Here is a 102,500-nt window from a genome sequence, read left to right on the forward strand (position 1 = left end):
AATCACGGCCCACAGAACATTTCTTTACATCTACAGCCCCCCCCCCCCCCATCTATTGACGCAGACAGACGAACGTGCGTGAACGGATTATTCACTGTCGCCACGGGAAGCCGATGGGTTGGGCGGGCCATGCGCGGGCGTGCACACAGTTCAAAAGGTCCTTCTGTCCCCTTGGAGTCGCTGAGCAGCAGTGTGTGAGAGCCCTGGGAGAGGACCAATTTCATGAAAAGTATTATTCTTGCATTCATTTCTTATCCTAGAATCTTTTAACTCTGCTAACCCAGCAAGTCCTGAACAATACACTGCTGGTGCATTTCTGCTCTGCCAGGACATAGAAAAAAAAAATAACATACAAAGAAAACACACAGAAAAACATGGATCACGTCGATTCAGCAAAGCTGGGCAGCACTGAGGTCCACACACACACACACACACACACACACACAACACACACACACACACAACACACACACACACACACACACACACACACACACACACACACACACACACACACACACACACACACACACACACACACACACACAGGGTCTCATTAACACCAAACGCCTCATTAGCTGGACAGAGACTAGCCAGACCCCCACGGGTGCAGCAATGGGTAATGCAGGGGCACCCTAAGCAATGCAGCAGGAAAGTAAGAGGACTGGTACCAAGGACTTCAACCCTCAACCCCCCCAGCCCCCCTCTCAGCAGGAGATGGGCATTCCATGCGGGCTGCTCCTCTTTGTCCTGGTGTGTGCCCCTTCCTCTGCCCCAACAGACCCAGAGCCCAACCTTTCCTTGTCCTCCCGCTGGATCTACCCCAGGTGGTGCGGGTGGGGGATGAAATTGTATAATTTGAACTTGATCCCCAGCCTGTTTTTGGGTTGTTTTTCAAAGGAACACAAGGCCAGAATGAGTCCATTTCTGCAAAGCGTTGGTAGAAAGAGTCCAGACGAGGGTCAGTGAACCCTTTTTACAATTGGTTTGGGTCCCATGTTGACAGATAATGCATAGTAGAGCCCAACATTCAAGTTTTGGGTGCTTGTACATGAGTACCAACAGATCATTTTCATGTTTTATCCGGGCACATCGGGAAAGGAAGTTTGAGCTCACGGTCATTACCCTGCAGAGCTTGTGCCTCTGGTCTTTGCTCTTCATCACCAACATGATGCCAGGTGGATTCCAGTCTTTGAGACATGGAGGGCCCCAGATACCATCCAGACAGAGCGTAAGGAGGGACACTGGACAATAACCCAAGCAATCTGCGTTCCTCATCCATACCGGTTGATCAGCACACGAGCAAGGCCAACAAGAGGGACAAAGGAGTTGGTGGCACAATTGGTCTGACAGAGAACCCTGAGATGTTGAAGCGTTGGGGTTGTTGTGTTATAGAGCAGTTTATTACTGTAGATGAAAACTAATATTGTGAAGAACGTTCTCATCACGAGGAAGGATCTCCATCTCGGCTTTAACGGCATATGAAAGACCTGACGGAGCTGCTGCTGAGCATGGAAATCCCTTTGAGGAGGTTGGTAAAGACCTGGTTACATTGGACAACAAGGTGTGTGAGTCTGCAGCTGCTGCTGTATCTGTCCACCAACTTGAGTCTACTGGAGAAAAGCAGTACACCAACTTCAGGAAGAGTGTACTTGAACCAAATGACACACTTTTGACGGCACCCAAATCAAGCGAAACAACTTATTGTTGTTTCAGGAGACGAAAACACAGAAGAAGACCATAAATAAGCTGAGAATGCAGCACTTCAAACATCATACTGAGCTTAATGGGAAAGCTTTTATTGTGCTAGACAGCCGAGGGGGGGATTTGGAAGGGTTCTTTTGTCACTAATCTTCCCCATGCATTGTCAACTGAAGGAGCACTCAACTCATCTCTCGGTGAGTTGGTTGGGCCAGGTGTTTATGACTTCATTGTCATTGACGGTGGTGTGCTGATACATTCTCTTCCTGGTACAACTGTCGAAGGGAAGACCTTTGACTCATATTTCGACAAGGTATTCTGCCCAAGAGTTCACTATGAGTTAGAATGATCAACAAGAGTAGATATCATCTGGGACCAGTATCGTGAACTAACAATTTTTTGATCAGATAATCTGATCAAAAGTTATAACAGCTACCATATTTTATGAAGGCTTGGGAGCCATCAACGCCCCCTAGAGGGCATTTTTTGACCAGCCTGTCTTGGACCAAAATTGTTCTATAGATCCTTACAAACAACTTAGAAGTGTAAAGAAAACTTTTGCATCAATTTGAAATAAAAATGACAAATTGCCTATACACGGAACCCCACTATAGTACATATCCCATGGTATGTCTCACGATAAGTACAATAACATAGTAAATGTCCCATGGTATGTACTATGTAAGACATAAGGCTTGTCCCTCTAGTGAGCTGCTATGGGTGTGGCTGGAGAGAGGATCCTCTTCAGCGTTGAGGGGCTCAGTGAGCTGCTCCGGTGGTACCGCCTCGGGGAGGAGCGCTCTGAGCCGCTGATGAGCCTCTACTAACTACTAACTACTACTAACTAGTGGCTGCCTGGTACGGTGGAGGCGGGATATGACACCAGTATGGCGTATGATTAAAGCTAGATCTGACGTGAGTAGAACTCGACACAGCCACAACATATAAACAGTGGCATTTAAAAAAAACTAACAAGCAGAGCAGACGGAGACAGACGATCGAGAACGAGAATAAATAAAATAATCGTGTAAGAAAAAAAAAAAGTGTTGCAGAACTAATTCCGTCACATTTGAACTCTTTTGGGTCGCCGCTACAAAGGGTCCAGTACGGGAACGGACATCAAGGGGAACTGTGTGAGAGGGCGTAGCCAAAGCACTGAGCCACTTCCCAAGAAGTCCCTCAGTCAGAACGCCACTATAGTACATGTCTTATGGTAAGTACTATACATCACGTAGTACATGTCCAATGGTATTTACTATGTATGACAAAGTATATGTCTCATGGTATGTACTATATGTATACATATCTAATGGTATGTTCTATATATCAATAGTACATATCCCATGGTATGTACTGTATATCACATAGTACATGTCCCATGGTGGAAAATGTTTACCAAGAATATGATGGTGCAAATGGTAGTGTGGAAGGAGACTCAATTGCCAGAAGGAAATAGATCCATATTGTACAAAGGATCTGATCCAAGCCGATATGTTTTTAGTGAAGAAAAGGAGTGAAGACTAGTGCGCTTTGTCCTCCACAGACATCAAACATCTTTGAGGGTAAATCGCCTTTCATGTAAACACAGAATAAACAAAATACATTTGTAATACCACCAGGATCAATTGGCCAAATAGCATAAAAGTACATCCATCATGAACCTATAAAGATATTGAGTTCCCCTTCCCCTCCCCACCCTTAAAAAGAATACAAAAGGTCAATTATTCTGTGAGACGAATCGAAGCAGAAGCAGAAGAAGATGAAGCAGTCCGGAACAGTATGTGAGAGAACGTCCATCCTGAGGACTCTGGTGGAGCTCACAGGCTGCACTCTGGTAATGGACTGCTCTGTGGTGGTGGTGGTGCTAGAGGGGTGGTGGTGGTGCTAGAGGGGTGGTGGTGGTGCTCTGTGGTGGTGCTAGAGGGGTGGTGGTGGTGCTCTGTGGTGGTGCTAGAGGGGTGGTGGTGCTAGAGGGGTGGTGCTAGAGGGGTGGTGGTGGTGCTCTGTGGTGGTGCTAGAGGGGTGGTGGTGGTGCTCTGTGGTGGTGCTAGAGGGGTGGTGGTGGTGCTCTGTGGTGGTGCTAGAGGGGTGGTGGTGGTGCTCTGTGGTGGTGCTAGAGGGGTGGTGCTCTGTGGTGGTGCTAGAGGGGTGGTGGTGGTGCTCTGTGGTGGTGCTAGAGGGGTGGTGCTCTGTGGTGGTGCTAGAGGGGTGGTGGTGGTGCTCTGTGGTGGTGCTAGAGGGGTGGTGGTGGTGCTCTGTGGTGGTGCTAGAGGGGTGGTGGTGGTGCTCTGTGGTGGTGGTGGTGCTAGAGGGGTGGTGGTGGTGCTCTGTGGTGGTGGTGGTGCTAGAGGGGTGGTGGTGGTGCTCTGTGGTGGTGCTAGAGGGGTGGTGGTGGTGCTCTGTGGTGGTGCTAGAGGGGGTGGTTGTGGTGCTCTGTGGTGGTGGTAGAGGGGTGGTGGTGGTGCTCTGTGGTGGTGCTAGAGGGGTGGTGGTGGTGCTAGAGGGGTGGTGGTGGTGGTGGTGCTCTGTGGTGGTGCTAGAGGGGTGGTGGTGGTGCTCTGTGGTGGTGCTAGAGGGGTGGTGCTCTGTGGTGGTGCTAGAGGGGTGGTGGTGGTGGTGGTGCTCTGTGGTGTGGTGGTGCTAGAGGGGTGGTGGTGGTGCTCTGTGGTGGTGCTAGAGGGGGTGGTGGTGGTGCTCTGTGGTGGTGCTAGAGGGGTGGTGGTGGTGCTCTGTGGTGGTGCTAGAGGGGTGGTGGTGCTCTGTGGTGGTGCTAGAGGGGTGGTGGTGGTGCTCTGTGGTGGTGGTAGAGGGGTGGTGGTGGTGCTCTGTGGTGGTGCTAGAGGGGTGGTGGTGGTGCTAGAGGGGTGGTGGTGGTGGTGGTGCTCTGTGGTGGTGCTAGAGGGGTGGTGGTGCTCTGTGGTGGTGCTAGAGGGGTGGTGGTGCTCTGTGGTGGTGCTAGAGGGGTGGTGGTGGTGCTCTGTGGTGGTGCTAGAGGGGTGGTGGTGGTGGTGGTGCTAGAGGGGTGGTGGTGGTGCTAGAGGGGTGGTGGTGGTGGTGGTGCTAGAGGGGTGGTGGTGGTGCTAGAGGGGTGGTGGTGGTGGTGGTGCTAGAGGGGTGGTGGTGGTGCTAGAGGGGTGGTGGTGGTGGTGGTGCTAGAGGGGTGGTGGTGGTGCTAGAGGGGTGGTGGTGGTGGTGGTGCTAGAGGGGTGGTGGTGGTGCTAGAGGGGTGGTGGTGGTGCTAGAGGGGTGGTGGTGGTGCTAGAGGGGTGGTGGTGTGAGGGACGGCTTGCGGGGGGGCAGAACGGGTAGACGGCCGTTAGTGATGCCAAACGTTGTGGATGGAGCTGGACCTCTGTCGTTGATCACTCATGATGAACACACACACACACACACACACACACACACACACACACACACACACACACACACACACACACACACACACACACACACACACACACACACACACACACACACACACACACACACACACACGGCACTGGTGGTCTCATAAGCAGGGAGTTGGACTCCTCTTCAAACTTGTAGTTTAACAAGCTATGGTGTGTGCGTGTGCGCGTGTGCGTGTGCGTGTGCGTGTGTGTGTGTGTGTGTGTGTGTGAGAGCCACCACCTCCGAGGTCCCGACAGTGCCCCTCCTGCGCACCAGCCCTCCTCTGGCCGGCTACGTTTACACAAGGAGGTCATTTTAATCAGGCGAATACCAGCCACCTAATCTATGGGTCTTTGCCTGAGCATAAACAGCGGATATCCCAGGGCTCAGCCGGAATCACATACCTGGAGTCATGGAAAAGTCATTTCTAGAGCCGACCCGCACAATCCCATAACCTCGTGCCCCCTGCGTGCACAGCCCCGCTGTACGGGTCCTCTCACCTCCGCCCCCTCCCTCCCCCCCCCCCCCCTCCCCTTGTCTCTCAGTGCAACTTTCTTTTTTCATCCTGACCTCTTTTCTACCCGCCTCGCTCCATCTTGTTTTCTTTGGTTTGACCGTCTCTCTGTCTCTCCCTGAATAGCGCGGCTGTTACTGTAGGTCATTGTCCGTCATCCTTACCATAAGCCTGCTCAGCTAGTCCAGAGACCAGGTGCAGGCGTACACGCGGCTAAACATACGCACATATGAGTGGACCATACAGAACTAGAAAATGCATTTCCTGCAGAATATGCGGTGAGTGCTGTAGTGCAAAGTGAGGTTGAAAATATGTTTTAGTAAATCCACATAGTTTAAGACGTAAAGAAATGATAAATGGCTTAAATCAAGTGAAGGGATTTGAACAGAGTCTAAATGGAGTAAACAATCTAAACATGCACACCATTACAATTGGAAACAAATATAGTGAAGAGTTAAACCAATAGCTAATGTGATGAAGTTTGAATACATTTGAGATAAGAATAGCCAAGCTCAGGCTTATACCGTTGGACTCCTTTGAGTCTCAGCTTTCATATGGAATATCGTTTCTGTAGATAGCATGATGTGAAAAAGATAGTTTAAGCATTGTTGTTAGCATTTAGCTTCTACCGGGAGTAAACCGAATATGTGGCAAGCACCTAGCGTCTCCATCCATAATGAGGGGTACTACAGACAAACGCACGACATACAACACCAATGATCCATTAATCATTTTAGTGCCAGTGTAACAATAAATAACGTCACTGTTTAGCTTTTGTGATAGCCTCCTTGGGCTAGAGCGTTGTCTAGAACGTCTTTGCGCTAGAGCCTCAACGCAAGTCACTGAGACCAACTGAACATAGACGACGCGGGTATGAAACTAAACTGATAAACTGTGATTCTGAAAAAGGTATAAATGATATCGAAAATTAACGTTACGAAGTCTGAAGTAGTTGAATAGTAATATTATATGGGAGTACGGCGAAGCAGTCCTCCATTGTAAATAATTATATTTTAAAAGTAGAATATCTTTAAAAGTTGTATATATTTGTATTAGAGACTCTAGGGGAAAAATTGTGAAAGGAGTTCCCAAAGTTTGTAGAGAATAATAGAGAAAGAAAGAGAAGAAAGAAAGAAAACACCACACACACACACACACACACACACACACACACACACACACACACACACACACACACACACACACACACACACACACACACACACACACACACACACACACACACACACACACACCTTCCTATAGCGAGGGGTGCGAGGGTGATGCCAGCCAGACCTCGTCAGCCAGCAGGAGGGAGGAGTGTTCAGTGTCCTCACGCTGGGCTGTTTCTTTGGTTTGGGTTGGTCTAGGGTTGTGCGTTGTTTGATGGTCGTGGGTCAAATATCTGGCCACTGACTTGCTCACCCTCAAGTAATGACATGGTACTTGTTTATCTGTAAGCTCAATATTACAAGTGCAACTTAAAAGGGAATCGTGATGAGCATCACATGATGGATGGGAAATGTATTGGGATAACTTCAGGGCTCTTGGGCACAAATTTAATACAACTTGGAGGTAGACATGCACAGAAGTATAATTCTGAAACTGCACTTCGTGACATAAGTATGGTATGACGTTTAAGAGGGCCGTGTCCTTCATGTGTACAAGAAGTGCAGCGAGGTCCAAAGCACACATTACGTGATTATGGAGAAACTATAAAGGAGCACGCCTCATCCAAACTTCTGTTTTGTCAATTCTTACACCGCCAATATATATTGATAAATTTTTTTACCTAAATCTCTGCAGATATCGGCGTGGTGGACATTGCGTGTGATTAGTCAGTAAAGCAAGGCGGCCGTGATTCATTTTGGTTTTAGTCTCCACGGAGACTCTACTGGTCTCCACAAATGGAACGTTCAGTGACCAAACCAATACCACATGTAGTATGAAATTATTTTGTCTGCTAAGAAATTTTTCCGGTCTCGGCCAGCCGAAATAAAATCGACTTCCTTTGAAGTATGCAGACTAGTTTAGGTTGTAAAAAGAGAGATTCTGGACCTTATCCTGAGTTGTGCTACGAGTTAAACAAACGGTCTCTGCAAACAGCACACTGAAGGACTTCCTGTGAGTGATAAGGCTATGATATGGTCAGCCTCTTATCACACATACAGCCACACGTGTGTTACGGTAGGGCTCCAGCTATATCATGGCAGTGTTCTTATCACTGTTCCTGGTTGTGTGTGGCGTCACTGGAGTGCTGGCTGGAGTCGTGTCCTGGGGCTAGGACTATTTCAGGGAGAAGCCTCTTGTCTATCTGCTCCTATCAGTGAAGTGGTCTGAGACTCTGAAAGACCGGACCACTGGAACCACACACGTCTGTCTGTCTGTCTGTCTGTATTCAAAAGTAGGGTTTCAGTGTGGTCCGGATGACTAATGTGGGTGTGCGTGTGTGAGTCAAATTATAGGAGTGAGAGGCAGAGAGACAGAGAGACAGAGTGAGACAGAGAGAGCGAGAGAGACAGAGCGAAACAGAGAGACAGAGAGAAAGAGAGCAAGAGAGATGGAGAGAGACAGAGAGAGAGAGAGAGATAGACAGAGCGAGACAGAGACACTTGGTGTTGATTCAGACTTTATACATCTCATCCCTCCAGATGTGCTCCAGTAGCTTCCCCCTGCCACAGCTTGCTCTGAGGCAACGGAACACGAAGCAGGGCCATGCAAGACTTGAACCAAAAAAACCTTGGAAACCAACACATCATCCATGGCAACACACACTCACACCAACGCAGACGGTACCGAAATCTCAGTAGGCATCCTTTCCAAGCATTCCTCCACATCATGCCAACACACGCACACGTCACACACACAATAGCGTCTTTGTGCCGCTCACCTGGTGGGGGCTCGGCCTGCTGGGGAATCACCTGGGCACCAGCGGCAGACCGGGGGTGAAACCGTCCTCAGGACGTGCTGGACAGCCTAGCCGTAGTCTAGGACTTCTTAAAGCTGAATTTCTGAGTCACCGATAATATTGTAGATGACGCATACATACATAAAACACAGCAAAAGGAGCAGAAGAACACGGCCGTGTTGGAGAAAGACTCCCTTCCATTTTAAAAACAAGTGTGTCCCATGGTCTCCGGTCGCAATGAGGAAAACACACGGAGCAGAGGAGACCTTGGCCTATTACAGGGCTGGTCCCCGTGGACGGAGAGAGACGGTACAGGATAATGGGAGGATTAGGAGAATGTATGCGCCAGGTGGGGGGGGGGGAATATCATGATGGATTATTTTCAAGAAAGGTGAAGGGCTTTCCTGGCTGGAAACTGTAATCTCCATGTGGCAGATAACCAGGATTATAAATACGGAGACGAGGGGTGCTGTGGGATGTGTGTGTGTGTGTGTGTGTGTGTGTGTGTGTGTGTGTGTGTGTGTGTTACGTTTTTTTGTCACGGAACACCTGGCTCCTCTTAACCTCTCCATCTTTCTGCTTGAGCTGCCTCTTTCAGCCGCCCCTCGGCTCCCAGCCGACACACACCCTCTATTCCTTTCAGGCATGGGACGTCCCACAGGGTGAGGAGGGGGGGAGGGGGTTGCCTTCATTTCCCAAACACAGCGGGGCCTGCAGGAGCCTGAGCGTGGCTGGGGGAGGAGGTGGGGTGTTGGGGGAGGCCTCCTCCTGAAGCAGCCGGGGGTCCATCGGTCAGACCCACCCCACTCACCTCCATCATGTCTATTGTTGCACTCTGTTAATCACAGCCACCTGCTGGTGCCTCTTCAGAATACCCATGAGTATCTGTTGTAACCTCTTTAGGAAAGGTGCATGTAAAGTGCAAATTCTCTCTCTGTCTCTGTGTGTGTCTCTCTCTCTCTCCCTCTCTGTCTCCCTCTCCCTCAAACACAGAGCTAACTGATGAACCCTGGGTCTCTGGTGTTAGGTCGGGAGTTATTCATTTGACACTAAACAGGACCCCACTATTCAGTCCCACCGCAGGCATGAGCAACCCGCCCCTGCTCCTCTTCTCAGCCCCGGTCGCCACGCCTCACAAGAGCATGACCCCTCGCCCCGTTGTCCCCCAGCTTCACTCAGTCGTTTGCTCACCATTCCATTGCATTGGCTTGTTTGCATCACTGAAGTGTGTGTGGATAAACTGCCATAGCAGTCAGTCGTGAAACATGTAGGAAACCTCACAGGTGGGTGTTACAAAGGGTGACTTCTTATGCCCTTACTCCTTGACCTTCCTTGCATTGCACACGGTTTATTTGTCCCAACTATTTATAGTCATGTAACTATGTATGAATATTTGACATATTGTGATTGACTGCAACACCTGCATTCCCTTTTAGCGTAAGGAAAGATATGCTCTTTTGTCTGTGCCACCTCATTGCTCAGGGCAGGAATGGAGAGAGATCCGCCACTGGTTTCTGCAGGCGTTTATCGATTTCAACTCGCTACAGTGTGGATTCAAGTGGAAGAAACCCCCTTTGGGAACAGGGTTAGAGAAGTAAGACACCACTGAAAACAAATCGGATCATTTAACGGGAAACGGCAAAACCATGGGACAGAAGTTTTGCCGTTAGTGTTCTCATCTCACAGTGGATATCGAGTCACATTATTAATTTTTCCTCCCCGAGGTGTGTATGTAGTTAACACGAGGGTGAGGTCATCTCTTCACTCTAATTGTTCTGTATCTCTGTGCAGGAAGTTATCCCCGTGGCAACATAGGCCCAGAAAACATGCATCCCTTGAGTACGGTGCTGACTGCGGGCCCTGCAGCGTTACGTCATGTTTGGCGCAAGGAAGATGCTGACAGATCACGCCAGATGAAAGCCAGGAGATTCCATAGGGTTACAGTCGTGGGGGTGGGGGGGGGTGGGGGGGGGAGGGGGGGGAGGCAGAAGAGTGCAGACAAGCTAATGATAGGGAGGGACAAACACTGCTGAGATCAACTGCTAGGGAGAGGCGGGGTGGGAGATGACAGGCATGGAGCACCACAACCGGCGAGTCTTGAGAGATTGAGTTACAAATGAAGTTAAAACAAATACTTAAGTGTTTCCTTCCATTTGGGTTTCAGGGATGTTATTGCCCGTCAGTTGACCGGAGCTTGGCTAGTTTATACAGAAAGAACCATTGGGACTGTTCATCTTGTTGTGCCCTTCTTAAATACTTACTGGTTGTGGGAAAACTCAAGTGTACGAATATAAAATGGCATTGGCTTGAATCTGGCTTCTAACAGACTTCTAACAGTCGATTCCTGCTGCACGCAGCTGCTTTTGGGTGAGACATTTGGACATGATGAAATGAAAGGGTGAGAGAGGAAGGTGGAAAGTTGACAAAATCTGAGCACTGAGCCATGCTTTGATACACATGGAGAGAGGGAGGAGGAACAAAGAGAGAAGGAAGAAGGTCAAAAAGAGAATAATTGAGGAGGAAATTAAAAGTTATACAAATATAATAATTTGGATATAGAAAATATCAGGATGGAGTAAAAGAGGGGAAATGGGAGAAAAAGACTAGTGGCTGCATATTGAGTGTCAACTTAAGCAATGGTACTGTTGCAGAAGAAGTGCCCGTTTAAAGGTTGTGTTTTCGTTGGTCAGGAAGTAGTCTGAATTCAGGGAAGGAGAGTAAGTTAAAGGACAATTCCGGTATTTTGAACATTGAGCCCCTTTCTGGGTTGTCTAGGATGAAATAGAGAATTTTGACTATTGGTCCTGTCTCGGGTATTTGGCTCATTTAGAATCGCCCAGCCTGCTTCAGAATGGCTGGCTACAGGCATTCACAAACCTGTCCTTAACCAATGCTAAACCTTTGTTTTCAGAAATGTGCAACTCACCAAGTGGTTAGTGGTGTTGGTTGATGTTCCAAATCAAGTATCGTAGCGAAATACAGTTTCTGTCGTGTTTGATTGCACATTTATTGCCCTTTGTAATCTCATTGATTTCTGTTGGAAGACTCCTTGCTCGTTGGCTGGAAAGGGGGCTGTTTACGTTTGGTTGTAGTCTTTTCTCTCGGATCTCCGTCTCAACAGTAGGACTAGAACCGAGTGAAAAGTCTACAACCAAATGTAAACAGCCCCCAAAAAACTGCCAAAATACCAGAATTGTCCTTTAAATAATTTTAATCTCCGGAAATTCTTGAATTAATTTAACTTCCTCTGAGCCGTCCTAGGATATGTTATAGGAAGGAAAGGAAGGTCAATTTTGTTCTATACGTTCTACGAAGGAACATTTAGTTCCCCACAACTCTCTCACACACACACACACCTAATCAGTCCGACAAGTCAAGGTTATTGCTTCTCAACCTACACAACAAAGCACATGTGGCCGCCATGTCGTTTGATCTCCATCCCGTAGAATTCCTCCCTCACCGAAAATCCTATCTGACATGTTTGCCGCGTTGTGTTCCCTTTCATCTTGTTTATTCTGCACCCCTGTGCTTCTTCTTCTCCTCCTGCCTCCTCTCTCTACCATACTCTCTCTCAGGGTCCTGCTGTGTATAGTTTATGATTTGCTGATAGGGCCAAAAGCATGCATGCAGGCCGAGGGAAAGGGAAAGGCTGCAGAGACAAAAGCAGTTTTTCAGCTCTAGGCTCTCTCTCTCTCTCTCCCTCCCTGCCTCCCCCTCTCCCCCCCTCTCCTAGAAGGCAGAAATATGTTGGCACGTGGCTGGGGGGCTGGAGGTTTGGAACGGGAACATGGGGAGGTGAAAATTACTTTACCTGATGAGGAGGCTTCCATGTTACTCACTCACAGCCCGACTAGGAGTCCGTCTTTTGCTTTTGAAGATGCTACCATCTTTCCAAATGATGAAAACATAATATATCACGCTGAAGCAGCGACGACTTCGTCTTTGTAAAGTGATACAATGTTGTACATTTCATTTACTGATTTGCATTAAACAACAGGTATTTTAAAAGGCTGTCATTGTCATCGTGTGCTTCTCAACATGTAGGAAAGTCAACAACACGTGAGGAGGCCTGCAGTGTTAGGAGCAAATACAAGAATAAAGAAAGTTGAGACAGAAAGTAGGACTCCTCCAAGAAGAGTCAATCATTTTTAAGTGATGTGTACGTATGAAGAATGTCACACTCTCTACCCAGAGTCAGGGATTCATAAAAGACAAAGCTTTGATCTGTTATAAATGAGGACATTTGCTACCAACATGATCCATGTGGGAGAGCTACATTAATCTGCCATGAGCAGTAAAAAAAAAAAATCCCTTCAACTTTGACATTGTACCATTTCTTTCTGGAGTGCAGTGTGTTGTTAACCACTGCAGTGTTGCTATTCAGCATTTCTCTCCTGCTTGGTAATGCTGGCATAGAAAGCCACCGATACGGTTTAACAGTCTCTCCTCAATCTTCTCGGCAGACTCTATTTCAGCCTCAGAACAAAATGGAGACCGATCCAAAACAATACATTCTGCGTCTCTTTGTGGATATAAAAATATTTAACTTTTTTTTTTGTAAAAAAAAATAATAACAATATTCGGTCAAAGATAGGTGGATGGGTGGAAGGATTTTCATACGAGGGAAACGATACGTGATTTGTTAGATCCAATATGCAAGTTTTATTGACTCTGGGAGCAATGTTTTGTTGTGCAGGCATATGCATGCGACTGATACAGAAGACACTCCAGGTGGAGGGTTTCTTAAATTGCAGCTGGGAGTATTTTCCCCCTCATTTACCAACCATGAAAAAAAGAATCCCGCAGGCTGCCAGATGTAACAGAAGACCCGCTCAGCCACACTCACGGTAAACACAAACACCACTGCATTTACTCACATCTGTGTGACTGTGCTTGTGTGTTGGACTGCACATGTGTGTTGGACTGCGCATGTGTGTTGGACAGTGCATGTGTGTTGGACTGTGCATGTGTGTTGGACTGCGCATGTGTGTTGGACAGCGCATGTGTGTTGGACTGTGCATGTGTGTTGGACTGTGCATGTGTGTTGGACTGTGCATGTGTGCGTCTCCATCAGTCAAATGCAGATCCACTCTGAATCTCCTTCCCATTCAAATGAAGGCCAGGTGTGATCTCTCGTTCTGAACCCATGGATTTCCTGGCCCTGGTAGATGAACCAACTCAAGACAATCACTAGTCCCTCTCCCTTGCTGAAAGGCACGTTACAAACTCTGGTATTTGAGAGCAGTTGTAGCCAAGTGGCTCAACCTGTTGATTTTGGTCCCCCGGTCGTGGGCCGCAAGATACAAACAATACTATATCACACCATATCACAACTCCCAATCCCCTATTAGTCTTTAAATGGGCTTAGTTATATCTGATAATCACTAGAACACCCAAATCCTGCTTGAATGTCTCACAGGTAATGAGCCCGGACTTGCAATAACAGCCTGATTGCTGTTCTTGGCGAAAAAACAAAACATTGCAAGAAGCGGCGATGTGCAGTGAACGGCCCCACAGCCAGTACCTAGTGTTGGGTGTACCCCATCTGTTGTTCCACACATATCTCGCTGCTCTGTAAAACCACAGGCTGCTAATTGCTTTCACATTACATCGCCACCGCTGAAGGGGATGTTGGTGGCTTTCCAAGACCACCTTGGTAGCACTGGGGGTGGGAGGGGGGGGGGGGGGGGGGACCGTATGCAAACATTGGGCAGCCCAACACTTCTGACGCGCTGCGCTGTGGTCCGGTCCGGGCTGACGGGTAAACATGTAGGTGGCTACGCGACCGAGAGTCAAACACTTCATTGCTAGTGTATATAAATAAGAATCTGCTCATGGAGGATTAGTAGACCATGGTGGTGTGAGGACACTTGCACCAATTGTGTGCTAAATGTCCAAATTGCTAAATGTCCAAATTAACTTCTTGACACTACAACTCTTTCTATTTAGCTTACTTTGTTGAAAGTAGCCAACAGTCAAGTGACACTCCAAGCTAAGGGTTAATTTAATTAGCATGAGATCAAACTTCACCGATGGGCAGCTGGCAGGTAAACCGTTTAACAAACATAAGCCAACACTCAACTATAGTTTGGCCAGGGCCTGGCTATTATAAGGTACTGTTCAACATCCATCTAAAACTAGTGTTTGTGCCATTATTGTGTTCACAATTATGTCCATGTAGACGCGCTAACTGATTTGTTACATCACACTAATGTTATTATCAGTGTCAATTAATTCACACACACACACACACACACACACACACACACACACACACACACACACACACACACACACACACACACACACACACACACACACACACACACACACACACACACACACACACACACACACACACACACACACGTCTTTCTTCTGGAGCAGCACTGTTTCAGTGGGGGAACTTGTCACCGGGAAGGTAAGAGAGCTATTTGCGGCAGCCACAAGCAGTTGTTGATTGCTTGGACATGTCTGACTGTAACAGAGTTAGTGGACAACCCAGCTGTGAAGGGCCACCAAGGGGACAAGGGGTCGCAGAGATGTCTCACCCATCTACCCACCCATTCCCAATTCCCACACAAGTTAAATTTGGAATAGAATTAAGTTGAATGTTCTTTTTCTTGGCAAAATAAGAAACACACATAGGCTCCATTCTCATATAGGCTACCAGGTTGATAAACTGATGAAGTGAAGTGGAGGGGGGCCGGGCAGCAGGTGGAAGACAAGAATTGTTTGGCAGCCACACAGGAGTGTTCCTCCAACTATCTGTGAATCTCCACGCCCTCCGTCAGCCCACTGCCTCGCAGCAGTAAACAGTGGACCACTCTCACCCGCAACGGGGGAACCGTGCCCTAACCCTCCCCTCTCTGCTCCAGGGTGGTTTGTTATGTAGTCGTGCAGAACCACCATGAACACAACAGGAGCATGCGTAAACATTTGTTCGTTTGGCTGACAGGGCCAGCGAAATGCGCGCCCGCTTGCGTGTGGAACTGCACTCCTGTGGGGCCCAAGCCTTCCTGGAATCTTACCACCGTTCCAGAGGCTAGACCACTCTACCTGAGAGGTGATGTGGAGGTCTCACACACACACACACACACACACACACACACACACACACACACACACACACACACACACACACACACACACACACACACACACACACACACACACACACACACACACACACACACACACACACACACACAGTGTATTTCAATGGAGCATTCACCTTTGGGGCTCAAAAAGAAAATGTCACCCTGTAGGCGTGACTGACAGCTACTAGTCTATCACTAAACATGTGTATTGTCAATGAGCAGTTACCACGGTGGCTGGTCATGTCTGGTGTGGTTGTTACCCTCGTTACCCATGGGTAATGCCACTGTTTCCCCTACATTTGTTTGTAGCAGTGGTGATTTGAGTTGGTAACCTAGCAACGCTAGGGGGGTCCGGGGGCTTGCCCCCCCGGAAGAAATTTTTGAAAAATAACCCTTTAAATGGTTACTTCTGGTGAGATTTTTTGGGGAAAAATGTACAGATTGAGCTTCCAAATATGACATAACAACCAACAGAGTCAAGGTATCTGCTGAGACCAGATCATTGTGCAAATGTGCCTTGAACTTGGCAGAAACAAATTTCATCTTTTATGTTCATTTTCAGCTATTTCTTTGATATTTATCATAAGCCTTAGAAGAAATAGAAAAAATAGAAAGAAAAAAAAAGTTAGCATTTTTAAATTTGCAGTGGCGCTGACAACGCAGCAGCGGCAGTGCGCCGCGACTGGATGCATATCGGGGAAACACTGGTGATGGACTGTTGTGGGCTGAGATTAGCGCTGGCTAGCTTAGCCACGGGGAGGTAAAGCAAACAGGGGGCAGGATCACGCAAGCCTAAGCCTCTTACAGCGGCCCTGCGGAGGAGCAGCTCATTGCCTTCTGACGGCGGGATTAGGGTGGAGAGGTGTCACAGACCACAGAGCAGCGCGACAACACACGGACAACATATCGATATCCCCTTATCGCATTACGCACGCTGGCGGCCATTTGCGTTTTAGGATACCTTCTCGTTTATGCTTATTGTTTTTTTGTGCGTTCCCAGAAGGATCATTTGATTGACATGCCTTGGCCCGTGGGTTATATTTAAATTTTTACGTGAGGGAAATATGAAAAAAATCAATTTTCACAGATTAACTGTCACTTTCCAATCCAGTTCCCTCCCTCTGAGCTTGGCATCACTTCCCCTGTAGGGGAACACACACACACCATGGATCCATTAAGGTCCACAACCTTCTGTCTCTCCCACCACCCCAACAAACGCCTTTCCTCTCTCCCTCCCGCCCTCCCTCTTCAGGAGGCCGGTGGACTGTCATTTCCGGGACGGCTGACATCAATGTTCTGACAAACTCGGGAGATATGGATGGACAGAGAAAGGACATTTAAAAAGAGGATGATAAAATTTATGTGGCAGATGGATCTAGACTGTTAATAATTGATTCATAGTTGTGTGTGTATGTGTGTGTGAGACAGTGACGGCTGGTGGTTTTTAAAGTGAGGGAGGAAGGACTGTGCGCTTGGTTGCCATTGGCCTGCTTGCACTGTTAGTGGTGTATGGTGGCATAAGTATGTGAGACTCAAGTTGTTTCAGGGTGTTTTGATGAACTACAAAATAGCAGGGAGGGATAATTATGTGAATACAATTGATACAAATCCACCAGTGGCAGCATTGTACTTTGAAAGCTGGTGGGCAGCATGTCTTGGACTACAAGGGCAGAAGGAAAGGATGCAAAGCCAATTAGTCAAATCAGGCCTACACTTGATTTGTAAAATTAAATTAAAAAAGCTTTATTAAGAGTGAGGGACTTCATTTATAAATCAAGTCAATCCTCCTCGCTGTTTGTGTTGCAAAGATATCAGTGACCTGGTCATACCAAACGGGATATTTTTAAAGTGATTTCAGAATAACGGCGTGTGTCCTCCACCACAAACCGCACCACTCTGTGAAAACGCCAATATAAGCGAACAGAGCCGCACTGTACCGCAACGAACCGCACCGCTCGGTGGAAACGAGGCATACGACTGAGCGGGTTTGTTGGTTCTCGTAGCCTAGAGACTTGAGGGGATAAACCCTCCCTCCGGGCTGCTCCACAGCCAGGGCTCCTGCTTATTGGTTCATAGCGCAGCCAGGGCTCCTGCTTATTGGTTGATAGTGCAGCCAGGGCTCCTGCTTATTGGTTTATAGCACAGCCAGGGCTCCTGCTTATTGGTTCATAGTGCAACCAAGGCTCCAGCCTATTCGTGAATAGATTTTGGCACGATTCAGATCCCTTAGCTAGTCCCACCCCCTCAGCAGGACTTTCCTCCTCTCTCCCATTGAACCCCATGTTATCCACCGGCTGCCAAGACTGCCGGGGAAAATGAAAGGGAGTCAATGGAGGCTGAGGGAGGAACGTCCTCCAGCAGTAATTGTCAATAGGCGATAGGGGGTGCAAATGTCCCTTTACCCAGGGAAACAAACATTACATATACAAAGGCATTAAAATAGTCTTATTTAAGGGCATTAATTCATTACAGTAGTCTGGGCAATCTACATGTTTTATTCTCAACAATGTTAAGGAGGATCTTCCTCCCTCTCCTCACTGGAGAAGCCTCCACTGGTGTGTGTGTGTCACCCCATCCACCCCTCAACTTAGTTTTGTTCATCAAACACTGAACAACAGACCCACATTAGCTCCAGCTTTGATAAGGGGTCCAGATTACATAAAATAACTGCCTCCAGCAGAAATATTAAGGCAGAAGTGCATAAACTATATTGTACTTTATAATCCCATCATTCCCTCTCAGAATGGAGGGGATGTCCGCAGAGAGCCAGCCACTACATTCCCCATCCCCGCAGAATAAATGCATAAATTATAGTCATGAACAGGCTGCTTATAATACAGAGCACACACCTTTTTTGAGTTAAGAACAGAAAGACAGAGTGGAGCATGTAGGGATCTCTCTTCACAAGAGACGGATTCCTGTTCTGTGACTGTACCCCCTGATCACTCTCTCCCATCTCTCACACACACACACACACACACACACACACACACACACACACACACACACACACACACACACACACACACACACACACACACACACACACACACACACACACACACACACACACACACACACACACACACACACCGATTCTGCAACGCTGACTCAATGGTTTTCCGGGGGTTTTTTTGGACCACACGGGTCATCATGCCAAGTCCGACAGGAAGTAACAAAGCTGGGCCACTTCTGGTCCGCCCGGGCGGCGGAGCGCCACACGTGAGCGGTGGTTTCTCCAGAGTGAAGCGCGGCCCGGCTGCAGCGGGCGGCCCGGCGGTTGTGGCCGTGGCCTCGTGGGATTAGCATGGCGGAGAACCCCTTTACACCAGATTACTGGCTCGCTGCGGTCACCACGCATTTAGAATGGACGGGGGAACAGGAGGCCCTCGGCCAGGGAGCTCAGTCACCGCTACCCGAGGGGAAGGACTGCTTGTGGAGGGTTTGGGATGTTTGCTCGGATCAAAAGAAACATTCAAACGTTATTTTATCAAAATGGTAAAATTGTAAAAGAGGTATCTTCTCCGTTTCCAGGGATCCAGTTGACCGTTTCCAGCCCAGCTGAGACAATAGCAGTCGTCTTTGGCATCGTCTACGATGGCTAGTACCATAAGCTACAGCAGCATGTTGAACCGAAGCGAAGAGTGGAGCTAGCAGGGTCCCCAGGCCAGAGCTGAATGTATAGTTCTCAACTCCAAAGCTATGACCTATGAGCTATGACAATTTTGCCGTTGGGGGGTATTTCACGAGCAGCCCCTCGTCATGGAACACAAAGGCTCCAGAAGCTATTTGCCTTTGATGCCGACATGTGGAGACGCGTGTTGCTAAAAGTGTCTGATGATAATGGAAGCTTTGTGGCCCAGGACTAGAATCACAATACTATGACTCGGCTGTGCTCAATCAATAGGAAGCGTGTTTTTGGATCTCTGGGAGGAAACGTGCGGTCATAGCGCGCCGTGCAAAAGAGCAGGAGAGCGAGGCGCGGGCCAGAGCCTCTCCAGTCTATTGTGTGACTCAAGTGGCCGGGCAAACAGAGGCCCAGGGTTCAGGGAGGGCCGCTGTGTGGGAACCGTCTGACAAAGCAAAGGGCCTCGGTTAAACAAACAGGACAAGTCTGGCCCGTGGCGGGGCGGCCGCCAGGACTCTCTGGGAACAACGGGCGCCCTCCGACGCTCTGAGGCGTGGGTCACTTTGAGTCCCCATCACTTCACTCAGAGTCCCGGTGAAGTCTCTTTGAATCCTAGTTAATTCATGTTGAAAGTGAAACTGCAATAGAACTGTTAAAATGTATTTAAAAGTAAAAAATCCCTCTATTTTTATTGTTCTCATAAAGTGCTTGCCTCTGAAGAAAGAGACTGGTCTTGTTAGGTTAATAAATTATTTAAATAAAGTACTCCCAAACAGATCACATAACAGGTTAAAAGCATTTAGACTTGATTTCCCGTTGAAAAACAATGGGATTAAAACACTTGAGGGTTAAACTCTCATGTCGTTCATCCTCTAGTGGGTCCTTGCGTTTGGTGGTCTTGTTAAACCAGCACTCACTTTTTGAAGAGGAACTAATCTTCAAAAAGACCAGAATTCCTTTTCGCAGCACTACCACAGGATTACAGTTCCTATGGCTACTGATCATAATTATCGAGCCATAAGAAAAAGCCAAAAACAAATCCAAACATACTTTTCAGCATGCTGAAAAAACACACCAATGTCCTGACACCCAGGATAGAAGTACACACACAACTGCACACACGCAGATAGAAGTACACACACAACTGCACACATGCAGACTTACGCAAAAGGGAAGCTGTGAGGTATCTCATGCTTAACATAAATCATACGATTCCCCGTAAAATCACATTTCCTGCCTTCTAAACATCTCAGTTTTAATAGTTCTGTGAGGAGGGAGAAAGTGCTTTTTCAACTGCCGTTTTCCACATTAAAAAGCAGCACAGGGACGGCGTGCCATGCAGACTATATCATTACAGTCAGACAGCAGGAGCAGCAGAGGGTAATTGAACCAAATAAACATGCAGGAACAAGGGAAAGACTTGAGAGAGGGAGAACAAGAGAGAGGGAGAGAGTCATGAGCGTTTGGGACGGGAATTTATGAAAAACGACATGCAATGATGTGCTATTAATAACTGCACAGCGAGGAGTTTATACACATGTCAGCAGAGCTGATGGTCCAATGGCTGCCCAGTGCAACCATTAGGGAACTGTCAGAACCTCCCAGCATGCAGATATGTACAAGCACACTGCCAGGGACACGTGCTTTTGCATTCAGCTGAATCTCAATGTCAGTAAGAGCTCACAAGCATAACATTGTTTGAGGTAATTGGGTGTTTCAACAACATGGATGGCTTCTACACTGCCGTGTGAAGGGATAATTGTTGCATGTATGAACGCTTTCTCTTTTACAGAGTAGAAAAGAAGCAGTAGCAGAAGTAGAAAAGTTACATAGTGCAGGTTCAACGTCACCACAGGTGATGGTCACTACTAGTCAGAGTAATGGTCACTACTAGTCAGAGTAATGGTCACTACTAGTTGTCAGAGTAATGGTCACTACTAGTCAGAGTAATGGTCACTACTAGTCAGAGTAATGGTCACTACTAATTGTCAGAGTAATGGTCACTACTAGTCAGAGTAATGGCCACTACTAGTCAGAGTAATGGTCACTACTAGTCAGAGTAATGGTCACTACTAGTCAGAGTAATGGCCACTAGGGGTGTAACGATACACTAAAGCAGGGGTGTCAAACGTACGGCCCGCGGGCCTAATCCGGCCCGCAGTGTAATTTAATCCGGCCCCCCAGATAATATCTAATGTCTATCAGAACTGGCCCAGTTTTTATTATATTATTAAACAATTTGATTTTGATTTGATTTATTAAATTGTATCAAACAAATGCCTTACACAAAGGAACACAAATGAAGACATCAATATAAATACAATTGAGGATAAAAACACAATAAAGTCCAGGACTTCTTTCCATTGTGGTCCTCAACACAAAACATCAGGACAAGACACTCACAGAGTGTGTGATAATCAATAAAAACATAATTCAAAAATTTTTTATTTAGGATTTTTTTTTTTCTCGGTACATACCAAAATGAAACGTGCATCGAACCGTTAGACCCGTACCGAAATATTTAGGTTCAAATACGCGTATCGTTACACCCCTAATGGCCACTACTATCCAGAGTAATGGCCACTACTATCCAGAGTAATGGCCACTACTATCCAGAGTAATGGCCACTACTATCCAGAGTAATGGCCACTACTATCCAGAGTAATGGCCACTACTAGCCAGAGTAATGGCCACCACTACAATCCAAAGTAATGGCTACCACTACTATCCAAAGTAATGGCTACCACTACTATCCAAAGTAATGGCCAGTAGTTTCTCCCCAGCATGGGAAATTACCTCTCTGCCTCCCCTTTGAGTATGACGTGTGTCCTAAATATAATAAATAAATAAGTTACGTGTTCCATAATCTTGGTTTGATCTTTCAGACTGTTTCCCCACAATATTCCATAGCATAGAATTTAGAGAGGTGGGGCCTGCTATGTGTGGTCAACGTGTTGGTTACATGTGGTCGGCGGTGAAGCCACGTCACTCTGATTCCATTGCCCCTGCACCCCCCGCCCTCAGTCTCCATACTACAGGGAGTCCCCTGTCCATATAGATCACTTCTACTGTTAACTAACCCGGACATCCTGTACACCGGCGTGGCTCTCCAGCGCTGGCTCTCCGGCCAGGAGTGTTTGCTTTAGGGAGAAATGATACAAGGCTGATGAACACGCGGTGGGAAAGAGCCAGGCGGAGGGGGAGTGAATGCATGAAAAGCCTACTTCATTTGGAGAGAAGTCTTGACACAGATACACGTGTAAGAGGGAAGGGAAAACTAGCTAATGATGTCAAGTGAGAGGTGGGGGTGGGGGGTGGGGGGAGAGAAAGAAATCCAACTATTGACTGATAAGTTTCCACCCCCAACAAAATAAATATTAATCTTTTTAGGCCGGTCAGGTATTTATTTATTGGTGGCTCGGTCGGTGTGCATAAAGAGCCAGTTGTGGCGAAAGAGCGAGATGGGCCGTCTCCAAGATCCTTAACGCAACGCAAACAGGCTCTAGAAGGATTTGTAGGGGTGATTTGAGAACCACCGCGTTTCCAACACCACGCGGCCACGCCATGGCAACGCCATGGTAACAAGGCTGGAGCAGGCGAACCGGACACCAACGCGAAGCGGAGGGGTCTTGCTTCGCCCTGAAGGGGCTTATTTTCGATAATGGCCGGCGTTCCGTACATTATCCCGCTTATTACACGGCTACTTGCCAAAACTAAAAAATAACTTCACACAGTGTGTCTTTTTACAATTTATTTGTTACCATTCGTAGTGTTGATCAGCAGAGAAATAGTTTGCCAAAGACGTTGACGTCGCTTGGCAACCAAATACGCTGGGGTTGATAAGTTACCGGACTACTTACGGAGTGATACGTGAATCAGAGGGAAAAAATCCACTTTTGTTGACAGCGGTCATTATATGCTTAGCAACGGTCAGTTATACAAAAATAATTGACTGCCGGAAGTCGGGAAGGCCCATTCAAGTGAATGGAACGTTCTACAGCATTAAGAACAGCCGTGTAATAACATCATTCATAACTCTATTATTATTATTGCCCTACGCAGAACTCAATATTAAGACATTAAGATATTGGTATGTTCTGCTTATTGTATGAGACTTGATCAAGTGTTGCTCGGGTGGGCTGGGGGGAAAACAATTATAATTCCTGTAAGAATCGCTATTCTTATCTTCTATGATTCTGAATCTATATACTAAAATGAAGAATCGATTTACAATTGGGAATCGTTTTGAATCGAGTATCTATTTTGAATCTAGTCGTGAACCCATGAATCAAAAACACTCTATTGCTCGGTCATCAAAAACACTGAATTAACTAGTGGCCATTCAGTCGTCCTTCTATTGAATAAACAGTCGGGAGAAGCAAGGATCACCCAAACAATTACACAGAGCTGTGCATAAAACATATACAGTCAAAAATACAACACCCAACCACACCAATGTCCTCAATCTTTGTTGTAATCTGGTGTTGTGATTTACTGTTTATGGAATTTTCAACGAATGACTATTTTTCCTCCACCAGAGGCTCAGCTTCTTAGCCGACATTAAATGCAGGAAGGAGGCTAGTGAGGGGGGGGGGGGGCAGCCATGCTTGGCCTCAGCTGGTGGTAAAAGATACTTTATCAGACGTCTCAAACAAGGGAGTGAGTGAACTTTATTTAGCCCTCAATGAATCACCACCGGCACGAGAACATTTGAAAAATAGAAGGCTAAACAGAAACGAAAAAAAGAAAAATACACTTCCGTTTTATTAAGTGTGCCCCATGTGCAGCTTTGAAGTTTAAAGAGGCCTTTGCCTGTTATAGTACAGTGCATTAAAATATGGAGGATAAAGAGCTCTCTTCTTCTACTTCAGAGTTGTCTCCGGGTGGAATCGCAGGGCTGACATGTTATCAACGCATTCCAGCCACTGAGTCCATGTGTAAACAATGGGGCCATTTGAATCACGCATCTCAGGCGCCTGGCAGAAAACACAGTGCTCACCTTGTCATCACCAGGACGCTAGGCCATGAAGCATTCAATGATAGCGGTCATGTGCTACAGCAATGACAGCCAGGAAGACGGCCAAAGCAATGGGTTTCCTTCATTCGACTCCAGTACCAAGAATGTTCACTTAAATTCCATTTTCTTTTAGCTTTATTATTATAATTATGATCGCCTTATTACGTTACCGACCAGCCGATTAAACATAGTGTTTCAGTTACCTTCTGCACTTCGGTCCTACATGATGAATCTGGAAACTAATTGTCTGCTGGCCGTATATCTGAGACTCTTGTAGCAGATTGAATAGATTAAAAAAAATTATTCATCCCTGTGTCAATAAAGTGTTTAAATATCGTCAGATAATAAAAGGACAAGGCCAGGATGCAGATTCTCTGCTAACATTAAAAAGAGATTTTATGCTTTTTATAGGTTATTTTAGAAACCTTGCCATATATGTTTACTGACTTACATCTTAGCTGTCTTTTTGGTTGTGGAATGTTTGTCCTATGGGTGAAAGCCAATGTTCCACTTTGTGGGACAATAAAGTTAATCTTCAATCTTGAACATTAATTAAAGAATTAGCACAGGACATCCTCCCAACAAGCCCGCCCTCCGGGCACATGTTGAACCCGGGGCCGAGGGAACCCAGGCACGACACATGTGCCTCGTAACAAATGTGGAGTAGGTAATGGCTGATCCGGGCTGCCATGGTTACGTAGCACTGATGTTTTAAATCAGTGAAATGAAACAGTGCTACGGCGCATGATGTACGACTGCGTGCTGATTACCCCCACCGTCTGCGTTCCCCCACTTCTTTTTCACACGCTCTAAAACTGACTCTGTTCTGTCCCAAAAAAAAAAGAAAAAAGTCAGCTTGCTCAGTTTTACATCTGTTTCAGAAATAAAGAGAGCATCCATCAGTGTCTGCCCAAAGCTTTTAGGGATGATCTCTGGTGGATGACCTGAGAGTCATCAGCGGGGGAGAGCGAGAGAAGGCCTTCTTACACTGCCAAGCCGGTACGGTCTCGGCTTGACACACCCTGCAATTTCACTGTGTTGCCTGTGTGAAACCGAGGGGTAAAATCCCCCTTCCTCAAGGAGCCGGCTTTCTTGGTTTGTTGGAGCAGCTGGGACTACGCACGGAGAGTAGACCTCTTTAGAATAATTTACATACTCTGAATGTTTTTATTTTTCATTATTCAAGCCAGTTGCAGGCCAGAATGAATATATATCTATATATACTCAGTATATATCTAAGTGCAAAAACGCAAACATATTCTTTATTTTGCTGACCACTTGTTTTTTAATCCCAACAAAAGCCTTGTATGGAAAGTTCCTCTGGTACTTTCTCGTAGATCGCACCATCTTTCCCCATGTTTTTTTAATGTGACTGCATCACCTTCTCTCCCATGATCAGCAGCTCACGGATTTCAGCGTCTCTCCAGTTAGAACTACTCATGTTGATATCTCTGCGTTGTCTCTGTTGTAGAGACAACGCAGCAACACCGCTATCCAAGTCCCACCCCTGGAACTGCAAAGCCGTCTAATCTCATTTACATGAAAATGAAACCGCCAATATGTGTAGGGTCCGAGAGGGTAAATTGGGGTGCGAAATAAAGCTGGTATACAGACCATGCTGGGAAAAAGGCGGGCATAAGACGGGCATATTTGGCAGTGTAAAAACATTTAGAGAGACAACTGGACAACTGCAATTGTCCGAGTATGGCTGTGAGAAACTCGATTAATTGGCCGAAGCATGTCATATTCGGTACGATAGGTGGCGGTGTACCCATTTCAACTTGTGGTAATAGGGCCACTAGGAGAAGGATGCTCAAATGTTCACCGGATTACCTGAAGCAACAATTGCACACTAGGCTTTAGTGCCAATACTGCATAACTACTAGTCATTTGAGACCTAGTTATGTATTGATGCAACAAAAATATAATAGAAGTCTGCATTCCTTTCTCCATGGCTAAATAACGTGCAGGGAGAGAGCAGAACAGCCTGGCTAGCTGGGAGGGTCCCCAGCCCAGAGGTAAAGTGCCTTTACTGTCAACAGCGTGTCTCTGGTGCGTACAGGGCGGGAACCAGCCTACATGATTTATAGCCTCCCTGCCGTCTATTATAAGGCAAAATGCACAGTTAAATCCCAATACCAGTATAGCTGCTTTCCTCTAGGGTCCTTGGGTCTAAAAAACAAAAGGGCTCAGCTGAAAACGTAAACCTACACTATGTATCTTTTGTTAAAAATGTTGTTAATGTTAATGCATGTTTTAACATGGGGTAACTGGGGTAGACAGAGAAAACGAAATCCAGAGTTGGTGAACAAGGGTGATTGCATTCAGATAAGAACCATTAGTTTGAAAAAGCCTCATATAGTTAGATGTAGCCGTCTACATAAAAACAAAGGTAACACATTATTTTTTTTAACCATTAATCAACATTAGTTATACCATGGTCTGGGGGAATACTCCATTCAGATTGTCTGCAGGGTGCCCATTAAACCCTGATATATGGATAAGTCTTTCCAGTCAAATTGTCTGTTCACCGTTCTAAATCAATACTGTCAAATGATATTTACTGTTTGTCAACCGTACGCAGTGCTATTGACTTTGAATCTGGTTAGCATAACGTTAGCTCTCTGGCTCATAGCTGAGCGGACTAGAATATCTCCCGTTGCCAAGACGTATCTAAGGCCCGTCCTATTTACTGGAGTTAACAACGTTTCCGTTGCATGAGAACCTTACGGGAGGGTAATGGTTGTTCCAGGTATTAGTCAAACCCTCAGGCGTTACTAGGGAAACTAAATTATGGCTTGTGAAAACCCTATATTTTGATTGTAAAATGCATGAAAGTATAAATGAATCTTAATTTATTTTCTTTGGCAAGTGACCATGGTATAAGCGTGATAATGCCCTTCAAGGTGTCCATAATCAGGAATTAATGGACTTCTAAGGCCTCTGCGTCGTCCATTAATTCCTGATTATTGACACCTCGTCGGGCCCTTACTTAATGCAGTAACAAGCATCAACGGTTATTAAACAGTTAACCAATGTTCTGGTATTAATGTAATAATTGTGTTCGTGTTATCTAAGGTAATGGTGTTCATGTTAACTAAGATAATTATATAATTGTAAGATAATTATGTATAATAATTGATACATCATTTAAAGGGTGACTGTTAACCCCAACCATAACCCACTAGCCCTAACCACTATGCTAATGACATAATAATGCTTATTACTATGTTAATTAATGGTTAACTTATGTACCTTTAGTGGACATTTTTACCAAAACAAGGCTAAACACTGCTTACCATTGGTAACAGACTAGAGAAGAATAGAAGCGTTTATGGGTCCCTGCTATTGGTGGAGTAGCCAGAGACTCAAAGAGCCGCCTAAAGCCCTGTACCTAAACGGCTGAGTTATATGGAAGCTGCAAAGATGTCTGGTTTCCTTCTACAAATGTCCATTCTTTACCTCCCCAACATGAGAGTCGGCAGGCCGAGATTCACAAAGAGCTTAAGCCCCCTTTGCCCCATTGTAGTTTGATTATGCCACACTGCCCCTTGCTTGAAGCCGCAGGCACAGCTAAGACATTTCCGTTTTTTTTTTAAATTTAATTGTGCAGCACCTTTGAGTTATTCTGGATTGTTCTTCTCATCCTCACTTGTGTCACTGAGGTTAAAAGTGTCTGCTAAACGACTCCACGTAAAATCAAGTGGAAATGATAAAAGGGCAAATGTTAATAGATTTCACGGTGCTTAGCGACAGGGTCACAAGAGTACAAACATGTTTCCCAACATCTCCCAACAGTTAAGAGTCAGAGCGCCACACAAAGTGATTGTGCTTCTCTAAATAGCAAGCATTTAAAGTAGGTATTGTATAGGAATTATAGATACCAATAACTTCATCAACACCACAGATAAGCCTGGTCAATAACCTGTTGAGTTTGGTAAGAAGGCAACACAAATAATTTGGTGATGCTTAGATTCCTTCTATGAATGGGAATAAATGGGTTCAGAATTTAATACTTTTTTAGAGAATTACAGTGGATTAAAATTCCAGTCTACCTCCTCAGCGAGAGAGTGATAGTGGAAGAAGATAAGAAGAGGGACAAGAATGAGGTCTCCGAACCGAAGTCTCCGAGAGCCGGTCGGTACCAGTGAGCTCAGTCCAGTATGAAAGAGGTCTGCCAGTAAATAACGGCCACAAACATTCAGGGAGCACAAGATAATCCAAATAAAATCTTAAAAATTAAAATGTGCCATCTGGAACGTTTTTTTTTTTCCTTCTGCTAGACAAATTTGAAAACATAAAAACATACTGAATTCCTATAAGTCTTTAAGATTGACCAATGCAGCTTTTTCTTTGCGAAACAAATCATGTTGAGGCCTACTTTTTATAAAACCAGATAGTATTTAATTCATTGGTTGAACCCATAGACTATATCAAATTATTTAAACTAAGCTAAACAAATGTATTGCAAATGTGTTGAGGCATGCATGTTAAGGGAACCAAGACAATAATAGAGAGAAGGATGGCTATCTCCATCAGTGTTATTAAAGCCCCATTGTCTTTCGATGGAGTTTAAACTTGTTGAATGGTTTCTCCTTGCCCCCTTACGGCGCACAGGCTTCAGAGGACAAACAAAAGATCATCTCAAAACGAGGGGTCATTTGCATGAGACTAGTGGAGTCTGCATGCTGCCACTTATATACTGATGAGTTTTAACACAAGTTCCGATTAGTTAAATCCATTTTTCTAAATGTGGTGCGATGGTGTGCCCAATAGGCACACACATGGAGAGGAGACTGCAAAGAAGAACGTGAATCTTGAAAAAGATGTAGCCTCCCTTACCTGTTGCGCCTATGTCTTGAATAATTTGGAGAAACACAACAGTCCAGAGAACTTTTGCTTGACATCTCCGCAGACGATGGGTCCAGGTTTCCCGAGTTGGATACATTCCTCCGGATCAGCGCTTAACGGTAAGTCCCTTTTTCACATCCACTGCAACAGTCAAGCACACGTGCAAAAAAGTAAGTTCGTGTAACGTCAACAAAAAAAACTCAACACAATAACTCTCGTCAAATATCCCGGTTGTTTAACGTACAGAGCGTAGACACCATTAGAAGACGAGGGATCTTCTGGTGATAATGTGAACGTGAAGAAACAACCAATGCGTATTCTTCCTCGTATGTTTCTCCCCGCTCCTCTCTCTATTCTAATCTCGACTGTCTAGGTCCCAAACTATCCGGCCCCCCCTCCGCTGTGAGCGAGTCCTTCGCCGGACGACTTGCGCCCAGCGCCACCTGGCTCTGATTAGGATGCGATGCGTCGCCACCGCGCGTCCGTTACAGGAACTGCCACGGAAACGTTTGTTTTAACAGTTTCAAAGATGTCATATATTTCGGCTTGGGTCGCAGGGTAAACATCCCCCATAATATTTAGAATACGTGGATCCCCCCCAATACAAATATGAAAGAAGCAGACTTGATCTAAATCTTAAATTGACTTGATCTACAAAGAAGAATAGACACAACTTCGGTTGAGGTATATTTTGTGTAGTTTAAGTAATTTCTGCATCGAAATTGACATTGCTACACCAATGGAGTAACGTCAAATCAAGGTAATTATTAGGTAAAAAAAATATGTGAAAGCCTCTATTGATCCTGACCCTGACCCTGTCTGCGAATCAATTCAACCTTGAGACAACATCACAATGTCTGCTGGGCTGTATTTGTTTAATATGAAGTCTTCAACAGTACGTTGAGTTAGTCCTTTTTTTCAGTTTACAAATGATATCAGCTGCAACAAGATCCCTGTATACAGCTTCACAACAATGCACCTTCTAGTTTGACCTCTGACCCCAAGAATTTTTACAACCCTCAGTCTGTCCTTTCAAACAGGAATTCCAGGCAGCCCTCCTGAGCCCCCTCTGACCAAAGAAAGGTGTGGATAATAGTGATGGATGAAGATGATGATGAATTCACAGGGTCTGCGTTGGGCATATCCGACGGCGGTAGTAAATCATCATTCTTTGATCAAGGGAGGAGTGAGGAACAAGTATAACCAGAATCATCTTGATCATCACTGCACTCACGCACACTCACACATGCAGGCACAAATACACATATGTAAGGACATCTGACAAACAAATGCAGACACACAAAGGCATATGCACGTACAAACACACACACACACACACACACACACACACACACACACACACACACACACACACGTATGCATACACAGACACACATGTATGCACATGTGCATGCACACACACACACACACACACACACACACACACACACACACACACACACACACACACACTTACAACTTGCATGTTGCATATTTGTATAATGATAATAATACTAATATTCATTAGAATTAGTTTGTAGCTTATATAAGTTTATTCTTTCCAATGCATATTAATTTATGTATCATTATGCATACTAGTTTACTCATTCTTATGCATACTAGTTTATTCATTCTGTGCCATTAAGGAAAAGTACTGGCGTTACATCTGGAGTGTGTCCACAAGCTTTGCAAAATGGCTGCCAACTGCTCCTACAGATGTGTTGAAAGCAGGCAGCAAATCCCCTAATCCCTACCCACGGGGATCAATAAAGACTATACTCAACTTACTCCACTTTGTATGGCTGACTTCAAGTCTTCCTTACTGTAAGCCAATGCGTTCCCTTCTCTGCTGTTGCTCATCTGAACAGTGATGAAGGTTGAGCAGCTGGTTCTTGATCACGCTTACATCTGATCAGAACCAGGAATGCGGCCTAGTCACACGATTGGAAATGTAAATAGAGAGAGTGCAATGTTTTAACTAATGATGATGATGATGATGGGGCATTCATGGTTTCTCAGAAGGTAAGAAAGTTTGGCTGATGTTTGTCAGCTAGGAGTTTTTTTAGTCAAGAGAGAGTTTAAGGAACGGTCAATAGGCAAGGTTGAAACTGGTTAATATGAAGACGAACACACATGGACAAACTTACACTGACACACACACACACACACACACACACACATATAGACAAACACACAAACACACACACATGCAGCTTCATTGGTTGCATAGTTGAAAGGTAACCATTTTTTCTCTGATAAGAAAAGGTCTCCATGGTACTAAATGTGTGTGTGTGTGCGTGTGTCCGAGCAACGCAGCACATGACGATTTGACAACAAAGAGATTGTGTCTGCCAAATGACATTCGCATCACACCCAGAGCCCATGGAAACTGAGCAGCTCCTAATTGCTGTCAAATCAAATGAAATCATTCCTGACTGATTACGATTCGATGGAACGTGTGGCATGATGTACACCACATGTCCTTCTTCCTTTCCTCTCAATCATCTCATCTGAAATAGCTATTTAAGCAGGGGAATGAAGCTGACCTCAGCCATATGTGGGGTGTTTTCATTCTGTAGCATGAAGACTCTCAGAGCTGCATGGGAGAGGGGCGGGTACACCTGGCACCCATTGAGTGCTACAAATATCTCTGACGTAAGAGCATAAAAGCTTTTCATCTCTTTCATCTTTAGTAAGTGTGGTGGTTAGATGGTGCGTTGGGTTAGTTAGTGTGGTGGTTAGATGGTGTGTTGGGTTAGTTAGTGTGGTGGTTAGATGTTAGTGGGGCGGTTAACTAGTGTGTTAGTTAACTGTGATGGCTTAATGTGGTGGGCTGGTTAGTGTGTTGGGTTAATGTGGTGGGCTGGTTAGTGTGTTGGGTTAATGTGGTGGGCTGGTTAGTGTGGTGGGTTAGTTAGTGTGTCGGGTTAATGTGGTGGGCTGGTTAATGTGGTGGGCTAGTTAGTGTGTTGGGTTTCTTAGTGTGGTGGGTTAATGTGGTGGGCTGGTTAGTGTGTTGGGTTAATGTGGTGGGCTGGTTAGTGTGTTGGGTTAATGTGGTGGGCTGGTTAATGTGGTGGGTTAGTTAGTGTGGTGGGCTGGTTAGTGTGGTGGGTTAGTTAGTGTGGTGGGTTAGTTAGTGTGGTGGGTTAATGTGGTGGGTTAGATAGTGTGGTGGGTTAGATAGTGTGGTGGGTTAGTTAGTGTGGTGGGTTAATGTGGTGGGCTGGTTAGTGTGGTGGGCTGGTTAGTGTGGTGGGTTAGTTAGTGTGGTGGGTTAGTTAGTGTGTTGGGTTAATGTGGTGGCTGGTTAGTGTGGTGGGTTAGTTAGTGGTGGCTTTGTCATATAGTTAGTATGTGTGTGGATTAGGGTGCTGGAGGGTCTGCCCATCATCAGTAGATGGACACATGCAGATATGGAGCCCCTGGGTGAGGGAGAGGCTGACCGGGAGATCTCCATCAGCAGAGGAGAGGAGAGGGGATCAGGGCGATGACAGACTCACTTCCTGTGGCCTTGTCCCCTCTCTTCTTTCTTTACTGGAGATCCCTCACTCTCTCTCTCTCCCTGGTACTTGTTTAATAATTCTCTCTCTCTCTCTCTCTCACACTACAAATGTGTTATCACTTAACACATTCTCCAATCAGCCACGCTAACACAGGACGGTTTCCACCTCCATTCAACATTTGTGTCTCTTCCCCTTCCCTCCCTTCCCTCCCTGCCCCCATCTCGCCTCTCTATCTCCCCCCTCATCGACCCCTCCCTGCCCCCATCTCGCCTCTCTCTCTCCCCCCTCATCGACCCCTCACTGCCCCCCCCCCCAACCACACACACACACACACACACAGACAGACAGACAGACAGACACAGAATCGAAAATTGAGGCAAATATCTGTGTACACATGTCAAGACTCTTGGGGAAAGCTGTAGCCCACATACATCAACAGACTCTAAGTTGTTCACGATCATTCCAGATTAGTTTCTTCTTGATTTGTTAGGTGTTGGGTGTCCCGTGCGTCTTTCAACTGTGGAAAACAAATTCCTCTGTGAGGACAATGAAGACAAAGGACAGTTCACCCCTGGTATTTATGTGAGATATATACTTTTAATGGCCTTGCATTACAGAATAAATAACGATATTAATAGCACATTTTATGCATTATGGAGACCATGTCTGCAATTTGAAATGAAGCCTTTTTTGAATACACACATGACACCCTGGTGGAGATGTTTATACATATTTGTTTCGATATTTAACAGTTGGGCTTGACCTGTGTGTGTGTGTGTGTGTAAATCTTCTGGGTGGTCCGCTGTTGCTAACCAAATGTAGATACATTAGTATGTGAGTGACAGCTTTAAACTCTTTCACGATGTGGTAGTTAGATATCAGATACCCGTACAAACCTTCTCAACATACTAGCATGACGATATTAAAAAAGAGGGTTCTTTTTTTCAGAAATAAACAGAGTATACGAAAAACAGATGACAAATGATCCCATAAACAACAAAATGTTTGAGCTGTGTTTGAAATGACCATGTATTGACTTGTTTGTGTATCTTGAAATGACTTGCTAAACCATTGAAGAAGGGAGAACCATCGCTCTTTTAATGAAAAGAATGCCACTCAACTGATGTTCATTCAGTTGGACGATGCAGTAATGGGAATTCATCGAATCCAAAGTGCCCCAGTCCACCAGAACCATGAGCAGACTGTAAGCACATCCGGAGAACAGAGAGGTTCTCTATCTGTCGCTCAGGCCCATCACCCCACAGAGTTCAAGTTCAACTCAATTTGAACCCAGATTCTTGCAGAGGATATCGTCTTTCTGTTTTTGCTCGAAAATAAACAACTTGACACGTTGAAACATAAACCCATTGGCGAATCAATAAAGTCATGCTCCGCTAACACAGCAAAGACAATGAATATTTTATTGAAATCTTCATTGGTGCCCTTTCACTTATCATCCTGTGATTTCAAATTCCCAAGAAAATAAGTGTTCCAAAAAATGATGTCTCAACCAAAGCACAACTGGTGTCTCATCCCCGTCGTGTGCTGCCTTCAGGCCAGACCCCAATAAAGAGAGGGCAGAGGGGCATCAGAGAGACCCAGCCTGTGGCTCTTCTGTTCAGCTTTCTTCTCTCTCCGCTTTAGTGCTGCAGTCACACAACCATCCTATTCATCTTCCTCCTCCTCCTCCTTGTGCCTGTTTGTTCCAGAAAGGAGGAGGGGAGATGACGTATGGTTGTATTTTATTTCTTCTTTTGAGTTTGTATTGTGTTCAGTTCTACAGTATCTTACCAAAATAAAAGCCTCATCAGCCACGCCTCAATCCTGGATGTCCTCATCACAGTTAGAACACAGAGCAGATGAGCCGTCGCACTCTTGTCTCTTCTTTCCCATCTGACTTCCTGACTAGCAGGACAAAACTACAAGACAGTTCAGTTACTTCACAAACATGTTTTAAAGTTGAATGACCAGAAAGATGAGATTGATTTTGGGTGGTGCGTTCTAGAACACATTTTCGGGGCTGGTTTTCGTTTCCAGCTCCAATTGCATTCGGGGGAAAACTCAATGACCCTAACCAAAATAAAGAAACCTTTCAGAGTGGTAGCCAATACTTTGGTCAACAATTTGGAATGCAGCTATCACTGAGGCTATAAAGTTTATACTTGAAAAAGAAAAAAGGGATATCTAATGAACCCATGTTGTAGCCTAGACTCATCGGCCATATCTTGGCACTGCCAGAACAGAACCAATGGGCAGGGTTAACACTACTACTTAACGACTACCAGGACGTTTCTTCTCCAGCCACGGTTGTACAGAGATCATTTTACGAGGATGCTGGCACAGCACAAATGTGCGGGTCCTCTAACTCAGTTACTGATTTCTCAACATAGGAACATTGCAAACATTTGATATGTGTCGTGATCTCCCCTCTCAGTCATCTCATTCACCTTCGCTCCCCGGGGTTTTCCACCCGCCTGCCAGCCGCTATCTGCCCACCGCCCAACTCTCCTCACCTGTTGCGCTCAGCTGCCTCTGATCACCAATCAACCCGGTACATAGGGTCTCCTCTCAGTTCACCCAGGGCCAGATTGTCCTATGTCACCCGTACTAGTCGCACCAGTGGTTTCCGGACAGATTCCCCGGTATTGACGCTGCCTGTCCCCGGCCTGCCTGCTCTGTCTCTGTCTCTGTCCCTCCCTGCTCTGTCTCTGTCTCTGTCTGTCTCTCTCTCTCTCTCTGTCTCTGTCTCTGTCTCTGTCCCTGCTCTGTCTCTGTCTCTGTCTCTGTCTCTGTCTCTGTCCCCGCTCTGTCTCTGTCTCTGTCTCTGTCCCTGCTCTGTCTCTGCTCTGTCTCTGTCCCGGTGAGCGACCCTGCCTTCTGCCCCCCGACAACAGATTCTGCGCGCTCCCTGCCTGTCTTCCGTCTGCTAAATAACTTGTTAAATAAAGGTCATTACTGACTGCATTTGGGTCCTCTCCGACCCGTTAGAGTATGCTGTGATTTAGAGACCCCTGAGCCGTTGTCATATGGTAATGAACGATAGCTGGTACTTATGGGTGACGCTACAGAGATCTTAAGAGATGTGCTATCTAGAGAATTCTAGATAAGTGCAAAAATCTAGATTTGTTCTAGATCAACCCTGTTGTAGCTACTGCATCATTGTCTCAGTGTGACATGGCAGTATCTACAGAAATTTTAGTTTAGCCACGGCTAAAGTCTGCACAAAATGTTAATTAGACTTTTTATAAGCGTTTTGGGCTGTCTTATTTCTTTAAAGTGTACCAAGAAGTTGTCAAAGCAGTTGTCGCTTTTAAAAATATATAATTGCAATGAGTAAAATGAAGGGAGAACAGTCTGCCTAAGCTCAGCTTCATGAGGTTCTAATGAAGGATCCTTCGACCACTAATCCACTTCATTAGAGGCTGAAAAACATGCTGCAACGCTGAGCTTTGACCAGAGCTCAATGTATATGGTGTGGTCTTTTACTACTATTGTTTTTTTCACCATACATTGGCCTACCGGTAATTATAATTCCAACGTTGCTAGCATATTATATAATGGACCAGAAACAACCAACTAAATATTTAAAAAATACTTCACTCACACTTTTTTTAGAAATGCCTACTCTCCTCAGAGCTTCTTTGTTGGTATATTCGGATGGATCAGGGGTTGTCCATACCGGATCTACGCCATTGTTCCAACCCACAGGCAGTAGAGATGAACAGGACGCTCAAAAAACCTAAACAAAACCAGTGAGCTCCCCGCCAAGCAGCGTGCAGACATCTGATGGCGGGCGACCAGGCGAGCCTTGTTGTGATTACCTGACGTAACGACAGCCAATCAAAATACAAGCTGGAAGCCATTACTGGAGCTGGGGAGACGTCCCTCACAAGCACCATGTCAGCGTCCCAGCGCTGGAACCACGCGGTGCCTTGAAAGCTTGAAACGGTTTCCAGTGCGTTTGGTTTTTTCCAGGGAACCCCCTCCACGGCCAACCCTACCACCACCCTCTATGTATACCACAGCACACCACCACTCCACAAGTGGGTGCAGGGGAGATCTTCAAAGCGGTTCCACATCCTACCTGCCACATCCAGTTTTAGTGATGGGCGACAGAAGGCCTTTAAGATCCGCTGCTAAACGGCACAGAAAAAAGGATTGTTGCAAACTGCTCTTACATCAACCGATATTCATCTACTAAACTGCCCATTAAAAGCTTGTTTGAGTTTCTAATATTTGTAAAAATAAAGAAAATATAGGTTGTTTGTGTAACCTCATGCAATAAATGTGGTTCCCATTTAATGTCCGAGTAAAACTCTTCATACATGTCTGAGAAACGACCGTAATAGGCCAATCTGCTGTTTAACATGCTAGACGTTTGTTTTAGACAAACGGGAAACACGTTACTTTGAGGTGGTGGACACTATAAACGACGGTGACCGGCATAATCCCAAATCTAAAATGTTCAGTTTGAAGCAATTTTCTCGTGTAAGTAAAGAAACACTCGTGTGTGTGGGAATTTTTTTGAAGAGATCATCCTTACATAAAGAGTAATTCCAATGATTTAAATTTAATACCAGGCCTATGAATCATTCATTTCTTTATACAAAAATATTTCCCTTGCATAATATTCCCTGGGGCCTCTTGTCAAAGACTACATAAAAAACCCACCAGCTCTCACAGCCCTGGCTCTGGATCAGCTCCTGCAGACTAGTGGCGGCCTTGCAGGACTTACCTTACTGTGATAAGGCCAATCATTTATCAGCCTTATGGCGGTGGTCTCATTACGCAGAAACCCTTTCCCAACAGTCCATCGGTCTCTCTCTTGGCCGTGAGCCCCGGCTCTCCCTTCAGGAGCGAGACCTTTGCTTGGAAGAGCCCAGCGCCTGGAGGATCTTTAGGAGGATCTTTGGGAGGATCTTTTGGCCGGGACGGGATCTCTACGTTCTTCTCTGGGAGAGCTCACATGTGAGAGGAACTGCTATCATTTGTCTTATCCCGAGCACGCCTGTTTCCACACTCTGCTGGGAATAACCAGAGTAATCGCCAGCCAGACTGACAGAGAACACACCCACTAATAACGCTCGTTTTATGGAGAGGTGTTTAGCGTCAAAGTTTCCTTAGGTGTGTTCAAACCACATACGCATACACAAAGTCTGCCGGATAAACCCAGCATCAATTTCAATGAAAGCATTACACAAAAACAGTTTTCAGTTTCTTTCGTTTATTTCTGATATACTTGACATGTGTTAACCAATGGTTAATGTCATGATGTGTCTCAGTTGATATTTTTGAGGCTTGTGAAGGAAAGGCACTAGGTAGGGTCACAGAGGTAGGGTCACAAGTTGCCCTTGGTTACAGAGTTCACAGTTAGAAGTGCTTAGAAGCAGAGAACAGCAACAGATGTGGACAATCAAAGATGGACTGCGGACTGATCAGGTCTTTGAGACATGCGACCGACTTGGATCTGAGTCCGAGAAGACCCGGAATCAGTCCAAAATGTGACCCACCACATAAGGGATGGATCAAAGGGAGACGACCCAATGCTGGAGGGTCCTCTGTATGCTTCTGCTTGGTGATTTGGTAACATAAGGTACGGAGGAGCCCCGCAGCCCGGGAAAGGTCCAGCGGTGTCCTGATATGCGTCTGTGTGTTGGGGAGGATGGTGTGTGTGTGAGGGGGGACGGCAGTGTGTGTGTGAGGGGGGACGGCAGTGTGTGTGTGAGGGGTGAGTGATGTCATGTGATGACTGTGGGTGCAGTGCGTCCCGTCTTCTCCTGGAGTTGGGAAACCTTGAGAGCGATGTCGACCAGCGGCGCCAGCATCACCTGCACCAGACATGAGGTTAGGGAGAACCATCCATGTGACTATTAAGAAGAGGGGTGGGAGGGAGAACCATCCATGTGACTATTAAGAATAGGGGTGGGAGGGAGAACCATCCATGTGACTATTAAGAATAGGGGTGGGAGGGAGAACCATCCATGTGACTATTAAGAAGAGGGGTGGGAGGGAGAACCATCCATGTGACTATTAAGAAGAGGGGTGGGAGGGAAGAATCATTCATGTGACTATTAAGAAGAGGGGTGGGAGGGAAGAATCATTCATGTGCATATTCTTTTCTTCCACAATACATTTTTATACTATAATTAAAAGATCTCTTTAGATCCAAAAGAGTAGCTTAAAGGTCCCATGGCATGAACATTTCACTTTATGAGGTTTTCTAACGTTAACATGAGTTCCCCCAGCCTGCCTATGGTCCCCCAGTGGCTAGAAATGGCGTTAGGTGTAAAACGAGCAGTAGGTATCCTGCTCCGCCTTTGAAAAAATGAAAGCTCAGACGTGCTGATTTGGGATCCGGGGTTGTCTCCCAGACTCCCTGCCCCGAGACAACCCCGGGCAACAATCGTGGGCAACAATCCCTTTCTCCTCCATTTCACGGTTCAGTCTGTACTTAATATTGACTTGGAAGAACCAGAGGCGTCTGAGAACCCGACGCAGTCGTTTGAGATTCATGATATCATCCCGAGGCGCTGAACAGCTTTTGACCATGATATTATATAGAGATCTAAATATAATATGATATTATTTAGATATAGAGCTCCAGGACTCCCGCCGGAGCACCCGGAGTGTTCAGTGTTCCACTGTAAACACTAGCGCATGGTACCATGGCAACAAGCTGCTCAGGGCCACACCCCCACCCTCCACCTTGACCTGCCTCTAAAAACGGCGCGTTTGTGGAGAGCTCATTGTGGGACTGGCTCGTAGTGGCTGTAACTCTGCACCAAGGCTGAATTTCTTGAACGTCTTCAAGTACTGTATTAGGGGCCCACTAACACCTATAAGCATCCATAAAGTAGTGTGCCATGGGATCTTTAAGTACCTGCTATTTCTGGGCCACAGTAGGAACCATTTGAAATCCTTTATTTTCAAGACACTAAAGTGTTTCTCTTACGTTGTGGAAAGAATGAAAGAGAACCAAAGCAAACGGAGCATGAAAAGCCTTAGTCGTTGTACTTCTGGGTGTTCTCCATAACTTTCCCTTCTGCATCAGTTTAAGTGTCAAGACAGGGCTCTTAATCTTATAGTCTCCCACTACCCTTCCTTTACCACTTTCTCTGCTTCCCTCTCTCCCTCCCTCCCTTCAACCTTTACCACTTTCTCTTCCTCCCTCCCTCAATTACCTCCTTTCTCCTTCTCTCCTTCCCTTCCCACTTGCTTGTTCTCACATAGCTCTCTCTCCCTCTAATAACCAACTATAACTCAAGTCCTGCACCCTAACTTCACAATGCAAGGTTTTCTATCCACCAATGGGAGTAGAAAGCGCTCCACCGTCTGGCCCCCTGAAGCAGAGCAGGGCCCGGGGCCTTGAGTTAGGATCAGAGCAGCACAACATCCATTTGGCCCAGTACTGAGGCAAAGGGGGACCGTCAGGGCCCACTCCCACACACACTATTGAGATAAAAGTGTCATCTTTCTAGAGTAAACTTTCAACAAGGAGAACTCAGGAGCTGTGTTTGAATTCGTTCCCTATTCCCTCACTCACTATTCCCTATAGTTAGTTTATGATATAGTGAACTATATAGGGAACGAACAAACGAGACACTACGCTGAACATTTCTGCACGTCATTTGCGTCAGTAAATGCGCCCGCATTGCATTGTGGTACACGGGAGTAACATGTAGGGAACATCGTATGTTCACTCAAATTTGGGTATTTAATTGTCCGCTATACAGTGAATGAAATTAACCACTGAGGATTCGAACACCGCTACACAATGGCGAGCATATCCGTGATAGGGAAGGATTTGGAACGCAGCCAGGGTGTGTGTTGACCTGAGGGTCCTGGTAGATCTTCTGGGGGTCCTTCTCATAGCTGTCTATGTAGAGCCTGACGGTCGCCCCTGCACTGCCTGTTCCACTGAGACGGAAGATGAGTCTGGAGCCATCAGAGAAGATTATCCTCAGGCCCTGAGAGAGAGAGAGAGAGAGAGAGAGACACACAGAGAGAGCGAGAGCGAGAGCGAGACAGAGAGAGAGAGAGAGAGAGAGAGAGAGACAGAGAGAGAGACAGAGAGAGCAAGAGCGAGAGCGAGAGAGACAGAGACAGAGAGACAGAGAGACAGAGAGAGAGAGAGAGAGAGAGAGAGAGAGAGAGAGAGAGAGACAGAGAGAGACAGAGACAGAGAGAGACAGAGAGAGAGAGAGAGAGAGAGAGATCCATGTCAACATTTATGAACATTTTCTATGCCAAACTTGGTTAACCCTCTTCTTTTAAACCTTTTTCTTTTAATTAAGGTTAACTATTTTGTTAATTAATAAACACAACTTGGTCTCATGTGGAGATGAATTTGACTATACCCTTAGAGGATTATAATTATTATCTTGCACTGTGTGCTATATGAATGAAATAAGCTCGGAAAAACACTGAGATTCTTCTGAAGAGACTCTTGTTTCTTAGAATGGTCCGATGTTCACTCACTATGTACTAATATTCAAGCCTGGGGACAGAGGTGGCACAAGGCAGTAGCACCAGGAGAGATTCAGAAGGACATGTTCAGGGACAGAGCCTTTACATTCTACTTTACAGCCTTTACCTTTAATAAGAAGATATGCGAATGGCACATGACCGTGACTGATAACAAAGGTAGAGAATGTTCAGATGAGGACATTGAGAAGTTAGGCGATGCTACGTGGCAAACATCCCAGAATAACGGTAGGTCGGTTGATGGTGAACCTGTGTGGGCATTGTTTGATAACCTCGGAGCTCATGGGAGGAATCACAGAAGCGAGGGCATAAAACTGTTATTCAGACCAGCTCGGCTTCTGTATTACTTTGTTTGAGTTCTAATAAAAGTGGTCAACTTTATTTGGTGGTTTAATGATCTCTTGTTAGAGTTGAAGTGTTGTACTCTCCCCAACAGAGAGTTGATGTGAACGCTCACCTGGTTTTTAGACACGCTGCCGTCCACCGGGTCGGTGTAGGCAAAGTTATCGGAGACGGCCACTTCGTACGTCTTGTCGCCTGACGAGAACTTCTTCCCCACGAAAGAGGGAGCCTGCATGGCCGCCTCCAGCTCTGTGATCATCTTGTTGGCAGCGTCAGAGTCCACCTCCTCATAATCATACCTGTAGAGCAGAGAGGTCAGCGGGAGAACAGCCCCCAGAAGGACCATTCATTTCAAGCGGACAGCATTTAGGCATCGCTTGATATTCCAAAAATAATTCTATCTTTTTTTTGTGTCATTATTTATTTTCCATCTTATTTTAACCATCAATATATTCAAAAAAGAATGCCGGAAAAATAAATCAGAACATAATTGAACTTATACGATGTACATGAATAGTCCCTTATGGCCCATGTTTATTTAGTAATATGCAGTTATACGATTCCTCACAGGGTGGTGCCATATCACTGTTAATAACAAAACGGTGTTATTTTTAGTCGGCCAGCAAAATATTTGATTTAATATTAGAGCATGATTACCACAGATACATTCAGTGAGACAATGGGTGCACAAGATTCTTATAGGGAAACATTTGCATTGTGGGTAGTGAAAACACAGGTGAGGGGAAGTGACCATCGTGGAGAGTTTAGGATTGACGGGAGAGGCCAAGTTAAACTGCAGTACACTACGGGGGAAGTGGACATGTCTGCAACAAGGCTGCAACACAGTTAAAGGAATCTACACACCAGTCAGTGGATTGGCCTGGCCTGAGTATCAGACTTTGTGGCTACAGTGGAAATGCAAATGTGAGCTATCTTAACATCTGGTTAGAAAGAGGAAGGTAGGTATCTTAAGGTCCAAGGAGAATGTAAACAGTTCCTTTTAGATTGACTAGTAATTATATAAACAAGGTTAATGTAATGTTTATACTTGTGTATTATAGTTATGATTACAGTGTTTCCCATACATAGACCAATGTGTGGCGCAGCGCCACAGATTCAACAACTGTCACGCCAAAAAAAGAAAAATACACGTTAGATCTCTCATGCTTCAGACGAGCGCTAAATTGCTGCGGCTGTCACACCCCCCCCCCCCCCCCCCCCCCCCCGGCCAACTCTGCCAGCCCGTACCAACCCCCCCTCCCCCCCCCCCCCCGTCAACAATCCCGTCCGCCCGCAATCCAACGCAACAATCCCATCCGCCCCCGCCGTCAACAACTCCACCCTGGACCCTGTTATAATGTAAGCATTATGAGATTCTACTGAGTCTCACTCCGGCCAAAAACCAAAAGTTGCCAACCCTGCAGGGGGGCACCACACATTGCTACCTGGTCTGTGGGAAACACTGGATTAATATTTCCACGACAGTCACTGTCACCAAAAGGCTGTGTGCTGACCTGGTGAAGAAGTTCCTGCCAAACTTGTGCCAGTGGTCCTTCATGATCTCCTCCACACTCTGCTTGCGAACGGCCAGGATGGACAGCCAGGCCAGCACGGCCCAGAGGCCGTCCTTCTCCCGGATGTGGTCGGAACCTGGTTCAACACAGCACAGAGAAATCAACAGAGAGGCTTAGATACATGTGAATATAGGACTATTAACTATAAACAATATGATATTAGCATTGTGTCAATTGAATTAAACAGGAGTTCAACTATAACTGTTAGATTACATTAAAAAATAAGTTTATTCATTAGTATATGAATATATAGTATATTCATAATTCTAATCTGATTGATGATTTATGATGATGTATCATCCACTACAGAGCATCTTAGTGATGCTGTGTTCCATTATTGTTCAATGAAAACACTAAAAACTATTATTTGCGTCATGTAGTCTACCCAAGGGGAGAAGAAAATGAGAGTGAGAGTGGAGGTACATGGCACGAATCTGAAGAAGAGTGGAAAATCACAAACAGAAACAAACAAAAACATCCATCTACTGTCAGCGGTGGAAATGCGAGCCGTAACTGAGCTGCGCCTAATCGCACCTACACTACTGGACCTAACCGCACTGGGCCTAACCGTACTGGACCTAACCGTACTGGACCTAACCGCACTGGGCCTAACCGTACTGGACCTAACCGTACTGGGCCTAACCGTACTGGGCCTAACCGTACTGGACCTAACCGTACTGGGCCTAACAGTACTGGGCCTAACCGTACTGGGCCTAACCGTACTGGACCTAACCGTACTGGGCCTAACCGTACTGGGCCTAACCGTACTGGGCCTAACCGTACTGGGCCTAACCGTACTGGACCTAACCGTACTGGACCTAACCGTACTGGGCCTAACCGTACTGGGCCTAACCGTACTGGGCCTAACCGTACTGGGCCTAACCGTACTGGGCCTAACCTCACCCGCCGGTGGAAACGCTCAGAGAAGCAGGCTTGCTCACCGGTGCCGAAGCTCTCTTCACCGCAGAGTGACAGCTTGCCCGCATCCATCAGATTCCCAAAGAACTTCCAGCCGGTGGGCGTCTCGTACAGCTGCATGTTCAGGGCTTTGGCCACACTGGGACACACAACACACTGCTTTAGAAACAGTCAAACAAAAGCCAGGCTGCCAAATCTGAGGAGAATGGTATGCTTAATTGTTTGCATTTATTTCCTAACATATTTACTTTTACATAGTTACATAGTATTTCAATTATTGTTAGGGAACACACTAGGTTACTTTTAGACTATAAAAGTAACCGGCAAGGCCTTTAGTGAATGGCAGTGTTGTCAATAACATTCAAAATAGAACATATGTGACTCTGCACTAATCTGGGACCCAGCAGTCCTACTGTGATATAGCATAACTTCAAAGAGGAGACACAAGTGCCTGGGCCCAAAACCAGAAACGGCAAGTAAGAGTTGTGTTTCGTTACCGAAGAAAACTCAGAAGGGGATTTCAATAAGTGTATTTCTACAGAGCCAGTCTACACAGTGTTCATATGAATTCTTCACAGACACTCTTGTCAAGTTTTCTCGTGCTGGCTGAGGGTTATGTTCACCAATTAGGCGCTTACAGATCCCACGCCTCCGGCAACGACTGGGCGGAACGGATACGAAGCGAAAGAAAGTTCAACCACTCCAGATCTGAGCTTGTCTACCATCAGACTTTAGACTAGTAATTAATTAGTATTTTGATTATTAATCAGATTTGTGAGACTGCTTGGGCACACGTTCGAGACAATCAGTCTAGCTGCTGTGATGTGTGTTGGCCTCACTTGTCCAGCGCGGCGCTGGTGGGCATGCTGCGCGCCAGGCCCCTCACGCCCGTCCTCTGGAAGTAGGGGATGCTGGTGATGTTGGCCGCGATGACGGCCACCGAGTCCGAGGGGTTGACGAAGAAGCCGTGCTTACCGAGCACCATGTTGCGGTCCTAGGGAGGGGAAGGGACCACACAAACCACGCTCAACACACGCTGAGCAGCACTCAGGGTGGGGACGGACTCTCACAACATGGTGATTTGTGTTCTTTTTTACTTTATTCCAAAAAAACAGCTTGAAGTCAAAATACGCCTCCTTCCGCCAACCGAAGAAGTAGAGAAGTTAAGCCTAACTTTTCATTGGCGGCAGCTATTTTAAACAACTTCTTATTACGCCGATTATATTGGAAAGTTGCACCACATTATTTAAAAACTCTTTCCTAATAACCTAATGAGACCCTCAATGTGTTAAATAGCCAAATTTCTCCTTAGAAAGAAGATAACAGTGAGTTGGTAGTTGTGTTCCAAAAGAAAAACTACAAAGTGTGAACTTTAGTTTTTTTGTTCCTCATCCTGTATTGCAGGACATTGGTTTCCTTGAGATGTCTCCTTCTATTAGGCATTAACACATGCTATTGCATGCATTACCTTTCATTGGCTGATAACCAGGGCGCCTACTGATTAAGCGCTTATTAAAGTGTACTGAAGGGGCATTTACAGGGGAGCCTGCAGCCCTGAATGAAACCACCTGATAGCATGTTTAAAAGGTCTGGGGGTTGGGCGCTCCTTTAACTGTTGACTATGCTTTTCAGCCACCCGTCCTGTTGCATCATTTCCCCAAGTGGCTCAATGTAACGTTCAGTCACCAGTGCCCCACTATCCAATCAGAGAACAACCTTGCATAATGACACACATCAACAAAAACAACAAGCTACAGGATAACTTACACCGTCGCCATCGAAAGCAGCCCCAAAGTCGTACTCGCCCCCCTTCATGGCTTTGACCAGGTCGGCCGCGTAGGTCAGGTTGGGGTCAGGGTGGTGGCCCCCAAAGTCCTCCTTGGGGACACAGTTGACGGCCGATGAGGCTGGGGAGCCCAGCTCCTCACAGACTATCTTCTTCACGTAGGGGCCCACAACTGCAGATGGGGTGAAGGAACGTTACAAGTATGAAAGAAATGATAAACCGTATTGGTAATGGGGACTTCCATTTTCTTCACCCTCTGTCTTTCTGCCTTACACACAAACATTCACTTAAGGTTCATCTCATATTTCGGTTAGTAGTTAGACCAGCAGAGGGTGTCTGGGTACCTGAATCTTTGTATGTTTTTCCATTATCCTCAAAGTGTGCCCTGCATTGGATTTCATAGTTACTTCCTCTCTATTGCCCCTTGTCCACCGACAGTACCGGCTCAACTCGTTTCCATCGCCAAAAAAAGTACCTGGTACTTTTTTTAGTAGCACCTCCGTCGAGGTTCCAAGCGAGCTGAGCTGGTACTTTTATATGACGTAAACAGGCTGCTGGCCACTGATTGGCCAGCAGCTGCAAACGGGAATAATCACTCCAAGTTAGTTAGTCAGTTGTGTCTGGCGTGGCTGGAGTCCACGAACCCGCTCCCGAGGGGGACACGGATCAGCGTTTCACTGTGTGTGTCGCTCCTTTCCCGGGGCTAGAGTTAGGCTGCGAGTGGTTGTGTGTGTCCGGCGTGGTTGTGTGTGTCCGGCGTGGTTGTGTGTGTCCAGCGTGGTTGTGTGTGTCCGGCGTGGTTGTGTGTGTTCGGCGTGGTTGTGTGTGTCCGGCGTGGTTGTGTGTGTCCGGCGTGGTTGTGTGTGTTCGGTGTGGTTGTGTGTGTCCGGCGTGGTTGTGTGTGTCCGGTGTGGTTGTGTGTGTCTGGTGTGGTTGTGTGTGTTCGGCGTGGCTGGAGTCCACGGACCCGCTCCCGAGGGGGACACGGATCAGCGTTTCTCTGTTTCGTTTCAGTGTCGTTCCTTTCCCAGGGCTCGAGTTTTGCCTCCGTCAACGTTACCGTATGACAACAATAGACGCGCAGTCATTGCGTTTTTTATTTTATTTTATTTCCCATCATAACCTTTCCCGGGAATCAGGAAATAGTATTGATTTCCGATTTCCCGGGAATCCCGTCTCCCGGGATTAAACCCTAATGACGACCCGCCCATGTTGGAGAGGTTCTTTTCTACGACCCGCCCACGTTGAAGAGTACTTTTTTAGATGGAAACGCGACGTGCCTGGAACCAAACCGAGTCGAGCCGTGCTAAGTCGTGGCGAGTTGAGCTGGTACTGTCGGTGGAAAAGCGGCATATTAGTACTAACAAATGCAGAAATTCCTGAGCAGGCCACAAAAAAGCATAGAATTTGCTCTTCTAAACTCCAGGCTGAACAAAAAGTGACCAGGATTTTAGCATCAGGGCCCCATGACTATGGATTGTGAGATAATCCTTCCAAATACAGTATCAGCCTTTAAATGTACATTATTTCTATCAATATTTTTTTGCAATAAACTTTTTTGCCTGCCAGATTACTTTGTTAATAATCTGGTCTGAACACATAATTTTATTTTTATCGTCAGTATAATTATACTACATGTTTTATTGTAGATCCAAGCAGAGCAGTTTATTGATTTATTTGAGTTTCTAAAACAAACAATTTTGTTTCGAAACATCCAAGGCTGTTGTGGTGCCAGGCCCTCCCCAGCCCTCAGCTCCGTGCATGGCGTCCCTCCCCAGCCCTCAGCTCCGTGCATGGCGTCCCTCCCCAGCCCTCACCTCCGTGCATGGCGTCCCTCCCCAGCCCTCACCTCCGTGCATGGCGTCCCTCCCCAGCCCTCACCTCCGTGCATGGCGTCCCTCCCCAGCCCTCACCTCCGTGCATGGCGTCCCTCCCCAGCCCTCACCTCCGTGCATGGCGTCCCTCCCCAGCCCTCACCTCCGTGCATGGCGTCCCTCCCCAGCCCTCACCTCCGTGCATGGCGTCCCTCCCCAGCCCTCACCTCCGTGCATGGCGTCCCTCCCCAGCCCTCACCTCCGTGCATGGCGTCCCTCCCCAGCCCTCACCTCCGTGCATGGCGTCCCTCCCCAGCCCTCACCTCCGTGCGTGGCGTCCCTCCCCAGCCCTCACCTCCGTGCATGGCGTCCCTCCCCAGCCCTCACCTCCGTGCATGGCGTCCCTCCCCAGCCCTCACCTCCGTGCATGGCGTCCCTCCCCAGCCCTCACCTCCGTGCATGGCGTCCCTCCCCAGCCCTCACCTCCGTGCATGGCGTCCCTCCCCAGCCCTCACCTCCGTGCATGGCGTCCCTCCCCAGCCCTCACCTCCGTGCATGGCGTCCCTCCCCAGCCCTCACCTCCGTGCATGGCGTCCCTCCCCAGCCCTCACCTCCGTGCATGGCGTCCCTCCCCAGCCCTCACCTCCGTGCATGGCGTCCCTCCCCAGCCCTCACCTCCGTGCATGGCGTCCAGCCTCACGCTGATGTGCTGCGCTCCGGACAGAAGCTCCTTCAGGGCAGGGAAGTCGAAGATGCCCCTCAGCATCTCACCGTACGCCTCCACAGAGTCCACCACGTCCACTGAGACAGACCACTTACAGCATGAGACTAAAAAATGTTACTGACACGTTTAGTTATAATATTAAAAACACTATTTACAGCTACAGATAAGATGTTTCCTTGACAATGTAAAAACTATTCTCGAAGAATATTTATATTTCCGATAATTAAGTAGATGTAAACGTTATAGAGGAAATTAACGAATATCTAATCATTGCTGGTAACTGTGATATAAATGGAACAAATCCCCATGGGATTATACTATTGAAACATAAGGTACGACGGGCTATGATGCGGCCGAGGCAAACTGATGGTGAATTGTGGATAACAGAAATATTCTCATTCTCAACAAAATGAACATACAACGTATTGTGTACGTGTGGTCCACACTGCCCTCAACATGTTTTCATCTGTTGGGACACTGCTGAGACATGAGCTTCACCGTGAAGCCGTCTCCTGGGCCCCTCTCACCACACCTGTGAAGGGCTTGAACGAGTCCACCTGGAAGGTCTGCTTGCCAATGGTGGACAGGTCCACCTTTATGTCTGGGCAGATAGGGTACTCCTGCAGCCCTTTGCTGACCTCGTAGATCTTGTTGGTGATGCCCTCTGGGGCGGGTCCTGAGGGGGGGGGGGCAAGAAGGAATATACATGAAGCTCTGTCGCCTGGTCAACTGAGGCCACATGTTGAGGTTAACAAACCTCAACTTAAAACAAACACATAACATATAAGTCGTGTAGTTCAGTTTCTAGCATATTTGCTGAACACTTCATAGATAAATAAACACACCCATGTCAAAGCGCTGGTGTACTTATCTAGGCACAGCACCACCCAGATGGAATTTATATTGAAATTTAAATTTCTACTCAAATGTTGCTTGATAATTCAATTTTCCATTCAAACTGTGACGTAATTTGACACTCATCTTGTCTTTTTGTGGGGTCTACTTACTGTGAAGTCTCACAAATCAGTTAATAATATAAAATCTGAGAGCAGACAAGCTCAAATCTTGGTGACCACAGTGTTTGACTTTCTTTCGCTTCATATTTGTTTGGACCAATCATGTTGCTGGAGGCAGGGAGCTGCCTTCTAACTGCAGAACTGTCACAGTAAACACAATGTCCACCTGCACTAGTCAACTCTACAGAAGCATCTGTAAAGGTTTTAGATCAAAACCGTGTAAAATTGCCAATGTAGAAATACACAGATTTAAAATTCCCTTCTGAAAGCTTTATTGACTCGCACAAAAGGGGTTCTGTTCAGTAGAAAATCTCGGTAACAAAACAGGAATTCGGCAGTAATTCGGCCACATTCTGTTTTCTAGCTTCCAGCCCAAGCTCTGTCCTGTCTCTCCCCAGAAGCTCTTCTATACAATAGCAGGACTGCTGGGTCTAATATTAGTTACTGTGTAACTGCACTACTACTGACCTCCACTGGCGATGTTGTATTTGATGCCAAAGTCTCCACTGGGCCCCCCGGGGTTGTGGCTGGCCGTCAGGATGATGCCCCCCACCGCCTTGGTCTGGCGGATCACACACGAGACCGCCGGAGTAGACATGATGCCATCCTGGCCGATCACCAGGTGGCCAATCTGAACACACACACACACACACACACACACACACACACACACACACACACACACACACACACACACACACACACACACACACACACACACACACACACACACACACACACACACACTTTAAGCAATGGCCTTCATCTACCTATGCCTATGCATGAAACTATGCATTTTTGTCCGCAATTTCCGCTACATCTTATGTAACTATAATAATTGTAATTTGAAGGACAATAAATTGGAGTCATTATATTCCAAGGAATACCGAGATTTGTCTTTGTCTTTGATTTTTGCGCACATAAAGAATTCATTCGAGAAATAATCTGGGAAGGGTATGTGTGAATCGGTGGGCATCATGGTTGGTATGCATGGCCCCATTGCTGCTGAAAGAAACGCAGGCTGCGACGTGACAGTCTGCACGTTCGTTGCACGTTACATTACGGACCCCCTTCGACTGACAGTCCAGACTGCATCACACAGGCGAAGGAGCCAATGGCAGTCGACCATGGCTGATTTGATAACAACAATAGCATTGTGGCGCTTTCCATGATAACAACGGTACAGTGAAGGACCAATTGCTAAATTGTAATTAAGTGTCGAATGTTGAAAACACGGAAGCCAATTCTTCTCCAACTACGTCCAATGGGCTTTGCGCCTAGTTAAAGGCCAAGGGTACTGATTTGCATGCAAGTGATCTCCCTGCACTTTCCGAAATGCCACTGCGGGGGGGTTGACCAAAGGGACGTTCGGGATACAGTACTTGTAACTAGTAACATCTAAACACGTTCACATGCACCAAAGTCCTAAATAGGATCAATATGAGGGAATGCGTTGCTGGGAACATTGTCAAGCACCTCGCCACATTGCCTGTTGCAATGTTTAAACCAAGTTGACACAAATTATCAGTATTTAAAGCCCTGTTGCTGGCTGCTTTATACCACATTGCAACATATAGCTGAAGGTCAGTATCGCAACACTGTACAGCATTGTTTCCTTGTGGCATTGACACCTTACTGTGGGAAACGTAGCAATGCAAGTCTTTCTACGGAGATGGTCGCCTATCTTTCAGTAGGCGACCATGTCAACAAAACAGGCTTTGGCAGAAAGTTGTTTGACCAATAAAGTTAATGCCCTTAGCTTGCAAGTGAACGTTAATTGGGAATAGGTTGTAGTAGCAAAGCAGGGTCTAGTTGTCCCCGAGGACAATTTTAAATGGTGTCCTTTATAAGCCACACACAACCAAGGTTGTAGACTCAACATGTCACGTTTCATTTGTTACTACTGACCCCGTTGGCAGCAGCAATCTGGGCGATCAACTGAATGGCTTCTTTCATGTAAAAGCGTCCATCTCCCCCGACGACCAGAGTGGCCGCCTGGCGCTCGGACGGCTCCACCACAGAGAGGATACTCTGAATGAAGTTCTCCGCATAATGCTCATTCTGTTGAAAGACGGTCACCCTCTTCCTCAGACCGCTCGTGCCAGGCTTCTGGTCTGTGTATGGCTTGGTTTTCACTACTGTTATTTTCACCATTTTCGCCCAAAAAACTGGTGACCGACTGTGCGATACGCTGTTTAGCTAGGCGGAGGCAGTCGACTACACGCAGCTCTGCGACACGTACAGCCCAGAGCCCCGCCCCCTAAATGAACACCACACCATGATTGGTTGCACTGAAAAGGCCATGTGTACCCTTCTGTACTGACTACTAGAACTTGTAATGTGGAATGAAATATACATTTGTACTAAATTAATTCACCAATTGTGCTTTAGTTAGAGTTGTTCTATATTCAGTTCATTTACCTCAACAAATTAAAGAATTAGGTTCACAAAAGAAAGGTAGACACCAACATTGTTTGGTAATACTGTAGGCCTATATAGCAACCTGGATCCAGCAGCCATGGCTGGTTTGTGAGACTAAATGTAACATAACATATTGGTTTGAATTATAACATTACCTGACATTTATTGTTGTGTAATTATAATATAAACATATTGTAAAATACAAATAAACAAATTAGGTGCACTTCCGTGAAAGGTTTCGAGAGGTCAAACTTCACAATAGTAACCTACGTAGATGTTGTGAAATAGCTTAGTCCAGGACACTGCTGTTTGCCTGTTTGAATCCCATCTTTATACATTTGGAACCAAAATTATTTACTTCTATTGACCTGCTTTCAAAATACATTACACAAAAAAGGCAAGCAAACTTTGAAGCGCCTCAGGACATGAGACAACATGCTGTTTCCCAGCTTCTGTGTTTTTTCTTGTAGAAATTGAAACACACTTGATTACATAATACTTTGCTAGAACAATGTTTGTACTTCTGCACTGAATAAATAACATCATACAGGGGGCAGGTTATGCATACATCTCATATGTCATGTGGTGGCTCTAGTGTTTCAGCAGAGAAAGTCAAAGGGCACAATGAAGGCTTTGGAGGGTATAAATAGAAGGTCACGCCTGCGCTGGGTGGAGAAAGGTCAAGGGTGAATAAAGGCCAGACTGCGGGAATGCCTCTGCAGTGCCAGCCTGTCCACACTCAGCACTGTGGGGCTGTGGGGCTGTCCTGGGATCTCTGCTGTCTGCACGTTTATATCTAAAGTCTGACCGCAGTCGAGCCCAAATGTGGGTGAAAAGGGCGTTTCACTTTTTCGCTCCAGATTTGTTTCGATCAATCATGTTGCGTGAAGCAGGGATCTGTAAGCGCCTATTGGTGAACACTAACTCGGCCAGCAGTAGTAAAACATAAAAAACAGAATCTGTAAAGGTGTCAAATGAACAGTGTAGAGACGCCACTGTAGAAATACACTTATTAAATAACTTATGAAAGCTTCGTCCACTAACATGCATGAGTAGATTACTGTGATTACACAGCTGATATTAATTAAAAAAATTAAAACAAATGTAATTAAATGAAATAGATTTTTGCCATTGTCAGATTTTACACAAGACATATCAAAGTCATAATGTTTTATTTGTCATATACACTGTATAACACAGGGTTGTGAACAGTGAAATTCCTTGTGACATGGCAACCAACAAATGTAGAAGGCATTAGATGTTATCAAATTATTAAAGAGTCACAAAAAGGCACTAGGAAGATATTAATTTAGATATTAGATATTCATTTACATAAATACACTTTGAAAATCAATGCTAACATTATCTAATGGTGCCTTCACACCAAAGAAGAAAGCGCAGCACGAATCCATACAAAGTCAATGCTTATCTTCCACCAGAAAAACCTGCGGCACAAATTGATGAATGGCATGACGCGAACAACCTGGTTCAGGAGGATTTTACTTGCATGAACGACCTGGTTCACACAGATTTTACTTGCATGAACGACCTGGTTCACACAGATTTTGCGTGATTCTAGGCGAGCCAACACTTTGCTCGAGTTGAGATAACCCTCCCAAGGATCCTGGGAGAGTTGGGACTATTATTAGTTGGAGCTTGTAGCCCCCTCCTTGGTCCTGTGCAGTGACATTATGGAGGGTGTATGGTTGGTGTGTGCCTAGGGGTCGCCACCGCCACAGAGACGAGTCACAGAGTTCAGGGCGCTGGTTTAATACTTGTGGTGTTTCTGTGTTCATCGTGTTCTAATGAAAGGCCGTTGTGGCAGTCCAGCGGTGTAAGGGCACATTAGCTCTTATTAAAACCTGACTCCCGGGTGGTTCCTTCGTCGACGCTACAATATAATATCAGGGCTAAAGGCTGTGTGCGCCTCTGGATGATATTATGAATCCTAAACGACTGCATTGGGGTCTTCGACGTCTCTGGTACTTAAACAAGTAAAGACTCGTAGTGGTAGTTATCTCGGCCATGGTTGAGAATTAATTAATTTGTTCACAAAGAGGTAAGCCCCTCCTCCTACACTCTCACAGAGTTTAGAAGTTTGTGCGATCAAACTTGATCAAATATTCGCACAAATGCAAATATAAACAAGATAACTTATGAATCGACATTGAGCCATCACATTAGTGTTATAGATACATGCAAATTATAGATAGAGATTATAGATTCACGTTTTGATAAATATTATAGATCCATATGTCACACTGTAGAACTTCACTGGCTGGGCAGGGTGCCCTCCACACAGCAGTAGGTCCACTCCTGGCTCTCGTTGATGGGTAGGACATGCTGGTGCACCTAGCAGAGATTGCAGTAAACATTGTTGTTTATAATTTGTAGTGGTACATATTAGCCTACACTGTTGCCTATACTAATCAACCATCTTCTTTTTTTTTTTTTTATACAAACATGTTATTGTCAGTAATGCACAACAGATATGCTTTTTTATGTTTAGTTGCATGACTACAACCACAACCACAGGTGATATTACAGGTTAGCAGTGAACAAACTATAAAGGGCAATGCTGAACTTGTGGGCAAAACATGACAAAATATGTTCTCCCGTCTTGAGGAAATTAGCATTTTGTCACGACTGCTTTCACAACAAACCAAACATGACACATTTCCTTTCACAACTGTTATATTAAATGCCCCCCCCCCACACACACACACACACACACACACACACACACACACACACACACACACACACACACCACGAGACAGAGGGCTGGAGGTAGGAGTCTCTGCTCACCATCTTTGTCTTGGCTGGCACCTCCACAGCGAACACACTCATGCCTCTGCTGCTGCAGCAGTTCTTGCTGTGCTCATTGTTCACGTGCACGGTCACTTTTTGGTTGCCCTGCAACACAAACACGCAGCAACACGCATCTAGGCATTGTAGGCAGCAGGGGGGTGTGACTTAGCTTTAACGGACAGAATGTTAGCCACCGTATTTACGTCTCAAAAAGTGCTTTGTAGTTCAATTGATCATCCAACAGGTCAACAATTTAGTTGAAAACCCAGAATTGAATGATATTACAGGGCTAAATACTTTAAGTTGTTGCCTGAGGTCCACACACACACACACACACACACACACACACACACACACACACACACACACACACACACACACACACACACACACACACACACACACACACACACACACACCCGTTGCTAAGTTAATGGATACCAAGGATACATATTAATTATAGCCAGTATAAAATAACTACAGCCATAATGATTTGATAGATGCCCACATATAAAGTTCAAACTGGAAGGAGGTATTGAGATCTCGGAAGGATGACAGTAGGTCACATTTTGTCAAAATCATGCGGCACCGATCAAAACCAAAACAACACTGATAAATGTCTATATATGTATATATATAGACGTCCTTTAAATATTTAGTTTGGGTAAGGCCATTCCCAACCATTAAGGCAGGAGTCAGTGACGGCCCAGCCCCTCTCTACCTTGTTGGCCACCAGGGAGGAGATCCGGTGGTCCCCCCGGTAGGTGTAGACCAGGACGTTGTCGTGGCCCCTGAGGGCCCGGGCCTCCCCCACTGAGGCCACGATGGATTTCTGCAGGGCCTGGTTCAGCAGCCGGGGGCCCCAGTCCAGGCTGAGCGGCTGGAGGGACGGCGGGCAGCCCTCACAGTGCACGTCCACCTGGAACGGACACGCCTGCACCGCCACGTGTGGGAGGGTAGGGAGAGAGAGAGAGTGAGTGAGTGAGTGAGTGAGTGAGTGAGTGAGTGAGTGTGTCGGACAGTGAGTGAGTGAGTGAGTGAGTGAGTGAGTGAGTGAGTGTGTGTGACAGTGAGTGTGTCGGAGAGTGAGTGAGTGAGTGGGTTTGTGAGTGAGTTAATATTTGTCCTCATAAGAAACTGGTGCATGTCTTCTGATAAGGAATGTGCTAATAGAAGATGCCATTGTTCCATCAGGTTCTGCTTTCCACCTGTACTCAGCCTCTGCCATTTGTAGTTTGTGGACTTAACTATTTCCTGTCATGTAGCATCACTTAGTTTTCTTATCACAACTATACGTCTTTCTGAGTGCAATGCACACGCTTACTGACTGCCAATGAAGACATGTTCAACTTCTATATAGGAGCTAAGAAACTAAGAAATCAGTGGGGGGTTTGCTTTGTTTAGAGACAGAGAGACAGAAATGAATGAATGTTATAAATTAACGGTGAACCGATCCACTTTGACAGAACTTCATATCTCCAGAGATGGTAAATGATGTGCGCGTGGTTCCAGTGCTGCTTGCCTCCACCAGCTCCAGGGCCTGGTTGTAGCCCATGGCCTCCAGGGTGAGCCACAGGTCTGACGGGTCCCCGTCTTTCTCTGTGGCCTCCATGAGGTGCAGCTCCATAAAGCCCTGCCGCGTCAGCTGGTTCCTCCTGGTGTCAAAGGTCTCTGGGGCCCAAACAGACACACAGGTAGAGGAGGACCACACCTACCAACAGACACACAGGTAGAGGAGGACCACACCAAGACAACAGACACACAGGTAGAGGAGGACCAAACCAAGACAACAGACACACAGGTAGAGGAGGACCACACCTACCAACAGACACACAGGTAGAGGAGGACCACACCAAGACAACAGACACACAGGTAGAGGAGGACCAAACCAAGACAACAGACACACAGGTAGAGGAGGACCAAACCAAGACAACAGACACACAGGTAGAGGAGGACCACACCTACCAACAGACACACAGGTAGAGGAGGACCAAACCTACCAACAGACACACAGGTAGAGGAGGACCAAACCAAGACAACAGACACACAGGTAGAGGAGGACCACACCAAGACAACAGACACACAGGTAGAGGAGGACCACACCGCTGCCCACAGACACACAGGTAGAGGAGGACCAAACCAAGACAACAGACACACAGGTAGAGGAGGACCAAACCAAGACAACAGACACACAGGTAGAGGAGGACCAAACCAAGACAACAGACACACAGGTAGAGGAGGACCACACCAAGACAACAGACACACAGGTAGAGGAGGACCAAACCAAGACAACAGACACACAGGTAGAGGAGGACCAAACCAAGACAACAGACACACAGGTAGAGGAGGACCAAACCAAGACAACAGACACACAGGTAGAGGAGGACCACACCTACCAACAGACACACAGGTAGAGGAGGACCAAACCAAGACAACAGACACACAGGTAGAGGAGGACCAAACCAAGACAACAGACACACAGGTAGAGGAGGACCAAACCAAGACAACAGACACACAGGTAGAGGAGGACCAAACCAAGACAACAGACACACAGGTAGAGGAGGACCAAACCAAGACAACAGACACACAGGTAGAGGAGGACCAAACCAAGACAACAGACACACAGGTAGAGGAGGACCAAACCAAGACAACAGACACACAGGTAGAGGAGGACCAAACCTACCCACAGACACACAGGTTGAGGAGGACCAAACCAAGACAACAGACACACAGGTAGAGGAGGACCAAACCTACCCACAGACACACAGGTAGAGGAGGACCAAACCAAGACAACAGACACACAGGTAGAGGAGGACCAAACCAAGACAACAGACACACAGGTAGAGGAGGACCAAACCAAGACAACAGACACACAGGTAGAGGAGGACCAAACCAAGACAACAGACACACAGGTAGAGGAGGACCAAACCAAGACAACAGACACACAGGTAGAGGAGGACCACACCAAGACAACAGACACACAGGTAGAGGAGGACCAAACCAAGACAACAGACACACAGGTAGAGGAGGACCAAACCAAGACAACAGACACACAGGTAGAGGAGGACCAAACCAAGACAACAGACACACAGGTAGAGGAGGACCAAACCAAGACAACAGACACACAGGTAGAGGAGGACCACACCGCTGCCCACAGACACACAGGTAGAGGAGGACCAAACCAAGACAACAGACACACAGGTAGAGGAGGACCAAACCTACCAACAGACACACAGGTAGAGGAGGACCAAACCTACCAACAGACACACAGGTAGAGGAGGACCAAACCAAGACAACAGACACACAGGTAGAGGAGGACCACACCTACCAACAGACACACAGGTAGAGGAGGACCAAACCTACCAACAGACACACAGGTAGAGGAGGACCAAACCTACCAACAGACACACAGGTAGAGGAGGACCAAACCTACCAACAGACACACAGGTAGAGGAGGACCACACCAAGACAACAGACACACAGGTAGAGGAGGACCAAACCTACCAACAGACACACAGGTAGAGGAGGACCACACCGCTGCCCACAGACACACAGGTAGAGGAGGACCACACCGCTGCCCACAGACACACAGGTAGAGGAGGACCACACCAAGACAACAGACACACAGGTAGAGGAGGACCACACCAAGACAACAGACACACAGGTAGAGGAGGACCAAACCAAGACAACAGACACACAGGTAGAGGAGGACCAAACCAAGACAACAGACACACAGGTAGAGGAGGACCAAACCTACCAACAGACACACAGGTAGAGGAGGACCACACCGCTGCCCACAGACACACAGGTAGAGGAGGACCAAACCTACCAACAGACACACAGGTAGAGGAGGACCAAACCAAGACAACAGACACACAGGTAGAGGAGGACCAAACCAAGACAACAGACACACAGGTAGAGGAGGACCAAACCAAGACAACAGACACACAGGTAGAGGAGGACCAAACCAAGACAACAGACACACAGGTAGAGGAGGACCAAACCAAGACAACAGACACACAGGTAGAGGAGGACCAAACCAAGACAACAGACACACAGGTAGAGGAGGACCAAACCAAGACAACAGACACACAGGTAGAGGAGGACCAAACCAAGACAACAGACACACAGGTAGAGGAGGACCAAACCTACCAACAGACACACAGGTAGAGGAGGACCAAACCAAGACAACAGACACACAGGTAGAGGAGGACCACACCGCTGCCCACAGACACACAGGTAGAGGAGGACCAAACCAAGACAACAGACACACAGGTAGAGGAGGACCAAACCAAGACAACAGACACACAGGTAGAGGAGGACCAAACCAAGACAACAGACACACAGGTAGAGGAGGACCAAACCAAGACAACAGACACACAGGTAGAGGAGGACCAAACCAAGACAACAGACACACAGGTAGAGGAGGACCACACCGCTGCCCACAGACACACAGGTAGAGGAGGACCAAACCAAGACAACAGACACACAGGTAGAGGAGGACCAAACCAAGACAACAGACACACAGGTAGAGGAGGACCACACCGCTGCCCACAGACACACAGGTAGAGGAGGACCACACCGCTGCCCACAGCTGCATGTTGACACTTCATGGACAACAGAGACAGGAATATAACGGTGCTATCCATTTGTATGGTACGCTGGTACATCCTCGTCGTGAGGTGTCAATCTCCCAGCTTTCTTGTGTCATTTCACGGAGGAGCGCCCCCTTTTGATCGGCCCCACTCGGGGTTCTGAGAGTAGTGCGAGTTCAGTGAGGCCGACTCGACAACAAAGATGTCTGCGCCCGTAAAGAGATTTATTTTCTTTGTATTTGTACCACGTTGGTCATTTTAATGTTGATTTTAAATGTTTACACAATTGATTACATTGCTGCTTTATTCCGGTCACCAATGTATGCATTGCACGGTCTTGCTGGGCGTGCGATACAATGTAAAGCTGTGTTGTTTGTTTTCGAGCTGGTTTGCTGAAGAGGATAATGGAGCTAACAATAACAATGACTGTGTGCTGCAAGCCAGGAAATTACGTCACGTTCTCGCTAGCGCAGGTGGGGCGTACCGGCGTACCATACAACTGGATGGCACCATGAGATAGAAAGAGAAAGGGAATGACATGCAGCATGAGACCACAGGTCTGAGTGTGACCTCCGTCACCACAAAGCATCCAGCTGATATTGAGAGGGTACGATTCATTCACTAAGCCACAGGCCCTCCTCTGTCACAGTGACATCGTTCAGGAGCTCGGGGCGTGGGGTGTGTCACATTTGCACTCATGGAACAAACTTACAAAAAAAAGCAGTTGGACCAAAACAAAAGCAGGCTATGTATGCTTCGACTGGGAAGAAATGCCTGAGATGATTGGTCACATTGTTGTACCTTTACAGATAGCCCAGGCTTCCTCGTCACACTTCTCCCCGCTGGTCCTTAGCTCAAACAGGTTGTACTCCTCCAGGCTGATTAAGCCGTTGCCATCCAAGTCGATCACGTCAAAGATGTCCGACAGCGCCTCACTGTGGCAGAGTGAACAATGACCCGTGACCGGGAATTCAACTGTTGACCACTTCTCATTCAGCACCACCTTTCATGTATCTCCAGTATTTTTACATCAATTGTTTTTTTTTTATATAATCTTACATAAAATAGTATCATTATATCTCCCCTGAGAAAGGTACATTTTTTTAATAAAGTCGGAAAAGCCTCTACACACAACATGCATGGGGTACATAAATGCCTGTACACACACACACACACACACACACACACACACGCACACACACGCACACACACGCACGCACACGCACACACACACACACACACACACACACACACACACCGGAGCTCCCGGGTAAGGTCCAGCCCCCCGCTGTCTGTGCGGTACACCAGGGGTTGTGGTTTGGTGGGCGTGGCCGTTCTGCTCCTCCTCCTCAGCCTGCAGCCGCTGGTGAAGGGCACAAGGAAGTAGCTCCCAGCAGCAAGCTCTCCACGCCACACGTACCTCTGTTCATGAGCACAAAGTCAGCCCTCAAGTGTGTCAAGACACTAATTAGAGTTGATTCAATGGGAGGAAAGGCGAAGGAGAGCAGTGAACTGGCATAGGCCAAAGCTTTAGTGGAAAGTGACTTGAGCTTTCTAGCCTGAAAATCCAGAGCCACATCTAGAAAGCTGTAGGGTCTGGCAACGAGTGATGAAAACGGCCCAACTCGAGGGGCGGCACCAAGCATGCAATTGAAAATATCACTGCACGCAATGGATAACACTACGACCAATCAGAAGAATACAAGGGGTGACGTATCCAGACCAGCGGAGCTAACCAATAGATAAGACTCTAGCCGTGTCCGGTCGGTAAAACAGCAAGGCTTTTGGCCCGCCTATATCAGATACACGGATGTGATTGGTTAATGTTCTGGGCCAGGGGAATCGGGGAGTGAGTATGTCGCTCGTTCCCAGAGTGACGCGCTGAGCAAATTCAAATTGTGCTCTCACGAGAACTCTGAATTTCAGTATATGAGCTTTCAGGATTTGATTTGAAAATTACAATTATTAAAACTGACCGGATTTTAGAGGAAAGGTGTTCGTGAAATGTGTTTCACCGGAGAACGCTTTTGGTTACCCTTTGAGTTGTCGGAAAGTAAAATATAGTGAAACCCAGTTTCACTAGAGCTGCTCAGTTGTCCTAATGGGGTAAGGCACTGGGGAGAAACGGGGTTCTGTAACCTGGTACTATAGTGTGTTGATGTTACCGCACTGGCTGTAAGTGCAGCCAGACCAAACCCCCACCACTGCTGGAAAACGTTGTGCACACGCACACTTACTTCTTCATCCCTGGCCTCTGTGAAACACACAAGGTTGCATTCCTCTTTGCTTTGCCCTGCTGACGTGACGAAGAGAGCCGTGTCCACCCAGCTCCGGGAGGGCCCCGCGTCTGGGAGGAGACGACAACACGGCGTGTCAAAAGGATTATTGTGAAGGGAAATGACGGTTGCAGGTTTCTGTTTAAGGAGCATAGCGTGAGATTATTTACGTTTGTACCACTAGCTGTTAACATGGTGATTGTGGAAAGTTTAAATGAATAATTAAATCATTTTTACTTCCCCAAGTTACTTCTCCTGCAAGCATACTAAGCTCACCTTTGTGTTTGTTTGTTTGTGAACATTGGACGAACCGACTGGATTTTATACAGTACCTGATAAAAAATATATACAGAAATCCCCATACAATTTATAGAATTTTATCATGCCACATTTGGCCAGTTTACTATGAAACTGCAGATCTATCATCTGTGTCCACAACGTGAACGTCTATCTTACTATTGAGTTACACACTTGGTCAGCACTCACTCAGCACTCACATCATCAACATTTACATTTAGCAGACGCTTTTGTCCAAAGCGACTAACAAGAAGTGCAATCGTAGAAACCAATCAATTAATGTTGGTCTTTAACACACACACACACACACACACACACACACACACACACACACACACACACACACACACACACACACACACACACACACACACACACACACACACACACACACACACACACCGGGCGTGTGGTGGCCCGGGCTGCGGGGCTGGATGCTGAGGTAGACGGAGGACGGGCGGGGCAGGTGGAGGCGGTACTGCAGGGAGCTGATGCTGCCCTCCTCTTCCAGGAAGAAGCACCCTCTGACGCCACCGTGCTGCCAGTTCTGGGGGTGGGGCAACAAAACTCACCGTTACCATGGTGATGAGAAAGGTGCGCTTGCTTGGACTTAAAAATGAAACACCACTCAACATTTATCCACTCAACATTTGACCAAAATCAACTCTTTTCAGAGAAACAATTTATACTATGAAAGGTACAGACCTTTCCAGCAAACAAATTTAAGAGGCTATGGATAGCCATGAAGTCCTCTGTGGGGTTGAGAATGTTTTTACACTGCCAAATATGCCCGTCTTATGCTTTATTTTGAAAGAGCAACACAGCGTCTTGTCACCGGCCCCCTGAATGGTGTTTTGTGCCCCCAACAGAGCCTTCAAGGCAGTGCGCAGGGTTGTCCCGGTTTCCACCAACCACTATGAAATGTCCCCTTGTCCACGATTACACAGCCAACGTGGTCTTATTATAGCCCGATCATTAACTAAAAACCACATAGAAACATTAAAGCATCCAGCACATGACTTCAACAATGTGTGAGGGCATACGCAACAGGAATGGTCGTACAGTGGAATGCTGATGGAAAACCAGCGGACGAGCGCTGGGCGGAGATGTTCGCGCATTTCAGAAACAGGGAGATTCCGTACAAAAATATATGTCTAATTTGTTTGCCGTGTGTCTGCCTGGCACTAATGCTCCCGTTGAGCTGATCTTTCCATAATAAACAATACTTGGACTGACGTGGTGAACACACACACACACACACACACACACTATGCTTTGTTCAAAATTTTCTGAAGCTTCAGGCTAATTCATAAAAATATAGGTAGTCCCACATGACACTTATTCAATGTCGTTTCATATTTTCTCTTAAATGTGTATATAGGCCGACCAAAAACATTTCAGATTTTTTTCCCCTTCAGCTTTGTTGTGAGCAGTAGCCGTATAGGACAGTGATCATGATTTGCCTCAATATCAGAATAACACCCATAGCACAAATAGCAATGGTGGGTGGAATGCCATAAAGTAGGTCTGTATATGCAGTGAAGCTTGTCCAGGCTCTGCTTGTTAGGATGTAGGCTATGAATCTGAACACATTTTTAGAATGATTAGAATACATTTTTAGAATTTTTAAAATGTATTCAGAAAATTGTAATTCAAATTTTGATCAATATTCTATTCTATTATTTTACAAAACTAGATGATTAGGCCTGCAATTAAAGAATTGGTTTGATATTTATCAGGTCATTACTGCCATTCAAAATGTGTTTTCCTTTACCTTTACAAATGTATCTTTTTAGTAGAATAAAATATATTTGTGAATGTTTTACAGTGTAGTTAATTTAGGACATATTTCTGTTCAAACCATTAACGGATCTGTCAAGTTTCCGATATGTGTCCCCCCCAGTGTTAAACCCATTCCTACGCCCCTGCTTCGTTGTCTCTACAACAGAGACAACGAAGCGATATCAACATGACGAGTTCTAACTGTAGAGACGGTGAAATCTGCGAGCTGCTGATCATGTGAGAGAAGGCGATGCAGTTGCATTTAACGAAGACGGGGAAAGATGGTGCGATCTACGAGAAAGTACCAGAGGAACTGTCCTTGCCAAGCCGTGACCGAACCGGTTTGGCAGTGTAAAAATGCCCTTTGACTAGCGTGGGGCAGGTCAAGGTATTTTTGCTATGCTACGGTCTGTCCACAAGAGGGCAGTAGTGTTCCGTCACATTTGAATAAAGAGCGGGACTAAATCACCTACCACGGGCCCTTACAGGGAAAATTTCAAATCTTTAGTATTTATTTATTTTGATGAATACAGGTTATCAATCTTGGCCGGCGATCATTTGAAAAATATCAAGCGGCTACTTTGGAAATATTTTTGAAATAGTCCATTTATTTCTCATTCTGGAAATCCCTTTGTTCCCTTTTGTCTTCGAGCGCGGTCGAAACGAGGCCATTATTTATAGACGGGAACATAGAAACCAGGGAATGAAGTTTTAATGCATGCCATCGGAGACGCATTAAAGGAAAACACAGTTAATGTGGACACACAGCAGAAGGACATTGGGGCTGTGGCACAGGGCTGCAGCCGGCCATATTTCCTCCTGGTAGACACGTTAAATAAAGAAACAGAGTAGCATGAAGTGCGATAAAGCACCATTAAGTACCATAAAGTATCATAACATGGAACCTGTCACTCCTTCGGAAAAAAGCAATTTTCTCAGAGTATTTATCTTGGGCTGAGAAAAGTGTAACAGATCAAATCGTAACAATTTGGCGTTTTTTTGTCCGGACAGTATGAGAGTATGAGAAGGAAATTGCCGCAGGCAACACGTTCTTAAAGGCCTCAGAAATGATGCCCCTACAGAGTGGTCACCCGGCTGACTAATACAGACCGCTGTCACACACGCTGGCCGTGCCTCTGATTTACTGGTCTCTGTGAACACACACACACACTCCGACTCTGCCTCCCTTAGTCTATTTGTAATTCTCATCAAATACAAAAATGCAGAGAAATATATATAATTATTGGAATTCCATTCAAACACAAACATTTTCCTATTTTTCCCTGCATGAAATAAAAGTTTTATCCCAGAAACAACACACCTACAGCAGTGCACCAGCACTGACAATTATCAGCCGGACAGGTGATGGGGAACTTCTCTACAAGGCAATCACTCACTCACACACACACACACACACACACACACACACACACACACACACACACACACACACACACACACACACACACACACACACACACACACACACACACACACACACACACACACACACACACACACACACACACACACACACACACACACACTTTCTCCTTAACAACACCTGGCCCTTTCCAATCTTGCCACAGTGCCTCTGGCTGCGAGATCGGCAGGGGGGTTGTTCCAGTTATTTATTTATCTGCTGCCTTCACTGGACTTACCTTTTGTTGTTGCTGTAAAGAACAGCAGCAGAGGTTAAGGAAAAGCAAAGTACACAAACAAAAGAGTTGAAATCGATACTGTGCTGTGGACACAATGTCCGGCCTGTTCTCTGGGTGAGATGGTTCTTAGTATTTTTAATGGTGGCATCAGGTGGCTGCAATAAATCTGCTTGTTTGTTTGTTCTTATGTAAAGACAGGGTTAAGATGTCTATTTTCTATTACATTCAGAGGTGAAGGGGAGTCTGGTTTGTATAAGATCTGCGCGGCTGAAACAAGCACAGTTCTTGTGTTGTTCATGATATCGTTTGATGCGTCTTAAGCATATCACTCTATATCTTGCCTCCTGCTCTAACATCACAAATTCCCCGAACCTACTGTATGTCTTCATCTCCATCCATCTGTCCTTCAGTGGGACGGCGGAGGTTTATCTGTGGAGGGAGTGTGGTTGTTACCTGTAACGCTGCGGGCTCCAGTGTCTTTTATCTGTGGAGGGAGTGTGGTTGTTACCTGTAACGCTGCGGGCTCCAGTGTCTTTTATCTGTGGAGGGAGTGTGGTTGTTACCTGTAACGCTGCAGGCTCCAGTGTCTTTTATCTGTGGAGGGAGTGTGGTTGTTACCTGTAACGCTGCGGGCTCCAGTGTCTTTTATCTGTGGAGGGAGTGTGGTTGTTACCTGTAACGCTGCGGGCTCCAGTGTCTTTTATCTGTGGAGGGAGTGTGGTTGTTACCTGTAACGCTGCGGGCTCCAGTGTCTTTTATCTGTGGAGGGAGTGTGGTTGTTACCTGTAACGCTGCGGGCTCCAGTGTCTTTTATCTGTGGAGGGAGTGTGGTTGTTACCTGTAACGCTGCGGGCTCCAGTGTCTTTTATCTGTGGAGGGAGTGTGGTTGTTACCTGTAACGCTGCGGGCTCCAGTGTCTTTTATCTGTGGAGGGAGTGTGGTTGTTACCTGTAACGCTGCAGGCTCCAGTGTCTTCCCGCTGGCTTTAGCAGTGCTGGCGCTCATGGTGACGCTGGTCGGCGATAGGGACGGCCGGCGGCTGCGTGCAGAGGAGACGCGGGACGGCGTTCGACTCTCTACATCATTCACACACACGCGTGTACAACAGAGAACAGAGAAGTTGATCAGAAATCTCTGGTGTGTCCGGGGGAAATGACTGGACACCGACAAGTCAGTGGAAGGCCACGTAAGCCACAATGCTGTTGTTGTTGTTTCTGAAAATGACCCCACAAATGACCACAGATGACTATGGTACATATTAATGAGGAAAGCAGATCTACTTTTCCATTGGGGTGATGAGTTAAAATGGTACCTTCAATCTTTGATATTGGGAGTCAGGGGAGCTAATTGTTTTACAGCTTATCGAATCAGCATAGGTCAGTGCCATTTTCTATTCTTTCCACATTAGAACCTAAAGTGTGGCAACGAAATGCTGGCAGTTCATGGCAACCCCTCATTAAAAACAGTATAGCTTGATCTGAACTGAGAGCTTGGGTCATGTGATGATCCCACCTATCCCACCGTGTCCAACATGGTATTGGGCAGTTGAAAGAGGGCCTGCCTCGCCACCCAGCAGGGCCTTCCTGTACCAGCGCCAAACAATCAATAGTATCATCTCTTAAAAAGACTCGCTCTTACTCTTCTCTCCATCAACCCTATTGTAGCTATACTACCACACACACACACACACACACACACACACACACACACACACACACACACACACACACACACACACACACACACACACACACACACACACACACACACACACACACACACACAACACACTGTTTCCCATTCCTCCTCTCTTCAAAATATCCTGGCTCAGCTGCTATACAAATTAAGGCTAATTTTTGGTGAAATTCACAATGTTTGTCTCTTTCAATCTAAATATTTAATTGAAAAACAAATATGTATCTCATGTAATCAAGCCAAACATCTACAGTCCTCCTTAGACCAAGTTCTGTTCCTGTACAGAGGAATTACTTAAACAAAAGAAAAATATCCATGTGAAAAAACTCATTGGACTCATTGGCTTGTGACCTAGACCTAATCAAAACAAACATTTGAAACAGATTTTGTTTCTTTGCTAACCGACAAAAGTGGAGATGCTGGGGACGTTTCATCTGTCAGGCTGTGGAACCGACTAGAGTGACTTCAGCGCAGGAGATGAGTTCCGTTGTCTAACCTTTTTTGAGTGCGGGGTCAGACTCTTGCCTCTGTGATTGCGATGGAGGCTGGGGGAGGGTTGTTGTTGTTGTTGTTGTTGTTGTGGCTGTGGGTGTTGCTGCTGAAGGGGGTGCAGACGAGGACGTGCCACTCTTTGGATTGCCGTCTATCTGGCTGCCAAAGTTCTGCCTTCTCATCTTGGCATCGGCCTCCAGCCTCACGAGAGCCTCAGCCTGGCACTGCTCGGCCGTTGTTGCCAGCATTCGGCAGAACTAAGGTTCAACCAGGACCACAACTCATTAGTTTGCTGCAATGACCTTGTAGGGATTGTATTTTGCCCAATATTGTCATCGTAATTAATCGATTATCCATACATCCGATATATTCACGTGACATTGCAGGACTCTAGCCCCTTTAAGTCCTGTGGGTCCTTTGATCCTTTATTGCCGAGTTGATCCATTTTTTTGTTGCAATTACAATATGGATTAATATGCAACCAATTGTGCAACCCTATCATCATATTATTATTATTACTATAATGAATAAATAGGATGTTGACAGAACCTGATTGTTCTTCAACGTGGAAGATATAATCTGAGATGGCCTCAAGACAACCCTGGGATGATTTAAAGGTTTAAGATTAAGGAGAATTAATTGATCAGTATTATAGTCCTCTATTATTTGGGACTGTACAGAGTTCTGTATGACTTTATGCTGATAAAGGAAATATCACACATATACAGGCTTACCTCTGCATAATCTAATTGGCTGTCTTTGTTGGCATCAGCTATTGAGAAAATGGCATTGACCTCCTCAGCAGTCATCTTCTCACCACTCTGGAGGTTTGGAAGATGCAGGCGTTTAATTGGTGAATACACAACACTTAAAAAATTTTTTGGGATAAGAACGTAGAAAACCCCTGATTCTAATCATGTTTTGCTTCTTTTTACTAATGGCCATCAAGTGGTGAAACTAGACTTGGCAAAAACAAATGGTTTAATATACCTCTTCTACTCATTAAATGGATAACAACCTATTTTATAATCTCTTTCACCACAAAATAAGACAATTCTGCAAATGCTCATGGCTACTTACTGTAGTTAGGGCTTTCTCCAGTTCACTGTGCGATATGAAGCCATCTCCGTTTACATCCATCCCTTTGAAAATTCTCAAAAGCTCATTTTCGTCCGTCTGCTTTTCCAACTTGAGGATCTCACAGAAATCATCAAAGTTGAGACTGGAAGTGGCCGGCGTCCAGTACTTACTGAGAGTTTTAAGTGAGGGATTCCTTCCAGACAGCTGGAGAACTATGGGGGAGAAAGACAGAAACATACAGTTGAGGTAGTTGACAAAAGCCCAAGCACAAAGTTTTCAAACTGAGAATTAAAACCCACAGAAAGCGGGATATAACGGTACAAAGGTGCATAACGATGAACTGCACTTGATAATATTATGGCCTGAGCCAACATGCTGCTTTAACAATATACATGGTGATCAACAACCTAATGGTTTATGAATTAACCTGATGCTGAAGTCATTTTACAGTTTCTGATGACTAGGGTTTGAGTTTTTAAAAGAGAACTATTAGATGAATAAAATAACAAAACACTATTAGGCCTATATCAGTGATCGATGTGTACTAGGCTGAGGAACGAGGACCAAACTTGTGATGCGACTTACCACGACATAAGTGTTGTTTTGAAGTGATGCTCGTCAGGCTGGACCTGAACTCAGAGATGTAGACAGCTCGACACCTCAGGTAGAAGGTCTCCTCATCCAGAGGCTGGGCCGGACCAAACATCCTAGCGTTATTAAGATACTATTCGGGTTTCAAGCAGTGGCGTGGCGTTATATCTCTTTAGTTGTGTCCTGCAGTGGTATTATGACTCGACATCACGAAACACAGATGAAGCCTACGGGGGGACGTGGTACCTCCGCACACACACGGCAACACACGGCGGTCACCGCGGGTCCTGTTGCTAGGGGATCAGGCGGTGCGCCGCACACAGCGCCCCGAGGGGGACGCGTTTGAACAAGGTTCCGCCACTTCTCCCTCACTGTTCATCTGTATTTCTGTGTTATATTGTGGTTATACACATTCCATAAGTAACATAACACAAGATATTCGTATGTAGCATTGTTTTTACACCCACAAACTTCAAAACGACCGGGATCAACCACAGATAACAGGGAAGGAACGAGCCTTCACGTCGTGTTTTGGACGGACTGCCGGAGCTGCACACGCCAACATCACCAGAGGAGGCTAATAAACCAAACTATATTTATGTTTATATATATTTATATATATTTATTCTGTTTATAAGATACACGTTGGATTGATCCTTGGTCTCGCTATTCCGCACGTATACTCGCAATTCATCTTTTTCTAAATATGCCGTAAGTTGTTTAAGATAGTTATTCGCCCCAAAACAGTAGAAACATGGACGTTAGTCTCCGAATGTATTACATTTTATTATAAAGTTTGACACTACTTGTATGTATTTTATTTCCCTTTTGTCCTGTTATAATTAATAATTATAGATTGTAAATACCCTGAATGAAATTTGCAATTTGCATATTGTGCCAAAGGTAGTTTCGTTTTTGGCTACAAATCATGCAATATTAAATATAGCTTATAGGTCAAGCTCTTCCTCGACCCCTCGTTATGAAACGCTGGCAGAGGGTGTGATTGAACTCTTCTACTTTAGTATTCTGTTGTTGCATGTTGCAAGTACTCATTTCACTACCGAACTCACTGTGGCCTTTGTTTTTAAATAGGGCTAAAAGAGCGTTAGTTAAAAAAGTACGTGTAAGTATTAATGTCATTACGATAATATTTGTCAAAGTGGTTAATACTTGAAATGTTGTTGTTTGATTAAATTATATATACTTATCCGCAACATATAGCCTACAAACTAAAGCCTAAAAACGAAATGTTTTTGAAATTGACTGGAATGTGGAAAACATTATTATGCATAACATTTCAAACTGAGGCATTAGTTTGGTCTTTCAGCGTGAACCTCTCAAATCAGCTGCACCACATGAAGCCGAGCGCGACGGCCCCGGCCCGGGAAGGCTTCCGGCAGGTTGGGAGAGCCTTTCAATACGGATGACTTTGAAGATGTTCAACCATATATAATCAAATCAGTATGCGCTCGCTTCTCACAGTATCATTTCAGATGCTTGTTGGTGTTTGTGGCTTTAAGTGAGAAAAGACCCACACACACGACAGGTGTCTCAAGTAATTGAACAGAAAAACAAGCGGAAGACACACCAAAGCAAAGGGAACCGTCCGAGAGAGAATGAGCTGCCTCTCTGCAATTAATTTCTTTGCTACAAAATGGTTTCATTACAGTTTTCGATATTACAGAACAATTGATATAATCAAAAACATCTTAGTTATGAAACACTTAAATGTATAATTGCAGAACCACCAGATTTGAACACAAGCTGTGTCTTGGTGTTTGTATGAAAACATATTTCGTAACATTTCTAGGAATCCTCTGGGAAACCAGACAAACAAACGTATCGAGCATTAGGTCTATTTTGATGTACAATGTATTCTTTTTTACTTGTTCTCCATCCGCAGGCCAAAGCGCTCATGAGCCAACATTCCTACACAGAGATGTTGAAGAGTAAGACAAACATTAGCCTTTTTGTTTTTTGTAATACATGCTGTTATTGTGATTGGCCGGGTGCCGTAAATAAATGTTTGATCTGTGTGATGCCAGTGTGTCAGAACACAAGGGGTTACCAAGAGCTAGCCCACTTTAGTAGTTGTTATATTTCAATTGCCGCTCTACTGATGGTCATTATGACTTATCAGAATTTAATGGCAGGAGACACAGAACGAGGGCCATTCTTAACTGGCTAAATGATCAGTGATGAACATAGCACTAAAAATAGTTGTATAAGAGCACTTTAACACAAGAGCCATTTCCTTAGCCAAGACAGACATTTGGTGTCTGCTCTATCCATCAAATCCTAGTTTTGCATTCTATATTCTAGTTCTGACCTCAAAGTTCACAATGAGCTGTGGTCTATGATACTATCCAAGAAGAGAAATACAACTGTTTCATGAAAAGAATACATTGATAATGGTTACTATAGAATATATTTAAATCTGTGCATTAATATATTTCCCCTTTTATGTTAAATTGTTATGGCTTAGAGTTTAATAGTAGATATTTAAACTGATTAGTGATCAATGATTACATTTATATCTATGTTCTAGAATATATAACAAATGTGTGCTAACGTTCTGTACTTTCCAATGGCTCTTTTTGTTGAACCAGACTGCACACCCTGACATCCAAACTCCTAGAATCAGGTGGGGCGTTCATCAAAGCAAGGAAAAATCTGGAGGAAATAGTAGTGAGTAACATTTAGTTTTGTTGAGTGGATTTAGCTTCAGAGAAATAGAAGATATTGAGTCTCTATCTTAGTATGATGTTAACTCTGGACGCCAGCATTTTAATTAGTGAGAAAAGGGCAGACTTAAAATGGATCCTGAGAGTGATCAGATTTTATTGCTCCTTTCTGAACATCACTTTTACCTTCCAAAATTCCTCAATTATTTGACCTAATCCTTTGTCTGGGGCCTGATGTTGTCCTGTGTTTTAACAGGCAACAGAGGGCAACACAGAGCTGCAGAGCTTCTTTACCACAGGCTCTGTTGATTGGAAAACTGAACTTGCAAGAAACAGACAGTTAAGTAAGTATACAGTACAGAGTGACCGCAATTTGGTCATCATTGGTAATGACAAGTCAAGGTTATTTCATACATATTGGATATCAATATCTTGGTATTTAGTGAGCTGAATTGAATGTTTACATGGTATACAAGATCCACAAGTCAAGATTTATATATCCTTTCTTAAAACCGTTTGTTGTTAAAACTATTCAATTAATTTTGTTAATTTCCCTCATTTATGAAGTAACGCGCTTACACTAACTAGACTTCTTTTTGTAACTTAACTGGGTGCTGAATCCCACGTGTCATAATATTGTTTCATGAAAGCAAGGACAGCACTCTCAGTTGCATTCAAAACTTTTAATCGCCATAAACAGACGTTTCGGGCCGTGTGCCCTTCTTCAGTGTATAATGGCGATTCCCCGATTTGGTTAGTTAATATTGTAATATATAATGTATAACGGCGTTCCATGCTTCCAGCTTCCAGGGCAGAGTTGCAGTCGAAAGGAAGCGGTTTCTGCCAAAGCCTATATAAAGGTAAGGTTCTGCTTAGCCTTATCTCTATTCATAGTCATCACTAACAAAACAAAAATGCACGTATTGCAATTTGCCAGGATTGAAGGACATTAAAGAACCTCTTTCAGATCAGAGATAAGGTTTTCACAAGTATAGAAATGAATTCCCTTGTCCTTCGAGAACTTGTGTAGAATGCATCCCTTTTTGTAGGATGCATTTATGTGGACATTGGTAGCCTGGAGGGGGTCCGTCATACGTCATTTCATCCATTAGCTTGAAATGATGAAGGGTTCTGCCGAAGCTGCTCAACAAGCTATGCTACAGTCCCAACTAAAGTCGCTCAAAGACAATGTCGATCCTGACGCACAAAGAAACGTATTGCTCCCCTTTGGGGACTCTTAAGAATGAATAGATTATAACGGAACATTCACTGCACCGTTGGTTGTTGTGTTGACAGAATGAAGACACAGTGATCATAAGGCCTGGCAGACATCCAGATAGAGCCATCGTCATTTCATTTGCGCGCCCTCTATTTCTTCTTAGGCCTCTCAGCGATATCACTTCAATGGACACTTGTTTACCGCTTTAGATAATCTTGGCTCCGAGAAACACAACATTTTTCTTACGGTTACACAAACGAGTCAATGAGCCGATTTCCCAGGGATAGAATTAATTTGATTATTTTAGTCACATAATGCCTCCAGCAAAGCCATTCTTGTGATCCAATCACATAATGGTGACTTGTGTGACACTGAATGGAGGACATTGTCTGCAGTCAGGCTTGTTTTCCGATGAGGTTGTTAGAAATTGTTTTAATTAGTTCTAGTGAGACTGGCCGACATACGTGTTGCATTGTGGATCCCCAACCGCAGGAATGTCACATTTTTTATCACATGGTGCTGCCATGAAATGTATGAGTGGTGTGTAAACCTCCTTACAACAACAGAGCTCCAAACGCCAGGCCCTTCGTGTGCCAGGGTGTATCTGAACAGACTGTAGAACACTGCCCTGCATCTGTGGGGAGCGTGAACCAGACGGATCATGTTGCCATGGAACACCATCTTACGTGAAAAATGTTCCACCGATTTTTTTCCTGTTGTATTTTGTTTGTTGACATTTTTGACAATCACTGTTCTCGCTTGGTGGGTGTGTGTTTTGTGTGTGTGTGTGTGTGTGTTAAAGTGCAGAATAGGCCTGAATATACTAATATTGAGTAATGTGAGTATTGAGCTTTTGACTCAGTAGTTACATTACTTTTTTGCTGATGTTATTTCTGATGTGCCATTCTGAATGGCACATGAATGGTTGTTTTATTGTGTGGTGACATTGTAGGGATTATTTCAGCCACACAAGATCACTGTTTTTTATGCAGCAGTTCTAAGTGGCTCCCATTAAATCAATGGGTCCTCTCGCTAACGGACAACACAATCCACTGCAAGTCATGGGATTGCCAGACCCACACTCCACTTCCGTTTGTAAATGTAATGCATAAAGGCTTAAAGGCTAGGCTTGTCGATTACATATAGAAACAGGATAACTAATTGTTTGATTGATTTACCCAATCGTTCACTATCTGGATAAATAGGAGAAGCAAATTCAAGTTTGGCCCCACATCTTTTCTTATTTTGTTGAATTAATTTGTCATTTTAGGTTGACTATTGGAAGGTAACATTTTTATTAAGACTCATACTCATAATCAAAGGCACGCCTGGCCTTCAGATGTAGTCTACCAATGTCTTTGGTACATTTGACCTACCCCTTCCCTGCCTGTTTTATTTGTGTTGACTAAGGCACTCTACACAGCTGCTGGTGGTCCTTGTTTCTGTTATAGGTTTTGGATATTGCTTTGTAAAATTCTTCGCAAGGAAAACCCTCCATATTTCTTCTCCTTATGGTGGTTCTTCTTCTTCTTGCTCTGGGGACTGTTATCTGACCACCTGGTCAGGACAAGCAGACACAATCCCACAGGAGAACCATCAGGGAGGAGAACACATGACTGTGGGTGAGGTGGCTGAACCGGCCATCCGTTTTAAACCCAGAGGCTCAATAGCTGAAGGCGCATTCCTCAATACTGCTGCATGTTGATATAGAGCCAACACAGTTGAGTGGGGGAGAGTTTAACTTGAATGATATTGAAATCAGTGCTATGGTTTTAGATTTTTTGATGCACTGAGGTTAATAATCCCATAACATTTTAGAAAGAACTGGTGTACCTGCATCAGAAAGTGGGAGCTAGAGGTCCAAGTCTTGTTGAAGAATGCGTTGGAGAACCCATGAGGAACATTTTAACCTCCAGCCCGACTCCTCCCTCATTCCCCATCATCACCTCCTTTTCCTGGGCTCCTTGTCTCCTTCACCGCCACTATGGTGGCTCCCTTTCGGCCTTTCCTCCTGCGTTTGGACTGGCCTGCTCTCGTCAGAGCGAGAGAGCAAAGATCATAGCGCTCCCGGCCTCACTGAAAGGTTAACAAAAGTTTCGCTAAGCATTCTTGAGAAGTCACTTTTGGAGAGCAATCAGCTTCGGCCCGGCATAAATCCTCCAGGGTGGAGCAGGCGTTCCACAGACCCACCGCGGCCCTGTGTGCTGATGAGCACAGAATTGAAAAAGAAAGGCCATAATAATTCTGAGGCAAGTTTTCCCCAGCAGCAGGTATTGATTATTTGTGTGTGGTGAGAGATTTGGAAAATTCAATTAAAGGAGTTGTGCAAAGGATTCATAAATTCTGGCCCTGCCTCCCAACGCCGATACACGGTTAGGTTATAAATCAATGTAGCCCGTCACAATATATTTTCTTAGGAGCATAAAAATAAATAACATTTAAACATTTCTGCTTACCGCAGAAACAAATTTTATTCTCGACCAAGCCTTTTTTTAAGTCACAGCTAAGCACTGACTCGGGCACATCTCTGGATCTGTAACGCATTTTTATTGCAATTTCTTTTTCCATAAGAGAGTCCCGTACGATATGAATTTTGTGATGACAAAATGAGGGTAAACGGCTCTGCTCAGCAATATAGAAATTGATCAGGCCACAGATAGGCTAGGACCATGTCGGCCAAGATTTGTACGTCAGCCGTAATGGGCTGTATTAAAACTGAAGATCCCTTAAGATGTCATAAAAGTGATGGGGTCCCCATGGCCCACGTTGCCGCGGCAACTCCACGACTCTGCGGTACATCAATCCTCACGGACAAGCCCCAGCCTGCCGGCCACTCGTAGACTTTAATGCGTTTTGGATTAAACACACCGTATGTGGGAGTGGTATATTTGGCTCTTTGGTTGAAGTGAAGCCAGCAGACGTGACACCAGAGGGCATGCAGTGTTCTCAGGCAGGATGATTTGCGTGGACAAAAAATAACAAGGCATTCAATTGACGATCACGTCAATGGGATAAATAAATGAAAGACAAAGGTCTGGCCTCGGTTCAGCATCACTGGCTATTATTGTGCAACCGACCATTTCAATAACAGTGATTTATATATTTAAACAATGTCCGTTACCAGTGTTTCTGGCTCTAATCAAACCTTTCTCTCTCTCCGTAGATGGTGCCATGGCAGGTAGCTCCTATGAGTTCCTGAAGTCCATTTTGGGATAAGGTATGACGGTCTAACACCTCAGTACTACTAGCTATGAGCTGTTACCAAAGGGCTGTTAAGACACTTCTCCCTCAAGTTGCTTGTACCCTCTCATCTCGGGTTGAGTGGCGTGTCCGTCAAGCTCCTTGTCGACGAGTTAAACTCACGTTGAACCTCCCCCTTGCAGGTCTTTGCAAACAGGGTGTCATGGCTGTCAGCAGGTATTGGAGTCGCTCCGGCGTCTTGTGTTAGTGCCTGTTGCCCGGGAGACGAGGCGGTAGACAAATGTGGAGTCAGAGCTGTCGGTTTTGAGGCAGAGGTGTCTCGAAAAGGCGTCGCTGGGCTACGGTTGAGGAGGTGCAGGATTTGGCAGACACGGTGGTGGAGAGTGAGACCCTGGAAGCTATCGCCTTGGACTGAGTCTACCCTGCTCCACTTCCTCCTCAGGACCCACAAATGTTGGCACTCCACTGCATCAATAAAGTTGTTTTCTTGTCCCTTTAGGCCGTGTAGAGCAACTACTGTGGTAACCACACACACACACACACACACACACACACACACTTTGGCAGAGCCTGGGAAGGCCCGGGCTGTTCGGCTGCAGCGAGTCAACTGACCTACGCAACAGCTGGTGTTCACGGCGACATTTCCTATTTCTGCCCAAGGTGGATCGTGTAGCTCTCACTTTATCACCCTTAGAGGCCGCGTGAAGGACAAAGCCCGGCCGCGGCCACAAACAAAACTAACATTTTCATACGGGCTCCCTTTTTGTTCCGCCACACCAGGAGACGTGCTGTAGGCAGGGATTCTTAGATTGTACGCACCCCAGCCAACCGTCCGCGGAGGCACGTCCGCCACTTCCCCTTCAACACACGCACACACGCACACACACACACACCGCCATCGCAGTTGTTGCCAACGCCGAGGGTAGAGTGGGGCGGTGGTGGGGTAGGAGCAGGAGCCAGCACCAACAGTGGGGCTCCACTCTTTAGCGCTCACACGCCGTTGCTCCACGCCACCGCTCATTTTCTTTTTACGAGTCGCCTTGTGAGGCAGACCAGGGGTCAGCCGAGCCCAGAGCTGGAGTCCAAGTGTCTGTGGATAATCAGCCCGCCGCTGGGCGATGACAGCGGCCTATTCCCCGCCGCTGCGCCTGGCTCCAGCCCTGCGCGGGAACAACGTTGTTTGTAATTAAAGGCATGCGATTCCTCTGGAAATAGAAGGTCATAAATCTCATGTATGGAAGAGACTCTCCTATCAATAATTCACATGGGCTGTGAAGCGCCGGCGACCTCACATTAAAGATGGAGGCTTAGTTCTGCACCTTTTACTGCATGCTAAATAATGTGGCACTAAAGCGGAGGAGTGTTTTTGCTCTTTGGCCGAGCCGTCTTTCGTTCAATAGCCAAAATGTTTATATTCATCTATAATTATTTGATGTGTTTGCTGTGGGTATTGGTGGTTAGTCTTGAAATTGATTGTGCATTTATTTAGATGAGTTGTTTGGGTAATGACGGGAGCTGGTGGACATTTTGTTAGCGTTCTTTGGCTTACCGCTTATTTCTAAAGAAGAGGCTTGATTGTCTGAGATTGCAAAGAACCACGGGCACCTACAATTTACCCCCTAGGAAACACACACACACACACACACGTACGTTTTATGTCAGGGTGGTAATTGTAACGGTCCCTCTTCTGCCTTAACTCCTAGTCTTACATTGGCTGCCCAACCGGGTCCTGCTGCCACGGAAACACACTCCGCCCCTTGCTGGCCTGATAACATTTATTGTTGTAATGGGATTTTTTAATGCCTGTCATTAACACGCAGGAAACGGTGGTAAAGAGATGTCCTTTTTTTTCTGCTGTGGTATTTCAACTTTATGACATCATGCTCAGATATGCCACTTTCCATCATCTCTCTTTAAGACCTGTCGCTGTTTTTTTTTTGGTTTTAAATGTGCACTTAATTTAGTACAGGACCAAGAGCTGCCGCGCTGTGATGGATGGTTCCTGTTCAGTAAAAGCCTTCCACAATATAGTTTGTCTAATTTTTGTTTCAGAGAATCATTAATCAGCATGTCTTTTGGACACATTTGGGAGTGCTTTTGTGACTTATAACACCACAATAAAACGGAGGCAAAATATATACACTAATTTCTGTAAACGATAACGTTAATTTTTAAACATACATTTTGAATAGTTTAATAGGTACAAAATATAAAACACAAAAATTTAAAAAGGATGCAATGAGGAATAGCTTGGATCAGTGAACTGAAGGGACTGACCACTACCACTAAGTCCCATGATGCTTGTGGTCGGGTCCCACCAGTTAAAGCAATGTCTCAAGCCCTTCCGGTCCCTAGCGTCAACTCCAACTGTTTTTTCATGAAGCGCGACCGCGCCGTACTGCCTAACTTCCACCAGTTTCACGCGGTCTTCTGTTTGCCCTGCGGCGCGCTGAGCTGGACGACGTTGAAGTAGACGAATGTTCCCAGGAAGTGGAGAAAGGAGAAGGTAGACACCAGCACAGGAAACAAGTCGGGCAGCCCCGCTGGAGGGGGCAGCACCACGCTGGCCACGCTCAGACCCACCATCAACACCACGCTGCTGTAGAACTGAAAGAGAAACATACATAGATAGATAGATATATATATATATATATTACTAGGTATTTACTGCCTGCATTCACAGCACAAGGGAAGTGTAACTAGAGGTTTATTCTACAATATATCAATTACTTTTATTTTTACTTGTATGTAGCTTATGTGGTATACAGTTTGTTTTCAAATGTATGTCTATTTTAAGCATTACTTTGGTGAAGCGTTGGACAGCTGACCTTCACAAGATCACATCCTATCATTTAAGTGCTCAATTGCGTCATTGTGCGCTGTGCTTCAGTTGAGGGTCTGATGGTCGGGAATGTCCCTCGAACGGGCATTTGAAGAGTTGAGGGTGGAAACCACCTCTCTATCAGGAGGTTTGCAGTGACTGTGACACAATTATTTAAGTCAGTCATCCGTCTGTGGCTGGCATTACCATGAAATGCTTCTAAACAAATACCCCCAAAAAATCTGGCAGCAAAGAAGAACAAATTGTTAATTACAAGTGAAACAAAAGTATTGATTTCCAGAGACTTCAAAGTCTCACATTAGGGGTTGTCATTAATTACTACGTGACAACAAATGCAATCCACCATGTTGACGCAGAGTGGATTGCATTTTATTGCATTATTTTGTTTATCACAGAGCAGCCAGTTCACATGTGACCCTGTCAGAGCCTATTTCTGGGCCCCAGTGTGTGTGTATGTGGTGTGGGCGATCACACCCTCACAGAGTATCACTATCCATGTATGTTTTTTAGGGATATACACTAGCTAAATTAGGGGGGGCGATGGAACACCGTTTACAGCCCCCTCCCGCCCCCGCCACGCCCCGCGGGGTGAAACCCAACCGCCGCCACAGCCTCTCGTTATTTATGCTGCTTGTGTAAATAAATATACGCAGGCGAACCTGTGTTAATGACGCGTTCTATAAAGAGACACCTCCGGTGGGTCTCTGTTGACACCCTATCGGGGGAGGGGGGGCAGATAAAAAGACCCGAGGGGCCGTAGCCACTTCAGAGGCTGTGGGAAGAGGAATATGTGATCAGGTTAAGTATATAAGTACGAGTATATAAGAGTATATAGGTGTTCCTCGGCTGGGATCCCACAGAGAGCTCACACAGCACAGGGGTCTTTATCTGGTCGGCTGTGCGTCTTCCACCCCCCTCGCTGACGTTATGACCAGCAGAGCCCCAGGTGGTCCTGTAGCTCTGCACCACCGTAGAGGATTAGACTTGTTTTAGCCTGTGAACAAAGTGTCTTAAAAAAGGAGATGTTTCAGTATTTTTTGGTGCTCCATGTCAACATGGTAAGCGGTGTCAGTCTTGAGGGCAGACTGGACACGCAATCACCTCTTGAGGTACAAATTGGTGTCACGAGACGGTACAGGCCGGCGCTAGCTGCTAACAAAAATAAACATCTCTGCAAGACAATAGAGTGTGTGGGTCCGGAAGTTAAAATCCCATCAATTTTCATTATAGAGATTTTGATTAATTGCCTTAATGTTGTAACCATCCAAATTATACGTACCACGCGCTGTGATATTGTGAATCTGTGGTTTTTGCTCCTGTAGAAGCCACAAGTTAATCGGGGGAACATCTAGTTTTTTTGAAAAACACGTTTTATTCACAATGTCATTGAAACCACTACACTACCCATAAATCCTGAAGTGTGACACAACATCTCTGATTGGTGGAGCTCGCTGTTACGTGGAAATGTTTACTGCACCTGCAAAAGTGAAGACTGCTACCAGAGCCCGTCTACGGAGACTCTTCCTTTAGACACACTTACCACAGCAACCATGATTTATATTAATGGAAAGTTAGAGTTGTGGTTAGAGCTGTAGAGGAAATGAGCAGTAACGGTGGAAAATATGTTGATATAGAATATATGATAAAAATAAAAGTACAAATATATGATATGGCACCAGCAGTGCTTTTTAGTAATGTGGGTAGTATAAAAGCAAAGGAATGCATAATGTTGAATGAATACGTAACTGGAATCCAAGACTGAATTCACATGTATTAAAAACGAGTAACGTTATTACGCGGTGAATGCAGTCAGCAAAGGGACGTACCATGTCGACAACGCTATACACTAATATACCCTAACATACACACACATACACACACACAGAATATATGACTCAACTTCTATTAAAGGACAATTCCGGTATTTTGAACATTGAGCCCCCTTTCTGGTTTGTCTACGATGAAATAGAGTGGTTGACACTGACATGTTGACTATTGGTCCTGTCTCGGGTATTTGGCTCATTTAGAATCGCCCTGCCTGTTTTCAGAATGGCTGGCTATGGGTATTCACAAACCTGTCCATAAAACAACCCTCAACGTTGGTTTTCAGGAATGTGCAACTCACCGAGTGGTTAGTGGTGTTGGTTGATGTTCCAAATCAAGTATTGTAGCGAAATACAGTTTCTGTCGTGTTTTATTTTGTAAATCCATTGATTTCTGTTGGAAGACTCATTGCTCGTTGACCGGAGACGGAAAGAGGGGCTGGTTGTAGTCTTTTCACACGTTTCAGCCCTACTGTTGATGAGGAGAACCGAGCGAAAAGACTACAACCAAACGTAAACAGACCCATATCCGTTTCTGGTCCGGTTTCTGTTTCAATGGGTTTTACAAAATGCCAAATAAAACACAACAGAAACTGTATTTTGCTACGATACTTGATTTGGAACATCAACAAACACCACTAACCACTCGGTGAGTTGCACATTCCTGAAAACCAATGTTTAGGGTTGGTTAAGGACAGGTTTGTGAAGCAGGTAGGGGCGATTCTAAATGAGTCAAATACCTGAGACAGGACCAATAGTCAAAATTTCGGTGTCAACCGCTCTATTTCATCCTAGACAAACCAGAAAGGGGGCTGAATTTCTTGAACGTCTTCAAGTACTGTATTAGGGGCCCACTAACACCTACAGTATATAAAAGCATCCATAAAGTAGCAGGCCATGGGACCTTTAGCAGAAAGACAAAGGTAAAGAAGAGTTCCAGAACCACCAGGGGCCGTGGGTTTGTCCCAGGCCTTACCTTCCAGCGGATGACGCGGGCCAGGTCCAGACGGGGCAGGCCTGCAGGCAGCAGCAGCGCGGCCAGCCGGTGGTAGCCCTCCAGGCGGAGCTGGGCCTCGCTGCAGGGCTCCAGCGCAGACAGCAGGTGGGTGCTGAGGACGAGGAAGGCCAGCGAGGTCACTGCGTAGGGCATCAGCAGGCCGTCCTTCAGTAGCAACGGCAACATGCTGGGTGGGAGAGAGGGGCGATGTGTTCAAACAGCCTGCAGGCATCATTATTATTATTAACTCTTGGATACAGACTGCTCGTGCGTGTGACTAATCACACGAAATGGACGTTACATACACGGCAAAACGATATACTGTATATATATATATGTGTGTGTGTGTGTGTGTGTGTGTGTGTGTGTGTGTGTGTGTGTGTGTGTGTGTGTGTGTGTGTGTGTGTGTGTGTGTGTGTGTGTGTGTGTGTGTGTGTGTGTGTGTGTGTGTGTGTGTGTGTCAGTGCCCTTGGGATAGTCTGGGCTTCTAGTTAAGCTCTGTTTAGTGAAGGGACATGAGCAAGAACAACAGTTGATTCTTAGTAAATCACATATTTCCCCAGCCCATTAGTGATTAAGTCGTAACCTCTCACAACAAGCCCTTATTCTCCTCCCTCCGGTCCAACAACACTGGCCCTATTCAGAAAAACACATTTTGGAAATTGTAGAAATACATACTTTGCCCATTTAATAGATAGGGCGCATTTACTCGGCCAGGCGTAATTCTGCTTACGCTCTTGCATTCAGGGGCGTCTTGGCCCAACAGAAGACGGGATTTGTTGTGTTGTTTTAACTCGGGGCGCGTGTGGCGGACTTGGCCGATGCTGAACTGTAGTGAACACATACAGAGCCGTCCCCTGACCCAAGGCACGCAAACTATGCCGTGTTCAATTTCACAGATAGCCTTATGCTAAACCACGAGCACAACAATTAGTGATGCCAGCAGAGTTGACCAACAGCTGGGGAAACTCAGAGACGCTGAGCGGCGGGCGGCGGCGGGGGCGGGGCTCTGGGGCGGGGCTCTGGGGCGGGGCTCTGGGGCCGTGGGGCTCTGGGGCGGGGCTCTGGCGCCGTGGCGGGGGCGGGGCTCTGGGCAGTGCTCTGGGGCCGTGGCGGGGGCGGGGCTCTGGGCCCGTGGCGGGGGCGGGGCTCTGGGCAGTGCTCTGGGGCCGTGGCGGGGGCGGGGCTCTGGGGCCGTGGCGGGGGCGGGGCTCTGGGCCCGTGGCGGGGGCGGGGCTCTGGGCAGTGCTCTGGGGCCGTGGCGGGGGCGGGGCTCTGGGGCCGTGGCGGGGGCGGGGCTCTGGGCCCGTGGCGGGGGCGGTGCTCTGGGCAGGGCTCTGGTGCTCTGGGGCGTGGGGCGTGGTGCTCTGGGGCGTGGTGCTCTGGGGCGTGGTGCTCTGGGGCGTGGTGCTCTGGGGCTCTGGGGCTCTAGGGCGTGGTGCTCTGGGGCTCTGGGGCTCTAGGGCGTGGTGCTCTGGGGCGTGGTGCTCTGGGGCGTGGTGCTCTGGGGCGTGGTGCTCTGGGGCGTGGTGCTCTGGGGCGTGGTGCTCTGGGGCGTGGTGCTCTGGGGCGTGGTGCTCTGGGGCGGGGCTCTAGGGCGTGGTGCTCTGGGGCTCTGGGGCTCTAGGGCGTGGTGCTCTGGGGCTCTGGGGCTCTAGGGCGTGGTGCTCTGGGGCGTGGTGCTCTGGGGCGTGGTGCTCTGGGGCGTGGTGCTCTGGGGCGTGGTGCTCTGGGGCGTGGTGCTCTGGGGCGTGGTGCTCTGGTGCTCTGGTGCTCTGGGGCGGGGCTCTAGGGCGGGGCTCTAGGGCGGGGCTCTAGGGCGGGGCTCTAGGCCGTGCTCTGGGGCGTGTGCCCGGACTGTTCATCTGCATCCTATCATCTAAGGAGTCTGCACCGCTCCCAACTCCAACACAGAGTCCGGGCCACCAGTAACAACTCTCCAGCATGGGTCCAGAAGTGCATCGCTTACTGGTTCATTTGGTTAATGGTGGGAGAGACCCCCATATGAATAAGTATATAAATATATATGTATTCTTACATAAATGGAAAGTATGGAAAGTACAAACTCAAAAACGATTTAATATTTTGTGTTGGGGGAAACAGAAGATTAAAGGTCCCATGACAAGCCACCAGGTGTGGTGTGATTAGCAAACGTTGCTCATCTGTCCGTCACACATCTGGGTGGACACGCCCACCTGTGATGTCATAAGGGGCAGATTTCCAAAACGGCTTGTAACGGCTAATCACACCTCACCTGGTGGCACGTCATGGGACCTTTAATTGTGTCTTGTATAAAAGGTTATCTATTATTCTTACCTGAACGTGGAGACCTGGAGGAAGTAGATGGACACCAAGGGCAGATCGTTGAGCAGGAGGCAGACCGGCCTGTTGAGATAAGAACACTCAGATCTACTCCCACCATAGGCTGATAACACTCAGATCTACTCCCACCATAGGCTGATAACACTTAGATCTACTCCCACCATAGGCTGATAACACTCAGATCTACTCCCACCATAGGCTGATAACACTTAGATCTACTCCAATAATAAGAAGTAGATATACTCCAATAATAAGAAGTAGATATACTCCAATAAGAAGAATTAGATATACTCCAATAATAAGAAGTAGATATGCACACCACGCAATAGGAACTCATTGAAAGTTAATTTCACAAGACACGTATGTTTGTTATGCACATACCACTTGGTTCAAAAGCAAACACTCAGGCTTCTCTCCAACTGTGTGTGTGTGTGTGTGTGTGTGTGTGTGTGTGTGTGTGTGTGTGTGTGTGTGTGTGTGTGTGTGTGTGTGTGTGTGTGTGTGTGTGTGTGTGTGTGTGTGTGTGTGTGTGTGTGTGTGTGTGACAAGAGGGGCATAACCCTTCCAGTAAGCAGCTCTCAACAGCGGCTCTAGGAAACCAGGGGTCAACCACAGCACCGTGTCAATTCCCTCCATGGAGACACAGTACACTTTAAACCACACAGGATAGAGATATTATAGCGATAATACATTTAATGATTTAATGTCTCGATTTCTTGAGGCCAATGTGCTGAAACAAGTGGGAAAAGCAACAAGAGAACAATAACATAAAAAAGTCCTTATAGACCAAACGTTAAACCTTTTGAACCTTCTTTTAGATGATGGGATATGTAAATGTATGTACTCACAGTGCAGCTAGAAGGATGGACTTCTCGTGGACTTGATAGGAGAAAAGGAAGAAGGCCAAAGAGGAGTTGACCTAGAAGTGGATTGACATTGAAATGATTGAATCAGTGACTTTTGGCAACCGTTCTTTAACAGTTAACCGTTTAAGATGGTCTGATGTTCTTTAACAGTTAACCGTTTAAGATGGTCTGATGTTCTTTAACAGTTAACCGTTTAAGATGGTCTGATGTTCTTTAACAGTTAACCGTTTAAGATGGTCTGATGTTCTTTAACAGTTAACTGTTTACGATGGTCTGATGTTGAAAGATGCTTTGTTACCAGAGCTAGTCTAAAGTGCCAGAAGGTGGGCGTCTTCAGAAGCTTCAGTGAGGAGGGTGCAATGGCTAGAAGAGTCACTGCAAAACTGAAAGACAAAGATACAGCCATTCCTAATATGATCGTTACAATCTGGTTATGATAATGATATTCATACATAATGATTTTGAAAAAGCCAGCCTAGTTGAAAACATTTTTTTAACCCCTGACATATGGATGAGGGCTGCCAGGGATCTAGCTCAAGTGTTTTGGAATGTGACTGTGTAGTAGACGTACGGCCAATAAGCCAAGCCTGGCTAATCCCGGCCTAGCTAGCTAGCCCCTGCCGCTCTAGCCCAGAGCCAGCTGTGCCACCTGCTCCAAGGCTTTTTCCAGACGCAGGTTGGTGGCTCTGGTCCATGTACCACCCAGCCCTGTGGGAAAGTGGACCAGCTCAGCGCCTCTCCCCCCTCATGTGTGGTGGTGGTGGTGATAGGAAGACCAAGTGTTTGGGGAAATGGGTGTGAGATAATCAGCAGGCAGCCATGTCATGATAGATCCATTAGAGGGTCTTACGGCTCCCTAGAGGAGAAGGGATCTGGGCAGGACCCCATGTGACCCCTCCACCGCAAAAACAACACCCTATCGTTTTTTATTGTGTCCACCAAGGTTAGATATAGATAGGCAACAGATTAAGAGTGTGTGTGTGTGTATGTGGTATCACTTTTCACAGCTGATTCTCTACAAATACACACAGTGCCTCAGTACTGCAGTACCAACGTAATCCCTAATTGAATGTGTGCGGTGTGCACAAAGACAAAAACAAGAAAGAAATGATGTTGTAAACACACATGGGCCATGAATGTAGCCACCAGGGTTTAAAGTGTATCCCTCCATTGCGGTTTGTGGTGTCCCTACATTCTCCGAGGGGCTCCAATAGCTTTGGGGAAGGAAAGAGAATTATGTTCCGATTTTATAGCGGTGTTCCAGAAATGTCGCAGTCACACAGCCACACACAATAAAAAACATTTCATAAAGCTCAAAGGTCAGACTAATATTGCATCAGATTCATAGAGCGGCTGCCACTACTGAATCCAGAAGCTTTTGGTGATGATCTTGATTTTCACCCTTTGAATGAATACAGTCATATTTGAGTGTCTTTACCGGTGCAGGAAATCGACTCAATTGTACATATGGCTGTGTAGACATGGAGCTTACCTGAGGTACAACTGGGAGTCCGACGACAAGATGGAGCGGATCTTTATCAGGACGTTTAGGCTGCACCATGCGTTTGCCACCTTATCCTACACACACACACACACACACACACACACACACACACACACACACACACACACACACACACACACACACACACACACACACACACACACACACACACACACACACACACACACACACACACGGTTTGATGGCTGATGCTCTATTTGTGCTTTGAATCCACCACAAGCATCTAAAATGTAAAGAGCTCAGAGTCGGGCCGGGCATTAAATGAAAACAGTAAAGCATGAAACAGATGGGTGGCATTGACCCGAGTCGTCATTCCCAACCCTGAGAATGGAGAGAAGATTCCCCAAGGGCATTCCACAATGCATCTGCACAGGAGCACGGGGGTCGGGGTGGGGCCTGAGCAGACAGAATGCGCAGGGTCCTGACGGCGTGCGATCCTATCCTGGAGACTGCGTCTCTGGCGTCTCCTTCTCCCACACAGCTGCTCGGGGCTCAGCTGTGTGCAGATCTGACGTGGGGGACGGTCAGCCTAGTCAGCACTAGAAGACCCCCGCCACCACCCACCCTGCTCCTGGGCCGCCCTCCCAACTCTCACTCTCTGCTCTCCCAGCCGCTCCGCTCCAAATAACTTGAAGCGGAATGCTGCCGGGAGGGAACACATGAATGGGTGGTGAGGAGGTGGAGGCGGGGGGCTGCTGGTGGTCTGCAGCGTCGGCTTATAGGTGAAGGAGCCGCTCAGTAGCCCATGCCGATGCGGAATTTCACAGGCGCAAGCATTTGCTGCCATTATTTTTTTTTTCTTCTGGCCATAGCAGGAAGCAACCTTAGACGTGAAGAACGCCGGCCGGTGGGTAAACTTACAACTACCCACTCAGCCCCCCCCCCCCCCAGACCCTCTTCTCACCACCAGTCGCCAGCCTTGTACTTCCAGCCCTTTCCCACCTCGCCGGCAGACTCTGCTTCCATGCACAGTTTCCCCAATTAGTTTATTACATTCTCCTCCACACACACACACACACACACACACACTATTTGAATTTTCAATTACTTCTCACTTGTGTGACACCTTGCCAAGGGTGCCACCGTGAGAGACTAGAGAGGGCGACGTGGGTCTCAGTGTCACACACACACACACACACACACACACACACACACACACACACACACACACACACACACACACACACACACACACACACACACACACACACACACACACACACACACACACACACACACAACCCCCCCCCCCCTGCTTGGAAACTCTGTGCCTCGCACGATTCATTGCGATCACTTTTCAAACGGCTTCCAACCCCCCCCCCCCCCCCCCCCGGTCCTGGGTGGAACCGGCCAGCGTAAAAGTATATGTTTGCTCTTCAGAGGCGCGGCCCGCGCTGCCAGCCCGCATCGCTGGCCAGTGGCACCCGGCAGCACCATAACAAACAGCGCTGAGGAAGACGTCACTTAATTAACAGCTGTTTCATGTTGGCTCGGTGACGTGTTGAGGAGTCCTTCTCAGAAAAAGGAAAATAAGAAATACACTCTGTTTTCATGGGTCCTCTTCCCCAGCACCTGTCATGTCTTACGTTACCAAAAAAATATTTACCTCCGAGCCGCGTTACAGGTTCAATGGCGGCCTGCTTGGTTGACTACATTTGAGGAACATATATAACATATATATTCCCTATGCAATATTTTGCCTTGTGGCCGAATGCTGACCCGTCCAGTGGCCTGCAGGCCTGTGCACACAGCTCACTTCATCACTAAGTAAGGCTGTTTGGTTTTACTTTGCAAACAAGTTAACCCTAATAGTAGATTTACTTTATGTTATATACAAAGATATTATTTAATTTAAAGATATTATTATTATTTCACTATGACATTTGGAATTACTTTAGCTCTAAATAACACAATAACACAAATACAAAAAGGTTTGACCTACAATGTTGACGTTTGGACCTGTGTGTGGTGGTACGTTATTATTCTTATTAGGAAGCAGGGCTGTTCTAAAACAACATATTGGCCCTACCTCAAAGAGACCTCTTGCTACAGGGAAGATCCTCCGGAGCACCTGCAGGGCCTGCCCGGGGTCAGACAGGAAGGGCAGCCAGCAGAGGGCAAAGGTCACCAGCACTGTCACTGCGATCTTCACAAGCGAGAACAGCCTTCATGGTGGACAGACGGGGGGAGGGGTGGGGACCACACGCACGCCCACACACACACACACAATGGCACGCATACACATAAACATGGTTATTCAATCGAATGCAACAAATACAATTTTAAAAAACTATACATTTGAACACAATAAAAACAATAAGTGCCCATTAACTACACTTTACGTGTAGTTAAGTACACTTTACGTATATATATTTTTTTTTCTCAACAATTCTTCCGTCACACGTCTCCTAAATTGGGTGTTTTACTTTCTGTCGAGGAATGGCAAGAAGGCCATTCATCAGCTGAAAGTCCTGTGAACAGGTCAGGGTATGTGGTCAGCTGGACACACACACACACACACACAAATAGCTGAGGAGCCTGGGAATGGTGAGAGTGTCAACTGGTCATATCGTTGCCCTAGCCCCCTGTAATCCACCTCTCCATTTGCTACTAAATGCCCTTGGTACATTGTTACAAGATAAACACACACACACACACACACACACACACACACACACACACACACACACACACACACACACACACACACACACACACACACACACACACACACACACACACACACACACGACAGAGTTTGTGCCATTTTATGGAATCTATTTTGTATAGATTGTCGGTGGCCAAAGATTGACCGGCTTATCGAATATTAGGGATGTGAATAACTCAAAATTTTCATGGTCGAATAATCAGTGGGTGGTTATTCGACCATAATAATCACTAATCACTTAATATCTTAAACGCAAAAAAAACAAACTTTAACAGTGATCAGTGTTTGTGTTGTATATATTAATATTTATGCTTGTGTATTGTGTATATTGTTTTTCTGTAAATGATCAATAATAATTAAAAAAAACTAATACAGAACTAGTGCTACAGAACCAACATTAGTTCTGTCTGTTAATTCTTGTTTATTTGAATGGGGAAAAAATGTTAACGGTCCAAATGTTAAAAATCGACTTTGACCCTCAGGAGCGAATAATCGAATAATCGAATATTCTGACCCATCCGTATCGAATATATCAATTATAAAAGGCAAAAGGGAGGGAAATTCATAAAGAAAAGCCTATAAAATGTTCCCCTTAAGTAAGGGCAATAGAGTGTGGATTACATCTGGTTGTGGTGTGGAATGGAAGAAGGATTTAAAGTCAGCATGGAGGTGAAGGTACAGCAGGCACTCACCCTCTCCCTGTTAAGCCCTGCTGGACACACTTCCCCAGGAGGTAGCAGAAGAAGGGCAGGGCATGGTACAGCTCCATCTGTTTGTAGTTGAGGGCCAGAGAGAAGGCCAGGGAGCCCAGGCTGTCCCAGCCCAGACCCAGACCCAGCACCCCCCACAGAGCCAGGCCCAGGCTCAACCCGTTGTACCTGAACGCCGTCAAGGACCACAACTTTATTATTCATTCATTTCAAGTTCTGAGGATAGGAGTTGTGGTGCTGATCTTCGCTACATCGCTACTGATCCAGCAGCCATATAGAAATGTACACTAAATATACGTTTCTGTTCAAATGCCAGAAGGTATAGGAAATTGTGCTTTGGACGCTCCATTTCTGTTCTATCCATTTATCTTTTCAGGAACAAGTTCTACAGTACTACCTTTTTTCTTACAATAAATACAAAAACGGCCGGTCAGATAACCTTCCATACTCTTCACCTCACCCTGCGCGGCAACAAGGGGGCGCCATGTTGGTTCCCTTTTGTGTTTGCGGTTGAGTAACTCCATTGTCCATTGCAGCAGTGGACCATTAGCTATTTTAGTGAAGATGACCAGCATTATTTGCTCTGTGCGGGGCTGTCATAACAACTGGAATAAAAGACGGGTGTCCTTGCAACAATACTGTTGTACACAGGAAAACCACGGCAGAATGTTGTGGGGCGACTTTCAATCTTTATCCTCCGCCGTCCAGTGATGAGAACCGGCATATGTGGCTGAAGGCGCTAAGCTTGAAGAACGCTCCAAAGAAGCCCTACGTCTGTTCATTTCATTTTGTGGACGGCAGACCACCAGACCAACACTCATACCCCGAGAAATGGTTGGGATGAGTTATTCCTCCGGCTCATCCTCCCGGTTAACCGGAGAAATGGTTGGGATGAGTTATTCCTCCGGCTCACCCTCCTGGTTAACACCCATGCACTGTGACTTGGTGACTTGGTGTGCTTGACTGACTGGGGTTGACTGCTGCTTTAAAAAAAACACTCCTTCTCATTCTCTCAATGCAAAACACGACCAACCTTTCCACTGTGTAGATATTGATAAGCCTCCGTGCTCTTAAAATTGTTCATGGCCGACCCATCGACGCCCACTGACAGCACTAAATAGTTAAAAGTATCCCCACAGGACACCTGAGGCCAGCGCCGCATGTCATCCACCCACTTGGAGGAGTTCCTTAACCTCGGGTGGCGAAGTACAATCCCTCAATCCCAACTTTTAATATTGCTTTTTGTCTCTACCCATGTAGCTAACTAGCCGTAGCTAGCCGAAGTTTCAACACAATGCGGAAGACAAGAAATGTAACCCTAAGGTGAATAGTATGACAGCTGTACCTCAGGATAATTAAGCAACCAATATTATTGATGGCCTTCTTCTTGTGTCTATAGTATTTGGGAAAACCGATTCACCACAAAGGAAAGCATATGGCTGGTTTCAGACTTGGGAAAATGTATTTAGTACACAAAGGATACTGGAAATGGCCATAGTCGATGAGTATGAGTCCTGGGTAGAGCAATATGCAGAGCAAGGTGCCGACCTGGATGGAATGATTTTAGTATTTGGTTAGTTAAGTAAGGGGATTACATTTAATCCAACTTAAATCACCTACAATTAAATCTAAAAAGTATGATAAAAATCTGTTTATATTGCAAACAATTATTTAAAAATGGAATCCAAGTAGTCGTAGATAATCTGTAAATGTAGACATACCAGACATTAACCTTATAAAAACACAAAACATTCATATTTGTTCCAATTATGTTTTTTGTTTCCAATTTACATATATATTTTCCTCTATATTCTTTCTTATGATTCCTTTTCAACAAAGTCACATTTATATCCACAACTTTACAATCACAATAGCTTGTGTTTCTGTGGATCTCCCTCCACAAGTGATACGATACATACATACATACAACATCTACAACAAAACATGCCTTACCTTCTTATTGGTGGAGCCATTGGTGAGGCTGCAACAGTATAAAACCACGGCAGGGATGTAGACCAGCACATCTGCAGCAAGAACTGAGAGACAACAAGGCTGTGAATTGATGAAATCCAGTGACTACTGTGAATGAAATCTAGTGTATGAGATACAGTGAATACAGTGTCTGAAATCTAGTGTATGAAATACAGTGTCTGAAATCTAGTGTATGAAATACAGTGAATACAGTGCATGACATCTAGTGTATGAAATACAGTGAATACAGTGCATGACATCTAGTGTATGAAATACAATGACTACTGTGAATGAAATCTAGTGTATGAAATACAGTGAATGAAATACAGTGAAAAGAGTGCATGCAATACAGTGTATGAAATCTCTGAAATATCCCTTCCTGAGTGGCCGTGCGGGCCCGTACCTGTGGCCCTCATGAACAGCTTGTGTGCTGGGCTTTCGTATCCTCTGGATCCCAGCAGCTCCACCCATTCAGGGTTGATCAGCTTAGCTCTGAGTAAATAACACAAGAAACAAAGCAGGTGTTGGACGCTTTTGTTTCCTAATTGAGGTGCTAAGCAGATCTTTGTGCTTTCTGTGATTCCAGCACGTTGGTTGACCTTAAGTCTTTTATAGCAGGTGTGCGTTGTAAAGCTCCAACACTGTGGTTCTGCACAATATAGGGCTTTTACATAAGACGTCACATCACCATGGCCGCCGCAATATTAGGAGCACAGACACACACACACACACATATACATACATATACATTATATATATATATATATATATATATATATAGTTGGATAATTTGAATACAAAAAGTTAAATAGTAAGTACTTCACGTTCTTGTAACTGCTTACAAAATCTGGTACTAGATAAATACTTTAACTGCCTACTTTCTGATTATAATCAAGTGTCTTTCTATATTTATCTATTTGGTATATTGTTTATGAAAATACTGTGTTTCCAAACAGTTTATGAGCACACTTACACATGAGCACATAGCAGGCTATGGAAGGCAGTCAGAGGGGGGTAGTCAAGACCCCAGTAGTTCAGGTCATTCTCCGTCGTGTTGAAATACCTGTTGGAGAATCACCCAGGACATTCGGAACAAAATGTACAAGATTGTTTTCAAGACAGGTGACCTCTACTTCAGGGAAGGTAGCTTAATGCTATATTGGTATAGAAATTGTTATAGAGACATACTAGTGTGTATACACTCAAGGTTATCATGCACTAACCAAATGACAAACAACTCTTATGAGCTACTGAAGAGGCAGACCTATACAGACCATTCCTGTATGGGCAGGTTGTACGTCACTTCTTGCCAATGCCTTTGTGCCTCATAGTCTCCAAACATAGGCGGTTTACCTGCACCTGGAAAAAAAACACACGCATATCTTAGGCGTCTTTGCATTATAAGAACTTAACGTTGAATACTCCTCCAACTCCTCCAGTAATGAAAGCAGACTGAAACCTTGCAAAAAAAAACATGCAGGTTGGTTGATATGTTAATTACAGTATCCTGCGGTGCCTCTCTATATGTACAATTATTGTATTACGTATGTTGACAACAAACTATACTGCAGCTGTTTAATTTGAAGGATGCAACATGCCATCACTATGTTGACCACATCTTACCTGAATATGAATTGAATGAAACTCCCCATCTCACAAGGACACCAAGCAGAATGGACATGGATACTAGAGTACACGTTTCCATTGCAGATTGGTTTACTGTAGCGTTTGGTTGTACTATAAGGGTCAAATTGATTTATTCGGATATTGTGTATATTGTAGTAGAAAGTACACGTTTCCTGAAACGTCACCGATAAAAGATGCGTACGGCCCTTTGATTCGACAGATTGCGATGACGTCACCGCTGTGCCTTTAGAGGCGTTCAAGTCAACTGGGGCAGAAATCTCCATGGCTTCCTGTGTGAGCGTGCACACATGCAGCGATTGTCCCGCTACTACGTGAACGTGGTTTACAATATTCACAACCACATAACAGGCTAATAGGCTAATGTTTACAACCACATAACAGCAATACTTCTACTACTGCTGCTGCTACTACTACTACTACTACTACTACTACTACTACTACTACTACTACTACTACTAATACTAATTAAAAATGTGAAACCTTTCCCTGATGTCAAATCATGACATGACGGGCATGAAAAAACCTTTATTTTTGTCATTGTATGTGGAACCAAATATAAATGATCCTAAACGTCACAGTCTTAACAATAAATATTTAATCTTATCCTTAGATATGAGAGCTTTGAGAATGACAACTTATAATCAGGCAGGGTTGTAACTCATTGTTGTAACTGCATGTAAGTATTTGGTTATAACCCCTCAGTGGCTATTCTGGGGTAAATCTAAGCCTGGGGAGCATCTCCTTTGTGACCTTTTCTTCTGTTGACTTCGATCATCTTTGTTCCCAAGGTGTTAGCAGTCGCAGGGTGTGACATGTACCTTGTGGTTCCGCCATCAATTATGTATAAATAATAATAACCTTGGCGGACTGCTGATTTTCAATGACACTTTCATTACAACTAGAGCAGCCTATAACTCAAAGGTTCCCATTAGTTATTAATGCCCAGGAACACCAGCTTTACTTTGTCATTTATTGCTTCATCTCTATGCCTTTTTAAATATTCAGTAACTGCTGTACCTACATTTACTGTCTGCTATCTGTGCCTGTAGAAGCATTCCTGGAATATCTTCCTTATATTTACTATAATAAATGGACAGTAGGTCGCTATCTATATATTGGCAAGGCTGGCTGGCTGGCTATTGGCCAGTGATGTGCAGTCCAGCTGTGGACCGTTGCTCTATGGTAAAGCAGGAAGAAGGAGTGAGTGTGTGTGTGTGTGTGTGTGTGTGTGTGTGTGTGTGTGTGTGTGTGCGTGTGCGTGTGCGTGTGCGTGTGCGTGTGCGTGTGTGTGTGTGTGTGTGCGTGTGTGTGTGTGTGTGTGTGTGTGTATTCGACTGTATGTCATTCACAAGGTGAAATAAGTTAAATGTGCCTGTCATAGGAGTTGTTTCTATGACAACCTGACAGCTAGTCCATGAATACTTCCTGGATTGTTTTCACACTACACAAACAGACAGTGTTCACCCCTCCCTGGCCTCCCAGTGTGAGTGAGTGTGTGGGGGTGAGTTTGTGTGCTGTGTGTGTGTGTGTGTGTGTGTGTGTGTGTGTGTGTGTGTGCGTGTGTGCGTGTGCGTGTGTGCGTGTGCGTGTGTGAGTGTGTGTGTGTGTGTGTGTGTGTTGTTGTGTGCTCCCGCGTGTGTGCGCTCATGTTTACATTTTCTCATTTGAATGCATTGGATGCATCTTGGACATTTTTACTTGTACATTCCGAACATCCAGAATGCATTTCAGAGCAGCTCTGAAAATGTCTCACCTTGTCTACTGCTGTGTAACACAGACAGTACATATTGCATAGAGAGACTCCCACTCCCACCGCCTTTACCCAGAATTATAAGGTATGTAAAATGTGTAACTAATGTAATTTAGATTAGTGAAATTAAAGTATTGTGAAGCCTATTATTCTTAATTGTTTGCAATGATGCTTTTTTGAGTTTACAGGCAAACAATCAACCAAAGTAAATTGCTGCAGTAGAAGGTAGAAAAAATGTTGCTGTAGTAGGCCTAAAGTAGGCCTAAATTAGGCCTATCCTATTTGAATTGACACATGAACCTAGAGTAATCAAGAGAGTCTAGAGTCAAGTGTTACGTAATCAGAATAGGGCTGGTAGAGGTGCTTCTATTAGCCCATTTTAGAAGTTAGCTAGACTCCTGCTTTATGAATGAAATAGAAGATCATTCCCTTTAACAGATTATTAGGTTGCATGCATGCAATTGTCTTACACAATCATTTGAATAATTTTATCAGCATAACTCAGTTAGCCAATGAGGGGGATAGAGGTGAACCTCTCTGGTACATCTTCTCTTAGCGCCAACCAAGCACAGAACTTCTGGGAGATTTACAATGAAACGTGAGCTATAGGCTAACCCAAACCACACAGAATTACATTAGCGATACGGCGCTTAATCATTGAATGTGGTTTCATATAATTGAATGACTCCATAGCGATATTATCTATCAACTAAGCTTGGAAGAGAGATTTGACATAGGCTACAAAAAAATCATTCCTTAATATGTAATTTCCACAGGCCTATTTCCCATTGACCTCATTATTGGCAACATTTTCTCCTGAAACACGTTGGGTTATAGGCCTATTCATGCATCAATTAGCAAACCTTAACTATATTTTTTAATTTGCAAAATAATCATAACAAAGTTCTTATAGCTAGCCTAACAATAGAACTGCCGGGTCTATCGTTTATCGTGTTGTAATTTTATTTTTTTGGGGTCAAATTTTACAGGAACAAAAACCTCAAAGGTAGCCACGTAGGCAGCTCCCACAACGGCTCTCGTGGGTGTTCGCGTGGTGGTCGCCAGTCACTTGTAATATGATAACGCAATTTTGCTACTTATTGTATTATTTTAACTCTGTGGACTTCCCCTGGGAGCACAACCTGAAACCAATCAATTATGCGCCATTTTTAATTATGCCATTTTTTTTGGAAGAAATTAGGATGTCTGAAAAAAATGATGCTCTCTTAATTAAAAAGTAAATAGAACATAACGAAAATCTGCTTGAGTCTTTGTCAATCTAGATTCGAAGGGTCAGCAGGGTCAACCTTGCACTTGACAGCCCAGAAACCGCTGCTAAAATAAAAGCCACAAGTTTCTTCCTATAAGAGCGTAGCCTATTGATCCTCTCAATTACAATCACAGCAGTAGTTCTTTGGGACGTGCAGGCCTACATTGTTTCAGGGTCCGCGCAGTTTACTGTTATGTTTTTTTTTTTCCTGTAGATGTAGACCTACGTGTTTTGTTAGGCCTTGAACAGCCATGGGTCTCAGTAGACGCCCCCTAGCGGTTTCAATCTTTGCCATGTCGAGATTTCCTTTTCTGTCTTTTGGACCCGAAGTCACTGAGGAGCAAGACATGCGAACGAGCTGATGGATAATACTACTTAGGTTTGATCATTCATTATGTGATGTATGGGCTTTGCTGTAGCGTACATAATGACTTTATATTTTATATAGAATAGGCCTATATATAAATTATGAAATGTTATCCTTAAAACAGGTCTTTGAAATGATCTCCAAGTCTTCCCAGAAATGCAACATTTTCGAGGTAGCCTATAGGTTTGAAGAACAAAATCAAGCCTCAATAAACCTATAAATAATTGTCATTGTACACATATTCGGCATACACGTGTCCCCCAGTGGGAGTTCGATAGAACTAAATGAAGAGGAAACGTGCATCTGGCAATGTAAAAAAAACCATCAACAACAACCGTAATACGATTAGGCTCTCCGTGCCTATAGAGCCAAGACACCGAGGCCCATGGCTGTACAATCGTGCTTCCAGGACACAGGCTATTTCTAATAATGTCTGGAGAATAATACTAATACTAATAATAATATGGAGTCAGTGGTGGAATGGCCTCCCGCGCTCTACGGGGACATTAAGAAGCTCTCGCTGCATCAGCAGCTACTTGGGTTTCTGGAATGAAGAGGGAGAGAGAGAGAGAGATAGTCCTGTTCTGAAGAAATGAGAGAGAGAGAGAGAGAGAGAGAGAGAGAGAGAGAGAGAGAGAGAGAGAGAGCCCTGTTCTGTTCCCATGGGTATCAGATAAATATAGCGCGCGTCCCTGATCACCATTGGCTGTTTGTGTAAAAGTGATTAGGCAGACACGACTGCGAAACTAACTGTTACTTTCATAATAGCCTGGGAGCCGCAAGTCTTGAAATACGATATGAGTTGGTGTTTTGTTGGTTTGTTGGTTTGTTCGTTGTTCATTTTTTGCCATCAGAGGACCGTCTGATGTAGTTGTTAAATACATACACACAAATACGTTAATTTTGTTGACTTAGGCCTCTTTGTTTTGATTGAAAACTAGAACGTATAATCGTCTTATTCTCACTCAAAAAATAAAGAGACTTAAAAATATATATATAGCACTTCAATTTAAAAATAATAAAATAATATTATTATTATTATTATTATTATTATTATTATTATTATTATAAATAAAACAATATTATATTTTTTGTTTGTTTTAAAGTTGTCACAGAAAATAATTACTGTTTATAATATAATAAAATCATATAATCCAATGTTAAAGCACTCAACACTATTGAATGTGTTGATAAAGGACTGGATGGATACGATCATGAATATAAATTATAATACCAAATTAATCAATAGGTTTTTGTTAAACCAGTTTATGACACTTTTAATATAATCAACAGTATAATAAAAACACATAGGCCTAAGCGTAGGCCTATAATATGCTGTGAAAGTATTCTTGTGAAGTTTGCTAAATTAAAATAAATATGTTACTGCAAGGATTTGAAAACGTCAGTAGAGAAAATAGATGTCAATTCTCTTAGATTTATTTACAAATGAATCCAATTTACAACACAGTATAGCTACATAGAATTACGCTACATATGTATTTAAAAACAGTCTGCTTTTCAGCTCGTTCGTTTTCTTAAAGGAAGCACAACTTGATTATTTAGTCCAATTATAATTTGTCCCCCATACAAAAAATAAAGAAACAATGATATCACTAAACGCCATCTAACAGATGGAGCATTTCCAAAAGAAACAGATAAAATACCCACTTGTAAAATCCTTTTTTTTGTTTTACAAATATTTACAAATATTACCTGTACATAAATATTTCCCTTTCCTTTGTCTTTTTAAGTATTTACGTGGCTTTAAAGTCCAGTGCTGTCTTTTTCACTCGTGTTTCGTCCCCAAACAATACTGTAGTCTCTGTATAAAAAATAAAGAGTGTCATCTAAAGTCACTGAGAGGGCCACTTGGACACCGCCGCGGCTGAGGGTAAAAACTGTCCCGAGAGGAGGGTGGACGGCACGCTGAGGATGGGGCCCATGCCTGACCTCGTGAGGGACAGCGACTGGGCGCTCAGCAGAGCCGACTGAACGGTGACGGGGGGTCGCAGAAAAGTCTGTGCCACGCTCGACGACGAAGTGCTGGACACGCCGATGATGTTCTCTATGCTGAAGGACGGTCTACTCGTCGGCTCGGACTTAATCATCGACGCCGTGCTCAGGCTGTTGAGCTGCATTTGGAGACTCGGGCTGAGTTGCGAGTTAAACGCCTTCCTGTTGAGCTCCGCGGAGGACAGCAGCGGGACGGTCGGGGGCAGCATTGGGCCGACCGGGGGCATGTAGGGGTACTGGAGGGCGGCGTGGTGTGAATACGCGGGGTGGATTCCGTAGTGCCGACCGTACGGGTTGCCGATGCTGTACGCCCCAAAACTTTGCATCATGAGCGCCGTCTGGTCCCTAAGTATGTCTGGCTGATGCCTCTTGAACCTTTTCCTTCTCCGGAGGAAACTGCCGTTGTCAAACATGTCTTCCGACTGCGGGTCCAGGGTCCAGTAATTGCCCTTCCCGGGGTTCCCGGGCTCACGGGGGATCTTGACGAAACAGTCGTTGAGTGATAAGTTGTGACGGATGGAGTTCTGCCAGGCGGGGAACTTTTCCCGGTAGTAAGGGAAACGGTTGCTGATGAACTCACAGATCCCGCTGAGCGTGAGTTTCTTCTGCGGGCTCTGCAGGATGGCCATGGTGATGAGAGCGATGTAGGAGTACGGAGGCTTCACCAGGCTGTTCTTGGGCTTCTGTGCGGTGCCTCCCGAGGCTCCTCCGTTCTGCTCGGCGCCCTCTCCCTTCACGGTGCCCGTCTCTCCCTCACCGGAGCTCTCGCAGCACGGACTCCCCCCGCCGGAGCGCATCATCTCGTCCTCCTCCTCCTCCTTCTCAACCTCGATGTCCTCGTCGACCTCCTCGTCGTCTTCACCTCCACCTCGGAGGTCGCGAGTGATCCCGTCACCCGAGCTGTCGCAGTCACTGTCCATGCGCTCCGCGCCCTCGTCGTCCCCTTCTCCCACCACGTCGATGTCAACGTCGTCGGCGCAGAGCACGGTCCGGCCGGACATGTCGCTGGCTCTGTCGCTGCCGCCAGACAGTGTCATCTCACGGCTCACTGATATTTTAAACCGAAGCTCCCCCCAAAAAAGTGACCGAGCTGCTGGGTGAGATGGTGGCTGAGTTGTGGACGGGGTGCGCACAAGGCTCTGGTGGAAGATTATGGGTCGCCCCGTCAAGAGATCGGATGTCGCACCAAATCTAAATGCAGGTCAGAGCGGTGGTGCCGAGCCAAAGCCAGTCACTAGAAACTTCAACTTCTGAAAATATCTCCACCCAGTTCAGTAGTTCGCTTCAAGTGGTCTTGTCTCTTTTTTTCTTCTCGTGTTCTTCCGCCACTCGGTCGTGACTCTCCGCTCCCGATGTTCCTCTCAGTCTGTATATTTCCCGAGGAGTTGCGTTTTGGAGTGCGGAGTCGAGATGACACGCGCTTTTAAAGCTTTTAAAGGACTGTCTGATAGATTACTTTTCCCCACTATAAGATATACTATCGGTCCGGGCCACGTGATTGGCTGACGTCAGAAAGCCCCCCCTCCCGTTAAAGCATGCAAACTGAAGTTGTTTCACGGATTTGTCAACAATAGGACAACAGCAATGCTGCACGCTGATCCCTGCCAGGGTTCGTCCGTCATAGACCATTTAACGGAGGAGGAGGAGGAGGAGAGAGAGAGAGGGGGGGAGGGGGGCAGAGAAAATTGGCTTGTATGATTGAAATATCTAATGCGCATTAAAAACCCAAATCTTAACTTTGCTTGTACAAACGTGTTCCAAAGCGACCGAATTGAAAACGACGACAGATAAGTTCAATTCAATCTCGTTTCTTAGTTGGTTTATGCTCTTTCATTTAAATATGTATATTTGGTTGGTATATTTGGTATATTTGTCTGGTGTAGAATATGTTTATTTCGTTTTCGCTTGCAAACATTTCGCAATAATGATCAAATCGAAATGTTTCTTTGACGCTTGTGCACGTTTTTGTATTGGTCTATTTCGTGTAGAAACAGCTCGATGGCTTTATTTTATTTTTGAAGACACGGAGTTGAAATCGCTAAGTGCAGAATGAATCGAGGCTATTTGTTCCTGCAGGATTAGCCAATGCTGAGAAGAATATTTGAGCTGCAACAATGGAAGGAATAAAGAGTTTCTTAAGGAATTTGCAAGAGGTGTTAACGACCGCGATCATTGCACGTTTTAGCATTTGAAAAAGTAGGAAATGCGGCATCGAGTCAATGTTAACAGACCATTCATTCACAACCATGAAGGTGAGCCGTGCATGGGGCCTGAAAGGGGAATGGGATGCAGGACTATGTAAACGTTTCCTGTGTCGTGGGAGAAAATGTTGCTTCTCCACAATTTGACAAGGTTGATAACAATAATAAGGCCCTTTGTATTTCGTTTAGCATCAATATTTAGTAATATAACCTACCATTCCAGGAGAAATAACCCCTTGTCAAGAATAATTAATAGAACGCAGTATGTGTATATTAAGAAGTATGTACTAATTTAGCCCATGCAAGGTAATATATTTGATAGTTAATTTCGTTAAATGATCTTCAAATTAGTGTCTTTTCTTTGACACTTCTTCTTTCCTGTCTTTTTAAACAACATATTCCCACTTTTAATAGTTAAATACGCTTATTAAATGAAGCGTTATTTGTTTGGCATTTATATATCAACATTATGCTATTATTTGATAATAATAATCACAATAATGATAATAATAACAACTATACTAATTCTAACAAATATAAGGATAATAATAATGATTATTTAATAAGAATTATTATATTCTAATATATTTTTAATTATCATAATTGGTGTAGGCTATCGCAAGCACAATTTCCCCCGCACAATAAATTCTAGTTATGATTGTTCTGATATAATAATTATAATAACCACTATGCTATTATTGTGTGCATTCTTGATTGCTTTAATAGTTATCCTATTTTTTTTTATTGATTTGTGTATTTAATTATTGAGGGATTTTTCTTCAGTTGTTGAGAGGGCTAAAGGGTACGATATTGCTACGATATTGTTACATTAAAAAAAATCTGCATGCATTTTGATCGTTAATCCTTTGATAACTACAAGTTGACTGTTGTTCTGTTTTCGATAGGCTATTTAAACTGAATGGAAAAGCAACATGGCCACGCGTGCCACCTCTCTCTGGATCCTCTATCAACTCCTTAGTAAGGATCTTTCTCCCGTGGGACAAGAGTCACGTTCTTCAGACGGCGTAGGCCTACACTTAAACCCCTAACCCTATTATCATCAATACCTGCTGAAATCCAAACGCAACTTGTCTGTGTTTGTTACACGCACGGGCATGCCAACTGATCCGAAACAAAGATATATGCCATCCGTCCCTCGAATGAAAGAGCGCTCAGGTTCCCCGCTTTATTTCATAACGGGAACATTTGTTTTCTGATGACATTTATAACCAACGGTTCCACTCTATTTTAAGCCCTTTCGGTGCACATATCTCGCGGGGGCAGGCGCTATGAAGACAGGTGCAACCAGGGTCCAAATGCCTTCAAACATCGGCGTGGTGTGAGAGGCAGAACGGCTGATATAAGTACACCGAACCCCAAACCTGCGGTGCGTCCTGGGATCTTTTGAAGCCTCATAAATCCCCTTTTATACCTCCGCGGTTTGTTAATG

General features: G+C 45.5%; 6 protein-coding genes across 8 annotated transcripts in view; 1 reads left to right on the forward strand and 5 right to left on the reverse strand.

Annotated features, from left to right (window-relative positions):
* ror1 (receptor tyrosine kinase-like orphan receptor 1) overlaps window positions 1-29,443 on the reverse strand; it is a gene marked incomplete at its 3' end in the record, with an annotated part of 117,690 nt that extends 88,247 nt beyond the window's left edge. Inside the window, exons 1-2 of the mRNA XM_084473464.1 lie at window positions 29,354-29,443; window positions 29,101-29,250 (exon numbers count right to left, since the gene is read on the reverse strand). Of these exons, the coding sequence (XP_084329590.1) occupies window positions 29,101-29,206 (106 nt within the window). The 5' untranslated portion in view covers window positions 29,207-29,250; window positions 29,354-29,443. The remainder of the gene's footprint in view (window positions 1-29,100; window positions 29,251-29,353) is intronic.
* An 8,376-nt stretch (window positions 29,444-37,819) lies between these two features.
* pgm1 (phosphoglucomutase 1) lies at window positions 37,820-51,493 on the reverse strand. Its single transcript, XM_084473230.1, has 11 exons — window positions 51,182-51,493; window positions 49,742-49,904; window positions 48,790-48,933; window positions 48,209-48,334; window positions 45,701-45,891; window positions 44,773-44,927; window positions 43,957-44,072; window positions 42,956-43,091; window positions 41,557-41,740; window positions 40,448-40,582; window positions 37,820-38,443 (listed from the first exon to the last, which is right to left on the reverse strand). Exons 1-11 carry the CDS (start codon window positions 51,425-51,427, stop codon window positions 38,354-38,356), a joined length of 1,686 nt encoding a protein of 561 aa, XP_084329356.1. The 5' UTR covers window positions 51,428-51,493; the 3' UTR covers window positions 37,820-38,353.
* A 1,393-nt stretch (window positions 51,494-52,886) lies between these two features.
* Window positions 52,887-69,249, reverse strand: efcab7 (EF-hand calcium binding domain 7). 2 transcript variants are annotated; one of them, XR_014636956.1, is made up of 14 exons: window positions 68,969-69,249; window positions 68,384-68,595; window positions 68,038-68,124; window positions 67,308-67,560; window positions 66,065-66,192; window positions 62,076-62,220; window positions 61,338-61,447; window positions 60,359-60,522; window positions 59,902-60,035; window positions 56,028-56,176; window positions 55,227-55,439; window positions 54,503-54,610; window positions 53,244-54,046; window positions 52,887-53,210 (listed from the first exon to the last, which is right to left on the reverse strand). XR_014636956.1 is itself a non-coding variant. In XM_084472794.1 (13 exons), the coding sequence occupies exons 1-13, from the start codon at window positions 69,087-69,089 to the stop codon at window positions 53,966-53,968; spliced, it is 1,905 nt and encodes a 634-aa protein (XP_084328920.1). In that variant the 5' UTR covers window positions 69,090-69,249; the 3' UTR covers window positions 52,887-53,965. The 2 variants fall into 2 exon arrangements, 1 of the variants encoding a protein (XP_084328920.1); XM_084472794.1 differs by having other exon boundaries at window positions 52,887-54,046.
* Window positions 69,250-69,570: 321 nt separating this feature from the next.
* Window positions 69,571-76,395, forward strand: itgb3bp (integrin subunit beta 3 binding protein). 2 transcript variants are annotated; one of them, XM_084472630.1, is made up of 9 exons: window positions 69,571-69,685; window positions 70,067-70,097; window positions 70,302-70,374; window positions 70,878-70,923; window positions 71,584-71,662; window positions 71,915-72,002; window positions 72,462-72,518; window positions 76,041-76,094; window positions 76,261-76,395. In XM_084472630.1, the coding sequence occupies exons 1-8, from the start codon at window positions 69,681-69,683 to the stop codon at window positions 76,091-76,093; spliced, it is 432 nt and encodes a 143-aa protein (XP_084328756.1). In that variant the 5' UTR covers window positions 69,571-69,680; the 3' UTR covers window position 76,094; window positions 76,261-76,395. The 2 variants fall into 2 exon arrangements, with proteins under 2 accessions (XP_084328756.1, XP_084328757.1); XM_084472631.1 differs by having other exon boundaries at window positions 70,067-70,091.
* Window positions 76,292-93,582, reverse strand: alg6 (ALG6 alpha-1,3-glucosyltransferase). The gene is made up of 15 exons (XM_084472629.1): window positions 93,426-93,582; window positions 93,077-93,161; window positions 92,776-92,865; window positions 92,206-92,294; window positions 91,785-91,867; window positions 91,315-91,379; window positions 89,814-89,999; window positions 88,483-88,618; window positions 86,421-86,506; window positions 85,227-85,311; window positions 84,911-84,981; window positions 84,057-84,125; window positions 81,720-81,927; window positions 77,628-78,685; window positions 76,292-77,238 (listed from the first exon to the last, which is right to left on the reverse strand). The coding sequence occupies exons 1-14, from the start codon at window positions 93,505-93,507 to the stop codon at window positions 78,497-78,499; spliced, it is 1,524 nt and encodes a 507-aa protein (XP_084328755.1). The 5' UTR covers window positions 93,508-93,582; the 3' UTR covers window positions 76,292-77,238; window positions 77,628-78,496.
* Window positions 93,583-98,265: 4,683 nt separating this feature from the next.
* On the reverse strand, window positions 98,266-100,263 carry foxd3 (forkhead box D3). The gene has a single exon (XM_084473100.1). The coding sequence runs from the start codon at window positions 99,884-99,886 to the stop codon at window positions 98,690-98,692; it is 1,197 nt and encodes a 398-aa protein (XP_084329226.1). The 5' UTR covers window positions 99,887-100,263; the 3' UTR covers window positions 98,266-98,689.
* Between the last annotated feature and the right edge of the window lie 2,237 nt (window positions 100,264-102,500).

This window comes from Micromesistius poutassou (genome assembly GCF_964030765.1).
Source record: "Micromesistius poutassou genome assembly, chromosome: 9".
In the NCBI taxonomy this organism is placed as follows: domain Eukaryota; kingdom Metazoa; phylum Chordata; class Actinopteri; order Gadiformes; family Gadidae; genus Micromesistius; species Micromesistius poutassou.

What these genes read in the sequence shown, in the direction of transcription:
- itgb3bp (XM_084472630.1), top strand. An exon ending in AAAATCTGGAGGAAATAGTA is followed by an intron (nt 71,663 to 71,914) that starts GTGAGTAACATT and finishes GTGTTTTAACAG; the next exon opens with GCAACAGAGGGCAACACAGA. An exon ending in CTGCCAAAGCCTATATAAAG is followed by an intron (nt 72,519 to 76,040) that starts GTAAGGTTCTGC and finishes CTCTCTCCGTAG; the next exon opens with ATGGTGCCATGGCAGGTAGC.
- foxd3 (XM_084473100.1), bottom strand. Translation starts at nt 99,886, where the DNA reads ATGACACTGTCTGGCGGCAGCGACAGAGCCAGCGACATGTCCGGCCGG.
- alg6 (XM_084472629.1), bottom strand. Translation starts at nt 93,507, where the DNA reads ATGGAAACGTGTACTCTAGTATCCATGTCCATTCTGCTTGGTGTCCTT. An exon ending in ATCGACTATGGCCATTTCCA is followed by an intron (nt 90,000 to 91,314) that starts GTATCCTTTGTG and finishes GACGGCGTTCAG; the next exon opens with GTACAACGGGTTGAGCCTGG. An exon ending in CTCCAGGTCTCCACGTTCAG is followed by an intron (nt 81,928 to 84,056) that starts GTAAGAATAATA and finishes TCTCCCACCCAG; the next exon opens with CATGTTGCCGTTGCTACTGA.
- efcab7 (XM_084472794.1), bottom strand. Translation starts at nt 69,089, where the DNA reads ATGTTTGGTCCGGCCCAGCCTCTGGATGAGGAGACCTTCTACCTGAGG. An exon ending in AAAACAACACTTATGTCGTG is followed by an intron (nt 68,596 to 68,968) that starts GTAAGTCGCATC and finishes TCTCCCCCATAG; the next exon opens with TTCTCCAGCTGTCTGGAAGG. An exon ending in CAGAGGCCAGGGATGAAGAA is followed by an intron (nt 60,523 to 61,337) that starts GTAAGTGTGCGT and finishes GCTCATGAACAG; the next exon opens with AGGTACGTGTGGCGTGGAGA.
- pgm1 (XM_084473230.1), bottom strand. Translation starts at nt 51,427, where the DNA reads ATGGTGAAAATAACAGTAGTGAAAACCAAGCCATACACAGACCAGAAG. An exon ending in GCTGGACGCCATGCACGGAG is followed by an intron (nt 45,892 to 48,208) that starts GTGAGGGCTGGG and finishes CCCCATCTGCAG; the next exon opens with TTGTGGGCCCCTACGTGAAG. An exon ending in ACCAGCGCCGCGCTGGACAA is followed by an intron (nt 44,073 to 44,772) that starts GTGAGGCCAACA and finishes TGTGTGTCCCAG; the next exon opens with TGTGGCCAAAGCCCTGAACA.